Source organism: Chionomys nivalis, chromosome 4, assembly GCF_950005125.1.
Source record: "Chionomys nivalis chromosome 4, mChiNiv1.1, whole genome shotgun sequence".
In the NCBI taxonomy this organism is placed as follows: domain Eukaryota; kingdom Metazoa; phylum Chordata; class Mammalia; order Rodentia; family Cricetidae; genus Chionomys; species Chionomys nivalis.
In genome coordinates this window covers 93,578,512-93,722,690 of record NC_080089.1, presented here as the reverse complement: position 1 = coordinate 93,722,690, position 144,179 = coordinate 93,578,512, and the positions used below count along the sequence as shown (strand labels likewise).

The 144,179-nt window shown below is 47.7% G+C and overlaps 1 protein-coding gene across 1 annotated transcript; it reads left to right on the top strand.

Moving 5' to 3' along the window:
* Nucleotides 1-38,870: 38,870 nt before the first annotated feature.
* On the top strand, nt 38,871-111,776 carry Spsb4 (splA/ryanodine receptor domain and SOCS box containing 4). The gene is made up of 3 exons (XM_057767804.1): nt 38,871-39,487; nt 59,247-60,093; nt 110,528-111,776. Exons 2-3 carry the CDS (start codon nt 59,400-59,402, stop codon nt 110,653-110,655), a joined length of 822 nt encoding a protein of 273 aa, XP_057623787.1. The 5' UTR covers nt 38,871-39,487; nt 59,247-59,399; the 3' UTR covers nt 110,656-111,776.
* Nucleotides 111,777-144,179: the final 32,403 nt, after the last annotated feature.

The following is a 144,179-nucleotide window of genomic DNA, read 5'->3' as shown; positions in this document are numbered from 1 at the left end:
AAACTGGCTTTGGAAAGGAGAGAACTGGGTAAAGAAAGTATTTTTCTTGATTGGAAAATGAAAAATATATATGAAAACAATGAGAAACTATTTAAGTCAGTTAATTGAGTACTTATTTGGTGTCTATGGATAAGGGAATAAAACCACAATGTATAAATTCACCTGCCAGAAATTCTGCGGGGCCAAGGCCACGCTGAAAGTGGAGGATGGATTAGGTGTGGTGGCACATGCCTTTAATCCCAGCAGGGGCAGGCCAGTCTCTGATTTTGAGGTCAGCCTGGTATGCAGAGTTCCAGGACAGCAGAGTAACACAGAGGAACCCTATTTTAAAAAGAAAGAACAGATGGAAGGAAGGAAGAAAGAAGAGAAAAAAGAAGACAGATGAGGGTGGGCTGTCAGAGCTTTGAGAGAAACGGTACGGTTGTTGTGCCTGCTGCTTCCTCTCAAGCCTGTGCTCCTGGGGCCCTGAATTAAGAGCTGGCTGTGTGACTTCATGTGGAGCCTGTCCCCCTCCATACCATGTCTCGGTTGAGCAGTTGCTGGTGCACATATGCCTCAAAGTCAGGCATCTCCCCCAGCAAAGCTCCATTAGACTGTTAATTGACAGTATCTGTGCATTGGTTAGCAGTGGCTAGCATTGGCTGCGTGTTTCAGGATAAAACAGACATCGTGTTAATGACCATGGTCCTTACTCTGTGCTAGGTCTTTTTAGATATCCAGGATTCAAGTTGTTAAGCATCGCAAAGCACAGCTGTTTACGCACCAGCAATTTCCCAGGGTCACTGTCTTTCTCATCCCACAGATGGGGATGATGAGAAGATCCTGAAGTCACTGCTGGGAGCCAGGTCAAAAGGCTTCCGGAAGAAGAAGGCACACCTCTTGTTGAGCTTGTTCTGCAGGCTGCAGAGACGAGTGACTTCAGAGAGCTGCCTCCCGCCAGTGGAATTCAGCAAGGACACGGCAGTGTTGTCCTGTCTTGTGCCCAGCAGGAGTTTTTAGAGTCCCCTGAGAAACCCACCTGGATGGAACACTTGGTCTTGCCACTCTCTATAAACGCAAGATATTTCTGTGTGTTTCTAATACGTAAGGCATTTGTCTTATTAGATTGGAAGCTTCTCGAGGGACATTTGCTATTTCAGAAAGTCACAAAACCTATGGCAATACCAGGTCTGTATCTGATTGAAAAATAGCTCACCCTTGAACTGGCAGCGCCCTACACGAGGTGAGTCTGCCTATGAGGATTGGTATCTGACCACCACACTTGGGCAGCTAGTCCAGCTGTGCCCAACCACTCACATACTGAAGAACACATAAGTACAAGACACTCCTTTGTATTTTTCCTATATGGTGGGTACAGTTATGTATTACAGATGTGCCCTGGCTTAACAATATCACGATCTATCTTTTTAATTGTTGTTAGTTTTGAGACAAGGTCTCACTGTGTAACACAGTTTGGTCTGAAACTTAGTATATAGTTCAAGTTGAGCTCAGACTTACTCTGCACCTCAGACTAACATCAAATTCACTGTCATCCCTGATGTACTGGAATTGTGACCCTCTTGTCTCAGTCTTCTGGGTGCTAGCACGTGCACTACCACTTCTGACAAGACTTGGGGTTTTGTTTTAAGACTTATTTATTATATACACAGTGTTCTGTATGTATGTATGCCTGCCTGCCAGAAGAGGGCGCTATATCTCATTACAGATGGTTGTGAGCCACTATGTGGTTGCTGGGGATTGAACTCAGGACCTCTGGAAGAGCAGCCTGTATCTTAACCTCTAAGCCATCTTTCCTGCCCAAGACCTGGGGTTTTTGACACTGGTGCAAAAGCAGCACCTATTCAATAGAAACAGCATTGCAAATTTTGCATTTTGGTTCTTTCTGTAGCTAGACAGGAAGTGATGTGGAGGTCTCCTGCTGTTCTGGGAGCAGCAGGGAGCCACAGCCCACCCACCCTGAGAGTGAACTGTGTCACAATGTGCTGGGTGCCACGATGTTCGTTACACTGGGTGTGTTAAATGCATTTTCCACCTATGGAATTTTCTGAGTATGGTGGATTTATCAAAATGTAACCCCATTTTAAGTTGAGGGACATTTGCGTGTGGATTTGGGTATACTGTAATTTTATTTCAAGATGATAAGGAGGACCCCACAAAATCTTTTTCATGGAAGGGGGAATTTTACCAGGAAGCAAGGCAGGAAGCCTGTGAGCTAAGGAATCGCCAAGGGTCTAGATTCTCTCTTGCTCCTGCTTTTTTCTTTTCTCCTCCCCTTGCCCCAGACGAGACTTCAGGTGTCCCAGGCTGGCCTCAAACTCTCTACATAGTACAAGATGACCTTCAACTTGTGAACTTCCTCTCTCCACCTCCAAAGCTCTGCTTTCTGTGGTGCTGGGGATCCAACCAGAGCTCTGTGCAGGCTAGCCAGCAGTCCGCCTGCCAAGCCCTTCTGCGTCTGATGCTTATCTATAACCCTGCAGCAAAGCACCCTAATAAATGGCTCAAATGAGACAGAGGTCTGTTTCTCTTTCTCATAAATGAAATTCAGAGAAAAGCGATTGCAGCTGGCATGGCAATTCCGGCAGTCGCCAGGGACCCAGCCTCCTCCTAGGCCTCTGTTCCCTTATCTTTAATGTCAGGCTTTCATTTTCAAGGCTGGGTACAAGATGACACAGGAGCGCTGGTCTTCACAATCACAGGCTATGCAGGAAGCTCGGAATGGCAGGAGGGCAATGGGGTACCTTGCAGCTGTCTATCCCCTTCGAAGCGGCTTATGCAAAAGCCCAATCCAACAGCTGCCCTTCATCCTTTCGCCCCATCTCCTGCACAGGAGGCTGGGAATGCCGTCTTTTCGCTGACGTGCATTGTTCTATAGACAAAATCAGGAATGATTCAGAAAGGAAGAAAAGACGTTGGTGTGGCATTTAGTGAACTCAGTGACTTACTCAGAGTGGCGATAACGTAGAAATACCGCCCTCCCCAGATGTGGAGTGCTGATGGCCTTCCAAAGAACAAAGGCTGTGTCGCTCAAGAGACTTAACGTCTCATTGTGGCCTCTCCACAGAATTGCGTGCTGATTTGAGCCACATGACAGCATCTGGGCTTCCGTATCTGTACTCAGAGAACAGAAATAGAACCTACCTTCTAGAGTCACCATGAACTTTAAAGAAAAAAGTGCTCACAAAGGCCCTGCCAAAGCCCCAAGTCGCCGGTCTCCTCCTCCTGCCCAGTCTCCTCCACTGAACAATAGCAGCGCTGGTCCCTCTGTAAGGAGGAAACCCCGCGCACTGTCCCACTCCCAGCTCCATGAGCAGAGGAAGCGGGTGTCTAGGAAAACACCCCGCCTCACACCTGTCAGCTCTTGGCCCCCGCTTCTGCGGGAAGGATTCGGAGACAGCTGGGTTTGGTTTTTCTGGGCTCTTCTCCACGATCCTTTCCGGCAGGGCCAGCCAGAGGCCAAACTGTTGAGCGGAGTCGAGCCCCTTACAGCATCTGCCTCCCTACACAAGCAAGGCTCTGACTGGTGACTGGTGTAGGCTTCTTGGTCCCTTCCTGTCCACAAGGGACTTCTCTTCCTCAAGCCACCAGGAGAAACAGGGCCGGGTGCAGAATCTATACAAGATAAGTCTGGGCTAGCTCACATCCAGAGGGCATGGAAGTTACCCCAAAACCAGACCTAGGAGAAGGGACACAGAGTCCAACAGAAAGGCCTACCCTTCCGATGGCCAAAGATAAGATGACTTGTACATCATAATCAATAAAGATCAAAATAAGTGGAAACACAGTTTTAATACATTTTATTTTTAGCTAGTTTCATGTGCAGTGTATGTATGTCATGTATATGTATGCATGTATAAGCATGTGTACATACACATGAATATGGAGGCCAGAATTTAGCTTCGGGTGTATTCATTGTTTTCTACCTTAGTTTTTGAAGTGGGGTCTTTCGTTAAGCCTGGGGCTCTCTGATTCAGACCGATTGACTGGCCATAAGCCTAGGGATCCTCCTGTTGCCTCCCTAACCCTGAGATTACAGGTGTACATGGACAAACAGGACATTTCACGTGGGTATTGAAGATCTGAACTTGGGTCCTCAACAAGTTCAACAAGCTTGCTCAACAAGCACTTAGTGACTGGGCCGTCATCTCCTCAGACCTCCAGTTTTTATTGTTTGTTTGTTTTGTTTTGTTTTTCGAGACAGGGTTTCTCAGTAGCTGTGGCATCAATCCTGGAACTAGCTCTGTAGACAGGCTAGCCTCGAACTCAAAAGATCCACTTGTCTCTGCCTCCTGAGTGCAGGGATTAAAGGCTTGCGCTGCCACAGCCTGGCAGTTTTAATGTTTTAGATGACAGTGAACTCTTATTGTGTTTTCTTGTTTAAGGTTGAAAGGTCAATGTTCTGAGAGAAGGTAAATGAAAGAATCAAGTAAAAATATTTATTCTGCCCTTATTGGGTAGACTATATATCAAAGTAATCAAATAATTGAAGCTCATTTTATCTTTATTGAATAATAATAGCTGGTAATTGTTTGAATCAGAACTCTCTGGCTCCCCAGTTTTTGCAAGCCCTATTGGCGTCAGGGACCTAAGCCACAGCCATTCATGTCCTGAAGCATCAAGGTGAAAAGGTGAGGCCATCTAAAGGCGGAAAAGCTTTCAGCTTTGATCAGAGCTAACACTGACGAAAGTGCACTGTCTAGTGTCCTACACTTCTAGGTGAGTGGCCATAGAAAACACACAGCACCCTAGGGAAAACCTCCTCCAAAGACTGTTTTAACCTGAAAGAGACCCAGCCCCCCAGTCATCCTCCCCCACAGGGATGAAAGAATGTACTAAGAAACAGTATGGAGATACAATCCTTCAGGGCCTAGGGGCTGAGCATCGGCAGGGAAATGGGTCTGTTTACATAGTTTATAGTTGGGCTGGGGTGAGAAGTAGAGGAGGATGCTGATGGAGGTTAAGATAGTTGTGGGGGGCACTGGGGACATCTAAGCCATATGCAAGAGGAGACTAATTAGAGTCTGATTTGGAAAAGCCAACAGCAGAAAGACAAAGGGGGAACCATGAAGGCGGGCTGGACAGGAGATAGCTAATAGAGCTCCATGATCTGGAATACAATAGCGATATCTTCTAATGTTCTTACTTTTTAATATAGATGTATCCAAGTTCTATTATTTTATTGAGACCTTCACATGAGTGCTGCATCTACACCGCCCCGAGCCCCCGAAATCCTTTGCGTGCTCTTCTTCAAATTCCAAATTGATGTTGTCTTCTTTGTTCCTGTTATATGAACATACCACCTACTGTGTCCATTTGGTGTTCCCCATGTGCACACGTGTCCAGGACTGACCACGTGGGACTGGATAACACCTCTGTGGGTGCTGCCCCTGGAGGAAACTGCTCTTCTGTCTCTCAGCAGACACTGATGGCCTGCAGCTCTTTATCTAGAGGTAGAACCCTGTGGAATCTCCCGAGCACCAGGAATGAGGGGCATAGCCTCTCGCTGGGAAGGGAGGCAGCAGCCTACACACTGTGTTCAGCCCCCCAAGGCCTTCCTGGGCCTAATGATAAAGGGTCACTCATGACTGAGCAACACGATTAGCCCTCCCACCTCACTTGAGGTCGCAAAGAACAGAAGGTGTCTTGGAGGAAATAGAGGAAAAAGAAAGCTGGTGGGCTTACCCAAAATTGGGTTGCTGAAAGCCCCCCCCCCCCGAACCCATTGATCTCTCACTCCTACTTTGTGAGGTTGTTCATCAGGAAGCTGAACCTCTGGAGGCCAGCTACCCCTCTGTCATTTTTCTGTTTTCGGGGCTCTCCGTTCCCAGTGAGCCAGCAGCTGCCCCAAATACTCCTTTTTCCTGGCTGACTTGAGTCAGTGTGGACTCTCTGAACCTATCCCTGGGATTTGGGGATTGAATACTGTGAGAGGGTAGCTTGGTCAGCCATCCACTCCCCCACCCCCCACCCCACCCCCAGCTAGTCAGCTTCCCTTGACCCACAGCAGGCTGTCAGTGGGGCAGGTGACATAACCTGCTAATGCTACCAAAGGGTCGGTGGGGGTAGGGAGGGGACTTGATCCTTGACAAAGAGGACACGAGATGCCCCTCCATCTCTTTACCACTTGTCTCCCATTCCTTGGCTTTAAGTGAAGATGATGCTGCTTACCAGAGGTCTCAGGGGGATCCGTCAAACTCCTGTCAGTCAAGCCTGTGATGACGGGAGCTGTTATCCCGTCCCCCCCCCCTCTCTCTCGGGCGTGTGTCCCTTTTGTAGACAGCAACCTTAGACTTCAGGGTCTCCTGAAGCGTACACACGTGTTCATTCTAACATCCATGGTATCTCACCATCTTCTCCACCACTGGTGGCAGGGAGCCCTAGAACTGGCAATTATAATCACAACAACAAAATTAGGAGGCCAGTGTATTCTGCTACATGGACACTGAGTCGGCCACCGTGAGGTTTTTGCAGAATTCAGCCAGTGGACCTGGAAGATTGGCTGCACTTCAATCTAAGTATTCTTGATCAAAACTCTTTTAAAAAAATTTTTAAAATATTTCTATTATGATGTGGCTGGGTCTAGGCAAGTGGTATGGCGGCTGGCTTCATTCATGCCACTTTGAATATCACAGGGTAAGGAACTTTTAGCATTTTGCCTCTTTTATTTTTTTCAGACAGGGTTTCTCTGTAGCTTTATGATGTGGGAATGATTTCTTTCTAATCTGTTGCTTTCATTGGTTAATTAATAAAGAAACTGCCTTGGCCCATTTGATAGGCCAACCCTTAGGTGGGTGGAGTAAACAGAACAGAATGCTGGGAGAAAGAAGCTGAGTCAGGCAGTCACCATGATTCTCCCACTCCAGACAGACGCAGGTTAAGATCTTTCCTGGTAAGCCAGCTCGTGGTGCTACACAGAATATTAGATATGGGTTAGATCAATATGTAAGAGCTAGCCAATAAGAGGCTGGAACTAATGGGGCAGTCAGTGTTTAAAAGAATACAGTTTACGTGTGATTATTTCAGGGCATAAGCTAGCCAATGCGGGAGCCGGGGCAGCCGAACGCAGCTCCGCCGTTACTCGTACAACAGCTTTAGAGCTTGTCCTGGAACTAGCTTTGTAGACCAGACTGGCTTCGAACTCACAGAGATCCGCCTGCTTCTGCCTCCCGAGAGTGCTGGGATTAAAGGTGTGCGCCATCACTGCCCGGTCCATTTTCCTTTTCTTTGGACCTAAATTGTTTACAAGAAGCCACAAGCTTACCATTTGCTGTCTAGAAATAATCTCGTGAAGTAGATCAAACATGTAGAGTTTGGGGAGCAGACCTCCTGCTTGAAATCCTGAGCATGCTAAGCATTTCTGAGTCCCACTTTCCACATCTATAGGAGCGGGGCAGAATTGGACTGTGGCAATTCAATGGAGAAATTAGATTTTCCCACGAATGGCCATTTCCCCTCCCTTCTGTGTGCCATTGTTTCCGGGGTATAGTGTGCCTCTGAGGCCAGCAGGGCAGGACTCCCTGCAGGGACTGGGCTCTGTGACTTACCTCCTTTGTGTATACCTTTTGTCTGCCATCTGTCCAACAAGCCGAGGCCAGCTGCCACATGAGTTTAGGCTGCTCCACCACTGCCAGCCTGGGTGCTGTACATGGCCTCCTTCTAAGTAATGTCCAGGATGCCTGGGCTTTGCCTATGTCTGTGGCTCTCTCTGCCTCAGAGCCAAGCCCAGATGGACCAGCATGGAAAGGGATGTGGGGGACAGAGGGTTTGCCATGGTGGCTTGGACTCTCCCTCCCTTGATCCTTGCTGTTGAGCTCAGATCTTGGCAATGTTTGCTTACAGGGCGGTTCTAACCATGTGTGGGGATTGACCAGGCAGAATCCTATGTGTGTTAGGACCCCCATTGCATATATAGTTCATGCTGTCTCCTTGCAGCTAGTCTGTGTCCTCCTCGATAGGCAGCAGCTATACATTGCGATTAGGGCTATGCTTTAAGGAAGTTTCTTGACTCTTGCAGTAACAGGATTAGGCTCTGCACAGGGAGTACTTGTGGTTTGAGATGTGTATGTACAGGGGACAAGGAAGATGCGGGGAGGAAGGGAAGTAGAAACGAGTGAGAGAAGAGAATGGTCCTAAATACTGCGAGTGGCGGTTTCCGTGTGTATTTCCCTGCATAAATAAGATTTTGAACACTCAGGCATTAATGTTTCAAGTTCAGACGAGACACAAAAAAAATCCCTAAGCAAATTCGCCTTCACTGGGAAAGAAATCAGATGAGCGCTTTGTGGAAGATTGAGGCAGATTTGTACATTTGATTGTCATTGACAGTTCTGTGTGGCCAGCAGCTTCTTCCACAGCAAAGAACAGGAAATGGGAACTCAGAGAAAGCGAGTGAATTTGCCACAATCACACAGGTGGCAGATGGCAGCCGCTGACTCAGGCTCAGGTTTGTCTGGCTCCCAAGCCTCTGCTCACCTCAGCAGACACCAGCCTCCTGTTAAACACGCAGCATGATGGGGTGAGGTGTAGTTGCTGATGGGTGGGCTGTGTGTCTCAGTGTAGCAGGCCCATCTGAACTCAGTCTTCTTCCCTGGAAAGTGGGTGCACCGCTATTCTATCAGTCAAGGTGATTTTAAACCTTAGTGAGAGGTTTAGATATAGACTATAGCCTGGTTTTCTCCATGTAAATGCTTCCTTTTGTCCTCCTGTGCCGAAGTGCCTCAGGGATCTCCTCAGTAGAGAAGGGAAGCATGGGACAACTCTGAGCAGAGGACGGACAAGAAGAGAACAGGCCAGAGTGAGGAGGAGGAAACAAGGTGATCACAGGCAAGAAAGAGGAGTGATGAGAACCTCGGAGACAGAGAGTAAAGGAAGCACACACACATACACACACAAAAAATACACACACATGCACACACAATACACGTGCAGACATAAACACACATCACACAATATACACAAACATGTACACACACACACTCACACACACACACACATACATACACACACACACGGTCTGATTGCACCTGGAAGCATCTCCAGTATGGTACTGAATGGGTATGCCAAGACGGAGCGTTCCTTGCTCTCCCCATGCTCTGAAAGGAGCCTTCAGTCTTTCATCAAGGCTGAATTTGTAGTTTGTAGGGTGAGTTTGTAGTTTCCTAGTAGGTATCGCTTATCAGATGGAGAATTTTGCTTTGGGTTATTTTTATTCTTGATTTTCTGAGAGGTTTTCAAAAATTGCAAGTAGGAAATGAATTTTATTAATGATTTTCTTTGTGGTTTGAGATAATCAGAGTTCTGTTTTGTATGCTGGTATCCTGAGTTACATTGGCTGATTTCTGAATATTGACTCAATCTTGCATTTCTGGCATAAATCTTATCTGGTCATACCGTATTGCTATCTCTTAATATCTATTGTAGGATCAAATTTGCTAATTAAAAAAATGTTTTTCATTTTATATATGTGAATGCTTTGCCTACATGTGTGTCTGTGTATCACGTGAGTGCCTGGTGACTACAGAGACCAGAACAGGTCATTGGAGCCTCTGGAACTAGAGTTGTAGACAGTTGTGAGTTGTCGTGTGCATGCTGGGAACAGAATCTGGGTCCTCCCAAGAAAAATAAGTGCTCTTAACCACAGAGTTCCTGATATGCTGATTTTACAAAGGATATTTGTATTTGTGTTCACCACAGTCTGTGTTTTTCTTTTCTTACTGTGTCTCTGACTTTCACAGTGAATTGGAAGGTCGTCCTTCTTTTTCGGTTTTCTGGAAGAGTCTATATAGAGCTGGCTTTATTTCCTCCTTAAAGGTTTAGTAGAAAACACAACTGTAACCATCTGGAACTGGAAATCTTCCGTGGAAATATTTTTAACTCAGAATTCAAATACATGCTTCCTGCTGACGAAGTTGGGCCCACTGAGTCACCAAATGCATCAAGTTGGACATGGGGTCCTGTGTTAGTCTTTCACAGCTGTGATCATCACCTGAGAAGAACATTTTAAAGAAAGGAAGATTTATTTTGGTTTACAGTTTCAAAACTCTCAGCCTAGCGTTTCTGTCTCTATTGTTTTGGGCCTGTGGGGCTTGTGGGACCTTCCATCATAGTGGAAGGCTATGGCAGACCAGCGCCTCACAGCCACTAAACACAAACAGGCAGACAGACATGGCCCAGTGTAAGATATGGCCCCCAAGGAAGTTCCAGGTTCCACCTCCCCAAATTTCTAGCACCTTCCTATTTAATAGCTCCACAGGTTGGAATCAAGCTTTCAACACCTGAGTCTGCAGGGGCGTTGTGTAACTGTTTTTCCCAAATTAAACATCCTCTCCCGGACAAAAATCCAGGAGGTTCAGGAAGATAACAAAACTTACAAGCCCCAGGATGGTGTGGGAAGTCCTTCTGTGTGTGTGTTGCATTTATTGGTTAATAAAGAAGTTTCTTTCTGCCAATGGCTTAACAGAATATAGAGATATAAGAGATACGTCTAGAGAGAGTAGGCGGAGTCAGAGAGATGCCATGTAGCCGCCAGAGGGGAAAGACGTGAGCCACCAGCTGGAACCTTGCCAGTAGGCCACTAACCTTGAGATAAAATATAAAATAATGGAAATGGGTTAATTTAAGATATAAGAGCTAGCCAATAAGAAACTAGAGCTAATAGGCTAAGCAGTATTGTAATTAATATAGTTTCTGAGCGATTATTTCAGGTCTAAGCTGCTGGGAATAAACCAGCAGTCTCCCCCAACATAGCATCTCTTCTTTCATTTGTGGGAGTGATAATTTGTCTTGGTTAGTTTGACCAGAATTTTATCAATCTTTTCTTTTTTTAAAAAAACAAAACCCCAGTGTTTTGTTGATTTACATATTTATTTTTGTTTTCATGTTCACTAATTTATATTATTATCTTGCGCACCTGAGTTTATTGTTTCCATGGTAACTTAACTACTGAACTATCTCCTCACCTCATGTTATTTTTCTTATCATTCAACTGAAAATAAATTTAATTTTCTTTATAACTGTCTCATTCATTTGTGAGTTATGAAGAGGTTTGCTGCTTAATCTCCAAAGAGTGCATGTCCCAGGCATCCTCTAGTTAGTGGGTTCTGGTTTAATTTTGTCACTCTCACGTGATCTGACTTTGCATTATGTTGGCCTCTTTTAAACATGATTGGATTAATCTCATGATTCAGTGTATGGCCTACTTTCATTTTCCAGGTCCACTTAGAGTGTATACTCTGCTCTTTGAAGGTGGAATTAAATGTCGGGTGGTTGATCTGTGTGATGTCAATGCATTTAAGTTTATTGGAAGGCCTTTATAGCCTGTCTTGATGAACATACTCTGTAAACTTGAAAAAGCAAGCATTGGATGGTGTGACATTGCTCAGTGGGTGAAGGCACCTGCTGCCCAGCCTGTGTGACCTAAATCAAATCCCTGGGGCCCAGAGGTGCATGTGTGCATTCACACGCACACAATAAATACTGTTGCATAATTTAAGAGAAGAAACATGTATTCTGCAGGCATTCTGTAGCTATCCCAAGATCAATATTAATAGTGTCGATTAAATCTTTCCCCCCTCAGAAGTTAAATTCTAGACTTGAAGTCATTTTTATAAACTTCCTCATTCTGACCCAGATCACCAATCCCTCAGGTCTTGCTCCACCAGGACCATTTATAATCAATAACATTTTCATAAAATGCAGTGAGAGGTGGTGCTAAAACGTTGGGTAGTCTTAAAACTGCTGATATTTTCTCTTCCTTAATACTTTTACTCCATAAATTTTAAAGCCATGATGTTAAGCACGTGTATATTTATTATTTATATGTCTATCTGATTAATGCCTCCTTCATAATTATTAAATGACCCTTTTTATCTCAGGAGTACTTCTATCTTGAAGTCTATTTTTTTTTTTTAACCGTCACTAATATGGACACTGGTTTTATGGTAGTGATTATTTGCCTGCTATATTTTAAAAGTTTGTTTTCATTTTTATTTACGTCTATGCTGGGGACTTGCCCTTGGAGGCCAGAAGAGGACGTCAGGTTTCCTGGAGCAGGAGTAACAGGTGGCCATGAGACGGCTGATGTGGATACTGGAACCAAACTTGGGCCCTGTGCAAGAACAAGTGCTCTTCAGCACTGAGCCGTCCTCTTCAGCCTCCTCCATCATCTCATCCTCCTCTGCCTCCCGAGTCTTGACTAGAACGCCAAGTCTAGTGACATTCACAGGGACACTCATATGTCACTATGACATTCTGATGGCACTCTGTGACATTCAGTTCACAGAGCACTCACTGGCTTCTCCTCCCTGCATCACAGGGACAGCTGCCATGCAGGTTTCTTGTGTATAACTGTAGAACTATTTCACCAGCACGAGCACATGTGAAGAGTGTTGTAGCTGCTTCTTAGAACAAGGCTGTCCTGTGTGGGAAGGGGGCTTGGGATCCCACGAACAGTGTCTTGTTTCGTTTCTCTCCCTTGATGACGTGTGAGGACTTCTACACCACCATGGTGTTTCCCAGATGACACACAGTTGATGGAGGTGGGTCTTGCATTTATCTGTTGCTTTCATTGGTTAATTAATAAAGAAAACTGTTTGGCCCTGATAGGACAGAAAATTAGATAGGCGGAGTAAACAGAACAGAATGCTGGGAGAAAGAAGCCAAGTCAGTGAGTCGCCATGATTCTCCCACTCCAGACAGACGCAGATTAAGATCTTTCCTGGTAAGCCAGCTCATGGTGCTACACAGAATATTAGAAATGGGTTAGAACAATATGTAAGAGCTAGCCAATAAGAGGCTGGAACTAATGGGCCAGGCAGTGATTAAAAGAATACAGTTTCCGTGTAATTATTTTGGGTAAAGCCATCGGGTGCCGGGGACGCAGCCCCGCTGCTCTTATTACAACACACAGTGCTTCAGTACAGGGATGTGCCGTGATTTCCCTACCCAATTTCTTATTGATGAGTTATTAAGGTTTATTTTCTGTTGTTGCAAACCACACTGTGAAGATGAACTCTCTTGTAAAGACATGCTTGCACACCTGTGTGAATGCGTGCATAAGATAGATTTATTTCGGCAGAATTTCCTGGCGAAGAGTGTGAACATTTACAACTTTGATAGACATTGCCTAATTGTCCTCCAAGACATGCATATGCACGGCCTTTTCACTCCACGTGACGCGGTTTGTCGTCAGAGTCTGTGAGCATGCTCAGTGGCGGCACACAGTATGTATTAGCTTTCCATTCAAACAGGAGCTGAGCATTTGAGATCAATAAATATTTAATTAAGTGTCTCTACAATGTATTGCTTCTAATGTTATTAGTCATAGAAAATTTATTATATTAGAAAACAATTTGTAGGTTATATTGTTCATTTTATAAGAATTCACAAGTATATAAGACTGCTCAGCAATAGCCCATCATAAATCAAGTAGTCTATTATAAATTACATAGCTTATAATAAATTAAGTAGCCTATCATGAGATATACTGATCGTCATTGTAAAAAGTAAAATTGGAAAAACTCTTTCAATATTTCAGTATTAGTGAAAATTATACTTACTGTGAATGACTATATATTTTACATCATACAGGAGCTCATTCCTAGAAGTAAGGGAGCCTGGAACTCATAAGGGTCTTAGGAAGGCCTCGATTGTACCAACCACATCCAAGAAATTGCTGGAATCTTTAGATCCTCATCATGGTGCATAATCTCGAAAGTTTCAGTCTATACCCACATCATGGGCAAATGTTTTGCGTGATTTTTTAAGTTTCATATTTCATTGTGAGGGCAGTTGAGTACTTCTATGTTATTTATGTGCCATGTTTATCATGATGGAATTTGTCACTTGGATGTTGATTGTTTTCTCCTCCTCCTCTTCATTATTATTATTATTATTATTATTTTCAAGATGGGATTTCTCTATGTAACAATCCTGGCTGTCCTGGAACTCACTCTGTAGACCAGGCTGGCCTCAAACTCACAGAGATCCAAGTGCTGGGATTAAAGGTGTGTGCCATCACTGCCTGGCTCATTTTTTTATTGACTTATGAGGTCTCTTTATGTGCTGAAGAGAACAGTTCTCAATAATATCGAGTTACACATATTCCTCTTCCCCAATTTATTTATTTTCAGCATTACAGAGTTTTACACACTTTTTCCAAGTTGAATTTGGAACCTGCTTCATGGCATCCTAAAGGACATCTAAGAGCAAAACAGAAGTTGTGGATGGATCCAACATGGACGTGGCATGGGATGATGGGGACCACATCTCAAGAGGCAAGATTAGACTGTGGGAGGGCACCAACAGAGCTTGGCAGCACTTGTTTGGATCTGCAACCAGGATGAAAACAAAGCTGGTTTATTAATCCTATGCACTTACCAGCTGCTGGTCTACAGTAAGGACAAGCTGACCTCCGTGTGTATGCGTATTTGTGTAGATAAAAATTCTTCTTAAAAATTTATTTTTATTATTTTAAATTATGCATATGGAGGGCACATGCGCATGAGTGCCACACCTGCAGATTCCAGCGACGTTGGATCCCCTGGAGTAGAAGTTACAGGCAGTGTGAGCTACATGATATAGGAGCTGGAAACCAGACTTGGCTCCTCTGTAAGATCAGTACTCCAGCCCCCAGATATGAATTCTTAATGAGCTCAGTTGGTTTGGATTCACCACTTTCTATATTTGGTGCTCAGTGCCTTCAGGGGTCCCCTGGGGCATATGGCATGCATGCTACTAATATTTGTTATCACATGATGCTTAGGGCTTATCTTGTATCTGCAGATCCCCATCCTTCCATAAGCCATTTCTTTTCTTTTTTTTTTTTTTTTTTTTTTTTTTTGGTTTTTCGAGACAGGGTTTCTCTGTGGTTTTGGAGCCTGTCCTGGAACTAGCTCTTGTAGACCAGGCTGGTCTCAAACTCACAGAGATCCGCCTGCCTCTGCCTCCCGAGTGCTGGGATTAAAGGCGTGCGCCACCACCGCCAGGCTCCATAAGCCATTTCTTCCCGGACTCCTGGCTCCTCAGAGCAGAGAAGAATGGCTTTTAGAAACCAGGAATTCTGTCCTAGTGTGTTCCCATTGCCCCTAGGGCATCAGTTGATTGGCGCACTTCCCCTGGACAAACCCAGAAACCCTGGTATCCACGCTTCCATGCAGCACCGTTAGGTTTGCTTGCCCTGTTCATTCATGGTTGTATCTCCTACCATCCACAATGACAACTGCTTACCAACCATGCAAGATTCTCCAAGGTGGTGTGGATGAACCGTGAAATGGAGAGGACAAAAAAAAAAAAAAAAAAGATTCCAATGAGTTAGTCACGGATCTTCTAGAACCACCCTCAAAGACTGCTTCAATTTTTGTTCAGAAAGATTTACAATGGAAACTGGAATTCGGTTAGCTGGCCAGATGATCGGTAGAAGGGAATATTTGAACACAGAGACAATAAACCTGGAAGGAACTGGAAATATCTGTAGCAAATTAGTCCTTATTGACGTTGGTTTGGGCAAAGAGCATAGATAACAAGATGAGACTAGGTGCATGGTACAGGGAAGATGACTATCTCGCGGTCACTGCTGGAGACACCAGCATCAGGGCACAGCCCGTGCAGAGTGGCTAAGGTGACATGGAACCGTTAGGGCGTGCTCTGATGTGCATTGTGAGACGCAGTCTGCCTTGATACGGACATGGTAAGGATGCACTGAAAGCAACTGAGGCAAGAGTCGGGGAAAGATTTCCACTCCTGTACGTTCTGCATAACGGGTTTCCTACAGCAATCTCCATTTTCCAACCGTTCTTTATGACGGGCTATGGGTCATACATGTGAGGCTGCCATCCCACAAGCTTAACAGGATCCCGAGCCACTAATACCATCACACATTTGGTTGGACAGTGTAAAAGCAGAAAGCACTGAGGACAGTCTCTTCCGGTGCACAGGGTCAGCAGGCGCAGACGCCCGCTGGCAAGCACGATGACCAATCCGAGGAAAACACGACTGTCTCCACGCACGAAGAGAGGAAGCTGAGAAGCAGAGCAGTGTACTAGAGCGGCATTTGTGTCTGTAGGAATCGAGAGATTTTAGCTCACATGTACATGTGCCAGCGAGTGGAACTTCCTTTTAGTCTCAACGCTTCCGGGCAGCACCGACAATACCCCAAGTTGTAGCTGATAATTGTGAACCCTGAGAGAGTGAAAGACAGCACATTTTCTATTGTAGAAAATTCTATTTCTTCACATAGGAAAGTTAACTAAATGACTGATACACAGACACAAATTGGTAGAGAAACTGCACGCGCCGTGGCTTTTCATTAAAATGGTTCATACTGACTTGAGGTCTCATTTCAGATGGAGGACCAGTCTTTTGCCACACCCGTGATGCTTGTGAGCATTCACAAGTGTGCCTTCTCACAGTTTCTTTTCCTCCCTGGAGTTTGCAAATCGTTCATGTAAAACATTCTTTATATGTTTGGGTTCTTGTCTGTAGGCCAGCAGAGGTGGAGGAAGGCCCTGCTCACTTCCCTGTAAGTGGGCACCCAGAGTGAAGGCCTAAGAAAGACGCAGTGATGATTAGACATCCTTAGGATTCTGTGTTAACTCTAGAATGTGAAGGTGGTGTTGTAGGGCGCATGTGCAATGCCTGCACTGGGGAGGCTGGAGTAAAATGATCACACAGTTTGAGGATAGCCTGGGCTACTCAGTGAGTTCTAGGCCATCTATGACTATGCAATACGACCCTGTATCAAAAATATGCACATTTGTTACAGAAGGCTACTTAACATCTTACTACAGAACATGTATGTACATATGTATTTATGTACGGATGATGTATATTACTATCACCATAAGCATATATAACTGGGGATACTGATTTTATTTTAAAAGGGTTTTTTTTTTTTTTTGAGATAGGGTTTCCCTGTATCTTTGGAGTCTGTCCCAGAACTAGTTCTGTAAACCAGGTTGGCCTTGAACTCACAGAGATCTGCTTGCCTCTGCCTCTCGAGTGCTAGGATTAAAGGCATGCGCCACCATAGCCCGGCTAAAACAGATTTTTTGATAGAATTTGTTTACAAGTTCATTAAAACCCAAAAACTTTTAATAATTTTTTTACTGAAATTAGTTCTTTTTCTACTTCACTGTGTTTGTTCTTTTGAAGTACAATTAGTTTTTTTACTCCATTTTATTGTCTCCAATATCTAGAGTTAATTTAAAAATATTAAATACTAGCCCACTTCCAAAATGATATAAAATGTTAAGTTCAAGTAAACAATCATCTCCGTTCTACCTTTTCATGCCTGTTGACCCGGGTAAGTAATCAGCATCAATTGTTTGCGCTTATTTTTGCTATATTGCTTTTAAAAAAATATGTTTCCCGTTCTTTCTGATTACATGTATAGACCGGAGGTGAGGGCATGCGACTGCAGGTGCCTGTAGGGACCAGAAGAGGGCGTTAGGATCCCTGGAGCTGGAGTTACAAGGCAGTCATAAGCATCCTATGTAAGTGATAGGAACCAGACTCAGATCCTCTGCAAGAGCAGTGTGCACTCTGAATCACGGGGCTATCTCTCCAGTTCCTTCCTTCATGTTATGTAAAAGAGTGGCTACACGGATATTCTTTTATTGAACCTTCATCTTGCTTAAAGGTGGCAGGCTCTTGTAATCTTTTCCTCCTGATAATGTTTGATCCAAGCTCTCCTGAGTTCTTCTTTTATAGCCGGATCATGCTTTATTGTCTGGATGTGTTTCAGTTCATTCAGCTAAACTCCTAGCATTTGGGGTAGTTTCTCAACATTGCAGTAATAAAGAAGGCCACAAGAACAATGGCGTGCAGTTATGTCTTCACTCCATTGCAGGGGCATTATCTCTGGGGTACATGTCTTTCGAAAGGATGACCTGTTTTGAAGGGTAAATGCTGATGACGACTCAGTTGTAATAGGAGCGGCGGGGCTGCGTCCCTGGCACCCAGCCACCCGCATGGCTAGCTTATGCCCCGAAATAATTACACGGAAACTGTATTCTTTTAATCACTGCCTGGCCCATTAGTTCCAGCCTCTTATTGACTAGCTCTTACATATTGATCTAACCCATTTCTAATATTCTGTGTAGTACCATGAGCTGGCTTACCAGGAAAGATCTTAACCTGCGTCTGTGTCTGGTGGGCGAATCATGGGGACTCCTGACTCAGCTTCTTTCTCCCAGCATTCTCTCTGTTTACTCCGCCTACCTAATTTTCTGTCCTATTAAAGGGGCCAAGGCAGTTTCTTTATTACTTAACCAATGGAACAACAGATAGAAAGATGACCCACCTCCATCATTTCCCCTTTTTCTGTTTAAACAAAAAATGGCTTTCACTTTAACATAGTAAGATTACATATAACAAAATAGTTATCAAGCAAGAATTACAGTTACAATATTTATATCTATTTTATCTTTTATCATAACTAAGGAAAACTATAACTATAACTAACCATTCTTCAACTCCATCAAAGACTCCAGAAGGATACAATATTACCTAAGCAAACAAGAGATCCAAAACTCTAGAAATGACAGAGACATCTTACTGCCTGGACAGTCACCCAAAGTTCTTTTGTACTGTTGGGGCATCCATCTTCGGCCTTCAGGCCCATAGTATCCAGCAGACATTTCCATGAAGCAGGAAAATTCCAAAGACAGTTCAGTCACTTTCTGCTGTGTCCTGTAGAATGTCTCGCAGACTCTTTCATGAATCAGGAACCCCGAAAGATCATCTCACCTTTAGGCAAGTTCAGCAGTCCTTTTTCTGCGGGTTCTCTGTGTCTAGTTTATGCAACAGTCCAGGCAAGAGCAGTTTCTTGCCCAAATGGCTATCATACTCCATAAGGAGCCTCTTCAATGCCCATCTTCCTCTTGAAGTAGCTGGTGCTGCCAGGAGCAGACGTGTCTCATTGTCATGAAAAGCCCTAAATTATTAAAACATTTAAAATGCCATATTCTGTAGTCTTTGAAAGATATGAAGAATGCCTATCTAACTGAAATATATCTCTATATATCTAGAAAATCTAACTAACATGACTACAAGCTTGACTATTATTGATGATTGTCCATTAACAACCTATATTTCCTAATTATACATTACATTTTAAATGAACTATACAATCACAATACAGTAATCAAGATCAGAAATACATATACATATACATATAACAAAATTGACCTTAAAATCCATACCAATGCAAATTATTCATATCTATATCATATCCCCCTTTAAATGTAAAAGAACATTTATAAACAATATTTGGGAACATGGGCGCAGTTTTTTTTCTCCAAACTGCTTCCTGCTGAATGGGGGCGCTGTTATTCAGGTCTTTCATGGTATAACCTGTGTGCCAGGTTCATCTTAGTGGGCAGTTGAGTGAAGCAATTTTTTGAGGGTGTTCACAGCAACCTTTCAGGAGGGCGTGGTCTATCATACCATATCGGGATAGACGCAATCCACAGAGTCTTATCCTCTGTGAAAACAAAAGAAGACCCTCTCCAAAGCATTATATCCTTAGACCCATATTCTGAAATCATAATACCCTTATATCCATTCTGGTTTAGCTTGGCAACCCATATAATGAAATGTCTCTCTGCACTTAGCTCCTTTACAGTCAAAAATTTTAAAGAAAACACAATAATACAAAGAATCCAGACTCTCTGTGAATTTTCCATTTTTACGTGGCTTATTTTTCTTTATTTCTTTTAGTCTATAACTATCTGTACTCTGTCTCTTTAAAGACTTTACCCTTTTTTTAAGACATTAACTTTTTTCTTTATATATATTTTTTTCTCTCTCTCAAGCCTACGTATATTTATCCAACAGTGTCTGAATCAGTACTATTGTGAATCTGTAATTTTTTTAGTATCCAGGAGCACTTTGTTTTGTGCTTATAAATCACTAAGCGCTTAAGAATCTAAGCTGTGACATTCCTAGGTCAAAAACAGGTACTGCCTGCTTGCCCTGCCCAGTCCAACATGGCGGAGCAGCTCGTGCCTCTGATCCTTGTACATTGCACCAGTAGCGTGGTGGAGCTGCTTGTGCCTCTGAGCCGCAGCACAAAATGACTTCCTTTTAGGCATACAGTGAGTCTAGTTGCCATCAAACAAATCATAGCACTTTACTCCAAATGCTCTATTCAAAAGCTCTGTCTCCTGCAGTAGCCAGACAGAGATCGCAATGGCGGCACAGCCCAGAAAGCCAGCATTTTAAAATAGCCATTTTTTTTTTCCTGTTGCTGAGTCAGGACAATTTCTTTGCCACACGCAACCCACAAACAGCAAAAAGCTGTCTTAAATTCTCTCTGTGTCCTTTTTAAGCCCTCTCAGGTTTTACGTGGAGTTCATTAACACGTTGGGTGCCACTCTGTTGTAATAGTAGCGGGGCTGCGTCCCCGGCACCCAGCCGCCCACATGGCTAGCTTATGCCCCGAAATAATTACACGGAAACTGTATTCTTTTAATCACTGCCTGGCCCATTAGTTCCAGCCTCTTATTGACTAGCTCTTACATATTGATCTAACCCATTTCTAATATTCTGTGTAGTACCATGAGCTGGCTTACCAGGAAAGATCTTAACCTGCGTCTGTGTCTGGTGGGCGAATCATGGGGACTCCTGACTCAGCTTCTTTCTCCCAGCATTCTCTCTGTTTACTCCGCCTACCTAATTTTCTGTCCTATTAAAGGGGCCAAGGCAGTTTCTTTATTACTTAACCAATGGAACAACAGATAGAAAGATGACCCACCTCCATCAACGATTTGCTAGATGTGCGTTTCTCTCCCATCTGCGCCACTAGCTGCATTCCCGCCAGCGAAGTATGAGAGCGATGGCAATGACCCTTGACCTCAGAGTCCTATTTAAAATAAACATGCCAAGCCTTCTTTAAAACCAAATTCTGTTAGTTTACAGGCAGGACAGTCTTTCTATCTGGGATTCAAGAGAATCAAGAGAATGAATGAAGTCAGGGACTGGGGATTCACTCGTTCATTGAGGCTCTTCATGCTGAATCGGGAAGTATGTATTTCATTCAGTGGGAAGCCAAACGAGGAAATTTTTGTTTTTGATTTTCTGCACAGCGGCTACGTGACTGGATCATGCATTAGCAATGATCCGGAATCCATTGACGTCAATCAGCAGATCAGTCCCCTGTTAATGGCCGAGGCGGAAAAGCTGTGGAATTGCTTCTTGTGCTATAAGAGCTCATGGCACCAGGAACCCCAGCTGTAGCAGCAGCATGGCTTTGTTTCCACCCTGCTGTGTGGCTCAGCGGTCCAGTGGAGGGCCAGCCATGTTGGTCTCCTCACTGGCAAACACATTGGCATAGTCCCAAAGCAGGGCCTCACCTTAGTCCCCGTGCCCCCCTACCCAGTGGTCCACTGGCTGACCTCCTTTAGGAGTTTGCTTCAATGTCACCTTCTCTAAGATGCTCCGGTATTTACAGTCTCCCTCAGTCTTCTCTGTTCTTACAATGCTTGTCAGCCTCTTGTGCTTTCGCCTTATGTGATGCTGATTGTCTAACTCTCCCTCCCAGTGTCTAAACTCTACAAAGCTGAAAGTCACTGATGTCCCTTGACATGAGCCGGTGCGCACGTGTGAAGGTAATATAGCCGTGGTTGACTTTGGCTCAATGCCATCAGGATACTGAAATGGCATCTCCAAATCTCTCAGTCTTCAGTCATCATATTGTTTCAAGGTAAAGTCTCACATTGGAAGGAAAGGACATGAATAAGTGGAGTGTTCCCCTCTCCTTTTTCCATGGAGAAAAACCTTCCTCTGGAGGCCTCAGGAGACTTCCTCTTCAATTTCATTGACCAATTCCACTGGCCATTGGTCTGCTCCTAGATCAGTCGCTGGCGAAGGGAAATGCGGGCAGGGTTGGCTGAGACCTCTCGGGATTTGTCTCCCGAGGTTCAATGGCTTGCTCTTGGACGGAAGGAAAGTTATTGTTCTATTAATATAAAAGATGGGGAGACTTTTCAGTGGCTAGCCGGGAGTACTGGCCACATCCCACTGGATACTATTTGGAGAATGCTGGAGGCAGGAATGAGAAGACGGGGAGAAAGGAGGGAGAAAAGGGGGAGTAGAGGGAGAGAAGAGCCTCCCAAGCTGCAGGGAAAGTGTCTGGCTCAGGAGAGTGACCAGAGACCTGAATCCAGCTAAGTCCATCCAGACTCTGTAAACTCACCTATCCCTGCTTCATGGATAACATACTTCAAATGTGCACCCTTCAGTAGTTGGAGAGTAGTAGATGTTTGACCTTGGACAGACTGTTCACCTCTCTGAGCCTCGCATGGGCCACTATGGCTCCAGGAGAAAGCACATGAGCTGGTGTATGCTATTGCTCAAATGATTATTCCAAATTTACCTCTAACTAGTAGTCTTGGCCAATATAGCCTGTGTTCCTTTAACTGACCATTATACATCCTGTTAGCAGAGGCCACTGGAACTGTAGTTTTCACCTTAGCCCGCTTCGTTTTTGGGTTTTTTTGTTTTGTTTTGTTTCTGAGAGAATGAAGGATAATGTTAAGCACAGGAAAGATAATTCAATGACGTAGATAGAACGTTGACTGTATCAAGGTAATAGCTGGCGAAAAGAGGCCTCAGACGGCCATAGAGCAGATAGTGTAGTGTGGATGACTTTGGGTATATGAATGGAATACCTTCCCTGATATTAACTCCTCATGTTCTCAACTCGAACCTTCCTCACTGAGGGTATGACCTAACTTCCTCTCATCAAGACAGTGCTGTCCAGGATGTATCAGCTACACTCAAGACTTCAGAGTTAAGATATATTTCTGTGTGTGTGTGTGTGTGTGTATGTGTGTGTGTATCTGTGTACATGCACACACACAAACACACATACATGAACTGAAATCCAACCTCAGGTCCTTCTATCTGCATCAACGTCCTGTTATGACTTCATAGAGTTCCCAATCAAACCCTGTCTGCCCATGTATTTCTTCACTCCATGGTGACGTCCATCTAATATCCATCAGCCAGCTGAGGATTAGATCAGCAGAGAACAAGAGCCAAGAAGAACTATACTTTCCCCCCAACCTCATGCTCAGCATATTTTTCAGAACTCAGGGAACATTGAGCCACCTGCTTCTCTCTTCCTAAAGAAAAATTAACAAGTGTTTTTTGTTCCCAGTCTTCTTATTGGATTTTGTTAATGATATAAAAATAAAAAGGATAAGAATCATTGGTTCCTGCTTTCCAAGAACTAAAAATGCCTTCGATCACAATGCCAAGCCACCAGAACTGTGGTAAATTCCAGCTCCACCATTTACTATCCTGGGGCCTTAAACAACCACTTAGCCCCTCTCTCCAAGCCTATGCAGAAATAGAGCCGCTGGTACCCCTGCCATCTCGAGCTTTAAAATTGCTATTCATGTTAGAGGCCTGGCACAGAGCAAGCACTTGGAAAATCTGAGTTCCTTCATCGTCAAGCCACACGGCAGTTAAATAATATAACAGGAGACCTGTTACAAGACAGCCTATAATTCGCTGCCAAGTGAAATGCCATCCAAAGCAAGGTTCTAAGAATTGAGTGTAGAGCAGAGCCTTTCGTGCTGGAGGAAGTAGAGGATTGCTGGATGACAGAGGATGGCCCTGGTGTTCTCCCGGGATGGGCTGGTTTTCTCAAGTGCAACACAGGAGCCTTGACCCCAAGCCCTTCTCTATACCCACGTTAAGGAGTAAAGGCTCAGGCACGCAGGGTGAAATTGTCTCAGTGAAAGCTGAATAACCTAGCTCTGTCTTCTCGCCATGCTTATACCACAGATGCTATCTTCCTCAAGCTGCACTTCCATCAGCCACCCTTTGGGGTAGCCTTTCAGCCCCATTATAGGTGAATCATCTTCCCACTGCAGCATAGGTCCACGGAGACCCTTGGCCAATGGCAGACCAGGTCCAGGGCTGATTGCTATATGCCGGAGACTAAGGAAAGACCAGTGGACAGAGATGTGTTTGCTCTACTACTCAGAATGAAGAACAGCTATTTTCAAAAATGTATAGGGATCTGGGCAGTGGTGGCACACACCTTTAATCCCAGCACTTGGGAGGCAGAGCAGGCAGATCTCTGTGAGTTCAAGGCCAGCCTGGTCTACAGAGCTAGTTCCAGGAGAGCCAGAGTGGTTACACAAAGAAACACTGTCTTGAAAAACAAACAAACAAACAAACTAACTAACTAACTAACTAACTAACTAAGTAACTAACTAACCAAGAGAATGTATAGGGAAATTTACTTGTAGAAGCATCTGTTGATAACAAGGATCATGGGCTGTGGTAGTGGGTACTATTCCCCCTAGTTCTCATTTCCTTTGGATGTACATCCTTTTCCTTCCAAGATTCTCTCTGGGTGGAGCACAGCAGACTCCCACAGATTTTCATGACTACATGTAGCCTACTTTAGGCAGTGACATAAGAAAGGACACAACATCAGGGCAAAACCATGAGGTCAATTTCCACGGCTTCTCTGGCTCCATGCCCTGTCTCACACCACAGCAACAGTGCATCTCGGACGATGCTACCATCAGCCTTAGTCCCAGAATGAGATATCCTGGGGCTCGGGGCAAACGATGCAGAGCTTTCCAGAGTTCAGACCCACAGGCTGGCAGAAGCAGCCACTTGGAATGTTATTGTAAGCACTGGGATGTGGAGGTCGCCTGTAACCACAGCAAAAGCAGCCTAATACATCATCAGCATCCACCGAACATTTGCCCGGGGTTGGGACCCTCCCAACTCTCTGCGTATGTTCTGTCAGTCATTCTTCACATTACTCATGTAAACCACGTCTTAGCCAGGCTTCTCCATGGTAATCCTCAGAGAGCTACTCGGGCCGTCCCAAAGGACAGCTTCTGCCTCCAACCAAGACAGAAGAGTAGAATCTAAATGTGCCTCTCTATGCGTGTGTGGCAGAATAATGGAAAGCCAATGAAATACACGAGGCCATGGTCCTTGAGCTGTTAGACGACAGGCAGTGAGACAGATCTCTGCGATCCCAAACAACCATGGTGACATCTACAGTGATACAACCTGTGGTACAGAGAGCATCTGCAAGTCACAGGGGAAGCCAGACCAAGCTCAGATATGTCCTGGATTTGAGAATACAGAACACAGAGCAAGGAGGCCAAGGTGACTTCATTTGCAAGAGGAAAAAGTCTTTTGGAGGGCCTAGGAGATTTACGGGGTTCTACAGGAAGATTTAGCTGATCAGTGCAGAGCAGCAGTACCAAAGCCCTGGAGAAGCTCAAAAGATCAGTCTGGAACCAAACAGAACTAAAGACAGAAAAGCTCTCACCTGCGAGACTGGATCTTCACTGAAATGAATAATCAAGAAGTCTCAGTGGGAAAAGATTACTAATCATGCAAGAAAGCAGGCGTACACAGCCCCAAGTGAAGAGAAAACCCAACCACTGGAACTGATTCCCAAAGACATGGAAAGTAGAATTAGCAGATGATGAAATAAAAAACAAAAACAAAACAGTATTGTGACTGTGTACCAGACATTCCAGAAGCTCGAGGGAAAACTGAACATGTGTCAAGTAGAGACATAAAGACGTATTAAAGACCTAAGCTGAACTGAACCAGGGCCATGAGGCGAAGACTACAGTGGGTTGGATTAATGAAGATTGGACTTGCAGAAGCGAGCAGAGAACTTGAAGACACAAACAAACAAACAACGGAAAATGAAGCCCACGAGGAAGAGGATGGAAAGGTACCAGTTAACAGCTGTGGGCAAGTCCAGGCAGCCTATGAGAGTAAGTACCGTTCTTGGAAGTTAATAGAAAAGGCAGATAAAAAATAATGTCCTCTGCAAATATTCCCAAGGAACCTGGGCATGGTCGCGTACAACTTTAATCCCAGCAGAGGCAGAGGCAGGCAGATCTCTGTGAGTTTGAGACCAGCCTGGTCTACACAGTGAGTTTTCCAGGACAGCCAGAGCTACAGTGGGACCCTGCCAAAAAAAAAAAAAAAAAAAAAAAAGAAAGGAAGAGAGCCAAAATGCTCAAAAACAGAATAAGAAACACACCTTTAATCCCAGCACTCAGGAGGCAGAGGCAGATGGATCTCTGTGAGTTCGAGGCCAGCCTGGTCTACAAGAGCTAGTTCCAGGACAGTTAGGACTTTACTTTGTCTTGAAAAACCAAAAAAGAAAGAAAAAGAAGAAAGAAAGAAGAGGAGGAGGAAGAAGAGGAGGAGGAAGAAGAAAAGGAGGAGGAAGAGAAAGAGGAGGAAGAAGAAGAAGAAAAGAAAGAAGCACATACAACTCCACGAGACACACCCCCATCACTGGGAGCGGAACTAATGGTGAAGGAAGGGTTAAAGGCAGCCACGGTTGGGGCCTCGAGAGATGGCTCTGCAGTTAAGAGCATTTGTTGCACTAGAAGAGGAGTTGGGTTTGTTTTTAGCACCCACAAGACAGCTGACAATATTCCAGTGGACCCAATGCCCTCTTCTGAACCCCACAGGTATCAAGCACAAATGTGGTACACAGACACACATTGAGGCAAAAACACTCATAAAGACAAATAGGACATTTTAAAAAATTAAATGCCATGCCTGTGGGTTGAGACCCCTTTGGAGGTTGAAAAACCCTTTCATAAGGGTTGCCCAAGACCATTGGAAAACACAGATATTTACATTATGATTCATAACATTAGCAATATTAATTATGAAGTAGCAATGAAAGTCATTTTATGGTTGGGGATCGCCACAATATGAAGAACTGTATTAAAGGGTTGTGGCACTGAAGGTTGAGAGCCACTGGTCTCAACACTTAGAAGATGGAAGTGGGAGGCTATCCTCGGCTAACTAGCAAGCTTAAGGCCATCTTGGACTACATGAAATTAACAACAACAAAAAAGATAAAGTCTACAACAAAAAAGATAAAATCAGGAAAGAGGGAAAATGACAAAGAAACTAATGCATAAAAACTAAACAAATAGCAATTATTTTATTCCAATAACTGATAATCTAATTAAATGTAATCTTCTAAACACCCTTTATAAAGCAGACATTACACAAACAGTAAAAACAAGTCACAGCTATAAGCTATTAAATTAAATTTATTTTTAAATATAAGGACCCATTTAAACCCACAATCAATGCATTGGAAAAGATATGCACATTAATCTAACTTCAAAAATAACCTAGAATGTATATGCTAATATTAAAGCAGGTAGATTTCAGAGTGATGAGCAATCTCTGGCACAAAGAGGGTCACAGCGTAAAGACACAGAACATACCAACAGTGCAAGCACCATAGAGTAAATTCAGGACAATCCTGGTCAAACAAAGAATGTTCTCTGACGATAACAGAGTCATACTAGAAAAAATGCTGCTCTGCTGTCTGGAAAATCTCCAGATGTTGTGAAATAAAACAACTCAAAGCAACTGGGAGCCAGAGAACACATTTTTTTTTATTGGAGTATTTTCAACATAAAGAAAATGAAAACAGCATAAAATCTGCGGGATGCGGCTAACATCACACTTAGAAGGGAATCTGTGTGACTATATTAGACAAGAAAAATTGTCTCAAACCGGTGATCTCTGCTTCAAAGTTAATGAATTAGAAATCAGAAAAACAGAAAACACATTATAGCAAAAACTGATTCTTTGAAAAGGTCAATAAAAATGATGAGCTTTTAATGTGACTGGAGGGAGGAGGGGAGGAGGGCTGGGGAGAGGGGGGAGAGGAGGAGGGCTGGGGAGAGGGAGGAGGGGAGGAGGGCTAGGGAGGAAGAGGAGGAGGAGGTCAAATTACCAAAATCGGGAAGGAGAGAAATGACATTGCTGCCGATTCTGCATGTATTTGAAAAGATAACGAGGAAATCATAAGCCTCGCTTGATGTTAATACTTTTTATGAATACATGAAGTAGAACGATTTCTTGAAAAATAAAAATTACCACAGTTTGCCCCCAAAACAAATAGATAACCAGAATAGCTATAATAAATCTTTTAAAAATAATTACCTTCTATTTTAAAAGGTAGAAGACTCATAAAGAAGACCCCAGGGTCAAATTATTTCACTAGTAAATTCTATGAAACTTTTTCATTTTTGGATAAGGTCTCACTACATAGCCATGATGGCCTAGAACCAGATATAGAAACCAGGCTGGCCTTTTGCAGGCCACCACCTCCTGAGTGCTAGAGTTTAAAGGTATGTGCCACCGCGCCCAGACTATGAAACATTTAAGGCACGAATAGCATCCATTCTACACAAATCTTTCCAGAAAACAGAAGAAAAGGGGAGTTTTCATTGTTTAAAGTCAGACTAGCTTGGTGCTGTCCCTGGACAAGATGTTACCAGAAAAGCACAGCTAAAGCCACCATATAAAACTTCACGAGCAGACAAACAGAATCCAACCACTCACCAAACGGACCTCATAAGTTGTATGTATATATGTATACATGTAATGGTAATAGTTCAGAAGGAGAGGTTATGCAGTTGGGAGGAGGGTCGGGGACAGAGGAAGCATTGAGGTGGGAGAGGGAGGGATGGGAATGACGCAAGGACAGTACTGCAAGAAAATTCTCAAAACAGTTTTCTCAAGTAAAAAAAAGAAAAGAATGAATGCACCATGACTAAGTGGGATTTACAGCAGGAATGGTAAACGACTTCCACACTCAAAACTCAATCAGTGCAATTCACTCTGCGAGCAGACTCGGAAAGAAAGGAAATTGGGGAAATCATGGACCATTTGAGAAGGTTGGAGAAATAGATGGGTGAGGGGGAGATAGGAACTGCCATTCAGAGTATGTAACTATCATCATGCAACCGGTCAAGTGTTGAGGCCAGCCCTGGCTTCTGGTCACTGGAGGCAGGCATCACTGCTAATGAGAAGGGCCATTGCCAACCCTGTCCATCATCATGGATTCGTTCATTTCCTGGGTTTGTGGAGTAGCTGGTTCCAGCTTTAAAGACCCCAAAGGGTCCTGCCAAGCTGCCGGGAAGACTGAATGGTGCGGTAGCAGCAGGGAATCCTGTAAGTCTAGGAAGCTAGTTCAGCTGCCCTATGTGCAGAAGTGACAAATGTCACAGAGAAGGGACATCTATGAGTGAGTTCCATTTTATGGGCTGCAATTTGAGCTCCTGGACATTTGACAGGAGATCACTGCTTGAAGAGGAAACACCAGGCTAAACATTATATACATCACCTTTAACCCTAGATAAACAAAGGTGATAAAAAAAAATCAAAGCTGAATATCCTGTGCCACCCTCTCTGACCAGACCACCCCCTCACGTCACATCCCAAAGTCCCCAGGTCTCTACGTATGTGAGTGCTCTAGACCATAGCTAGATTTGGGCATCAACATCCTGCACCAAGTTCAGCGCTCACTGATGAACTCGGGTGCCTCTGACACTGAACCTTGGCGGTCTTTCTTACAAGAGATCAGATCAGGTGTTTCCAAAGTTGTTAGATGCTGAGACCTCTGGACTTCATGAACTTCCTTTGGAGACTCAAGGCCATCTCTTCACCGTGAGATTTTGTAATGCAATGGACCAGAATCAGCATTCCTATTCCAGCATGGAGAAATGGGGCCACAGCAAGAAGACTGGAATCAAGCAGGGAAAACATCAATTCTCTTAGCTCTATGTCCAGTTTCAAGGGCTTGTGAAGCAACCGTATGGCCTCCTATAGGCTTGACTATCTCCACCCTTCCAGCTCAGGCTGCCTGCAGTACACATAGCCTCTCTTAGGTGGGTTCCTTGGGGGATGATCTCACAGTCTTGGCATCAACACCTTGGGGTGTCTACTGTAACTTAGGTTTTATCTTCCCAGATTCACACAAAGCCCCTGAGAGCCTCAGCACAAGGGTTCCAACTCTGCCATACATTGCCTGGGCCTGACAAGCTTCTAGGGACTTTGATGCAAGTCTTTGGGACCTACTCACTCTTGCATCTTTCATTCCTGTAAACCCAATACCACAGAAACAGCACTGCTAGCTTGAGATGTAGACTACATGTGTGTTAGCCTGTATGCTGAACCTGGAAAGGGCAGTGGACGGGGTGGGAGGGGTAGCTTTCTAGTAAGGAATCCTCCAAAGGTGCACTCAGTTTTTGCTTCCTGTTTTCTTTTCTTTCTTTCTTTCTTTCTTTCTTTCTTTCTTTCTTTCTTTCTTTCTTTCTTTCTTTCTTTCTTCTTTCTGTTTTTCAAGACAAGGTTTCTCTGTGTAGCTTTGGAGCCTGTCCTGGCACTAGCTCTTGTAGACCAGGCTGACCTTGAACTCACAGAGATCCACCTGCCTCTGCCTCTGCCTCCTGAGGATTAAAGGCCTGCAGCACCACTGCCCGGCTTCTGCTTTCTCTTTTCAAATGACTGCATTTTCACAAGTCTGACCCTTTGGTGAGGGGGTCTTGCCCTAATCACACCATTCCTGCTGCCTCTAAAACAGGAAGTTCACAATTTTCAATTTTCTTCTCTTTCTCACTACAAAGATAAACAATAGCACTTGCCAGTTTGAAAGCCTCTGCCATTCTGCCAAACACAGATCTCCTTCACTTTTAGATTCACTCTCAGTCACATCTTAGGACGCTAGCAAGAATGAAACCAGTCTTTTCAGAATATAACTTAAATGATTTCTAAACCAGATCAGGATGGAGTCCTTGTTCCCCTCTGAATCTTCAGTTCTCATCATTCTGGTCTTCCAGACTCCAATGGGAACACCTGAAAAGTTTTGTTTTAAACATTGCTGTGTAACAGTTTTCTCCAAGATTGAAACATTCCAACCTGCAGGAAGCTCTTTAAACTGAAAGGTTAAACAACTTAAAAATAGCTTCAGGAAGTCCCTGAAACTGAGCAGACTCACTAAGAGCCTCCCTGCCAGAGTAAGCAATAAAATCTAAGAGTCCCCCTCAGATGATTGAAGCCAAGTGGCAAAGAAGAATCTCTGAGTCCAGCAGTAGTGGCACAGGCTTTTAATCCCAGCACTCAGGAGGCAGAGGAAGGCGGATCTTTGTGACTTCGAGGCCAGCCTCGTCTACAAGAGCTAGTGCCAGGACAGGCTCCAAAGCTACACAGAGAAACCCTGTCTCGACAAACAAAACAAAAACAAACAAACAAAAAACCAAACAAACAAAAAAGAAGAATCTCTGAAGAGCAAAAGCAGCAAAAGACTCTGATATCAGACCAGCACTGCCTGGAAGTGGCAGACAATAGCCAAGCTGACTGGAAGAGGTCTAGACTGAGTCATTTGGAAAGGGTGCTCTCCACCCTGTTGAGCTGCCTGCAAGTTGTGCAGTGTGCTCCAGGTTTTCAGCTTTTGTTAGCTGTCACCTGGGCTAGGGTGGGCTTAACTTATCACCGTATCCTGTAAACAACTTTAATAAAACACATTGGTTCAACAACTTGGACTTGGGTGGTGTCTGTGCTGTACTTTGCTGTGTTGTGGGATCCCTTTGCAGAGTGAGAAGACATGCACAGTGCATCTACCCCAGGAAAAAACGTCCTGCAACAAGCGTTCTTTGTTGTTGTTGTTTAGGTTTTTTTCTTTTTCAAGACAGGGTTTCTCTGTATAACCCTAGGTGTCCAGGAACTTGCTCTGTAGATCTGGCGAGCCTCAAACTTACAGAGATCTGCCTCTTAAGTGCTGCCAAAGGTGTGCGCCACCATTGCCCAGCTACAATACACTCTCTTGGCTTTTGTAATCCAAAATTCCAAACTTTTCCACATTCCTTCTAGAAACAAGTTCCCAAGGCCTAAGAAACATGTGATCAGTTTCATGACAACCTCACTTCTTAGCACCAGCTTTCTTCCTGAGTTACTCTTCCTGCTTGTGTAACCTATCAGACAAGAGCAATGGAAAGAGAGGAGGGATTGTTTTGGCCTACAGTTGAAAGGTACAGTCCACCACCACGGGAAGGCTTGGTAGTGGGAGTATAGGGTGTCTGTCTTTAGGAAGCAGAGGACAATGAATGCCAGCATTCATAGTGAAATCAGTAATCAGCTCAGCTTGATTTCTCCTTTTTACTCAGTTCAAGACAACAGTCGATGCCAGGAAAGATGGAAGATGGGGAATTCTTAAGTAGGTAGATCGCTAGAGAAAGAGGTCCTGGATTAGATCAGGCTAAACCCCAACTAACTTCACTTTGATTCTATGTGGCTTACTTTTGGGTTCTTTTTTCAAAAGAAATCATCGTTTGGAAGGCTCATTCTCCCTGACCCCAAGGCCAGCTCTCTCCAGTGCTCCAGTGGGCTTTTCTCAGTGGTAACTCCAAAAGTCTCATCTCTTGTCTCATCTAGCCTGATTTCTGTTGTTACTTAAAGTGACTCAACCCACAAAGAACACTCTGCACTGCTGACCCTATTCAAGGAAAAGGGACCCAGTTAAAATCTACAACTCTATTAAAAATATATTTAATGGGCTGGAGAGATGGTTCAGAGGTCAAGAGCACTGACTGCTCTTCCAGAGGTCCTGAGTTCAATTCCCAGCAACCACATGGTGGCTCACAATCATCTATAATGAGATCTGGCATTCTCTTCTGGCATGCAGGCATACATGGAAGGAATGTTGTATACATAAATAAATAAATCTTTAAAATATATATATTTAAAAGTCCAGAAGTGGAGTGGGGAAAAGAAACGGTGCTTTAGCTCTGGACCTCCTTCCTGTGCTGGGGTGTGTGTCTGTTTCTCTCTCTCTCTTTCTCTCTCTCTCTCTCTGCACGTGTGTGTGTGCCTATATGTATGTCTGTTTCTGTGTGTCTATGTGTGGTTGTTGTTTTCTTTGCAGTGAATTTTTATTGTGTGCTGTGAACTGCAACCTTCTTGTTTTATAATTCTTCACTTGATAGAGAAATGGAATCAAGAAAGGAGACCTAGCAAGCAACATATGAAATGGTGCTTCCCATATTTCCCCAGCTCAATCAACCCAGTCACAGCTCAGTCACAGGCATGGCCCTGGATTTGTCTTCTAGGTGAAACTAGAGCCCTTTAATTGAGAATCAGTAGTAACCATCAAAATCACCAAAATATAGGTGAAAAAAGGAACACATCATGATGGGAATATTCTAGGTCTTGCACTGGGTGTTAGTTTCATGAATGCTTTTTAAGTTCTAACTAATAAGTAAGGGTTGTGGTGGTTCGAATGAGAATAGCCCCCATAGGCTCACATATTGGAATGCTTGGTCTCTATCAGGTAGAACTGTTTGGAAAGGATTAGGAGGTGTGGCCTTGTTGGAGGAGGTGTGTTACTAGGGGTGGCTTTAAAAGCCCACACTATTCCACTATTCTCAGCTTCTCTCTCTCTCTCTCTCTCTCTCTCTCTCTCTCTCTCTCTCCCTCTCCCTCTCCCTCTCCCTCTCCCTCTCCCTCTCCTTCTCCCTATCTCCCTCTTTCTCTCATGCTCATGCACACTTATGCTTATGGATCAGACGTAAGCTCTGCAGTGCCATGCCTGACTGCTGCCTTGTTCCTCACCATGACGATGTGGACTCACCCTCTGAAACTATAAACAAGCCCCCATACACTCTTCTGTAAGCTGCCTTAGACATGTGTTTCATCGTGGCAATGGAGAAGTACCTAACAGAAAGGGCAAGTTTAAACTGATGATTGCAGTGTGCCATGAACTTGGACTATGGTTAATCCCATTCTTATTATGCAATATTTTAAATGTGAAAGAAACAAAGAGAGAAGCTGGCCAAGGCAACCTCCCTACCTTCTTCCATCCTTTGTCTCTATTTCCCTTTGCTTTGTCTTTAATCACTCATCCTCAAAGCCTTCTTGGCTCAAGGCTCTCTACTTTGTACCAGGCCTTAAGCAGCATGCCAGAAGCATTGGGATGAATCAGACAGTTCTAAAGCTTCATTGTCTTTATTTAATTATCACACTGTAGGCCATAAATATTTACAAATATCATTTCAGCTCATCTGTTTTTGTTTTTGTTTTTTTTTAAAAAAAAAAAAAAAAAGAGTCACTGGCAGGTGCAAGAATGTGATCTGATACATCCCAGAGGGTCTACGAGATGTCAGAACTAAATGCTGTGGAATTTTCAAAGCGGAGGCCCTCACCCAACCAGGGCTACTAAGGAAAACATATAGAACATTGTACCTTGGGAAATTAACATTAACAAGAAGAACATCTAGGCTTGTTACAAAAGGTATAAAGATGAGAAAGACAACTTTGCCCGTGAAGTGCTCCTGTCTTTGAGTGGGGACAAGAAAAGAGGCAACAACAGCAGTGAGGGGGGAGAGATAAAAGCCACGCACTGGGGGTCATCTGTCACCTGTACTCCAAGAAAGCAGGCTGAAAGGCAAGTCAGAGCTACCTGGGGTAAGTCCACAAAGGGGAAAGGGTCAGTGTGTGTCAAGGCCAGTGTCAGGGAGAATGAGCCGGTATACTTCAGGAGTTCTGTGGCCCATTGTGTTCTGTCCCAGAACTAGATGACAAGAAGTAAGGCTACCTGAATGGGCAGATCCAGACACCACTAAGAATATAAAGACCATCGAGTGGAGCATGGGAGTGGCCTTGAAGGATGCAGCATCATGATATTTCTCTTATGAAGACTGCCTAAGACACCTAGTGGAGATGACGGCACCCGAACTGAGGAGAACAGGATTGAGCCACGCACCTCAGGGTCCTACCGTACTGTAGATCAAGTTGAGCAGCCTATTCCCAGCGGAGACAGGCAGCCCTACACTCCCTTTCTCCCACCCCGCCACAAACCTCATTCCGGCAAGTTCTGCGCTCCCAAACGCCACAGAACTCATAACTTTTACTCAGCTGCTGTAAGACCATGGTGAGTATTCTGTAAGACCAAGAGTCTCAGGTTTGACAGCTGACGCCTGGGAAGTTGATAGTAAACCAAGACCTGGAAAAGCAGAGGCAAAAGAAGGCCAATTCATGACTTTCATGTGTCCAGTTATGACACTGTGCTACATAAATCTGTATGACTGAAAAATCTAAAAAGGCTCTTTTGGACACCATCTCATAAACCTTCTGCCCCACGCATGATTCTTCCTCATTCAGAAATTCTAAGAATGCTGCAAATTTTAGTTTCTTAGTAAGAAACATAAGGAAAAGATTTACTAAACACCTACTTTGTAATATGCTACAACATAACACCACACTCAAAAGACATTCTTCTGTCCCTATTTTTCAAATGAGAAGGCTCAAAGCAAGCATCTCTAAACTGAGATTTAAGCCCATGACTGCTTGGCTATATGTCCATGAAATATTGTGCATTCTTTGGAACGAAACTATGCCAAGTTCATCTAGGATTTATTTTAGAGATACTCCCTGGCAATTAAGAATATCTTATCTTAGTTATCTGATGCCAATTAAGAAACAATCCCCAAATTGAGAAGCTTAAAACCACAGATGTTTTATTAGCATTTCCACCACTCAACAATCAGTATAGCTTACTTTATGCCTCTGATTTGAGTATCTTTGAGGTTGTAGTCAAGACATCAAAAGGACTGCAGCCTGATGGGAAGCATGAAGGTTCCCATGGTGGCAGGCTGAGCTCAGTCCCACACCTGGCTTCCTTCAGGGGACAATGCCAAAAGAGGAAGAGAGACAGTGAATGTCTCTGGTCTTTTCATTACCCAATCCTAGGAGGTACATCCTGTCTGTCCTACTGGGTTTTATTTGTGAAAAGAAAGATAGCATGTCCAGCCTACACTTCAGAGGAGGGGAGCAGGACGGGGCTATCCAGGGTCAGGGATTACCAGAGGGCAGTTTATAGGCTGAAGATTTCAGTTTAGAGAGCATTTGGTCAGGTTATCCAGGCTATTTCCCCAACAGGTGAATTGTTTCCTCTTCCTGTGTGGCTGCTTCCTCTGAATAGGAACATGCTCTTCAGGATGCAGGAGAGAGATTCAATAAGACTCCAGAAGTCAATGCAACTTAAGGCCCAGAAAGCTCATGAAAGTTACAAGATTCACAAGACCCCCTCTCAAGCTTGTAAAAGCCGGGGCCTAGAAACTCTTCTGACTAGACTATCAGCTGTGCAGAGAGCCCCAGCGATATGGCTTTCCTGTGTTGTCATCCATATGGGAGTGGTGTAGGAGGTTCTTCTGTCTGAGCGTTGCTTTCATGGGTTGAATAAAGAAACTGCCTTGGCCTTTTGATAGGGCAGCTCTTAGGTAGGCGGAGTAGACAGAACTGAATGCTGGGAAGAAGGGCAGAAGGAGAACGGCCATGGAGCTGCCAGAGTCAGACATGCTAAATCTTTCCCAGTAAGCTACAACCTTGTGGTGAACACAGATTATTAGAAATGGTTAAATCAAAATGTGAAAATTAGCCAATAAGAGGCCAGAGCTAATGGGCCAGGCAGTGTTGAAATGAATACAGTTTCTGTGTGATTATTTCGGGTGTAAACTAGTCAGGGCGGCCAAGACAAAAAGCAGGCCCTCCCTACAACATGGGAGTGGGTTTTTGGTGATAGCCTTGTGCCTTCTATGCTCCTATTAGTAACCCCGAGAAATTTGCTGGTTCCTCAGACTAGGCTTGGGTGGAATTATTCCTCTGGTCTGTCATGGATACCCTATCTGGGATGAATAGACATCTGTTCACATTTCAAAGCTGGGAACCTACCATGTCCATGTTATTCTGGGGGTGGTGGTGGAAGATTTGGGGAACTTCAATGATACCTGGGGGTGCTGTTGTGCCCATTTCTTGAAGCCCAAAGCACAGTCACATTTGTAAATGCTTGTGTAGTGAACCTAGCAGGCATATGGGTGTGTGTTTGAAGGGGGTAGTTTTTTCAAATTATGGCTCCTGATCCTTTCCCACCTTGTTCTTTTTTAAAAAGATTTATTTATTATTTATACAATGTTCTTACTGCATGTACACCTCCATGCATGCCAGAAGGGGCCACCAGATCTCACTAGAGGTGGTTGTGAGCCATCATGTGGTTGTTGGGAATCGAACTCAGGACCTCTGGAAGAGCAGTCAGTGCTCTTAACCTCTGAGCCATCTCTCCAGTCTTCCCCCGCCCAACCTTGTTCTTAAACTGTTGTGAAGTCCTCCAGCAAGGAGGAAGGAATGGATGCTGGCCATTCCTAGGGAGAGGAACCATCAGTTGGAGAGTCTTGGGTATTTTGCTGTCTTCAGGTTTATTTTGTTTTAAGTGCATGAGTGTTTTGCCTGTATGAATGCATGTGTACCAGTGGCCTGGAGCCAGTGGAAGTCAAAAGAAGGCATCGGATTCCCTGGAACTGAAGTTCTGAATGGCTGGGAACTGAACCCTGGTCCTCTTCAAGAGCAACAAGCACTGTTCACCATCCGAGTCTTCTCTCCTTTGGAGTTTCCTCAGTTCTCCGCTCATACTGTCCAGTTCTGTCAGTACCACAGCAATTGGCAGAGCAGATGCTCCAGAAACATCCCGAGGAGGGAGGGGATAACAAGTCAGTGTGTGCACGGGTCATACTCCTTCAGCAGCTCTTCTGTCCAGTCACAAGGGTATACAGAGACACACAGGTACGGACATACAGACCTGCAAACATAGATGTAGCAGTGTAAGCAAAATCATAAGCGTTGTGAGTACCTGCCCAGTCTACCCCTCTGCCTCACCACTGAGCAGTCCTGATGGCTAAAACACCTCTATTGCTCAGACCTCTGTAACAGCTTCCAAACTGGCCTGTGCCATCCGTCCATCTAGTCACTCTCCACTGGGCTATCTTTCTGGACAGCAAATCTGTCAAGGTCAAAAGGCCTACCTAACTGATCTTGGCGAAAAGCCAAGCCTTTTGGATAGTCTCCAAGACCCTAAGTACCCCTCCCGTTTCATCTTACCTCTTGTTTTGGCTCCAGCCATACCTAACAAGCTGTTACAGGTACCTACATGAGACTATCGCGCTTTCTGTGTCTAGCAGCTAATTCATGCAGCCACTTCCACAAGGAATTGCGCTCTCCAGTCTGGGATAGGAACACTAGAGCCTGGATCAACACACTTTCCTCACAGGACTGGATTACAGTTGCTTGTCTTCTGTGTCTATGGGCGGAAAAAAAAGCAAAAAAAAAAAAAAAAAAAAACCAAAAAAACAAAACAAAAAACAACCAAAAAACAAAAACGCGGACACTTTCTGATCTAGAATCTTTGCTAGAAGACCATCAAAGAGGAGTGAGGTCAGTTAGGACTGTGGGATGCATCTGATGTTAAGTCTGGGATGCAAGCAGGTTGCCCTGGCCAGGAATCTTGACTTTCCTCAAGGAAACAAACGTGGGAGAAGTACAGAGGGTCCCTCGCTTTGGCCACACCCTCTTCCTTATCTCTGAGCTCAGGCTAGGGAGCTACCCAATATCAGCGCCTGGAGTCTTCTAAGCAATGAGCCTTCTCTCTGGCCTCAGGTGGGCGGGGAAAAGCGCCGTGGAGCAGGTGCGGCATGAAATTGGCTTTGAAAGATGAGTTGGAGTCTGGCTTCAGAAATAAAAGTGTGTGTGCCTAAGGCAAGGGGTTATATTAAAGCATTTTCTTTCCATGTCGCTGTTTCCTACACGCCATGAGTACAGACACCAAAGCTATCTGGATACGGTGGTATCTCCTCTCTTCATCCCCCGCCCCCAGAAGCATCCACCCCGGCTCTCCAGCACGCTTGAATGAATGGGGGAAGACCCGTGCGCATGAATGAGCGCGTGTGTGAGCGAGTGTCCAGGCCAGCCAGCCGGCAGATGAGTGAATGGCGTCCGCGCCACTTCGGCTCAAGGACGCGGGCGCGGGTTCCACTTCCCACTCCCGCCAGCTGGTGGCCTCCAGAAGGTGGCAGAGGCGGCAGCGGCCCGAGCTGGGACGGCCCGGGCGCGGGATGGTGGGGGAAGGGGCGTTCCCGGCGGCCGCGCCTTCCGCGGCTATTGGATTAGTGGCCTTCAGGGATGAGCTCAGCCGGATCGGCTTTCAGCTGCAGCCTCCGGGCCGGCCGGGAAGGCGGGGAGCGAGCGGCCGTGGAGGAGGAGGGGGAGGCGGCGGCTGCAGCATCCAGAGCTGGCCCTGGCAGTCGGCGCGCCCGGCGCACAAAGGCGCTCAGCCCCTGGGGAAGGCGATGAGCGCACCGCAGCCCGGGCCCCGGCCACCGCTGCAATCATCGCGGCGTGCGCCCGGGGCGCTGGGGAAGAAGCCGGGCTCTCCAGGGACCGGCGGCCGTGGTGCGGCCCGTGCGCCCTAAGCGCGGGACTCGCCGCCCTCCGGGTCAGGCGCCAAGCTTCGGGGAGGCCAGGGCGCCGGGTTCCGCGCCCCCCTGAGATCGGTGCAGTCGGGTGCTTTACCACCCGGGACCGGACCTCGGAGCCCTCTTGCCGCGCCTGAGCGCCAACTTCGCCAAGAACGTCCCTAACTCCAGGGCACCCTGCAGGAAGAGAGGGCTCTGCTGCCGGGCACAAGCCGAGAGGACGCGCCGCTGGCGGAGAAGCCAGCATCCGCGGGGTCGCTCGGGCGCCCCTGAGTGGGCAGCAGCGGCAGCAGACCTCTCTCCCGGGAGTCCCGGACCTGCCAGCGCTGGGGATTCCTCCCGGGCAGGCGCTAGCCCTCTCTTTTATGGTAAGTGTTCTCCAGCTCCTGCTAAAGGGTACTCGCCGGCCGGCACCGGTCACACCCGGTGCTCTTGGGGTCCCTCTGGTCGCGGTCCACGGGAACGTCTCTGCAAATTGTGACAATCCAAGCTGGTTGGTTTTTGCCGGGGCATTGAGGCCAGCTTCTGGTACTGTAGGTTTGAGACAACACAAAAAATTGCTCCCGGAGTCACCCGGCTATGTTTCGGTCGTACATCCGTCACTCTCTGGGGTGACCTTGGGCCAAGCACCACAACCTCGATCTCCTCATCCGGAAGATGGGGGTGATAATTGTGCCCATTTTACTAGTGTATTGGAAGGAACTGCAGGGTGGTGCGGAGACCTGCGCCTGGCACTCGGGAAGGACTCAGTCAGACACTAGCTAGCGTTAATATTAGCCTCGTGAGCTCCAGCACATTCTTTAACTTCCCGGAGCTGCGGCAGCTGCCTCAGCTGTGTAGCGAGGACATTAATTTCTGGGGGTCCGCTTGTCGTTGCGGAAGCAAAGCACCTCGCTCTCACTAGGTGCTGGTGGTGATCGTTATGGTTTATTTCCGACACTGGGGCAGTAAAGACTGACTGCTCGGCCGGACGAGAGAGGCTCGCGGCCGTGGGAGACAAACTTGGAGAGAATAAGGAATCAGCCCTGGGCGAGGAGCTATGGGAAACAGGGAGGAAACCAAAGCCCAGAGTGTGACGAATATGTCCACCCTGGTTGAGCCAGGAAAAACAAGAGACCCCAAACCTCTGGCTGGTGAGGGCCAGGCAGTGTGGCTCCCACCGCCCGATGGTCAAGCGCGGGCTGCTGAGCCATGAAGAGAGAAGAGACACATTTGTGCGGCTGTCTCTAGAACTCTCTGCGGTGCAGTCCTGGGCTTGAATTCGAATTCTGCTTCCAGCACCAGCCCGCGGGTGTGACCTTGAGCTGGTTCTCTAAGACCCGCAGCTCTTCCGTGCCTTCTTTCCCCACTTTTCTCCCCTCTCCCCACTCCAGGATTTGGGTGTGAACTCCCCCTCTTATCTTCCAACTCATCTTCCCCGACAGTTGTTGAGCCTATTTAGATCTGAAAGTGGGTAAGGGAAAAGTTAATTCTTTGCACCCTGCCTGTGGGAAGCACTCACCCCTGAGGCTTCCGGTCTGTTTCCTCACTTTGGCACCCCGGTCTTTCAACTAAAGCCTGCTGTTTCTGTTACTCAGGCTGATGGAAGACCCTTCAGACTCTGTCCACAAGACCCTTTCCCAAGCCAATCAGTATTGATTTGGAGCTGCAGATAAGCTCACTTTGGAGAAAAACAAAATGTCAAAAGCGTGATATAAACAGACTTTACAGGAGGCCACAGTTCTTGAGACACACAGGCCAGTTTCATGTTTAAGCTTCCATTAGCAAGGGCAGTAAAAAGAATTCAAGCCTTTTGCAAGCTGTAAACAAAATTCAATTCACCAGTCATGCCACCCAAATAGCCCCTCAGTTTGCATTTCTCTTTGATTCTAAAGACTGATGCATTCAGTGACATAGAAATAAAATCTGCAGGGAAAAGCACTTGCCAAAAGCAGTCAAAAGACATGAGAAACTGGGGAAAGAATTGCTACTTACTGCTACGGCTTCATATCTTCCAATTTGTAACAGATTTGGGGTGTGTGCTGGGAACGGAACCCAGGTCTTTGTGCAGGCTAGACAAGTGCTCCACCCCTGAACTCTAGCTTCTGCCCAAAATGTGTAAAGAATCTTCAAGACAAGCAAGTGCCCCAAAGGACAAAGACTACAGACAATTCGTGTACACGGAGTGAAACAGAAATCACACAAAAACCTGTGTGCCTTACCTCACTCAGTAAGAAAAAAATGTGTGCAAAAGCCATCAGACTCGGTTGTTCAGACATCAGATCAGCAAATAGTAATAACCGTTTACCAGTAAGAAGCCTTTATCCTTAAAAATGTAAACAGACCAAATTCCTCCCTAGTTAGAACTTCCTCAAGGCTGCCAGGAGTAAAGACTGAGCATGCCCTGTAGGCCTGACTACTCTGGGCACCACCTTCTTTCTCATCCTCCCTCTCTCCCCAACCAGAGACCCTGGCCTAAGATCTTGGTTTTGTTCCAACACTCCCAGGGCTTATTCCTCTCCTGACTCCCACCCCACCCCACCCCACCCTAGTTGGTCACAGGTCTGGAACCTTGTCATTCTTCATGGGAGTCTGTTCTGGAGACTTGGTTCATCTCCCAGGATGTGGCCAAAGCTCAGGCCCAAGGCAAGATCTTTGCCCCTTGAGGAAAAGGCTCAGTGCAACTTGCCGTGCTCCAGTTTGTTAATTTTTTTCTAAGCTGTCTGGCTCACTGCCCCACATCGGTGCTCCTGAAAGGGCCCTCCTCTGTTGGCACAGTAACAAAAGATCTCCAGGAGCTCCCTAGAGAGAACAAGAAGCTGGATGTGGAAAATCAGGAGGGTGGAAGGACTAGGTCCAAGTCATCAGAAGTCTTTCCTGGTAATCATTTTTTTTTTAAATGGCACTTAATGTATGCACTTAACTTGTGTGAGCATGATCGTTCATACTTGGCAAAAAGATCAATAATAAAAAATTAAAAATCTAGCAGCATATTTAAATAAAACATGGTCCCTGCATGAGCCGACAGGCTTTCCTGATGCTGCTCTATTTCAGGCGTCTGTTCTGGGGCTGCAGGAAGCAGCTGTCTGGCCCATCCTTTGGGAAAGACCCCAAATGAGCTGTCATAAACTTTGTGGAGTGTTGATTGCATGGGATTGATTCTTGCTTCGCAGGTTGAATGTGGAACATAACCCACATTTCAAATGCATACCTCAGTTGTGCAAAAAAATTCTTGTTGGTAAAAATACACATGATTCAGCCCATAAAGCATTTCTTCTAGTTTTTTTTTTCCTCTCACCTTACAGCCCATGCCAGACTAGAACTCACAGTGGACCCCAGGCCGGCTCCGAACTCTCGATCTTCCAGACCTCTCCAGGTGTGGGCCATCACACCTGCCTGACAGGCACTTCTTAATGCAGACAGATAGTGTGCACATGACGGGTTCAGAAGATGGGTGGCCGTCAGGTGGACACAGGTTAGCCTTCTAGAAAGAAGCGTGTGATGCTGGAGACATCTGTAGGACCAGATTGTTAGGATGACATCAGGGGGCAGAGAGATGCAGAGAGGGTGCACAGAGGTGTGAGAGAACGTCAGTAGGCAGTGACGGCGAGCAAGTCCCCGAAGCTTGGGGTGAGAAGGGGTAAGCCGACTTGAGAGCTCTGTATCACCGCTTGTAAAAGACTATAAGGAGGGATTGACTGTGAAGCCCTTGGGTGTCAGCTCAAGGGGTGCATGCTTAAATGTGATGGGCAGCTTGATTGGTTAGAGTTCCAAGATGGGAACCATAGGTCCTCCCTAGGAGACTGCTCCAGTAATTCCACTAAGGTGGGAACCAAGGGGAACGCGAAGGCATTGAGTGGGAGTGACTGACAGAGAGGAACCTGGACTATAGAGATGGAGGAAGCTGAGCTCAGCCCAGGTCACGTGATTCTCAGATTCTCAGATATGCCACAGTGTTGGGAAGGTGGCCACGTGCTTGGTGGAAAGCTTAGAATGGAAAGATACACTACAGGGTCACCAAAGGAGCATCCAGAACGGCCAGAGGCTAGGTGAGGGAGGGCAGGCGGGGCTAGGGACATCTGCAGAGGGATGGAAGGGCAAATTTAAGAAAGGATGCACAGAGACGAGGGGACAGAGTCTTAGATGTTGCCTTGAGGCGTTGCACGCGTAAGGCAGGCAGGAAAGTTGGTGTGGACATGCTACTTCTCTGAGTGCCATGCGTTGCTTGCAGTAGTAGTGCAGGGCAACGCCAGCATCACCTTCGTGGGTTGTGATCCTGTGAACTGCGTTTATGGGTAACCACACCTCTGCCTTTTCCAGAAATGAGTGAGCTTGGCCCAGTTAGCCGGCCCATAAAGCCGTCCCCACCTGTTAGCCGCAGTCTGTGATAAGTGAGGGAGGGATAAGAGTCCTAGGGGTGGAACACTTCTCACAGGCGGGTCCCTCCTTTCTGCCTGCATCTCCCTTTTCCTCCCTTCCTCTTTCCAAGCCTGATGTCTGCAGCACACCCAGAGAGATGCCCCAGGCTCAGGAGAGGGATTCCTAAGCCCCCATTGCAGTTCCCTACATTTCCCCTGATGCATGATGGTCCTGCTTCTCTTTCAGGAACCCTGTTTTCAGACAAGTGCTTATGTGCAATGAGTAAATCTTGGGAGAGAAATGAGAGGTTAGACATGCAGATGACTGGTTCCTTTAATAGATGTTTTCCTCGAGGGTCCCCCGGCAGCCCTTCCTCAGCCTCTTTTGCCCATGCTTTGCCCCAGTGTGAGCCAATGCTGGGCTCACAGAGGACAGCTCTGTTACAAGACAAAACCACAGGTCCCCAGGGCAGCCGCACTGCCAACCGGGACTTCCCATGGTCCCTCTGGATCTGACCTATGTCTCTTTCAAATGACCTTGTACAGCATGCCAGCCTGGTCACTACCACCCAGCAAACCTCCTGCCTCCCAGCTCCTGCTCTTCCTGCTGGCTGACAGCTGAGCTCTTATCCCCCCCCCCCAGCCTCTGACTCTGTGTGGGAGGAGGATTCCCATGGAAACCCCAGGAGGAGGGGAGGCCGGGGAAGCCTCATTGATTGAGCTCTAAGAAGATGGGACCAGCAGGAGTCAGGAGCCGGCCCCACCTGGACTGGACAGATGGCTGCTTTTGTGAGTGCTGGGAGAGAAAGGCAGGCCAGGCCAGTTGTAGAGTGAGCTCCCTGTGCGTATTATGGGAGAATATAATGGACATCTGTGATTAAAGCCCTGGGGGAGGGGTGCCATAGCTTATTTACTACTGGTAGGTTCATTCTGAGTGATCATCTTTTAATAAAATACCCATCCATTTTAGTGTTTGTGGCAAGAAAAGCTCACGAACAGTCCATAGGCCCCTGGCCCAGGCAGGTCTCATTAGCCCTGAGGTAGCATGATGCTTCAGTTACGTCTTCCTACTGCTGTTGCCAGGGCATTCACCCATCTTTTTGTCTATACCAGACCCTTATGGATGAAGTCCTGGGAACTCCATCTGGGAAACTCAGCTCCTGTTCTGGAGGTGACCCAGTTCGGCTCCTCATGATAGGTGCTGTGATAGGGGACAAGCACAGGAACTCTGAGAGCCTGGAGCCAGACAGGGGATGTGTTTGTCCAAGAGATGTTGATGGCCAAGCTGAGTGGAATTCTCAGATGGCGCATGGGGCAGACGTGCAGAGACAAGGAGGGATGACAACCAGTCAGGGTGATGGAGGAGAGGGTCCAATGAGGGTTATGGGCTGGGGAGGAACTGTTGAATATCCTGGGAGGGTTCAAGTTGGAACCTTCTCTTAAAATCCCTAGGCAGGAGTAAGCAGAGAGCGTGGTCTGGTCTGGTTTGTGTTTTTACGAAAATGCCTTCCCACCTACTAAAGGGCCTTCAGTGGTTAAACTGCCTTGCTTTTGCAGTCCTTGTCATTATTCACAGCTACCATGGGTTCGCAGCCCTCTGGGGTGCATTTCCCTAGAGGGGAGTAATTGGGTTTTATACTTCCTCTAGCTGTGGATCCCTAGGGGGACAGCATTACCCCTAGTTAAAGGAAAGTATGAAACTTGCCCTGGTCCCTGACCCCAGCAAGGCTAAACCCTGAGGCCACACTGAAGGGAGAGCACGCCACTCAGCTGTCACCAAATGCCTAAGGTCATCAGGGTCCTTGCAGACAGACCCCTCCCCTCTTGAACCCAGCTATCCAGCCCACTTAGACTTATTTGACTGTAGAAAGTACAATATAATATGCAAAGCACTGAGGCTTTTGGAAGAGTGTGGCAAGGCTGCTTCATGCTGCCTCGTTGCCCTGCTGAGTAGTAACACCCACTAGGGTCCCGGAAAGGGCCATGGACAATCTGAGTTTTTGTTTTCCTGCTCGGTCATGACTGAAGCCTCCGAATGAAGCGAATGCTTCAGAGAATGTCTTTAAGTGTCACCATTGGAGCATGGCATACTCATTCAGTTTGGTTTGGGAAGTGGATTCGGGACTCTTTGGTGTGGGAAGTGGATTTGGGACTCTTTAGTGTGGGAAGTGAATTTGGGACTCTTTGGTGTGGGAAGTGGATTCAGTACTCTTTGGTGTGGGAAGTGGATTTGGGACTCTTTGGTGTGGGAAGTGGATTCGGTACTCTTTGGTGTACTTCAGTGTGCCTGCTGCTTACTGGGTTTATTCCCACCAGGAAGTTAGATTCTATTGTCTGTCCTGTGTGCCTGGCCATGTGCCACATGCCGCAATAGAAATGAGAGGAGAAATGGCTAGAGGGAAGGAGTGGGGACGAAGCATGGTAGAGTCGCAGAGGTGCTATGTCCCCAACTCTCAGCTTCAGAGCGCCTGGCACACCCGGGGCATTTCCTGCGTGTTTGTTCAATGGATAAAAGAAGCAGAGGAAAGAGGAGCAGTCTGTGTGGAGGAGACCGGCAGGTGACAATCAAGAAGAGCTGCTCAGAGAAGATGGCATGGACAGTGCTCTGTGTCTTCAGTGATGCTCTGGTTCTTTGCACTGAGAGCTTCCCTGAACTGGGGGCCTCCTTGCAACAACCCATCTATGTGCCTGCCCTGTGTACAGTCCCTGGAGGGCATTTCTCAAGGCGGGAGGTGCTTCCTGGGGGACACAGAAGTGTAAGGACAGCTGTTGTTTCTGGGTTAGGTGGCCTCAGCAAAAATCAGATGACCAGGTCCAGAAAAATGTCCCTCCTGACTAGTCTGGGGTGCACAGAAGTTGGAGTAGGCCACCAGAGACTTGGTGGATCAGAGCAGGTTTTCCAAGAGAAGTGAAAGAAGTCACCATGCAGGGATCCCGCCTCCAAATACCTCTACATGTCAGAATTCTGCATCAATGGCAGGGGACACACACAGCTTAAAGGGATCCTGTCCTTCACAGGACTCCTGATGAGGATACTGCTGGTAACCAGACAAGCAGGGAGTCTACCGCGCTTTAGTGAGGATTCTCAGAAGTTAAGTCCTTGCCCAGTGCCCGGCAGATGGGCAGAAGTCAGCCCATCTAGGTCCCCCGGCTTGTGTCCTGTAGTACTGCTGCTGGCTTCCCCTAGCCTTGATATGTATGCACGTGAAGACCCTGCCCTGGGAGCAGCGAAGGGACAGTCTGTTTAGATGCTCGCCTTGTTATACCCTGAACAGCGGGAGACTTGTCTGCCACTAATAGGAATAAGAACTTGGAGGGAGACTCTGCCAGAATGACCCAGCATGGGACAGTCAAGAGCTGGGAAGGAGCTGTCCCAGGGAAACTTCTGGGACATCTGCAGAGTTGTCATGCTGTGTAAGTGGATATAACAGGGAGGGGATGGGGTCATTTATGTAGAGTGGTGATAATGCCCTGGAAGGAACTGTTTGAAACAGTATGGAGGAGGATGTGATAGCCCAGGCTTGCACTTCCAGCCGCCCTAGGCCTGCTGTTTGACTAGGTATGTGACCCCGTTCACATTTTGCTGTGTCTCTGAAGCTGTGTCCTGCTTTGAATGAAGGAGCATGCTGTCTGTCTCATGGTGCCCGTGGGGAAGCTGACAAGCTGACTGGCATCTGTAGCATCCTGGGTTTTCCACTGCATCCATAGGCTTTATTTTCATAGCTTTATTCGGTGGCCTCTCAGGGCCTCTTTGTGGGAACTCGGATCCTGCTACACATTGCCTGGTTTCAGTGGCTCTCTGGAGGCATGGGGCAAACCTCTGTGACACACTTAATCTTGTATCTTCCTTGCCTCCAAACCTAGTACCGCATAGGCGCTGCCGACAGCTTCAGTTATAGCCTGGTGGTCTTGGCCACAGCTGTAGCGGCCTTTGTGCTCCATGGTGGTTGGATCTGGAATCACTTTCCTAGTGCTGATATTTGAGGGTAGTGATGGAGAAGCAGGAGAGATCAGAAGCAGATGAGGCTTTGAGTTCAGGATGGAACCAGTTCTGCCATCTTTGAGCTATGTCTCTTTGACTGGGCAGCATCCCTCCCTCAATGTTCCAGTTCCTAGACTGTTGTTACAGGAGCAGAGGTGTCTCCTAATGAACTGTGAAAGTGTCAGGTTGCACCTCTTGCCTCTCAGCCTACACACTTTGGCAGCCCTGTATAGACAGACTCACAGGTATGTCCTTGGACTCAGGTTGAGTCCAGCAATTGCACACACACACACCCATTGTGGGACCCATGATCCACACACAAATATCTGTGTATCTTTTACAGCATAGTTGAGGCTCAAGGGATGGGTAAAACCAATAGAAGAGCTAGTGGACAAAAGCAAGAGATCTTCTAAAATTATCTGGGGGCATCCACTTTTGCTACATTTGGGGCCCATCGTTGATCCCAGCCTTACCTCTTGAACTCTCTCTTCCATGATGATGTTCCTTATTTGTTGGATTCTGTCTGTCTCTTGACTCTTCCATTACCAGTACATTCTTTTCCTCATAGTGTTTCATAAGATGTGTGCTAGCTACTTTTTCTTCAAGCGCTGTGACAGAATACTTGATAAGAAGAAACTCGATAAGAAGAGTTTATTTGAGGTTATAGTTCAAGGGGACACAGTGCGTCATGGTGGGGAAGAGAAGGCTGCAGGAGTGGAAAGGGGCTGGCTGCTTTTTATCAGCAGCCAGGAAGTTGAGACAACAGAGAGAAATGGAGGAATATCAAGGAAAGAGTGGGGAAGATACCAAATCCTATATATAACTTTGTGTCCAGCCCTGGGACTCATGACGAAATCATCTGGGCTCCAAAAAGCTTAGGTAGCCCAGCCCTCCAACTTTTCCACCTTCAACACATGCAGCATCTCCCTTAGGCCAGATCTATTCTATACCTTTGCTCAGTAAATGTCCCATAGTTTTGACATCTCTAACATCCTGCGCTCTCCAGGGAAGCATAGATTTTTACCTTCAAAGCTGCATAGCAGTGGCCTATCTGGGCCTTTTTGTGAGAATTCTGTCGCTCCTATACAGTGGCTCTCTGGGACCTTAGAGCAAGCCTCTATGATCTTTAATATCTGCAAAACTAGTACTTCCCGAATAAAATAACACTATCAACTTGAGATATAGTCTGGTCACCTTGGTCACAGCTGTAGTGGCCTCTGTAATGCCTCATTAGATATGGAGCTGCTTTTCTAGGAAGTTGTTGGGATCAGGGAATCCCTTTAGCTGCCTTCTTGGTTCAGGTTCTCTCCTCTTAATTCAAGTTGGCGTGTGTGATGAGTGGTATCTTGTTTGCATGGATCTTTCCTGTTTCCTAGTAATAGAGCAGGAGATTTTTCTTTAATGGAGTTAACCTCATTAACAGTTCCAGCTTCTCTCCTTTTGCATCTGCCCCGTCTGCCACTTTAAACATCCTCATTGCCTTAGTTTCTTTTCTGTCGCAGTGACCAAACACCGTGACTAAAGCAACTTACAAAAGAAAGCATTTAGTCTGGGCACTCACGGTTCTAGAAGGTTAGAGTTCATGCTCGTTACGGCAGGGACTGTGGCAGCAGGCAGGCAGCCATGTCAAGGGAGCAGTAGATGAGAGCTTACCTCTGACCTATAAGCAGCAGGCCGAGAGAGGGTGAGGGAGAGACTGGGAACGGCATGGACTTTTGAAACCTCAGAGCCAGCCCCCAGTTATACACCTCCTCCAACAAGGCCACACCTCTAAGCCTTCCCAAATCATTCTAACAATGGGGTGTGTGTGTGTGTACAAAGCATTCCCATATATGGGCCTGCCATTCTCACTCAAACTACCATACTCATTCACTTTCTAGCCAGAGGGCACATTTAAAAAGTATTTTCCTGCCCCATTGTCCCTAACTGGATAAGATCGGTTAGTTAGTAGCGATAATTCCTTAGCCTGAAAGTTACCTCTCCTCAAAATTTCCTTTGCCTAACACATTAGTGTGTTACTTTTAAATTCGGCCTCACTCAAGTTCTCAGGACGGACAGGGTGAAGCCATATTCTTTGCTAGAATAGCACACACTCTAACCCAGATCCCAATAGGGTCCTTGTTCTGTTCTGACATCTTATTACTGCCCACATTTCTGTCAGGATTCTGGCCTTTCAAACTCCCACCAGAATACTTTTAAGTTTTGCTACAGTGTTCTAAAGGGTTTTTTTTTGTAACTCAGTGTTCCAAACTCTTTCGAATTTCTCCTTCAGACAAATTCCAAAAGCCTAAGCTCACATAGCCAGATTTATCAGAGTGGTGGCCTCGCTTCTCATTACCATGTTCTGTATTAGTTACTCTCTGTCGTTGCTATTCACTTAGCAAGAAACGACTTCAGGGAGGAAAGGTTCAATTTGGCTTGCAGTTTAAGAAGATACAGTCTGTCACACTAAGGAAGGCACGATGGCACGAACAGGAAGCCAGCAGGTCACGTTGTATCTGTAGTCAGGAAGCAGAGTAGATGGGAAGTGGAATTGGCCTGTAAACCCTTGAGACCCACCTCCTGAGACTCATTTTCTCCAAAGGGTTCTATTGCCTAAAGATTCCGCAGACATCCCAAACAGCACTACCACTGGGGATCAAGTGTTCACACACAGGAACCTATGGGGGACAGTTCACATTCAACCCACAGCAGGTAGGCTGATCATTATTTTAACCTAACTTCTATCTGGCTGTCAAGAAACAACTTTTAACTGCAGTGGAAAGTGTTTTTTTTTTTTTTTTTTTTTTTTTTTTTTTTTTTTTTTTTTTTTTTTGTCTTATCAGCTCAGTGAAGCCCCAGAAGATGAATGACTCCTCGCAAGAGTGTAGAAAGGCGGACAGCCTTGTACATCATGGACCTGAGTGTATTCTGGTCAACTCGGGATGGTAAATGAACTCCATCTTTCACAATGGCAGATGCACTGAGTCTAGCAGTTTCCCTTTCCCCACGTATTTAGCTGTGCTCCCAGTTGTGCCCAACATTTTATACACGTGACACTCGGCGTTGTTTAAATGGCACAATATCGAGGAGAGCTAATAGAAAATGAGAAATAGAAAGTCTGGTTAGTGCACATTTTTGGTATTTCTCAAATTGAGAAACTGATTTAAGATTTAATTACGTTTTACTTTTTTGTTTTGTTTTTGGTTTTTGGAGACAAGGTTTTTCTATAGCTTTGGAGCCTGTCCTGGAACTCGCTTTGTAGACCAGGATGGCCTCGACCTCACAGAGACTCACCCATCTCTGCCTTCCAAGAACTGGGATTAAAGACATGCACCACCACCACCCAGTTTACAAGTTTTACTTCTTTTTTTTTTTTTTTTTTTTTTTTTTTGATTTTCGAGACAGGGTTTCTCTGTAGCTTTTGGTTCCTGTCCTGGAACTAGCTCTTCTAGACCAGGCTGGCCTCGAACTCACAGAGATCCACCTGCCTTTGTCTCCCGAGTGCTGGGATTAAAGGCATGCGTCACCGCTGCCCGGCTAAAAGTTTTACTTTTTGAATAATTTTAGACTTAATAGAAAAACTAACGCCACACTTACCTAGCTACATGAGGCCCTGGTTTAATCTCCAACATGGGAGGAAAGGAGAAAGCAGGGTGGGGGAGGGGAGGACCAAAGCAACATAGAGAGGTTTCATTTGCTGACCCCACAACTACTTCCTCTACAGTTAACTCTTACACTAATGTTACGTATTTGTCACAACTAACACACCAATATCGCTACATTATCCAAATGATTTTTGTCTTTGCCCACAGTCCTTCCTTTGGTTCTAGTATCCCACCAGGGAAGCCATGTTATGGTTGGACCCTTGTCTCTTTGCGCTCCTCTTTGTTGGCCCAGTCTCTTGACCTTTTCTTCTTTTTAATGACCTTGACAGTTAGGAGGAGTGCTGGTTGGGCATCTTGGGTCCCCTGCCCCACGAAGTGGAATTTGTTCTGTTATCTTTATGATTAGAATGTGCTCCTGTGCTTGTGGAAGAAGGAACCACAGAGAAAGTACCTCTTCGTTATTCACGTTGACGGCACTGACAGATCGCATAATAGGCAATAATGGCAGCTAGAAAACACAGTATGATGGATTAAATGGGATTAGTTATTGGTTTACTTCTAGTTTTATGGTAACCCTCTCTCCACAAAAAAAAAAAAAAAGAACTAGCTCTTGGATTTTCTCTTAATTCTGTTATTTTTCTACCTAATTGTGCTTAGTTATGTATTTTCATTTTAAGAAGTGTAACAATGTGGAATCCAGTGAGATGGCTCGCCCAGAAGATGGAGGTACGAGCCAGCAAGCTTGATGACCTGAGTTTGATCCCAGGACCTCTGCGGTGAAGGGGAGAACTGATCCCCATGAGTTGTCCTCTGATCTCCATATTCTCATCTTGGTGTGCGTGCCCCTCACCCCAAATAAATGAACAAATGTAAGAAACCAGTTGTTAGTGTAAACACATTATCTATGACTTCCTTGTGTCAGAGGCATCCCACAAACTTAACAGATGAATTTTCTGTTACTTTCTAGTTTTAGATAACTGTGCATTTGCATATGAAATTTTAAAATCTGTATTGTTTAAAGAAAATCTAAAAAATTCTCAGTGATTCCCATCCCCTGTTACTAGATACTGTGCTATATTCACTTTCTGAGGCTTTATCTTAATATGTAGGAAAAGATTTCTTTTTTAAAATCATTTTTTTAAAAATTCTTTTACTGATTTTTATTGAGCTCTACATTTTTCTCTGCTCCCCTCCCTGCCTCTTCCCTCCTCTTCAACCCTCTCATAAGGTCCCCATGCTCCAAATTTACTCAGGAGATCTTGTCTTTTTCTACTTCCCATGTAGATTAGATCCATGTATGACTTTCTAGGGTCCTCTTTGTTGTCTAAGTTTTCTGGGATTATGATTTATAGGCTGGTTTTCTTTCCTTTTTGTTTAAAAACCACTTATGAGTGAGTACATATGATAACTGCCTTTCTTGGTTTGGGTTACCTCACTCAAAATAATGTTTGTTTGTTTGTTTTTTCTTTTTTTTCGAGACAGGGTTTCTCTGTGGTTTTGGAGCCTGTCCTGGAACTAGCTCTTGTAGACCAGGCTGGTCTCGAACTCACAGAGATCCACCTGCCTCTGCCTCCCGAGTGCTGGGATTAAAGGCGTGCGCCACCACCGCCCCGCTCAAAATAATGTTTTTTAGCTCCATCCGTTTGCTTGCAAATTTTAAGATGTCATTATTTTTTTTCTGCTGTGTAGTACTCCATTGTGTAAATGTACCACATTTCCGTATCCATTCTTCAGTCAAGGGGCATTTATGTTGTTTCCAGGCTCTGGCTATGACAAACAAAGCTGCTATGACCATAGTTGAGCATATATCCTTGTGGCACAATTGTGCATCCTTTGGATATATGCCCAAAAGTGGTATTACTGGGTCTTGAGGAAGGTTGTTTCCTAATTTTCTGAGAAATCACTACACTGATATCCAAAGGGGCTGTACCAGCTTGCACTCCCACCAGCAATGCAGAAGTGTTCCCTTTACCCCACAACCTCTCCAGCATAAGTTGTCATCAGTGTTTTTGATCTTGGCCATTCTTATAGGTGTAAGATGGAATCTCAGAGTTGTTTTGATTTGTATTTCTCTGATGACTAAAGATATTGAACATTTCCTTAAGTGTCTTTTATCCATTTTAGATTCCTCTGTTGAGAGTTCTCTGTTTAGGTCTGTACTCCATTTTTTTTTATTGGATTATTTGTTCTTCTGATGACCAATTTCTTGAGTCCTTTATATATTTTGGAGATCAGACCTCTGCCTGATGTGGAGTTGGTGAAGATCTTGTCCCATTCTGTAGGCTGCCATTTATCTTGTTGACTGTGTCCTTTCCTTTATAGAAGCTAAGAGAAGCTTTCTTAATTATTTATTTATTTCATGTGTGTTCATGTTTTGCCTGTATATATGTTTTGTGAAAGTGTCAGATCCCCAAAACTGAGCTATAGGCTTTATGAGCTGCCTAGCGGGAGAAGTTCTAATGGCTCCATGGAAACCAGAAAGAACATGCTTCCTTTGCACTTGAGACACAGAACACAATCCACACATCAGTTAGATCTTGTGTACTAATCATGTAGGCTTTGCTGTTTCGTGGTCTTTATTTCATTTGGTCAACTGATCACTCATGAGCTAGAAGATGGGAATTAAAATCACCTGCCCTGTAGTCCCTCTTGCTTTTGCTCTGAATGACGGGCTCTATCTGATGTGGCTGATCTTCAGCTATGGATCATATTCCTTTATTACTGCAAAATAGTCTCCTTTGCTTCATTTAAAACTTCTGCTTTGAAATCCACTTTGCTTGCTTCTTCCTTAGGCTGTTCTAGGTATGAACTTATGCACAGCTGTCTGTCTGTCTGTCCTTCCATTGTTTTGTTTTTGGCTCTGACTCACTTTTCTTTGGGATGGCTCTCATGTGTTGTCTGTGGCAGGGGGTTTTGTCTTCTTCCTAGCTTTAGTCTTTGCCTTTGAGTGGTTTGTTATGACTGTGCATTGACATGGCTACTACTTCGGTCTCGGTTTTACTATCACATCTTCTGTCTTGACGTCTTCTTGCTTCAATAGCTTTTTAAAACAAAGCCCTCGGGGGTACGGTCTGTTTTACTTTGTGCCGCCTTCCTTCTGACAGTTTAGAAGTTTTGTGCTTTATTGTTAGTTGGGGAAGTTATCTTTAGAATAACTATGTAGAATGAATTTAATCTTTTGTTTAGACTGCCTGCCTTCTAAAATGAGTAACTGCAAAGATTGTTTACCGATTCTATCACAGTTTCTAGATGTTTTACCGCAGCTGCTTTAAATGACAGCGTTTCTCCAGTTGCCTTTTCTTGGTCTTTTTTCTCCTTTGTTTCTCCGATAGTATCTTGAAATTTTTAAATGAAATTTACTGATTTTCTGTTTGTGGTGTGTGAGTGTGCCTCAGCGTGCATAAGCAGTCAGAGAACAACTTGGGAATTGGTTCTCTCCGTCTACCACATGGGGCTTGGGATCCAACTCGGGTCTTCAGACTTGAAGACAAAAGCACCCTCTGGACTGAGCCGTTCTCCAATGGTGTCTTCGTTCCATCCAGGTATGGTTCTCTCTGCTCTAGGGGCTGTCTTGGGTCAGGATTTTGCAGACATATTTGCAGAGGTGCTGGGAATACACAAAGAGCGCAGGATTGCTCTGTGACTGGGGTGGTGATTTCTTTTGGTACTTTCTTTATTTTTCAGCCAGCAGAGTAGCTGTGGGCTTCTCTCCTCCTGCCCGGCCTTTGCTCTGTTGCCTGTGAAGGAAGAAGAAAGAAGGTGGTTTCCTCTGTTTCCCGTTCTTCCCATTCCCTGAGAGGCCAAAGGCAGTTCCTGACACCAGACTGCACATCCTATGCCCAGTGCCCTTTGTTAGACCATTGGAGTCTTCCTTCAGGAATCCCAGCCGCTGACCTGCAAGGAGCCTTCTCAGGTGTTTTAGACCGGCTTTGATCTTGGCTGCTCTGGGCCACCTCTGATTGTGTTTGGCAGCCATTCCTCCTAAGCTGTGGTTTGGGTTACAAACTTGTCCAGTTTTGCCGAAGAGGGCCTTTGCATATCGATTTCTTTCTCCTTGATTTTGGGCGATTTTAGATCAGAACATGAGTAATTTTATTCTGCCGCCTTTCAACTACCAAGTGTTGGGGATTTTTGTGATTGAGTATTCTCTCAGATCAAACGTCACCCAGAACTTTTCCAAATAGAGTTGATGCCAGCCTTACGACAGAAGGGGAAGAACCTGGGAGAGGAGACTAAAATTGGAGAGTTAAAAACACGTGTGTCCATACTGAGTGGCAGCGGGGGTCCTTCCGTCCCTTCTTCACTCTGGTTGGGCTGCGCTTCTGTCAGGGAGGGGTAGTAGACTTCCCTGTCAGTGAGAAGCACCTGAGACAACAGCCTGAGAGAAGGGTTTGTTTTGGCTCACAGTCGTTGAGTTTCAGTTCATAGTGGCAGAGGGCGTGTGCGGGAGGAGGGGGGCTCCGATGGCGGAGGCCAGAAGCACACAGGGGATGCCTGCAGTAGTACCAGAGGTGTCCCTATCTGTCCTCTCAGACACTTTTTGGTACAGTGACGGTGACACTCACGGTTATCATGGGACCAAGGAGGTGGCTCAGGCGGTAAAGTGTTTGCTGTACAAACACAAGGACCTGAGCTTGATCCCCAGAAGCTATGTAAAAAAGCCAGGCATGGTGGTTTGTACTTTAAATCCAAACCCTGGGGAAGTGGAAAAGGTGATGGATCCCTGGGATTTGCTGGTCAGCCAGCTTAGCCTATTCTGTGAGTCCGAGGCCAATGAGAGACCCTTATTTAAAAAATAAGGCAGATGGCACCTGAAGAATACATTTAAGGTTGGCCCATGGGTTACTTACACATATGTGTGTATGCACTTGCATACACACATGCGCCTGGACTTAACACACACAGATGTGCGTACATACACTCGAGAAAAAGAAGTAACTCTCACAACTTCACCTCTTATCAATTAATATATAGGCTACAACATTTCACCTTTGGCTCCCAAAAGGCTCAGTTCTGTCTCATAATGTCTTAACATGCTTTTAGTCTCTATCACGTTCCCCCAGAATCTCCACAGTTGCAGCACTGTTCAGGTCCAAATTATCCTCTGAACCTCCATGCACACGTTCAGCTGTGGCCCTGCAAAATCAAAAACAAGCCACATGCTTCCAGATATGATGGCACGGACTAAACATTCCCATTTCAATAGATAGCGTCGGGGAATGGAGAGGACGGAACCAAGGCAAGACTGAAACTTCTTAGGGAAAACACGAGGAACAAGGTGTCGTGATGTCAACCCAGCACCCTTGGGCCTATGACATTGTCTCTTGCAGCTCCCCTGGCCTCTCTGTTGACCCTCTCTGCTCACTGCCTGCTGCCTTCTTCAGCAGACATCCCACCTTCCTGTGTCTTTGGCTTCATCATCACGGTTTCACGCATCACCCTCCTGGAGAAATCATTTGGGTTTTTCCTGGGAATCCCTTACCTGTAGGAATTCCATGCCTGTCTGTCTAGCCACCTAGGCCTTCCTTAGTACTTTAGGCTTAAGCCTCCATGATTCAATAGTTCTTGCATCCTGCATGCCTGCAAAACCAGCATGGTGGGTCATGCTAGATTTCCTACCTTCTCAAGTGATAGCCGGAGCACCTTGAGTCATGGCTGAAGTGGCCCATGAGTGCCTTGGTGACTGAAAACAGAAGATTTCCTCAGTACCTGGCACAGGCAGGGTGTCCTGGAGTTGTCTTCTTGGGACAGAGTCTTTCAAATAAGTGAAAACCTTCACACTCTGGAGCCAATTCCTGAGACACTCTCAAGGCATCTTTCTAGTTGTCCTGATGTCCCTCTGTAATGGCGCTAACCTAGTGTTTCTCAGTCTGTGGGTCATGATCCCTTAGGAGATCAAGCGACCTTTTCACAGGGGTCATGTATCAGATAACCTGCATCTCAGCTATTCGCGTTACCGTTCATAACGGTAGCAAAATTATAGTTAAGAAGTAGCAATGAAAATAACTTTATGGTTGGGATCTGCACACCATGAGGAACCGTTTTAGAGGGTAGCGGCATTAGGAAGGTTGAGGACCACTGCTCCAATCTCTGTAGAGGCCTCACTGTTACGGCTTCTTGTATCTGTTACTTTTCTCATTGCTCTGGCAACCCTGACGAAAGCATCTTAAGGAAAGGGTTTGTTACCGCTTGACACAGTTCCTGATGGTGGAGAAAGCTGGGTGGCAGGACTGAGGGGCAGTCTTCTTAAGTGTCTGGCTCTTCCTGCTCTGTATTTGCTCCCAGACCTCACTGTGAATCTGGCCGAAGAGCCAACTTAGCCACAGTATGAACACTGGGCTGCCCTGAGAATCCCTCCCCAAATTAATTCATTCTTCGCCTTTAAATTCAGCCTCTGTAAAGTCTCAGGACGTGGACAAAATGTGCACAGCTTCCGTGCCAATGGGTAACACAAATGGCCTTGGTTCAGTTCCCATGAGACATTGTTTCTGCCTGGAACTAGATGAGATAGATGTCTTAGCTGTTTGTTGGCATTCCTCTCGGCATCCTGGTCTCCTAAGGTCTCAGAATCACCCATACAACTGCACTTACAGAATTCTAGGATTTCTCTGGCTGGCTTCTCCAAACTTTGCTGAATTCTTCCTGCAAATTAGTTCCGTGAGCTTCTATACCACGTGATCAGATACAGGCACAGCGCCAGCCACACCTCAGTGTCAGCTTTCTGTGCTGTGACAAAATGTGACAGAATGCCTTAAAGAAGAAAGGATTTCCTTTCCTTGCAATTGCAGAGGTTTCTCTGGTTGTCATGGCAAAGAGGGCATGGCCCAGCACAGCAACTCCCATCATGGTGATGACAGCCAGGAAGGTGGGAGAGAGAACGTGCCTACAGTTGGCAGCTTTCCCTTGTTCTCCTTTTATTTTATCTGGATTGCCAGCCTATGGAAAGGTGCTACCCACATTTAGGGTGGGCCGTCCACCCTTGGTTAGTGCTTTTTGGAAACGTCCTGGTAGTTATACCTAGAGGTGAGTTTTACTGATCACAAAGGTGCGTCTTAAATTGACAGTGAAGATGAACTGTCTGTCACCAATAGGAAGTCATGGGTAGGTAAGACAGAACATGGCAACATCCTATCTTCTCATTTGTCCCAGAGAAGTCCTGAGCCAGGATACCCCCAGGCTAAGAAAGAAGAAGGCACACACCTGCTCTCTGCCAGCCGCGAGTCAGATGGGGCAAAGCACAGCCTTCCTCTTCTCATACTTGGGGCCATCTAAGCTCTCCAAAGTCCCTGGGGCCCGAATGACCCTACTGTGTCCAGTTCCTCTGCCTCCTGGAAAACTGCCATCTTTGCAGCAAGGGATACTAACTGGGATAAATGTTAGCAATGGTGTTTCTGTGCCCAGGGAAAACACTGGTGTGTCCAAGAGAAATAATTCCCTGTAGAATGCCTGGAGAACAAAGCCAAGAGTCCCAGATCTGAGCTTTTAGCGAATCATCTTTCAGATTCTCATCAGACTGCCCAAATAGGAGGTGTGTATCCCATCTTACAGAGGAGGAAAGTAGAGTCCAGGAGAGGCCTGAGATACAGAGGGGTGTGTGTCAGCGATGTCTGGCTCCACAGTTTGGATGGATCAGCTCTCTTTTCCTCCTTCTTTGCCATTTATTTTCCCATGGCGACAACACACTACCATCTTCAAATAGTTGTCCCTGGGTGACCCCGCCGAACACTTGTTCTGTGTCTTGCTTCCCAAACCTGGTTCCATTTTAAGACTTTTTTTTTTAAGCTCCAGATAACTGGAGCTACAAACCCACGAGCCACATGCTAAGTGTGTATGACCCCATGTCTCAGCATTCCAGTTTCTTGGGGTTCAGTTCTTCCTGTGACAGTGATTTCCAGCGGTTACTCTGGTGCCAAGACCAGACTCAGAGAGCAAAGTTCCTTGGTTTGACTCGTGGCTCAGTCACTTATTACCTGTGAGACTGGCTAATCACTGACTTCTTTAAGATTTAGAGGAACGGGGAAACCTGAGTCATTAAGGACAGTGTCTGCCATATCTCATATACTTGGAAAGTACCAGATATAAAGTATCATTAATTATTATGCGCATGAATTATGTGGTAGGGCCTTACAAAGGGCCCTTCCAAGGCCTAGGTATAAATGAAGGGACGAGTAGCTGACTGTTGATGCTTCCGTCATAACTTGTGCCCTTTGCTTCCTTCCAGGAGCTTGGGCCCCTGCCACAGCCCAGCAGAGGCTGTAGAGATCAACCATCAGGAAGCCTGGTTCCCAGCCCGGGGGTCCATCCCTGGCTGTGGGGAGTGGAGGCTCCCACGAGGTAGCAGTGGCCCGAAGTGGTCCGCTCCCCATAGTGAGCCATGGGTCAGAAGCTCTCGGGGAGCCTCAAGTCTGTGGAGGTGCGAGAGCCAGCTCTTCGGCCTGCCAAGCGGGAGCTTCGAGGCTCAGAGCCCGGGCGGCCAGCGCGGCTAGACCAGCTGCTGGACATGCCTCCGGCAGGGCTGGCTGTGCAGCTGAGACATGCCTGGAACCCCGAGGACCGCTCGCTTAATGTCTTCGTCAAGGATGATGACCGCCTCACCTTCCACCGCCACCCGGTGGCCCAAAGCACAGATGGCATCCGCGGCAAGGTGGGCCATGCCCGGGGCCTGCACGCGTGGCAGATCCACTGGCCAGCTAGGCAGCGGGGTACCCATGCTGTGGTGGGCGTGGCCACGTCCCGTGCCCCTTTGCACTCAGTGGGTTACACCGCACTGGTGGGCAGCGACTCCGAGTCGTGGGGCTGGGACTTGGGCCGCAGCCGCCTCTACCACGATGGCAAGAACCGACCTGGGGTGGCGTACCCTGCTTTCTTGGGGCCGGATGAGGCCTTCGCTCTGCCAGATTCCTTATTGGTCGTGCTGGACATGGACGAGGGCACGCTCAGCTTCATCGTGGACGGCCAGTACCTGGGCGTGGCCTTCCGTGGCCTCAAGGGCAAGAAACTGTACCCGGTGGTGAGTGCCGTGTGGGGCCACTGCGAAGTCACCATGCGCTACATCAATGGCCTTGACCGTAAGTGTGCTGGCCTAGGTGGCAAGGGGTGTAGAGGCCTCCTGCTCCAGAAGAGTTGGGGAGCGGGTAAGCAGTGCAGGGAGAGCTGCAGTTGGGGAACCCTGCCATTTTCAGCAGTGATCAGGGCATGATTTTGAATTTTGACTTTGTCGAAGGCTTTGCAGTTTGCAGGCTCTGCCTCAGTTTATCCATCTTTAAATGGCACGGTGGTCATGATTAAACTCAGGGCACTCAGGAGGGTCACTTGGCCATACTCCAACTCGGGGCGGGGGGTGGGGGGTGCCACATGGCCAAACTCCAACTCAGGGCACTCAGGAGGTTCACCTAGGATCATATGTGTGCTTAGAATAGTAACTTGATAAGGGCTGACTGAGAGTGCTAAAGAGATTTATGGAATGACCCAACCTAGTCCCAGCTGGAGAGCGTCACCACTGCCCGGCCCCTGGGTGGGAGTCCAGCTGTCAGACAAGAAGTAGTGTTAGCTACTATCACTTATTGCCCCCTCCTGGATGCAGCTTTGAACACCCAGATCCCAGCCCCTTCGGGCAGCTGTCAAAGGAGGTAAACTGCTCTCCCCTCCAGCGGACTGTGGCCGTGTGGAAATGGAGCCCTGGACTATGGAAATTGGCCCCTTTTCCAGACAAGCAGAAATCTAGATCCTGTGACCTGTCCCGACAACTGCTAACGACTCTGGTTGAAGTGAAACTCCGCTGTGGGCTCTAGGTCTCACCCTAGCAGCACCAAGGCCTCCTTTATTCACAATGTATAACCTGTCAGGCAGTTGAAAAGTTAATTAATGCTGGGTGGTGGTGGGCGGCAGGGCAGGCCCTTACTTAATCCTAGCACTCCAGAGGAAGGGTAACCTCTAGGAAAGGCACACATGGCTGCGTGACCCATCCTGAATCCCAGGGCTTTGTTGGACTTGCTCACACATAGTGGCAATTGTGGTTTAAACATGAAGTATCCCCCACAGGCTCATATGTTTGAACCCTCATCCCCTTCAGGAAGTGGAACCCTGTGGGAGGAAGGAAGTTGATCATAGGGCGGTAGTGGGAGGGGATCTTGAGGGGTTTCTTTTGTTTTGTTGTTTGAAACAGTGTTTTCCTGTGTAGCTGTGCTGTCCTGGAACTCACTCTGTAGACCAGACTGGGCTTGAACTCACAGAGATCCTCCTGCCTCTGCCTCTCCAGGGCTGGCACTAAAGGCGTGCGCCACAACCACTCAGCAGATCTTGAGTTTTTATAACCTGGCTTCCCTTTATGTCAGCTCTCTGTTTCCTGACTGCAGATGTCTTGGGACCAGCTGCCTCCTGCTCTGGCCGCTTGCTATACTTTCCTTCTCATGGGGGCCACATACTTTGTGAGGCCTAAGCCAAGTTGAACTCGCCATGAAGTTCCTTCCTGTCAGGGATTAGTAGGTCACAGCAGTGAGACAGTGTGCTGGTCTCCCAGCAACCATCTGTAGGCATTTTCCCTACCAAATCTTACAGAACTGAGCCCTTGCAGCCCCAGTTCCAGGGTTCATTCTAAATGAGAGGTATAGTTGCCAGCCAGTGTGGCTGATTCCATATACCTTTTTCTTTTTTGAAAGATGGAGAGAAAAAAAAAACAACAAACAAGCAAACAAAAAACCTAAAGCACAGAGCTCCGAACCATGAGCAGGGTCCTCCTAGGTCTGTTGGCCTCTGAGATCAACCATTTTCCCATGTTCCCTTCTTCAACTGACAGCCCAAGAGTAACATTCCAGAAAAGGAACCACAGGCAAGGTTCGACTCGTGTGTTTGCTTGAGCAAAATGTGGGCTGACGGTTTGAGGGTGGCAGGCCAACACAAAAGTGGCCGGAGCTCCCAACTCCGGGATAATTGGCAGCATTTTTACTGGCATCTGTTTCTGCGGTTGTTGGACTAAGGTTAACAGTGGAATGATGCTCCGTTTTCTGTTGACCTGTAAAGCCCTGGAGCAGATGAGTCTGCTCTAAGCAGGGTGATCATCGTGGTGCTTTGTAGGAAGGGTCCGGAATCCTCTTAGGTAGACATGGCGATGCCAACCCTAGGGATGAGGAGACAATGGCACCAGTGAGCTCTCTGGTCCAGCTGGGAAGTTTACTGCTGGAATTAATTTGTGCTTGTGCCTGCGCTCTGGAGGGTGTGTCCTGGACCTCTGGACATCCCCAGAACAGTGGTTCTGTCTCTAGTGAGACACTCAGATTCCCTAAGATCCACTCTATTCATCTGTAAAATGAGACATGGGATCCCTTTCTTAGTTTGAGTGTTGGCTCCAAATGTCTGAAATTGACAGCAGGGGGAGCTATGAAAGCCTAAAAAAGAATATTTCCTTTCCGTTATTGACCACTCCGGCCTATTGGTTGGTATTCAACAACAAAACTAAGTCACTAACATATTGTCCCTGTGGCTCCCTTGTGGCTGTTAGAGTCCGGGATCTCCTGCATTACTGAAGGAGGCTGGGTGGGAAAGACAGTTGTGTTTGATGCATTTTGACCTCATGGGTCCTTTGGATGGTTTTATCTCTTTCTCCAATGGCTGGGGTTTTTCAGCGTGGCAGAATCCGGAACAGGATTCAGGGAGGTGAAGGCGAGTACAGGGTAGGGGCTATGATAGTGAAGCAGGCTGTCATGATGCGAGCCTGTAGCATCTCCTATGTGATGACCAGGTGAGTTTTCCTGGCATTGTGCTAGGCTGCCCTCCAGACAAGACTGGCATCCTCTACCTTGGGTGAGGTATGATGGCAGAGAGGGAAGCTTAGCTTGGGGCAAGCCCTGATTATGTGGTAGCCTGTGCTACAGTGGGGTCCAAGGGCTGGGAGGTGATCGGGAAAGAGCTATGTTGTATATATAGAGGGTGATCTGGGCCAGATTCCACCACACATCCCGTGGAGGAAAATGGTTTGACCCCAGAGTCCCTCGGTTGGGAAGGTAGTCCCACGTGAAGATCTATTGGTTGAAAGAATTCTGAGCCTTCATTGATTGTGGACGTGGTAACTTGACCGGGGTATCAGGATTGGAATGAAAGCATAAGTGGGAATAAAAGGGCTGCCCCTTGGGGTTACCCTTTCCTCAAAGCCTCAGTGTCCCCTCTTCAGTTTGGGGGATCAGACACACCAGCACTAAGCAGAAACCTAGTAGTTGGAGTCCATTGCTGCAATTAACCAGCTGGGCTGAGGAGGTTCTGGGGGTCACAAATCGAATACAGAGAGTGGCCTCTGTAAAGCCTTTTCCTCTAATGCAGTGGAAGTTGTTAATGGATAACTCCTTTTCAATTTATGATTTTTATGACTGTAAAAGCAAGCCTTAAAAGGTCTTACCACACTGAACCCTGAAGCACATGTTGGACAGGACAAGAGCTCCTGGCAGTGCAATTTCCTCTTGCAAATGCACGATGCCCTGGAACCTCTCGTGGGTAGAATTGTTATTTCGCTACACCGCAGAATGATACGGCTTAGCGTCTCGGGTTTTCCTGCAAAGACCTGGAGGATGCTCAAAGTCTGTAACCGAGACAGCTGAGGCGTGTGTAGCTGAGAAGTACACAGACCAAGCCAGGCACATGTCTAGGCTGTGTCAGTTGTCCAGATCCAACCTAGTAATAGCAATAATACTACTAGCTAGACGTATCTCATCCTGCTGGGCTCTTTTCTAAGCCCGTCATAAAATTAATCATTGAAATGCTCTTTAAGTAAATATATAGATAATTATCTTTGATTCACTCTGAAGGAACTGATGCTTAGTGAAGTTGAGTGAGTTGCTCAAAACCACACAGCTCATAGCTGAGAAACCTGGATTCAGGCTGAGGCAAATGGTGTGAGACTCTTGGCGGGGACCTTAGCAGACAAGGCAGGGGGAGCCGACAGCTCAGGAGGGTTCGCTCTACCTAATTTTGCGGCCCTCTGTGGTAAACTTAGCTGAGATCCTTCCGTGCTGTCTCTGCTGCTTTTTCTCCTTCCGTTACTTCCTTCCCGGCACTCAAAGAGCTCTGCAGAGTGCGCTGAAATCTAGGCAGGGTGAAGAGGCTGACTCTTCTGCTCGGAATCAGCTATGCTTTATCCCGGAACAGGAGAAGTGCCCCATCTACTCTCACGCTCACCCCTGGGCTGTCCTGGCCTTGTCTAGACTTGTTCCCTGGCCTGAAGGTTCCTCTTTCCAAATTTTGGTGGCTGAGTGCTAACAGAAGGGTGTTGTCTTGGAGTTCCTGCGTGGTGAGGGCGACATGAGAGACACAGGTGGAGGCAAGGAGCCCCAGATGGAGGCCAACATCCTTGGGGGCCTCAGCAGCTTTGATACAGGGGGACTAATTGTTCTCTTTGTCAGGGAAACCCATGGGCTGTACCATAGGCTAAACATTTTACTCGGGTGTTAGGTGTGTGCTGTTTTGGGGGTGTTCTGCACAGAGGGCCTGTTGATGCTCAGGACTGACTTTTGGTTAAAGAGGGGAAGTGCAGGTATGGTGTCCTGGGACCAGCTGGCCGTGAAGGCCTGCCCACTTGTGCCAAGCAGAAGAAGCTATATTTCCAGTCGTCATTCCTAGATGGTTTAATCGATCTGCCAACAAGTATTTATGGGCACAGCAGTGCAGCAGAGGAGGCTGGCAGCCAGCCAGCGCTTCCGGTATTGATGGGGACCAGAGAGGTTTTCCACAGGATGATTGCAAGGGCACCCTCCCCTTGTCAGACTGTGTTCCTGCTCTGTGCAGAGCCCACCACCCTCCTGCTCAACACTCGGGAGTCTTGTGTGGACAGCTAGGTCCTCCCGACTTCCCTGATGACAGAATGTGACTCCCTCCATCAAGGTCCATGTCTGAGATCCTCATCTTCTCTCAGTTTGTCATCCCAGCTCACTACAGACCAGAGAGACCCTGTCCCCAGGCCCCACTCAGTGGGTTTGTCCTCTTTGCTCAAGTGATGAAGACGTGCTCAGGCAGGGGTGGTAGCCAGGGAGGCATCTGTGACAGGTGGAAACAGTGGGAACTTAGTACATTTATGATCCTTTTAATAGGTAAAGCTGGGGGCTGGGTAGCAACTGTCAACGATACACAAAGTTGTACGTTGAAGCGTCCAAGCCACATTCTCCAGTCCCCGGCCCCCTTGCATCCTTGCCACCAGCCACCATCAGCAGTTTCTTGTGTATCCTTCCAGAAATACTTACGACAGGGAATTTTTAGATCACACTATAAGCAGAGTTTCACATCATGGCTCCCCCACACACATCTTAATGGATCTTGGCAATTGTTTAAACATCAGTTATGGTAGAATGGCCCTCATTTCTTATTAACAGTTGCATGTATTTTCATAGTATGGATGTCTAATGATTTAATTATTCAGATCCCTATTTTTGTACAGCCAGGCAATTTCCTGTAAGAATAGACTTTTAATCTTAATTTGAATTCCATTCATTCCCCCTTTCTGCTACTCAACATTCTCAAGCCTCGGTTTTTCCATCTGGGCAGTGGGATACTGAGACGACCACGCCAAGTGCTGTAGAAGTGATGTAAGAATGGAGTCCGGACCAGCACTTAGGTGGCCGCTGTGGGTGTACCCATGCGAGCCATCATCACGTGTGCATTTCCCGTCGTTCCACTGAGCTCACCTCAGACATCCAGTGAGCACCGTGGGTGATTGGGTTTCTCTTTGACAGGAGAGTAGAGTTACATGGCCCTGCTGTCAAGAAAGCCCTAAGCACCTTATTGCACTGAGATTTTTTTTCAGCTGTCCGGTCCAGCCGACCCAAATACAGGATGTCCATCAGCACCATAAGAACCTGGCGCCCTTGTGTGCACAGAGTGGACCATGCTATGTATGGCTTGTGGTGACGCGGCTGCTGAAGGGAGATGACTCTGAACCGGAAGCGGCATCTGTGTTAGCCTCTGTCTGGTCTTCCGCAGGGCACCCTATGCAGAAGTGCTCAGTAGGTGCTGTATAGTGGGAGCTGCATCTCCGTCTTTAGAGCTACCTCTCTTGTAGCGCCCCTGCACGGAGGGCATAGTAGATGTGCTGCACCCCTGCACGGAGGGCATAGTAGATGCGCTGCACCCCTGCACGGAGGGCATAGTAGATGCGCTGCACCCCTGCAGGGACGGCATAGGAGATGAGCTGCTGCATATGCACAGGAACAGAATGGCCTCTGGCTACCTGAATGGCTTTTCTTTTTCCTTCATAGCGGGGACGGAGTCACAGTGGGCCGGAGTAGAAGGAGCGGTCTGTGATCACTGCCAGCCCTCTTGCAGTCTGACCCCAGCGTGACCCGTCCCCACTTCCCATTGTGTGCTTTGCACGGCACATCTGTCCCCACATCCAGACCAGCTAGAGGTTGTGTGATAGGCCAGGCGGTTCCATTCAGGACCTTGGCATTCAGAAACTGGCCCCCTACCTTTTGTTCTCCACAAAGGGAACAGATTTTCAGCTGCGAAAGAGCCTTGCTCAGCTGCCACAGTCCTGCTTTGAGGGGATTCTCACATTTAATAGTTACGAACAGTCCCACATAGCCCTGCCTTCACCAAGGCCTTTGACATGAAGATGCCAGTGTCTGGAGCCGGGTATGGGTGGGACTGGTGTCACGCCAAGTGTCCCTCTGGGCCAGCATGGTCTGGAGGTAGATCTGGTCTCAGGAACTCCTGGCACCCAGGAGTCAGAGCTCTACCTAGCTGTCACCTGAGTGAGTCATTTTAACTCTGAGCTCAGTTTGTTTTTCAGAGAAAGAAAAACTTTCTGAGGTGTCAGAATCATGGGTGACACACCAAAAGTGACCTAGCTAGTTCCTGGCACACAGTAGGGACTCACAGTAGTGGACACAAGAGTGCTAATATTGTTCCATGGATTGGAAAATCACTGTGGACAACGGCTGTTAGTAAACACTGGTCCACGCTGAACTCAGAGGGATTTCTTCACACAAGGGAAGCCTTCTCCGTGAGCCATTTCAGAGGTTTCCCACTGAGTGTCTGACAGGCTGTGTCTCCCAGTGGTAACTCGCCTGGTGAACCTGTCCTCAGCAAGGACATGTGAACAAGTGGCACCACTCTGCCTGTGGCCATGTGTGTACCAGTCAGGAGGAGATGCTAGGTAGAGGGCCTAGCCACTATTGGACATTTGTGGGAAAACGGGGAGAAGACAGCATGTTCCCAAGGCATTCGGGTCAGAAAGCGTGGGGAACGGCAGCCAATCGGTAGCCACGTTGTATAGGCGGTTGTGGAGAGTTTCAGAGAACCGGGAGGACTTGCCAAGGTCACCTGCCAGTAAGCGGCAGAACTAGAGTCAAAACCCAGGCTCCAAAGCCTTTGAAGATGTTCCTGGCAAGACATGAGTGAGTGAATCACCAGCATGGTCCATGGCTCGGGCCTTGAAAGCTGATGTATGATGCAGGATAGGGGAGGTTGGGATGCCAAGGTCAGTGAGGACTTTCTGCCCGCTGTGTTTCTCGGAACCCTCATCTAGAGGGTGACTGCAGTAATGACATTTGTCCCCGGGGACCTTTGACAGTGAAGATGGTGTGTAACCCACTAGGTCTGTGGAGGCCCAAGATGTTGATTTACTAACACACTCTGGGCTGATGTGCATGACGCTACATGTCACAGGTGTGAAACAGAGCGGCCATCCTCACCACCACGCTGTCCCCAGAAGCCCCCACCTCCCATTTGCCGTGAAAGCCAAGCCTGGTGCTGCTCAGCCTGCCTGTATCCACAGTCTCTCCTGCCAGCGGATGCCAGGGCAGGTCCTGGGCCTTGCGCCTTGTCCTTATTGGACCTCAGCGTCTTCTCCTTCCTATCTAGCTCACTTCCATCTTGTGCTCCACTCTCCGTCTGCCACATGTGAAATTCACAGCATTGTGGCAGAGTTGCGCTGTGAGATGACCGGGAAAAGATTGCAAGCCAACTGCTTAGCTCCCCAACACACCCAGGGCCAGTCAGGGCCTTCTGCTTGGTGGCTCCCCGACTCTCCTTGAATGCCCCCTCTCCTGTCCACAAGCCCATTTTGCACATGGGATGTTGGAGGCTCAGGACCATGAGAAGACAGCTCATGGACCTGTCTAGTACTTACCTATAATTCACAACCTAGAACCCCGAGGGTCATGCCCAGTTTTCTGTGGTGACATCTAGGCCTTGGCTCTTGTGGGCTTCATGAAGATGCTGAGGTTGGCTGGCCTTGGTCACTGCCACAGCACCTGTCCGTGGCACTAGTTCTCAGCTCATCCCGGGGCACTGGTGACCGTTCTGAGCAGGAGGTGCTGGGCAAGCAATGAATGAATGAGCATGTTTACATGGAGAGCTGCAGCCTGCAAGGCTGGCAGCAGCTTTTTTCCCCCTTCCGTCAGGGAGCCAGCTGATTTGCCCTGTCTCGTTCTTTGGTTATGGCAAGGGGGTGGTTAGCATGAGTTACAGTCTGGTCCAGACACTAATAAGGCTGCTGTCAGAGGCCTTCCATAATTCAAGGGAAGGCTGTGCTGTGTAATGGCCCTCTTCGTCAGATCTTCCAGGGCTTAGGGCCTCCTTAATGATTTATTTGCCTAGGATGAAATTAAGCCAAGACAGTGTGAGCTTGGAAAATACTGCCTCTCTGGCTTTCCCAGTTCATCCTGCTCACAGGCCACCTTCTATAAATAGAACTGTGAGAACCTTGCTTCGTGACCTGCCTGCTGGGAGCCCTGACAGGCAAGGGCTTCCCCACCACAGGCCCTCGAGATGGCACCTGGCCAGCACGTGGCCCCTGTCTCCTCCTCGCCAAACTTGGCACCCTGCTGTGATACAGTGGAGGACAGATATACTAAATCTTAACCTTGTCCCGGACTCGGAGTCCTTTTAGGACATATATTTCTTTTAAAAAAGATGATTGATGTTCATGTGTGTGTGTGTTGCCTGCATGTGTGCATTCATGTCTAGTGTCTGCAGAGTTCAAAGAGGGCAAACCATGATCCTCTGGAGCTGGAGTTACAGATGGTTGTGAACTGCCTTGTGGGTGCTGGGAACCTAGGTCCTCTTGCAAAAGCAACAAATGGTCCTAACTCTCTGGGCTAACTCTCTGGGACCCAGTGCGAGCTTTTGAGTAGCTCTGTTTGGACCCAGACTGAGTTCCAGAACTTGCCCTTCGGAAATCATTTCCCAGGGGTGCCCCAGGGAAGACGCAGATTTGCTTCTGGTGTTTAGTGAGGTAGATGACACTCCTCTGCCCTAGGCTTAGGCCTTGCTCGCAGGGCTGTGTAGGTGGTTGCCCCGCAGTGAAAGCCTGGAGTGGTGAACATAGGCCTCGTGCTGAGAGTCCAATGGGATGTTTATGTGAAGGCTTCTTTGGAAATCTAGAACCCAGAAGAGGGACACCTTATGAGGGACACCAACATAAGATCACATTAGACTTGCATGGTGGTAGTCGTGCCGGGCACATTTTTTTTTTTTTAAAACCACGGCAGAGTTCAGCTGCTTTCCTTTCCAAAAGGATAGGGTATGCGCCTAAGTGAAGTGTAGGGTACCACTGTTTGGAAAGGTGTCCACACTCCACCTGTGTCTCCTCCAGACATCCTGAAGGCCTCTAAGTTGATGGGCAATGTGTGGAAGCACTGCCCAGAGCCAGGTCCCCAGAAACAATCCCATTCTCATGTGTGTCCTTCTGGACCTTCAAGGTCATGTGGGTCCATTCTCAGGCCCTCAAGTCTTTGTATCTCCTTACCATCTTGTTGCCCTGTGTCCCAGCTTCTGATGCTTCGTGGGGGTCTCAGTAAGTGCTAGTCTCTCAAATGAATACCTGTTGTGTAATATTTTGATTGTGTTCTGACAAAGCTTGCTTGGAGTCAGAAGGCAGAGCTAGATGATCATAGAGGTTTGGAGGACTGTAGACAGAGAGGAGACAAAAGTGGTTAAGGAAGGGCTGAGAGAGGATCTCGTCCCTTTTTGAATGAAAAAACGGAAAAAGTAGGAAGCAACTGATGGCTGCTCCCTGTTCTCTGATCTTCCAGCTGCTGCTGTTTCTTTCTTCTTCTTCTTCTTCTTCTTCTTCTTCTTCTTCTTCTTCTTCTTCTTCTTCTTCTTCTTCTTCTTCTTCTTCTTCTTCTTCTTCTTCTTCTTCTTCTTCTTCTTCTTCTTCTTCTTCTTCTTCCCCTTCCCCTTCCCCTTCCCCTTCCCCTCCTCCTCCTCCTCCTTCTCCTCCTCTTCCTTCTCTTCTTCCTCCTCCTTCTCTTCTTCCTCCTCCTTCTCCTCCTTCTCCTCCTTCTCCTCCTTCTCCTCCTCCTCCTCCTCCTCCTCCTCCTCCTCCTCCTCCTCCTCCTCCTCCTCTATCTTCTTTCTTCTTGTCTTTCTGGGTCTGGGTTACCTCACTCAAAATGATGTTTTCTAGCTTCATCCATTTGCCTGCAAATTTCAAGATGTTATTTTTTCTGCTGTGTAGTACTTCATTGTGTAAATGTACCATATTTTCCTTATTCATTCTTCAGTCGAGGGACATTTAGGTTGTTTCCAGGTTCTGGCTACGACAAACAATGCTGCTATGAACGTAATTGAGCACATGTCGTTGTGGCACGATTGATCATCCTTTGGATATATACCCAAAAGTCTTACCCCAGTATTTGACTCCCGAATCTTTGCAGATTAAGATTAATTAGATTAATGCTTCAGATCCCTGGTTGAGTTGGGACAGTGGTATGAAAAGCACCCGTGACCAATTCATGGGGAACTGCTCTCTTTCCACAGCACACACACTCCTCGCTGGTGCTTCTGGGAAGGAAACTGGAGAGCTTGTCAGTTAGTGGAGAATTCTGAGTTTACATTAGTTGTGCCCCCACATGGCTGCTAACTTGATACTAGGGCAAAGACATGATCTGGGCAGTCATGGCTGCCCAGTGGCTTGGCACCTCATCATCTGTCTGTGCTGGTGTTTATACTGACACCAGCAAAATCCAGACGGCTGCAGCGAACTGTGTAGGCCTGGTTTCCACCACTGTCCAGCCTGTGGTCAAGATTAAGACAGGGTTTTGTTCATGTTGGTTTCTTCACTGGGCCACTCCATAACTCTTTGCTCCGTTGTCTGCTACGTGTCCAGCCTGAGGACAAAAGACTGACTGAAACACGTTTAAATAAATGCTTATGTATGATCATTCTGGATATTGAGAAATGAGATTATAAGTGTGAGAGGGGGCAACTGACAATGGTTACTCGGAACTCCATGTGGAGAAGGACTGAGAGGAACCGAGATGATGCGGTGGGGGTGGTCAGTGATGGTTGTGTGGAGAGGAGTTCATGGGGCTGAGCCCATTGCCAACAGCCCTGAACACACTGGGAAGTGAGCACTGTGAGACTGAGGGGGTCAGCACTGCCTCCCAACCTCCTTCTAGTTCACTGTTTGATTGAAAGGTATTTTATTATCTCATGTGAGCAGGATCTCTTGTATGTAGAGATCTGCGCTTTCTCCTAATTGGACAGAAGAGCCTGTGGGAAGGCTGTTGTGGAGGTGCCTTGGTCAAAGTGCATATGCTTTTCAGTTCACTAACTGGCTGGGGAAACCTAAGGTCGCAGTGAGCCACAGAGCAGATCCAAAACCTTGTTCCTGGTCCTCTCATTTTGCTGCTGCTCCCAGGCAAATTTGGGGCTTTTTTGTTTTGTTTTTAACAAAGTTCACTAGGTTTGCTCAGGACCGCCTGGAGGTCCAGCCCACAGAAGCCTCGGCAGAGTGAGGAGTGTGTGCCTCAGCTGGGGCTGCCCTCTGCAGTTTCTCCCATCTGGTATGGTGGGCAGGTGATGCAGGGCATCAAGCCTGCCCCATTGCCTGGGCAGAAGCCAACCCTGTCTACGGCTTCTCGCCCTTTACGTTCTTGAGAGACCCTGGGAACGCAGTGCCAATAGGAGGTTCTGCTGAGACACACTTTACTCTCATCCCGAGACAAGAGAACCCCAAGGAGAGCCTGGGTATCTTTCACCTCAAACTACTCAAGGTGGAATTGGTGGGCTGCGGTTTCTATTTCCTTTTGACGGACACAGGCAACCTTCGTTGACTGACGAAGAGAAATGGATTGTACAGATGTGTGAAAATTGAAACGTGCTCTTGAGGTGAACTGACTTGACATCCATATCCAGTTTGTGCTGGATACGGAAGGAGAAGCGGGACAGGTCCTGAAAAGTATCCTGGGTCGGGAGCTAGGACACTGGTCCGCTGGTTCCAGCTAGGGGAAATGATCCCTATTTGTGCCTTGGTTTCCCCATCGCAGGAAAGAAGTTTGGGCAAGATGACCTCACTGGTCTCTGCCATTCTGTCATCTCTGATGTTGGTGTCGGCACCATCTCACTTGCTTGATAAGTACTCTTCATGACCATGCCATCTGATAAGGTGGCCACCGACCATAGGTGGCTTCTACAATTGGCCGTCCTGCTTACATCCTCCTGTCTCCTAACATGCATAGAGGGTAGCCACCATATTAAATAGTAGAAATAGGGGCCATCCGGGGCCATCCCCACCACCCAGGAGTGGAGACTTTCAAGACCCTGGGGAGGACTGAGGGCTCAGGGACAGAGCAAAGGATACGGTTCCCCTAGGGACTACAAGGCACAGTATGGACGTTAGGCACACCACACTCTCGTGAGTTCTTCCAGGGCTCAGGAGCCAGTCAAGGAAGCCAGAGTTAGAAGACTGTCCAGTCGAGACAGGAAAGCTGAGAGGATATACTAGGTGGGGAGGAGGCTGACAGGAGGAATCCCAGGAATTCCACGGCAGCCTGGAGCGATGAGGCCCCAGCTGCAGTATAACCGCGACTGCCCAGAGCCCAGGTTACATTTGTCGCTAGCTTACCTAGTTCTGTAATTCCCTCAAGTCCTTAAGCCCACTGAGCCCCTTGTCTCTGTAGGCGGGATGAGAAGAGTGAGCAGGACCCGTTCTGGGGTGAAAGTAAAACGAGACCCCCAAGAGTCCTATGAGCGTGGTTAGGCCCTCACGAAGCACCATACTTCATGCTGTGGTCTCACACACTCCTATGTTAGGGCTCTGTGGTATCTGCCTTGGCTTTTCAGTAGGGCTAAAGCCTATTTGGAGACAGGGACACATAGGTTCCTTTGTCCCCACAGCCCTGAACACCCATCAGCCTCCCTTAGCCCATAACAGATGGCACCGCCAGCCGCTGCACAGGAAGGCCGATTGCCTTTCTTCTTCCCCTTTGACCCCGTGCCCTTCCCACCCCGGATTCATGCTTGAGAGTTGCTGAACACTATCCTTGTCTGTAACACATTTGAGCATCTGGCTGGGTCTGGTTGTCATTTTCTAAACCCGTGGCTCATCTCAGCTCTGATCTCTAACCCTGCCTTGTATAAACAAATCCAGGGCAGAGGTCAGAGGCCAGAGCTGGGCCTCGCCAGTGTTTCCCCTGGGATGCCTTGGTAGGAAGCAGCCTGGAGTCAGGTTTCATTGTTGCCCTCCCCAGGCTGAGCTGGGCCTTGCGTCGGTAGTCCTGGTGGGAAGTGGCATTTCTTCCGGCTTTGTTGAAGTACTGGCTACACTACAACCCCCACCTGAGTTTATTGCTCAGGTCTAGAGCTGGTTTTCCTGTAGTCCCTACCACAGACAAATAAAACAGAGGGAGTTTATCGCTTGCCTGGGAAATCGGTGGTATAGTTAAGTCAGCAACACCAGTCGGCGACCCCCAGTGTCCTTGTAACTCCAGGTTCAGCATGTTAATGTGCCATCTCATGTACAAGACCACAGGCCATGAGATGCTGGCTCATCTCTGATCGGAACTGATGTTTGTCTGACCTGTCTGATCCTCTGCTTTGGGCCGTGAGCCTTGCTCACCCAGTGGCATCCTCCCACAGCATCATCCCTGCTTTGGCTTTAGACTGGTAATCAGGGCTTCTCTGGATTTAGCTTTAAGGCTGCGTTTAGCTGTCCTGTGTGGCCAGAGCTAGGTCTGGAACCCTGGACCTCTCTGGACAATGGATTGCCTGGCTTATTTGCATATCCAGGGAGCTTTCGTATATATGGCCTCCAAGGCTGGCTTTGATGTCCACGGGGACCTCTGTTGTCCCCACGTTTCATCCCAGATGACCCTAATGGTAGTGTTTATGGTCCCTGGACGTGTCCAGCAGGGTACACGCTAACGGCTCCAGCCCTTCACTCCTTCTGCCCCTAGAGAACTGTGGCTAGGCACTTAGGCCATTGCCTAAGAAGACCCAGGAGATGGGAGCCGTGAGTGGTCTCCCTCAGCAGGGCCCATGTCCCTAGCTCTTCCATACAGGTGCGTGGCCTCCCAGACCTCACCCTCTAACCTGGCCTCCACTCTTGTCGTTTTTCCGCTCCCTGCCTGGATGTCACCCTATTCCTCCCTCTGTTCAAAAACCGTCCTCCCTCAAGGCTCTGAGATGTCACCATAATGTTTATAAAGTTCTCTCCCGTGACCCAGTCTGTAACTTCTGGCTGGCGGAACACATTTGCAGTTGTTCCAGCGGGTCTGACACCCTGTACATGGGACTAGGCCGTCACTCACCTCCTCCGATGAGTGCCAGGTCTCCTGAGGCCCTTCAGGGCCTAGGAAAGGTCTGCAGCTGGGCAGGAAGCCTGGTCCAGACATACAACTGTGTCAGTGCAAGCTGTAGGACTCAGCCCTTGGGCATCATCTGTCGTATATGGCAATCAGGTTGAGAAGCTGAGCCGCTCTGAGGAAAAGACCAAGTGTTACCACCTACAACCCATGTGACCTGCTTCCTCTGCCCAGTGCCAGCACCAGTGCCAGCCGAGGGAAATAGTAGACACACAATAAATGCTTCTTGGCCTTTTCTTTTTAAAAGATTATTATTATTATTATCATTTTGTAATTTATTTTTATTTTGTGTACATTGGTATTGTGCCTGCGTGTATGTCCGTGTGAGGGTGTCAGATCTTGGAGTTACAGACAGTTGTGAGCTGCCATGTGGGTACCAGGCATTAAACCAGGTCCTCTGGAAGAGCAGTCAGTGCTATTAACTACTGAACCGTTTCTCCTGACCTGCTTCTTGGCTTTTTCAATCCCGTACTTTTTTCCCCCGTGTTCTATACTGAAAACAGCTAGAAGCTGGACTCAGAAGCAGGTGGTTGCTCAGAACTTAGGTCTCTCCCCACCTCCTCAACACCCCTCCCCCCCGCCCCGTGGTCTTTTCTTTCTCCTTCCCCCTTGCCTTCACAGGCTCTCTCCACAAGCCCCTCATGCCGCCTTGGTGACTGCCCCAGCCTATAAATCAAAACGGTCCCCGGAGACCTTTGACCTGAACCAGATGGCAGTCCTTTAAGCTGAGTTCAGCAGCCCACAGTACTTGTCACACACACACCCCCCCCCCGCTCCTTGCCATGGGTTTGGGGCTCCTGTAGGCAGATCCCCTGTCAATCACCAACAGCAGCTGGGGGCTGGGACCACTCTTAGGTTCTCCGTGGCATTGTGGATAGGCTTTATTAAGTCATGTGAAGATCTCCCGAGGGTCTGCAATATTTGCTTTTTATGCCATAGTCAGTGGCCTGGCTCATTGCCCAAGCTGGCATGGCCAGTTTTCAGGCCATCTTCCTCCTTCCGGAAGCCCTCCTTGGCCTTAGACCCTCCCTGGTCCCTCTGGGTGTGTCTTCATCTATGCTTGATTCTTTCTATAAATATTCACTTTCTACTCTCTGCTAGGGTCCTGGAGAGAGCTGGGCAGCATCCTTGTTACTGGGACTTGCACAGAAAGGCACTTATTGGATGACTGTATGAGCAGTGATGGGGCCGGGTGGTACCTGGAGACCCAAAGCACATGGGAACTCTGAATCCATGCCAACCTTGGAATCTAGGGCAGCTTCCCTGAGGTTGGCTGGCTCTTTTTGTTGTTGTTGCTTTGTTTTGTTTTCGAGACAGGCTCTTTATCTATACAGCAGTCCTCCTGCCTCATCCTCCCTAGTGTGGGGATAATGGGTGGCCACTGTAGCGGGCAGGAGCTGGTCTGGGTGGACAAGTTGGTATTTGCCGGGGAGATGGAGGATTCTGACAGCAGACATAGCATGTGGAGGGCACAGGCCCAAGGCAGGCAGCTTGCTGGAGTTCAGGAGCAGCTAGCCGGGAAGCTCCTGGAACTTTCAAACAGTGTCTGTGGATATTGAGTTTGGTTGCTTGTGACCCAAACCACTAATATGTAGGTTTAAACAAAACTAAATGTTTGGTTTTCTTTCATGTAAGAGAAGCCTGGAAGCAGGCAGTCTCCAGCCACCTACTTAGATGAACTGATCGACGGTTCTGTGTCTGTGGGAGGGGTAGGGCGGGACACTTTTGTACTTACAACCCTAAATGATAGGGTTTTCTTTAGAAGCGAAAGTTTGGTTCTGCTCAGTGAGCAGGAAAATGGAAGCTAGCTGGGGCTGAGATTTAAAGCTGTGCTGTCCATGAGGGAAGAGCCAGGGTCACAGCAGTCAGAGGAGCTGAGTCTGCCTTCTGCTGTGGGGTAGGAATCGTCCGCTGGTGTCCCAGCTTGCAGACCATTAGGGTCCAACCCCCTTCTCAAGGCCTGTCATGGAAATGGGGGGGCTCTCACACTCACATTGCCTGATGTTAGCACTGGCTTTCAGGAAAGTTGCCATCAGGCTGCCGAGGGGCACAATAGAGCACAGAGTGACAGGTACCACAAAAACCTACATCATGGGAAATCCTGCCCCCAGGCCATCCAGGGACCTCCTTATCTGTGGGGTACATCCCAAGACTCTGGAGCATGCTGACCACACTAGACCCTGTGTGTTCTATGTTCTGTCCCAGGAGACAAGCTCATGGCAGGATTTAATTCAGAAACTAGTTGCTGTGAGAATTAACAGCACAAGTGAGTCAGGTGTGACCGTACACACCTGCAATTCCGGCACTCGGAGACCGAGTCAGTAGGGTCACCCCAAGTTGTAGGCTAGCTTGGGTTACAGTTTAAGTCTGAAGATGACAACGCACCAAAAAGGAGACCAAAATAAAATCAGTGACAATCTGGAAAAGCAATGTAGTAAGTGTTACTGAAACTGTATGGATGGTTCACTTCTGGAGTTTTCCATTGAATATTTTTAAGACAATAAGGACTTAGCACTGAAGAAAATGAAACCCCAAGGAAGGGGGTCTATTCAGCTTCAAACAGGTTAGCCAAAGGGTAGCCAAGGTTGTCCCAGGCAGCAAGATGAAAACTGACTTTTCCTACTTTTTCATGCCTTCTCTCTATTCGTGTGTGTGTGTGTGTATCTACATGTATGTGGGAGCTTAACAACTGAGCTATTTCCCGAAGTCTTCTAAATGCTCTTAATGTTTTCCAAATCCACGTCTACAAAGTAATATAAAGGTAAGAAGTCTAATGTCCCCAACATGGTCTGTGTGTGTTCACCACCGCCCTGTGGCTACAACCCTGCTACATCTTCTGCAGACAGTGCCTCGCCAACAAAGTGAAGCCTGGATTTAAGAAGCTAACACTCTGTATTCCCCAACCCGGGACACAGGCTCTTGTACAGCAGCTCTGTGGGGCATTCTCCATCAGGGCTCAAAGGAACTCTAAGGGAGGGCCTGCTGCCCACTATGGGTAGCTCATTCATCCCCCCTTGCTTGCCTGCCTCACTTCCTGGTCTCTCCAACTTAGTTTTTATTTCCTAAGGTCCTCTCCCTAAACTACCTTTTCCCGTATCCTTGTTGAGGTCATCCAAGCCAAGACTGGCCCTGTGGAACAGCTTCCGACGGGGCTGCACAGAGGCCGTCTCCATACACATGGTTGGTATTCGGGGCACACAGGGCTGGACTCACCCATCAGCAGCTTGCTTCCCTGGTGGCTGAATGAGACACTGTAGGAGCTTGGGAGGCTGGTGCACAGGCCTTTCTGACAATGTCAGCCTCACATGCCGTGGCCGATACCAACCCAGCTAAAGGGTGGCCGTCAAGAAAGGGGCGGCATGAGGAAACCTTGTCCCTTCTGAGAGGTCAGCTCAGCATCGATCAAGTTCCCCCACTTTTATGAAGGCTGAACAGAGTGTCCAGATGCACAGTGCTGCTCCAGCCCGCAGAACAGCCCAGAGGGACCTCAGAAAGGGGACACCCAAAGGAGAGAAAGTCTGGAGTGGGTAGACGTGGTGACGCTGTCCATCCTGCCAAGTGGGGGCAGTGTTAGGAAGAACCTGGGCTGTCAGGAGAGTGAAGTAGCTGCCAAAAGCACAGTCTAGGGTGGGTCTTGGGTGAGTCTGAGCAGCTCTGGAGGACCCTTTGCCTGTTGTTTCCTGGACCACACGGAAGTGGCTTTCCCTCTCCCCATGCTGGGATGGAGAGAAGGAACTCACATGCCAGGCAGGCGATCTGCCACCGAGCCAGGCCATTACTTCCCCAACGCCCCAGCCCTATAGTGAACTCCCTGTAGCGAATATCTTGGCTGCTGGCCCATGGCTGCCAGCAGCCTCAGGGTCAGGAGCCAGATGAGGGATGGATGCGTTTGGACCAGGCTTTACCTTATTTTCTGGGGAATTTGTCAAAAGCTTGTTATCTTTGAAAAACCAATTTTCAGGGATTTCACAGGAATCAGTCCGGAATCTGTGGGTGTTGACAGCTTGGCTATTAATTGGCACTGTGACCTTGGGAGAGTCCCTTCAGGCCCTGCTATGGGATCACTCTCCTTCCTGTTTGCAATGGGACAGGCTGGTCAGAGCAAGCGCCCTGCGGAGGTGAGGAGGACTGGCCACTGCACCTGCCCCCCTGCCAAATGGGTCTAACTGAGTGTGAATTCCTATGCTACCCCCTGCCCTGACTCCCACATGGGGGGGGTCTGCCCAGAATTCAACCCCCAGCTCTACTCTCACCAACCCGTTCCATTTCGTGGGTGAGTTTTACCCATATGTTCTTTTTTTCTAGTAAACTTTTTTTGGAGGGTAGGGTTCAAGATAGGGCTTCTCTTTGTAGCCCTGGCTGTCCTGGATCTCACTCTGTAAACCTAACTGGCCTTGTACTCACAGAGGTCCTCCTGCCTCCGCCTCTCAAGGGCTGGGATTAAAGGTGTGCACCACCACTGCCTGCCTGAACTTTCTTGTGTATTAAAAAGAAAAATTGCAAATAAAATAAACACCACATACCAAAAATGAACCAGACGCAATATCTTCACATCTCAGTGAACGTCTGTGCGGTTAGGATAGATATTCTGCAGCCACGGGGCTTTACCCGCTAGGTCTTACAAGTTCTTTATCAAATACATTCTCATATACTTAATTCTCACCCAAACTAAAAGTCTGTGGCAGAATTAGGTCTAGAGAAACAATTCACCGTATATCCCCTTCCAAGCTGGTGTCCGTTGCCGACACCCAGTCTTACCCCATCCCTTCCTCTTTAGCCTTTCTTGTTCTCTTTTACCCATGTTACAGCCTACTCACATGTGTGTTCATTTACATCTGTACATGCGGTAGTGGCTAGACTCCACAAAGGAGGGGGAGCGCGAGAGGTTTTTCCCCTGAGATTGTGTAACCTTTCTTAATATTTATTACCATTATAAATCCATCCATGTTTTGAGTAAATTTTGTAATTTTGTTTTTCTTTAGCACTGTCTAGTGTTCCGTGTGTGTGTGTGTGTGTGTACTAAATTTTCATTATCCATCCATCCATTGGTGGATAGATAAGTTGGCCTCAGTTCTTTGCTTTAATGAAGAAAGTAGCAATAAACCCATGGAAGTACAAATATCTCTATGGTAGAGTATAGTGTTCTCAGGGTATATGCCCAGGAGTAAAATAGGTGGGGCATATGATAGTTCTATTTAGGTTTTCACAGTGGTGTGTTAATTTTTACACCTGCCCACACTTACAGTGGCCCCTTTCTCTCTACACCCTCTACAATCTGTTGTCAGATTTGTTGATGACAGCCGTACAATTGGGCTATCTCAGAGTAGTCTAACTTGCAGGTCCCTGATGGCTTAGGGATATTGAGCGCTTGTAAAAACAGTTATTGGCCATTCGTGTTCCTTTGTTTTTGAAAACTGTTTAGTTCATTTGCCCATTTGGTGATTGGCAGTTTTATTTCCTTGATGTTTAGTGTCCTCAGTCCTTTGGGAGTTCTGGATATTAACCCCTTGTCTGACATGTAGCTGGTAGAGCTTGTCTCCCCTCCTGTGGGCTATCTGTAGGCTCTGCTGATTGCTTCCTCTACTGTGCAGAAACTTTCCATTTTTGTGGAGTCCATGTGTTGATTGCTTGTGGCAGGTTCTTGTGCTGTTGGCGTCCTTTTGAACAGTTCCCGTCTACCCCAGTATCTTGGAGGCATCCCCTATGTTTTCTAAGTCTTAGTGTTTCCAGTTTTAAATTAAGGTATTTTTCCATTTTGAGTTGATTTTTCAAAGGGTGAAGACATATATCTAGTTTCATGTTTCAGCAGGTAGAAATGCAGTTTTGCCAGCACCATTGTTGAATACGCTCTTTTCTCCAATGTTCGTTTCTGCCTCCTTTGTCAAAAGTTAAGTGGACACAACTAATTTAGTTTTGGAGCCTATATTCTATTCCCTTGGTCTACTTTCATGCCAGTACCAGGCTGTCTTTATCACTGTAGCTCTATAGTATAATTTGATGTTGGGCATTGTAATACCTCCAACATTGTTCATGCCCCTTAGGATCACTTTAACCATTTCTGGTCCTTAGTGGCTCGGTATGAATTCTTGTATTGTTTTGTCTAAGTCAGTAAAATATGACACTGTAATTTTGATAGGTACTGCATTAATTCTGTAAGTTAAGGCAGGATTAATGCCTGAGTGTACTGCAGCTATTAGGTGGGCACTTTCTGTGTGCAGTAGGACAAGCACTGAGGATACAGACCTGCAGACCTGCAGGGACAAGCCAGCCACAACCGTCTGTCCTCAGGAAGCTTCCGTGTTACCAGTAGAGATAGGAAGTCAATGTAAAGACACACCAAAACTTTGCCTGATGGTAAGCATTGTAGACAAAAGACAGGGAGAGGAACAGGGTTGGAAGCTGTTGGACCTGGCAGGTTTAAGTGAGCAGTTAAGGAAGGAAGGCCTCACTGAGAAAGTAACGTGAGCAAAGAACCCAAACTGGAGAGAGGAAATGGGTCATCTGGGTGTCGCAGGGAAAGGCTATGACAGCAGACAAGGCTGTGACAGCAGGCAAAGCTTCAGGTATGGAGGATCTGAGGCTCATGTGCGAGGGAGGGAGGAGATGAGGGATGGGGCCAGAGGAGCGGGGCCCAGAGACTGCCGGATCAAGTGTAGCGTCTCTGAGTGGGTTGTAAGATCACCACAAACTTTTGGAATGAGAATTGACAATATACGTTAAGGTTTTTTTTAAGGGGGTGGGGGCCACTCTGTGTTATAAATATACAGTACAGGATCAGCGGAGAAGCAGAGAGGCCAGTTCAGGGGCTGCTCCCATGCAGTAAGAATCATCGTGGCTGGTCAAGAGACTAAGCAAATGACAGTGTCATTGGTATTAGCATTATTAACAAGGGAAAGAGATAATCAGTCTGAGCTCACCATAGCCTTTTTTTTTCCTTTATTCACCCCATGTATTATTCTCTACCAGAGACAGATGACCAGTCAAGGAGGACTGGTCAGAACTTGCTACATGGGAGCCCTCGTCAGTGATGGAACTGATCCAAATGCCCCTGTACATCAGCCTCAACTTGGCTGGGACCAGTCAGATGCTGCAGGGTGATTCTGAGCAATCAGGCCCCTCTCAGGCTCTGCCCAGGCAGTTGCTGGCTCTTCTGTGCCACCTGGTCCTCCAGATGCCCAGCACAGTATGGGGCTCAGGCTCCTGCCATGGAGTGTGCAGCATCTGCAACGGCCTCCTAGAATTGGTGACTGCACCTCAGCACCTAAGAGTAGGGAGAGAAACTGAGGCAGAATGAATGGCCTAGGCCCTATCCCAAGGTAAGGAGAGGGACGGGAGCCCAGGAGTGCCAGCGTAGCACACACTGTTTATCTTAAATTCCCCTTTGTCCAACTACAGCACAGAGGGGCTATTCTCCCCATTTTATGAGGCTCAGAGAGGTGAAGTGTCATGTTGTTTCCAAGCCAGTCTGATGCTCTATCTCTGTTCTATCCATCCTCCTACCCCGACAAGGCTCTGCTCACCACCTGCAGCACAGACCCCAGGGATGGGCTTGGGGTGGCAGTCGAGCCAAGCTTAAACTCCTATCCAAGGAGGGATAGAGAGGCTGAAGGCAGGGTATGGCCACAGTGAAACGGGAACGCTTATGTAGGTCATATGGGGAGATGAAGCACTTACCTTTCATGGCATCTATAGGGATCCAGACTCTCTAGAACCAAGCCCAGAAATGCCAGCTAAGGTGGGATGACGATGGTGATGTCTCTAGTGACACCGGGGAGTATTTGCTTGCTGTCCGTCTCCCAGCAGAACTGCAAGGTAAGAGTAGGTATTCCTTTATTTTACTCTTTGCAGATAAGGTCACCCTGGCTGGCAGAGGACACTTTGCTGGTCCAAAATCACCCACTGAATAAGTAGCAGAGTCAGGCTCCAAACGTAGGCAGGCCATATTCCAAAATCCAGCTCACTCGGGGGATAATTTGATATCGCCAGAACACTCTGTCTTTGGTGACCAAGAGGCTCAAGAACCGTAGCGGACTAGTCACCATCGTCTTTTGCGGGAGGATGCCGTGGGCCAGCTGCCAAGCTGGTTGTGCTGCCCTCTCCCATGTGGACTCCTCAGGTCTGAGCATGGCTTTATGAGCAGAGGCACAAATCAGGATGTCCTTGTTGATGGGCACAGAGAGTATACGCCCACTTCCCTGTCATCCAGAGCCCAAGCCAGGCCTTGCTGAACCTGAGCCAAGTAATTATCTCCTCTAACAGCTCCTCTTCTGACCACAGCCCTGTCCTGTGCCTCAGTTTCCTCTCTGGGCAGTAGAGGTGAGCTTGGGGTGTCTGTAAAAGATCCAGGCAGAACTTAGCAGTCAGCTGGCAAGTAACCCATGCCATCTTGGTTTGCCCAGCTCTTGGTTGGAAGCTGGGTGCATTCTCTATACTTCCAGAGCAGTGTCTACCACAGCCTCACCACCTGGGGAAAGTAGGCATGGCCACCCTTGGAGGCTGGCACTGCCCATATCCTCTTCTGTTTCCTCCTTGACTGCCATGGACTGACCCCGTTCTGTTACTTCCCTGCCTTGACTGTGAGCCTTGTTAAGCTGCCCCTGTGATATCCAGCCCGGGGTAAACAGAGAAAACATGTGGGAAGCTGGGGATGAATGCATCGTTGAATGTGAACTTGGCTGTATCTGATTCTGTGCTGGCTGCCGCGATCTCCCAGGGAGAGCCATCGCTGTCCAGAGAATGCCAGGCAGGCGAGCAGGAGGCCACTGGAAGACTATTCCTGAGAGGGCCTTGATGAGGACAGGTTTTAGCTTGTGTTTGCTACAAGGCCTTTTTGATTTTTAATTACCTTCAAAGCTGTGTGGAAAACATTTGATTGCACTCCAGGAGGAAGCTAGTTACCTGCCAGGCTGGGATGCTGGCTAGTTGAGGCTCTTTCATCCTTAGGGCCCCCAATACTGACTCAATACCCCACCCCCAGCCTTGCCCAGTGCAGACTCCAGCATATACTTCTCGGCTTAGGGTTTTCAGGGTTTTCCCTTATCACTGATTGTCCCTGAGAGCAGCCCTTGGTCACTGTCAGTTTGTTCTTACCCCAACTCTACCCCTCAGGGCATCTTCCTGAGTGGCGTCTGACCCAGCCCTTGAAGTCACTGCAGGAGCCTAGCCTGAGAGCTGTCCTGCTGCCTGCACTTGTCTGTCTTTCTGCCTTCTTATGAGGAACCTTTCTACAGAAAATCAGGGCCTTTGAAGGGTTTCACCCTGGCCTGAAGCAATGGAGAAGTGTTTAATCACACGGGAGGGGTAAGATGGAGCAGAGATCTGGGTAGCTAGCTTGGAGGCTGAGCTAGCCTCTGGGAGGTTGAACTACAGATTCCTCTTTGATTTTGAGCTGGGAAAGAAGCTAAGGCAGGTGGGGGCCAGGGCAAGGAACTAGCCAGGTTGAGCTGGGGTCAGGACCCAGTAGGAGAGGGCCAGGATGAGGAACAAGGCCTGTTGAAGGGCAGAGCAGCCTCCCTGGGCCATTGTGGGGCACACGGCTGACATTAGTCACGAGGATGCCACCAGACCTGCACTGTACCCTGGGAGGGAGTCCTCACACCGGCATGTTCAGGAAGGGATTTCCGGGCTGCTCTGAGGGGGAAAATGTGAGGCCATGAGCTCCGCAACAGCTGTGTCCTCTGTATTGTTTGGGCCACTGCCTGGAGTGCCATGGCTACGGGGAACACAAACGCATGTGTGAGACTGGCCAGGGGCTCCAGTGAACTCACCCAGGCCCTCTTGCCCACCTGCTCCCTGCCCCCAGCTTTACTAGACTACAGGCCATCAAACCCTCAACTGCTGCTGTGTCTGCTGGCTCTGTTGCTGGGAGGAAGAAGCCCTGGGCGGGTAGGCTGCTTGTCTCTGCCTGTGGTGGGGTCTCCTCCGTTTCCTGAGAGCAGCTAGGACCCAAGATGCCAGGGAGAGTCCCTCAAGGAGATCCTCAGAGCCAGGAGGCTGGACTTGGAGTAGTCAGGTGGAGCTGACCCTGAGGGCAGAGAGCCATTCTTCCACATTGAGGGAGGGACCAGGGTGTGCATGTGACCTTAGCCAGGGGACTGCTGTGAGCCGGTCTGGCCTCTAGTCTGCTCTGGAGTCAAGGCCTGGAAATCCCTAATGGATTTTCTCTAGGCCCAGGGCCAGACTCGCTAGATGTTAAAGACCACTGGTTTCCCAATTCTATGTTCCCTGTGCTCCCTGCCTATTCTACTTGGTGCTGAATTCATATGTTGAAGCCCTAATATCTAGACTCTCAAAAGTGACCTTATTTAAACATGAAGTCATTATAGCTGTATGGTGAGTTAAGATGAGGTCACTTGGGTGGGCCTTAATCTCTGTGACTGATGTCATTAGGAGGTGGGGAAACTTGGACAAGCATGGAGACAACATGTGAACGTGAAGGAAGGCAGAGGCCAGACAGAGACTCAACACTTCGTCCCACCTCACACACTTGGGGACAACATAATCACCGTGTTAGAACATGTAAAACTGATCATGTGGAGTTGGACTGAACTGTCCAGCATAAGCTTTTTGGGGAGCAGATAATTACATTAAATCATATTCACTTTAACTTTGCAGCTTTCTCTCTGTAGCTTTGAACTCATCGATTCTCTCCAGGGCTCAGGGTATTTCAGGGTCCTGGCAGAATGTGTCACGTAGGGCTTGTGTGTACATGGAGTGGCTCGTAGTTAAAGTGGGCAGCAGTTTCCCCCGGCTCCTGGTCGGCTGAATGCACAGCCCTCTGATCTTTTTGTGTCTGTTTCTGCCATGTTTACTTAGCCTTTCGTCTTCTGGAAATGTCTTCCCGATTCATCGCCCTGAGATGCCATTTCTTGTGGTTCTGTCCTCCCTTGATGTCTATGAAGGTGGCAGGAGCCAGGCTTCCTGCGGGGCTCTTTCCATCCCTGCTCTCAGCTCCTGTGTGAGCCCGTGTCTTTCTGTCTTCACGTGAGCCGTCATTGCAGTCAGCCTTGTCTCTGTTGATTCTGGGACCCACCCTGCAGGAGTCTCCATTTTCACTGTTGTTCACTCTTAACCAGCCTGAGGATCGAAGGGGCTGGACCCTACCACCCTAGACTCATGGTGATAGACCCCAAACCCAAGAATGATGTTCTGCAACTGACGTGTTCTCACCACAGACCCAGGCTCCCCAGGTCTTGTCCTTTCTCCCCTCTGACTTTGAGCTACTTGTCTATAGGGGACAGATTGACTCCCTCATCACAGAGGGATGGGGGTTCCACTGCTTGTCCATAGGAGACAAATTAACTCCCCCTCCATCACATGAGGGATGGTGGGTTCTGGCATCTGCAGATGCTGCTCACGGGAGGAATGACCAGCCCAGGAGCCGACCTGTGCCTGATACCACAGAGCAGGTCAGTAAGCTCCGCTCAAGTGGGAGAATGATGGTGTTCGACAGTTAAAATAACTTTTTGAGAAAAAAAAATAACCAAGCCATGGTACATAAGTGTCAAATGCAAAATTCAAGAAATAAATTCTCAGTTCTAAATCTGGTGCCACTCTGAGGAGTGTGGTAAAGTCTGTCGTTGTCCACTCTAGCTCTCCTGGGACCTGAGTGAGCCCTTTGCCTGGAGTCTTCATGCTCTCTACCCTCCCCCCAGTCTCTCTGAGGCTGTCAGATCATCTCTGTTACATTGCTGTAGTGCGTGTCCTGGCGGAATGCTTACCTCACTGACTGGTGACTCCGAAGCGTCAGGAAAGTGGCTCTAGCTATTTGGGCTTGGTGAAGAGAATGTGTTGAGTGCTTCATTTGAGGGAACATGTTCCACTTAATGAGGACAGACACACAAATGCTGGGCCGCTGTTGCTAAGATCTATGGATGAATCTGTAGAGTTGTGAAAGGGAAGGAAGCGGTTCCTGCTAGGTTCCTGTTAGGCTCCTGCTAGGCTCCTGCTAGGCTGACTGCTTCGCCTCAAACTACAGAAGTTGGAACCACAGAGCAGTGGACAGTTGAGATGAGAGAGGTGTTAAATTATTGGGTTCTGTGATGGCTAATCTTAATTGCCAACTGAATGGGATTTAGAACTAAACCCTGGTCTGGTGTGTGAGAATGTTCCCAGAGAGGCTTAGCGGAGGAAGAAATGTGGGTGGCACCATCCTATGGGCTAGGATCCTGGACCAAAAGAAAAAAAAAGTGACCAACTACCTCCCATTCTTTCCACCACAGCTAGAGTCCCCATGTCTTTCCATGTGATGAACTGTACCCTCAGACTGCAAGACAGAAACAAACCTTCCTTTCCGCAAGTTGTTTTTTTGCCAGGGTTCTTGATACAGCCACAAGAAAAGTGACTAATATAAGTTCCGTTCTATTTGTGGCTTCAGGTCCACACTGGGTTCTTACTGAACACTCTGATGAGAAGAGGGACTGTCAAGTGAGTGCCTACTCCTGAGCCCCCTCTGAGCACTTCACATACATGATCCTCATAACACATTAGACAAAAACGGACTCATACCAGAGATGCCCCAGGTCATGGGTACCGGCCCTCAAATCTACCTTACCTTTTCTTCCTCATTAGGCCATTTTCTTAACAGCTGTCTGAGTTACTGTCGCTGTGAAGAGACACCATGACCAAGGCAACTTATAAAAGGAAGCATTTAGTCAGGTGCTTGCTATAAGTTCAGATGTGAGACTATCATGGTGGGATGCATGACAGTGGACAAGTAGACAGGGCACTGGGGCAGTAGCTGGGAGCTGACATCTGATCCACAGGCAGCAGGCAGGGAGAAGCACTGAGTCTAGACTGGGCTTTTGAAATCTCAGAGCCCACTCCAGTGACACACCTCCTCCAGCAGGGCCAACATCTTCAGCCTTCCTGAACAGTCCAACTGGGAACCAAACATTCAAATATATGAGCTCATGGGGGCTGTTTTTATTCAGACCACCATGCCAGCCAAAGTGGTGTTTCCCAGTTCCTGTCGAAGGGCTGAGTTCCATTGGTTAGTCTGTCCAGTCCTGTCCAGCGCTCAGTAGCAAATGACTTTAATTACCGTAATGCCACGATTATATGTTTCAATAGCGGGTAGGACCCTCCTACCTCCTTTCTCAGCATTTTTCTGTTTCTTCCTTTGTGTTTACTTCTCCAGATAAACTTTAATCCGTTATGGTTAGGGTCTCCAAAGCCCTGTTGGTATTTTGCGATTATACTGTGTTTATATATTATTCTTTGGGGTAGGCGATGTATCAAGTCCTTGGGCATGCCCATCCAAGCATAAAATACATCATCCTCTTTCAAGCTTTCCATTATGGCCTCCGGTGTGTTTACATTTTTACTCTCATGAGTCTTAGGCAATGCTTGTCATGTTTACCCCCAGGTAGTTGATCTTTGTGTTTTTATTATGAAAGGAATCCTATCCTCTGTTAGAGTTCCTAAAATGTTGTTTATCTTAGAGGGAAGCAGATCTCAGCAGGCTGTAATGAACTGCCTCACCGAATCCTTACTTCCTTAGTAAAGCTCTTAGGGGTCTCTAGGGTGGTCCAGACGGACTGCTGTATTGTCTGTAGCTAATGACAGTTTTGTCATTCCCTTATTATTCAGCTTGCTTGGTTAATCTTGGACAATGAGATAAGCAGTAGTGGTGTTTGTGGACTCGTTGTTTTTCGAAGACTAAATAACAGGTCACTATTTGGTTGTACTATAACTTAACTGAGGTTGTTCCTAACTTTCCTTCTTATAAATAACATTACACAGAATGCTCTCCTTGCTCCTGTTTATTCCTACTAAATTTGCATCAACGTGGTAAGTTGTTAGAAGTGAAAACAATGAGCCCAAGCCCGTGAGCTCTTTCAAGATTGTCGAGACTGATTGCCACCTGATTTTTCAGGTTTTGCAGATTTCTCTGTAATCTAACTTAAAGTGTACACTTTAGAGCTTCGGAAGGCAGTCAGTCTCTACCGAATCCTGAGGCTGGGGAACATTTCCTTGGAGGAGAATTTATACCTTGTGGGGTTTATTTGCTAGTATTGTTGGAGCGGGTTTTTGTTGTGAACTTAGATTTAGTTCAGAACAAGGCATGACATCAGAACTGGCTGATGCTAAGGTCAGACCTGATACCCTGATTTTGCTTGAGCTGAGGTATAAAACACAGCTTTGGTCAACCTCCCTCCAAGAGTCCCCTTCTGGCAGGGACAGGTATGAACAACAAAGTGGCCAGACATGTGCCCAGCAATGTCTTTAATACTTCAGGCTCAAGAGACCACCGTAGGTGGCTCCAATGGCCACCTTTGAGCTGTACAAATCTCTCCTCTTCCCTTCATTGTTTGCCGAAGGTATCTCATCAACCTGGCTACCTGCTTCCAGGATGACTTCCCCTCACTACCGCCTCTGCTCTTGCTTCACCTAGACAGAGTCTCTGTGAGTTTGATTGACGTCCTTCCTTACATAGCATGTTGAAGCCCTAACATCCGGTATCTCAGAAAATGGCCTTACTTAGAAACAAAGTCATTGTAGTTATAGTGAATTGAGATGAGATCACTTGGGAGGGCTTTCATCTCTGTGACTGGTGTCCCTGGGAGATAGGGAAACTTGAACCCACGTGGGTAATGGACTTGAAGGCAGAGGCCAGAGACCCCCAGGTTGCATATGCCAGCCAAGCTATACTAAATAAACATGGTTGATAAGCTACTGGAAGCTAGGGACCAGGCTCAGTAGAGGCTCCCTCTTAGCCCTCAGAAGATGCTACCCCTGACCGTGCCTCCATCTTAGGCTGTGGGCCTACAGAGCTGTAACAGAACACATTTCTGTTGTTGAGTGTTCGTGTGCACCAGGCTGTTGTGACACTGTTTTGACATCCCCAGGAAACCAGCTTGGTGGGCGCTCAACCTTATAAGCAGAGGGATTAAATGAGTGGATAAGATGACTAGACTAGATAAGATCCAGGGTCAGTGTGGGTGGACAGGGAGGAGAGTCTGTGGACTGGGTCCTTCAAGTTCTGAGACCTAGTAGCCCTGGGTGTGAACGCGGCCTAAGAGATAAGGAGCAAGTGTCATGGGTACTCACGGTACTTGGAGAGCAACCACATAGTGGCCCGGCCCTGAACACCGTGGTACATCATTCCCAAACCCGCTGTGAAGTGGTCTGGGCCTTCTTTCCAGGGCCCACGCAGGAACTGTTCCTCTGTGAGGAGATGCTGCATAGCCAAGCAGGGCATTGAGAATAGCTTCCTCCAAAGCCTATGACGATAATAGCTCGCCATTGCTCAAGGGCACTGACCCAGAGAAATACCACCCAGAAAGAGCCCCTTTGTAGAAGGGAAGGTGAACCTGATAGCCCAGTCCTTGTCCCTCAGAGATGGCCACATTTCCTCCTGGCTAACCCTGCTGTTCTGTAATACCCAGGGCCAAGTAGCCCAAGGGACCACTTCCTTGCCTTTCCTCAGCACTCCAGACCCCTAGTCTGGAATATTGGGGACCATTTGACTAAAGACTCTGAGGACCACATTTGGCAGCACCAGAGACTGGTATCTCAGTTTCTTTGGCAGCAGACTTGAGGATAGCTGCCGGACATCTCATTCTGAGCTGTGACAGAGGCTTGAGAGTCCAACTGCCTAGTTAAGCCACGCTGTTTCTGGAACCCTAGACAAATTCCTCAGCCATCTCAGGCCCCTGGTCTAAAGTGGAAACAGCTCATGCCCACCCAAGTTCTCCTGCGGTGCAAATAGTGTAATAGGTAGAACTGCCAGCACAGGGCCAAGAAACACATGGAGTGATGTCTGTTAAGGGCTCTTCTTGTAACTTGCTAATTCCCCAAATGATGGACACCTACGTTCTTCCCACTCTATGAATATATATCTTGATCTTTCAAGACAGGGTTTCTCTGTAGTTTTGGAGCCTGTCCTGGAACTAGCTCTTGTAGACCAGGCTGGTCTGGAACTCAAAGAGATCCGCCTGCCTCTGCCTCCTGAGTGCTGGGATTAAAGGCGTGAACCACCACTATCCAGCCCTCTGTGAATATTTTTCATCTTTCTAAAAAAGCTAAACAGACATAGCGACTTGCTAAACACAGAATATGTCAATAGCGCATTGTATCTTCAGTCAGCCTGATGACCTCATTTCATTCATTGGCCATGGGGCACTGGAGTCACTTCAGGAAGTCCCCTAGTGCTTAGACAGATGCTTGTCAACTTACTATACTGTGATGGGCAATCTGCCTACCCTTGAGCTTTGGAATCCATGGATGCCCCTCTAGGTATGTCTTGGGGTCTTGGCAGCTGGGCAGTCAGGCGCCTGTGGCTCTCGCGTGGATTACCTGGTGTTCTAACTCTTCTGAGCTTTCACTTGATTCATCCATTTCTTCATCAAAGGGCAAGAGTTGGGCAGGGGCTGTGTAGTGGTTTGAAAGAGATGACTTTCCCCTGTAGGCTTAGGCATTTGAATACTTGGTCTCAAGTTTGTGGCTCCGTTTGGGGAAATCTTAGGAAGTGTGGCCTTGTTGGGGGAATTATGTTACTGCAGGCGGACTTTGTTGGGGGCTCTGCTTCCTGCTTTCAGTGTAAGATGTGAGCTCTGAGCCGACGGTTCCACTTGCTATACTTTCCCACTGTGATAGTGATGGACTCTTACCCTTCTCCTTCTGGAACTGTAAACCCCAAACACCCTCCTCCCCCTTCTTTAAGTTGCCCTGGTCATGGTGTTTTACCGTAGTAATAAGAAAGAAACTGATGCAAAAGGCATGTCTAGGTAAAGACCAAGGGATTGGAGTTAGGACAAGGATGGAGCCCAAGGCAACAGGTTGAAGTGGCTCGGACAAGTGGAAAGTATGGTCACTGACTGGCAGAGTTCATGTCACTTGTCATGTGTGTGCTTGGTGCCAGGCCCTGTTGTCACTGATGATGATGCATGGAAGAGAGAGAGAGAGAGAGAGAGAGCGCAGAGGACAGCTGTCCCTTAACTAACTGCAGAAATTATCGTGTAGTTGCTTGCAGAGTGAGTAGCATGTGGGAGGCCTAGGACCTAGGAGGGGAGTGGGATAGGAACCTGGTCTATCCTGAGGGTCATAGAAGGCTCCCGAGGGACCCTGTGAGACACAGAGGAGGATTTAACTAGTAAGAGGGAGATGGGAAAAGACGAGGTATTCCCAGGAGAAAGATGAGCATGGGCAAAGGTCCTGAGGTAAGAGCGGAAGTGATGGCGTGGGTGGCATGCAGGGAACATGGCAGGAAACGAGGCCGAGGGGACAGGCATTGCTTCCCAGATGCCAAAGCAAGCATGCAGGAAGTTAAACCTTGAGCTTGGAGGAATTTCCGGTGAGGATGCTTTGGAGGAGTGGGATTGCTCTCATTAGTGCTGCTCAGGACCGGGTGTGGTACCTCTGAATGCCTTGTCTTCAGAGTGGCTGCCCAAGGAGAGCCATCACCAAGGAGGGCTCAGATTGGCACAACTCGTCCATCTCCCTGCCCACAGGACTCTTACCTGGACTCCAGGGTTCCCCAAGCCCTCCTGTCCAAAGCCCCTGCATCTTGTCTGCCTGTGTGCTCACTGCCCTGACCCCACTCTTGGCCTAACCCCTCAATTGGGACATAGAAGAATGACTCCATCTTGGCCTATATCAAATGTGATCACATAAAAACCAGAAATGGCCCCAAGTGGCTGTGCCTGTCCTAGGTGTCTCTTAAGTCTCTTTGACATCTCTGTCTTCCTGTGATCAGGGATCACAACACTCTTTGCTAAAGCTTTAGAGTCCCCACACGTGTCAAGGGGCATCCTCCAAAGACAGCAGCTGACGAATGGAGCCAGGGCATGCATGCTTTGATCCCACCCAGTCTTAGTCCAAGGTGCCCTTCCAAAATGCAATTAATCCTGAGCAGGATGCCACAGTGGAGGACTTGGGGGAAGCCACACCCCTGAAGAAAGTCACTCGGGACAGATGCCTGAGCTATTCAGGTCAGACACAAGTGGCCACAGCGGAGCCCTGACTAAGGAAGTGTGGACCCAGGAACAGATTCATTTACTGGTGTCTACTAGGAAGGCTGGAAGAGTTCCTCAGGGCCTTGGAAGAAGCGTGCTTCTACTCTGCAGTCTGTTAAAGGTCTTCCCATAGACACTGAAGTTCATGGACAAGCCACCTTCCTCCCATACTCAGGTAGAAGCTGCAAGTGAGAATATGAGTGGGTAAAGCCAGAGGTGACCTGGCCACTCCTGCCCCACAATCTACCTACCTCTCTCCAGAAAGGACAGTGATAGACAGCAAGAACCCTCTGGGAAAAGACAGCACACCACCCCAACCTCAGAGCAAGACATGATACCAAAAATGACCTTTTTCTTTTCTAAAACTGAGCCTTCCAAACTGGAGTCAGTCATTTAGAGTGACTGGTTTAAGACGAGGGCATAGGCATTTTAGAAAATTCCCTCCCAGAGAGATCAAACTAAAAATGCACTGTTCACTTAAGAAGAGAGCTGATCAGGAAAATTCACCGATGTTGAAAAGGCCCTTTATCCGGCAGTTTTAAGTAAGTGAGGTGTCAATGAAATAAATAATCCCGGTATTAAATAATCAGCCTCACCCAGAAGGGTCTGATTAGCTGCGGAATGAGGGGTCCAGGCAGCGAGGGCTGTCAGCTTGTGGGTAAGATGGGTCCCTGTGGTGCAGAGTTAACAGCCCTTGTGCAGGGCGGGTACAGGCAAGAATGGTCCAGAGTGAAGATGCTCCAGGCACGCCAGGCAGGAGCAATGGCTGTGAGACCATACATCCTTCGCCTCTTGGGGGAGGCGAGGGAATGCAGGAGGCTGGCAGAAGGGAAGTCGTGGGTGGTTTCTATGAGAGGAGCCTACTAGAGGCGCCTGTGACCGGGGCACCGCCACTCTGCGGACAGCTTCTGGGTGGCTCCCTCTGACCAGCTATAGAAGCTTCTTTGAGGCCTCCCAAGCACAGCCCAAGGATCCCTCTGCACAGCCCTGGTGGCTATTGGTTTTGGCAGCTGGGGTTCTGCAGGTCCATTAGAGGAGGTGGCGTGGCAAGGTTGAGGGGCTGCTGCCAGGTCCCGTGGCCTGCACACAGGTGGCCGGTGTCAGGCGGGCCATGCTGTCTGTGGACTTCACTACCCAGACCTGGGCAGGCCTGTGATGCATCTTTGGAGCCTGCACAGGCTGCGTGGCTGGCCCGGCACAAGTGAGCCTTTGTAGCCCTCGTTTACGAAACCAGCCACATATTTCCCCCGTCACTTTATGAGGTGCTAGCTCTGCCCCTGCAAGCTGGGGAAAATAAAGCGTCACGTAATTTGTCCTGCTTCAGCTGAGGAGGTCTGAACGGAACCAATGCTCCCTTGCAGAGAAGCCTGTGCCCCTGACAAGGCCTTGTGGCTCTAGGGGGAAGGGCAGACTTCAGATTCCCTCCTGGAGGGACATTGCCGTCCAAGCCGGCTGATAGAGAACAGATAACGAGGCCATGAGGCTGGTGGCAAGGTCAGCTGCGGAGCTGCAGACTTTAGTGTCATGTTCTCCAGGCCCGCTTTCCCATAGACGAGGTCCGTTAACTAGGCCCGCAGAGGGCAGAGTGTAGGAACGCTCCTGCAAAGTTAGCCACGAGGTAGAGAACCTTCTAGAAGGGCTTTAGCACAAAAATACCTGGCAGGGAGGGCATGTTTTAACCTGAAATTGAAATGAATTAGTCTCCTGCGGTGAGTCTGTGGCCAGCCACCCATGCACTGTGATTTCTGGTCTCCCAGTGAGTCCCCCTGCCCCCTGCCTCCTGCAAAGTCCCCTTTCTTATTGCCTGTGGTCTGCCTTATTTTTTTTGTTAGAACTGTTCCCTTTTTGCCTTTAACGTCATTCACTGGTTACTTCCGATACTATGCTGAATATTTCGCTAGGCATCTTGTTGCCTTCGTTCATCTGAGGTTTACTGGGCACCCATGCCCCGTGTAGAGTGCATGAAGCCCCCATGACAGATGTGGACTTTGTGCTCAGAGATAACTGACTTGCCAGAGACACACAGCTAGTAACTGGCAGAGTCTGGTCACTCATTGGCAGGACTAGAAAGAGAGACATAGGGCGGGACTAGGGGTGCAGCATGTGCGGTACCCTGGGTTTGATCCTCAGCACAGAAGCAGAAGAGGGTAAGACCTTGTATAGAGTCCACCATTATAATCCAGCGGTTTGCTACTGAAGTGATGATCAAATTGATCATTAGTTATATATTCTAATCACCTTTTGAGCTGAAGTCAAAATACATTTTCCTGAAAGCTAATCCACGATGTCCACTTAGACCTCCACTCCACAGGAGGCAACTCCTCGTTGCCACCTGGTGGCATTGCTTTTGCTTAGCAGGGAGTGTAAATAAGAACAAAGACAGCTAGACATCAGCCTAGGGCCAATGGGAAAGGCTCCACCTTGAAGGTGGGAGCCCAGTGATCCAGTGGGTATGGTGCCCCAGTCACAGGTGCAGAGAGGGGCTATCCCTTCAGCTTTCTGTGCAGCAGATTCTTGGTTCTGCAGCTCTTTGTTGTCTGATCTTTCTGGAATGTTTCTTCCAACACACCATTTCCATGCTCTGTTGCAGTGAACACGAAGAAAATGCTCAGATGGCTTTTAAGGCAAGGGTGATGAAGGCAATGCGGTTTCCATGACTCCCTAAGTCCTAAAAGTCCCACTTCCTCCTGTAACAGTGCACCTGGGCTGGTCCTCTGCTGTCCTCTGATGCCAGGCCCCTTAGGTCACTTCACATCTCCTGCCCGTTGGGATCAGGCTGATGGTCAACCTGACTTGATGGAGAGATACCTAGAATTCACAAAGCACACCTCTGGGCGGGCATTTCCAAAGAGGAAATTTGGTATTTGGTAGAAAGTGAGAAGGGTCGGCCCATCCTAAGTGTGGGCATCACCGTTCGACAGGCTGGAGGCTATGATGGGCTAAAAGTGGAAGAGAAAGCAAGCCCTCAGATGACATCCCTGCCCTTCCTGAGCCATCCTGTCTGTTGCCCCAGGACCTCACACTCCAGCTTGTAGAGTGTTTCAACATAGGCTTGCTACAGTGACATAAAAGCCATGCGGCTACCTGCCTCCAGAGTGCAGAACAGAGGTCCTCCACCACACCGCATCAGGCTCTGCAGACACCTACCTGTAACTATAGCTCAAAGTCAGGGTCTACAGCGAGATGCTTTATTCTCTTCTAAGGAACAGAACACTTGACCCGGAGTGGCCAGGTCTAAGTCCTAGAGTGTGCAGTGCTTGGGTCCCTTCAGTCACATGTCCACACTGAACCAATCACTGTGGCTGGGGCAGAATGTGCTGCTGTGTGTGCTCAGTTCTGGAGCTGAGAGCGGAGGACACTCACCAGTCATCCTTGCAGGAAGCTGCAGGCCAAACTCATAGAAGTCCATTAGTAGCCAGCATAAGAGCAGGATAAAACGTTATAAATGATTCCGCTCTCATGTAAACCAAAGGACAATCTCAGCCGGCCTGGCAGGGCCATCTTATCAAGAAGGTTTCTTCAGTGGCAGAGCGGAGGTTGAACGGACTCTGTAATCACAGCACAGGCCTGTCAGGGCTACACGGAGAGCGCCAGTCTAGCCTGCATAACTTAAGTGAGACTGTATCTCAAAATAAAAGCTAAAAATAAGTCTGGGGATATAGCTCAGCGGTAGAGTCCTTGCCTAGGTTGTGAGGGGCCCTGAGTCCAATTTCTACTACTAGAAAGGAAAAAAGAAAGGAAAAAAGAAGCAGCTTAGATTACAGGGTCCAGTGATTAGGTTCTTGGAGCCTCTGGGTCAAGGACCTTGTACTGAAAATGGGAACTCTAAATAATTCTGGTCTTAGTTACGTGACACAGCTGATTAAATTGCAGAAACCGGGATCCTAGGCTTAGCAACTCCTTTGCATGGATGCCTGGTTACCACAGGCGGCAAGCAGGGAGGCAGCTGAGGTGAAGAGCCACACCTTTCCATTGGCGTGCTACAGAGTGAAGTGCCCCTCCCCCGCCCCACCCCCCACCCTGGTGTGGAAGGGTGAGAAGCCCACAGCAGGCATTTACTGTGTTTATTTACCGCTGAGGGGGTATCCCTTCTTCTCTGTGCTTTGCTCCAGATGTTAATCATCAACTCGCCTGGCATGCCAATGAGGCCAGAGGTCAGATGAGAGCAGGAACCCTGGGGTTTTGGTGGACAGTCAACAAGAAAATCAGCCGAACAATGGCCTATCTGTGCCGAGGATTGAAGAGAACAGCTTTCTTTTCAGAGGCCGCTAACACTCACACCGACGACCTGCCTCAAAGTGTCCTCAGCTTGCTGGGGCAGCCACCAAATTATGATTGGTCAGGCGAGCATCAGTAAGGGGTAGGGAGTACAGCGGAGAGAGAATGACCGTTTGCGCCCGTGAGGGAACCATGGAGGGGCACACGGCAGGAGTGTTGGAATGAGCCACGGAAGGCATTGGGGGCGGGTGGAGTGTACAGAGGACCAGAGGCCTTAAAAAGACAGTCAAGGGCAAGAGATCTGAGCAAGGGCTCGTAGTGGGCGGGAGAGCTCGGCAAGATCTCTCTAGAGTGGAGAGAAACTGAGCTTGCCAGTGTGGCCAACTCTACTCATCAAAACCTGGGCATTTGGAGCCGCGTGTGGATTTCTGTTGTTTTTTGTTGTTGTTTTGTTTTAATTTTTAAAGATTTTCCCTATTTAAATGCATCCATAAGGTTTAATTAAAACATGACAGTGGTAAGTCTGCCCACTTCTGTGTCCAGCCACCCTTCCCAGAGGCAGTTGAATCCTTGAGTATTCTCCTCAGGTGGCGGGGTGCACCCCACACCCTGGTGTGTACCCCACACCCTGGTGTGTACCCTGAAGATGACTCAGCACGCGGAGAGCTCCGCTTTCTTTGGCCAGCAGCAGTTCATTCAGTTTCAGAGCCTTGGCCGTACATCAGGAGCTCAGAGAGCTCAGCCTCTCACTTGTACTGGAAGCTGGGCTCTGTCGAGACAGGGTTTCCTGTGTAAGAGCCTGTACTGTCCTGGAACTCACAGAGATCCGCCTGCCTCTGCCTCCTGAATACTGGGATTAAAGGTGTGTGCCACCACCACACAGTGGGAAGGTGGACTCTTTAGACACAGTAGAAGGTGCAGAGCTGACAAGGCACAGACCCAAAGTCACATGGCCATCCAAGGACTTAGCCAGAACTCAAACTCTCCTCAAAGGCCTGGCATGCCCATTTCCTGACTCCTCATCACAGTGTGTCAAGCCATGAGCTGGAGAAGGTGATAGTTAAGTAAGGCTGCCATGTTTGTAAGCGTTACAGGCAATAGCCTGACGTCTCAACAATCTTCAGTGTAGAATTTTATTTCAGGCTTCCTTGGTGATTTTTTCTTTAACAACCCTTTCCTCCTCCTTTTCTGCTGCCCCACCCCCACCCCCAGCAGCCCTTTATCAAGCCTTAGCTTGTCTTGGTCCTGATGACTGGTCACTATGACAACAAGGGCGCTCTGTCAGAAAGTGGCTTTCCAGGTATTTTATTTTGAGCCTCAATTAAGCAGAACAGGCTGAAGGGAGCGATGCAGGGAAGTGTGTTTTATGGCTTTCGAGACAAGCCAGGTGCTATTTATAGCTCCTTAATCGGTGTTGCTAAATGGGGTCTTAATGCAAGCTCCCAATGGCATCCACATTTTCCTCACGGAGACTCCTTCCCCTTCCTCACTCCCTCATCTCCCTGCTTGAGGGGAAGCACCTCCTTTTTTGCTCCCCAGCTCTCAGTAACCTACCCAGCTTTCCTGGCCCTCTGCAGTGCAGCCTTTGGGAATATCTCTTCTGCCCCGTCACGGGTCTGTCAGGAATCCGAGTTCTCAGGAGGCTGTCCTTCTAAGGGCCAGAATTCTGTATCCAGTCTCCACCCCCCCCCCAAATACCGCCTTAAAGCCAGAGTGGAATGAGGGACATATGACTGAATATATTAAAGAAACATCAATATTTTTGTGATTGTTTAAAGTCCTTTCCATTCACACTTGGTGGGTTAGCATGGTTCATTCATTAAAACAGACCAAGTTAAATAATTTCCTGCGACTGGAGGGAACTGAGGCTGAGACCAGGAAAGCCAGCATATCCATCGCCATGTGCTCTTATGGAACTTTGTAGGTGGTGTTCAATTCAGTCTTTACATAGCTTCTCTTTAAAGATTAAGGAAAACACTGTGTCCAAGTCTTTGAACACAGTGTCCATTGCCCAGCGAATGCGCAAAACATGGCTCTTCTTGACTCCCGGCTGGGCTGTTGAGTCAAGAAGGAGCAGGGACTGTAGGAGGTTGCTATAGGAACTGTAGCCAAAGCAAAAAGGCCAGTGACTGCCTGTGCAAACGCAAGTCAGCAGCTTTCCCAGTTTCCTGAGTGTCCCATCCTCAACTAGAGACGTTCTTCGGGGCCTCATTATTCCTTGAGTGAGTTTTTGGAATGGCTCACTCCTGCAGTAAATGGGGTGTTTATAAAGGTCCTTGGAAAAGACCGTGCTTCATAAGGATAAGTATTGTGGTGTTCTCACCCCAATTAAATCCAAACCAAGACTGTGGTCTTCCCATTGGCAAGTCTTCATCTCTGTCTTCGTTCACGTCTCACGTCAGGGAGCTGGCAAGGCAGAGCCAAAGTTCCTTGGAAGACCTTGGGCTCCTTCCTTATGGTGGGAACCTAGGACTCCACTGTCCAAAGCCACTTCCTCCTTAGATGCTACACTGCTCTGGACTCTGTTAACATTGTCAAAAGACTGTCGCTCCCTTGGAAGAAGAGACCCACCAGCCTTTCTGCTGGTGAAGAGCCGCAGTCCAGAACATCTACAGGGTGTGGCCACCAGGACCTGAGCTAAGACTTCCTCAGAGGTTCCTTGAGGGTGGAGGACGGTCAGGACTTTCCTTCCCTGCCATTGAAGATACTAGGTGTGTGAGGAGTAAAGGAGGCCATTTCTAGAGGATTACAGTGGCCCCTGCTGCAGTAGAAATACCAGAGGAGCCAGCTCTGGGTGGATTCCTCTCAGTGAGTTTGTGGTATCTGTCTCTCACCACCGAACTGTGCAACAAAATTCACAGATGTGCCCTCTGCCCACACACCTGAGCGTCCTTTTGGTGACCCTACATGGATTTAGGAGGTATTAGATTCTCTTCCCCTCAGTCCTCTGAGTGGTCAAGCAGGGCTGTGGTATCGGGTCTGGGATGACTGTGGGATCTAGCAAGAGGCAGAGTGTAAATCAAGTCAGGCCAGGTGGAATGCTGGCAGGGTTCATCGAGGGCAGCTGCAACAGGTCCTGGGCAACGGCCAGCCAGGATCAACAGGGTTCTCAGTCTGTATCACTTTAGGAAACTGGTTTTGCCACTACCTAGTTAGCACATTAAAAAAAAAAAGTTGATTTTCTCTGTCAAGTTTTTTTCCTGCCAATACATTTTGGCTCATAAACCCTTAATGCCTGCCATACCTTGTCTGTAGTAAAATAAGAAATAAAATGTTTGGGTCTATGGGAAAACAGATGTTACAGGCATTTTATATCTATCTATCTATCTATCTATCTATCTATCTATCTATCTATCTATCTATCTATCTATCATCTATCATCTATCTATCTATATCAGTTTTCTCGGCATTGAGTGGTGTCTTGTAGAGTTCGGGTCCTGGAGCTCAAAAGCTCTGTCTGTCCTAAGACTAGGTAAGCCTGGAAATCACGTGATCCCTCTGCCTGCAAGTCCCTACCTCCATTGGGGAGGTACCCTGTAACCTGGGGTCCACAGTCCTGCTTGGACCCAAGTGCTGGTCCCCTGGTGTCTGCTCCCTGGTTTGCTGGCTGCCCCCATATTCTCCACACCTTCTCTTTGGGGTGCACCTAGAAGATTCCTGGCCCCCTAGGGTTGAAGTTGGCATGCTCCGGTCTACAGTGTTTGTGCCCCTGGAGCTTGTTCTCACCCGTGCATTGGGCATTAACGTTTTTAAATTTAGGTAACACGTGACATCACGTGCCTCGGAGCTAGAAGGGGAAACAGAGTCAGCACTTCCGAATTTGGTGACCTTTGCTCTGCCTTGTGGTGCTTGTGTGATGTACAGACTTGTGCACAGACCTCACCACTTACCACTTCTGAGCAGACACCTCTTTCTCCTCTGGAGCGAGCTGTCCCATAAATGCTGGTTCCTCCTGAGCCTAATTGCATCCTTTGGCTGAAGGAGGAAGGGAAAGAGGGAGGGTGATAGAACTAAGCGGACTATATCCAAGAATTCAATTTACTCATCACTTTTGCAGAAGTTAAGAAAAACAAGCTTCTCCACCTCCTTCAGGCCTGTTTCTGAGTTCACACTTGGAAAGGTCAAATAAACATAGTAAATCCATTAGAAGGCCTACGTATTAAGCCCCTGGGGTTTATGCTGATTAGTAAGAGGCTAGCATGGAGACATTTCCCAAGTGGAAGGAAGTTTGTCTGACCTTAGCTATTTGAAAACAGAAGGTAGCTGTGCCAGCCAGCCTGGTGGCTGTGAGCAGCAGCACCCAGGCTGCTTCCAGAAGGAGGACTAAAGGCCATGCTTCTGGTCACTGGGTCTCCAGGAAAAATCAATGCCACAGATGGCATCCAAATCCCATATAGAACCTGGCGAATTGGACCCATTTCACTGTCTAACACTGGGCAAACTCCTTTACTAGGGGCCGAAACTCCCAATTCTCCTGCCAGCCAATTGCTGGCCTTGCCTGGGTCAGGGTCCACCTTCAGTCCTTTCAAGGGTCGCTCATGCACAGCAAACCGGACGACATCACCACATGGAGCAGTGTTGAAGGGACAAGGCAAGGCGGGCTCTTGAGACCAGTTAGTAGACTCCTCAGGGCAGGTAGGCAGGTTATGTTTACACCACATACACACACAGACACACACAGACACACACACACACACGTGCGCATGCATGCACACACATGCACGCATTTACATACACACACATGCACACGTGTGTGCATCCCAAATCAGACCCTGAGCAGCAGTCCCATTGTCCGTGCTCAGCTATGGCCTTGAGCTAGTTGCATGGTCCCGCTCTGCCTCAGTTTCCTCACAGCTTTAAGTGGGCATACATAAACAACTACCTCACCGGGTTGTGAGTGTGAAGTGATGCGTGAGTCCTAGTACAACCCTTCTTATTGTAACTGTTGCTAGATATTGAGTTCAAGAGTCCAGCAAATGGACCTAAAGATGTCAACAGTCATGGGCTTCTCCCTGCTTCTGTATCTGATGGAGAAACTGGAAGGTGGACCCTAAAATCACTACAGGCTGGGGCACAGGACAGGAGGCTCCAGTCCCAGGGCTGCTGGTTCTCGCACACGCTAGCTGCTCTGGCCTGCTCAGGTGTGTTCAGAGTCATCTGTGGTTTCAGCACAGGAATATCCTACCTGGAGCAGTCTCCTTCTACACCCGTTGCCTCAGTCTCTGCTTTGCTCCCGAGGACACCCGGCTGCTCTGGAATGTTGATAGTAGCTGTCCATGTTTGAGTGCCACAAAGGCCAGGGCCTTCCCTAAGCACTCTGTCCATTACCTGATCCTCCCGACTGCTCCTCATGAAGCAGGGAGTGTCACTATTTTACAAAAGCAAACAAAAAACAGTTTTATTAAGGCGGAACTCAGCTTAGGTCTTCGACCCCAGGTCAGCTGTTCCTGCATGGTAGTAGCGCCCCTCCCCGGCAGTGCTGAGTTCTGTGCGGACAAGAGTGACTTCATTATTACTCATTAGCTAGAATTAGCTGTAATTCATCTTCTGGCCAAGCCCTTACTTGAGTTAGACTGGGATGCTAATTCTCTTGTGCGATTTTACTCTCCTCCTCTCTATTTTTAACTGAACTTCCTGATGGCAGCAGGGCTCTTTCTGTCACTTAGCTGTGACCTCACCACTGACACACTGTCATCACCAGTGCCCTGCCCAGCTCTCTTCGTTTATTTGTTTGTGAACTTGCTTGAGATTTAATGCACATGCCTGAATCCACCACCCATCCTGACGATCAGGACGTTAACAACCAAGTGCCTCTATGCTGATGCCTGTCCCTTCTTTCCTCACTGATCTTCAGCAGTCATGTACATACCTACAAGATCCTTTGTCTGATTGGCCTAGTTGTCTCTTCCAGAATCAGGGCCATAGCATTGGCTAATCTGCCATTTGGTGGACAAGTCTGGCTGCTCCACATGCCTCAATCTTCATCTTTGGAAGAAGATGCATCCTGGGAACCCTATTCCTGAGATATCGCCCCACCCCACCCCCCATACTTGCTGGCTCTGCAAGCACAGGATTAGCTCCCTGCACCACGATGGGCATGTTTAGCTTAGTAGCTGCTTAGCAACAGGTAGCCCCAGGGCTGTGTCAGAAAGGAAACCTTGGAGGGCACTTTCCCTCTCCCTGTGTGGCTGGGGATGTCCTTGCCCAAGGCTTGCACATCCAGCTACCCTGCAGCTCCCTGGGACAGGACCCAAGCTTAACTGGTTCATCTAAGTAAGGATCATCCCTGTACCAGTTTGTAGAATTAGCACAGCACAGTACAGTACAGTACAAAGTTCTGCTTGTCAGAGAGAAGGGATCTACCAGAGTCTCTCCAGCCAGTTTAGGGCTGGATGAAAGGGGCTACACAGCCCCCTCTCCCTTTTCCACCTGCCCCCTCCCCCCCCCCCCGTGTGTGTGTGTGTGTTTGTACGCACACATATTCACCTTCCATCTTGTTTGAGACAGGGTCTCTAACTAGCCTGTGAGCTTCTGGCCATCTTTCTGGGATTTGCAGGTACAACCTACCACATACAGCTTTATGTGGGTTCTGTGCATCTGGACCCAGCTCCTAACGCTTGTGTGTCAAGCGCTGTACCCACTGAGCATCTCCCTGGCAAGGACTCCCTTCTATTATTAGCACTCATTGCCTGCCTTGAAGTGCTTCAGTGCCTTTTGTAGAGATGAGGGTTCACTGCAGCTGCTTCTGTCTCCCAGAACCTGGGCTTCTCCATCCCATTGGCCTTGTCATTTCCAGTAAGGACCAAGCAGCAGGGGTGACACCCATTCCTGCCTGTGGGAGCCACAGTCCCCAGGGGAGGAGATTCAATAGGGACTCAAGAACTCCGGGCTTGTTGGAAGCTGGGGACAGAGAGCACAGATACCCCTTCCCCCTGCTTCCTAGTTAGGACAAGGTCTGAGGGTAGGGTTGAGAGTAGAGTGCTTCAAATGGGTTTGGTCACCATACTGATGTTTGGCCTTGCTGAGGACTGAGATGAGGAGAACAGGGAGGAGGGCTGGAGCTGGTGAGATGGTAGAAGGACCCCAGAGACTGTTTCATGGTGGAGTCAGGAAGAGACCAAGGGCTCAGAATGAATGCAGAAGCTAACAGATAACACGAGTGCTTGGAAAGTGGGTGGGAAGGGGCTTAGGAGTGGGTGCCATTCAAAGACAAGAACATGCAGAGTTATGTCTGAAGGTGTGGGTCACAGACCCTTGTGTTTGGGGCTGAAGGACAGGGATCCACAGTGCTAAGGAGGGAACAGGAACTTGACTTCCTTGCTTAGTACGGTGATCTCTGCAGGGCATTGCCTGCCCTGGGCCTGCAGACCAATGTGTTAGAATAACAGGTCCTGCATTTAAGGGCCCCACGTGAAGCCCATACACATTTATGCCCATAGATCACTTAGCAAAGTTAATGTGGATCCCGAACTAGAGCCACGGTAGAGATCACGTGTGACAATGGCCCTAATTTTATCAGAATAGGAGCTAAGCAAATATTGAGTTAAGGAATATCAGCATAAGTAGCAAGTGGAGAGAGTCACGGAATAACGATGCTAAGTTAGGAACAGTGGGGCATTCCGTGGGAAGACGAGCCACATGAAGGGTGTTTAGGAGGTTGATGCAGGAAGGTTTTAAGTGGGATATGAGAATTGCAAAAGACATTTTCAAACAGTCACCCCTACCTACAAGGATTAATAGGAAGGAACAACAGTTGTCCAGAAGATGTCTCTGTCGAATCTGGGACTGGGTAAGGTTGTGGTGACCTTTGTGTGAGGTGACACTTCTGGCAAGGACTATGGTGCATAGGTCTTGTTACCAGCCACACATGCATGAGGCTCCCTCCTCCTCAGCCTCCTGCTTTATTTATTTATTTTGGTTAGTAGTTGGCAAAGGTGGCTTCGCTTAGATTCTGACAACTTCCACAGACGTGACGTCATTCTTCCTAGGGCAGAAACATCTCAAACACCGGAAACACCAGCATTAATCATTATGATCAGAATTTAGAAGCATAAAAGTAGAAGGAAAATATGTGTGTTTAGAATTGTTTTCATTTCAAGAACCGATTTTTCTGTATCTTCATAGATTATATATGACATCTTTCGTTATTAGTGACGGCTGTTGAAAGAGTATGACTTTGCTTGCGAACCAAGGTCAGGCTGTGCTGGGCTTTGCTCTAGTTCCGGTCTCTACACCCCAGCCCAGCTCTTAACTTGCTAGACAAGTAATGAGGCATTCATCCCTATCTCTCCGCACCCCAACCCAAACACACAGGTCTGCTCAGAGATTGTAAAGGCCCATCAGAACTGAGATCACAGCCAGAAGGATATGGCTGCAGTCCCCAAAGCCCACTAGAGCAGAGCAGTTTATTCTTCCTTACAGCTGGCAGAGATTCAGTCGCTAGCCAGCATCTAGCTCCAACAGAGTTGGGTATGTAGCAAAGTCAGAAGTGGCCAAACCCCCAAGAGCCTGGCCAGGAGTCAGAGGAGGCCTGCGGACAGAGACATGGTCAGGTCTGCAGAGAGGAGGCTGGGGTACATGGTCGGGTAAGCAGAGAGGAGTCTGGGGTACAAAGTCAGGTTTGCAGATAGGAGGCTGGGGTACATGGTCGGGTCTACAGATAGATTCTTGCTCCTCTGGGAATCTCCTGTAGACCAGTAGCTAAAATAGGCCTTGGGCAGGAATCTGAATGTGTGCTCTGAGCAGCCTTGCCTTTGATGAATGCCACCTCGAGCGAGTTTGTCCCTGGGGCCAACCTCGGATGTCTGCCTCTTTTCTGCTAGAGGCTTGGCGACCACAGCCCTGGTCTCCAAGGCCCACCCCACATTTCTCTTCCGGGTATTTCCCTCCTGTGTCATGTGCATTTGTTCCTCTGCAAGCTAAGTGGATGTGGTACCGTAAGGTTCCTGCGGCCAGGAATCCAGTGTGAGTTTCATCCTACCAAACTGCACCCACTAAAAGCAGCTAGGCCATCACACCAGGCCACCTCTGTAGAAATGGCTTTCCTTTCCACCACTCACCCCTCCTCCACCCAGCATGAAGTATTTGCTTGTGCTCTGTTCAGCTGGCCTTCCACCCAGAGCAGGGCCTTCCCTAAAGGCTACTTCCCTTGAGACAGACAGCAGGCTCAGGCTTCTGCTGGGGCAGCAGTGGAGATACCATTGTCCCAAGTATTGGGCTACAGCTCTTTCTGGATTCTCAAGATGTGTGGTCTGTGGCGCCTGTGGCTTCTCCGAACCTTTGTTTTCACTTAGTGGACATTGCTGCCAGGTTCCCTGCTTCACCTCTCCAGCCCGTTACACTTGCCTTCTGCCTTCCTAGAGACGACCCAGCTGTCTAGCCTGCCGCTGCCTTTCTTAGTTTCCAGCTCGATGTCATGTCATTCATATACACACAGGGAGCACGCACCTCTTTTCTGTCCTTTCAGCTGGTGAGGACACCAGCATGGAGCCCAGGCTGCCCCGGAACTTATTTCCCTCCTCTCAGCATCCTCATACTTGAATAATTATAGTGGATGGGGCTAGGGAGATGGCTCAGCAATTGAGAGCACTGACTACTCTTCCAGAGAACCTGGGTTCAAATCCCAGTGCCCACATGGTGGACTGTAACTCCAGTTCCAAGGGATCCAGTGCCTTCTGGTCTCCATGGGTACCAGGAATGCAAGTGGTGCACAAACATACATGTTGGCAAGACACTGTGTGTCTCCTCATTTCCTTTATGAAAAACAGCACCGCACCCAGGTCTTCTTAAGTTCAGCGTTCAAGGATGTCGCTAAGTGCTTTTCCATCTGACTCCCATTGTCTGCCATTCACCTTGTGACTTAAATCAGGAATGCAGGAGTGATGGTAACTGATGACTCACGTCTTAGCACGTCCCAGGGCAGGTGGGAAGGCTTGAGAAGTCAGCCGAAGCTACCAGTCTCTGTGCCAGTATCCCGGCTTGTCCATATCCCTGCCGATAAACGCCGACTTAACCCCAGGTGCTGAGTTACCCTTTTTTGCAGATGGCAACAGAGTCCCTGGAAATCCTGGGTTCCCCTCAGGTTGTACAGGGATCAGTGATGGGTAATTGAAGAAAATCTACTCAGGACTTTCAACATGACTGGGATGTTTGTAGCAAAGAGCCAGGCATTTCTCACCGGCCTACGTAAGTCCTCATCAAGAGCAGAAAGGGGCCGTCAGTAGGGTGGCATCCTGGAACATCCTTAGAAGCACAGCAAACAACAGCGTGGCTGTTTTTCAAAGAGACCTCTTGAGCTGATGGTTTGAAAGCGTGTTTCAGCACGAACCTTGTTAAGGCAGAGGGCAGGCTGTGCCATGCCCTTGTCACCATACAGTCCATGATGTGATGCTGCCATCACGTCCCATTTTACAGATGAGAAATGTGTGGCTGGGAGAAGAGGAGCCAGCTGCTGCTGGCTGGCGGGGCTGAGTGTGAATGCCTGTTATCCTTCTCACTTATTCTTGCTTGACACGTGTGTTCACCCCTGCCCCTTATCCCGGGGAACGACGAAGGCCTGACTCAGGGAGTGGCTCCTTTATTTCAGACCTAACTTCCCGTGAAGAGCAATAGGATCTCAAGCTGCTCCCTGCTGGCATCAAGGCAAGCTGGCTAGAAGCAACCTTCCGCTATCACCACCACCCCGGTCGCTACACCCTGAGTATTATCGGCCAGACCCTGAACATTATCAGCTACCTTTAAACTTGGGGATTTTCTGGAGTCACAACATACTTTTCTTGTGCTTAAAATTCTGCCTGAGATGCTCGTCCCTGAGATGCTCGTCCCCGCGTTCACCTGTGCTTGGGGTGCCTCCATGACGAGCTGGCTTGTTTTCTATTCTGGGAACAGGTGCAGTTGACTTTGGCACTGGCTGGTGCGGAGCAGTAGCATGGCTGCTTCCAAGTTGGCACTGTACAGTCATGTGGGAAGAGGTGGGCAGCTGTGACCTGGAGAGTGGCCACGGGGGACAGTAAGAGCCTGAAGGTGTGGCACAGTCTGCCAGAAGTCTAGAAGATAGATGATTTCACCTCTCTTTTCTCCGAGTCCACTTCTTATTACTGTTTGTGGGGAGGGACATGTGCAGGCTTGCAACTCTAGACAAGCCTCTCCACCCCGAATCCTTTTCTCAGCCAGGGACAAGTAACCGCATTGACTTCAGAAGGCTACTTCAAGACCTCAGTGAGATGCGCTCAGCCTAGCAGTAGGCCAAACAGATGTACAGTCAATGTGGGTAAGCTAGAAGGCAAGCTCCTTCTGGTTCAGTGAGTGTGCTTCCTGGTATTGCTGCTTACCAGCTGTGCGTCCTTAGGTAAAGGGCTTGTGCACTCTGTTTTAGCTTCTGCTGAAAATAGAGATGATAATCATAATATTTATTGCGTCCAGGGGTTCACATGAATTGAGCCCCCCTCCTCAAAAGAGCTTAGGGTAAGTTGGACACATAATAATCCTTCAGGTAAAAGCAGCTACAAACATATCTTGTACTTTACAATTCCTGCTAAAGTAACCAGCCAGGTGCTGAAGGCAGAGGGATTAAAATAGAGGCTTGATTGACAGGCCAGGGCAACATGTGGACTGGCGCTGTGAGGGCCAAGGGGCAGGGAGGGTTGAAGGTGCTACTGTGTAGGGGGTGGGAAGCTTATGAGGGACAGGTCAGATCAGGATGCATGGCCCGGGTCCCCTGGCTGGCCTCATTTTGTTTGAGGATCAAAAGATAAGGAGGAAGTCAAGCTACTGGTGCTGAGTCTAGCCTCACCAGAGGATAGCAAGATGCATCCTTGGCCATAGCTTCTGACACTCAGGCTGAGTCTCACTTGGATTCTGATGACGGCCCATTCAAACTACATCTCTAGCAGAAGTTCCCTTGGAACCCCAGCTGCCATTGTCCCCATCCCTCCTGATACCGTTCCCATACGGCTGACACATTTGTGTTTGTTACTTAGGTTTTGACCATGCCTTAGGATGCTTTCAGAAGTCCTACCTATGCCATTACCAAAAGAACACTGGGCTGCAAGGCAAGCATCTAGGCCCCATGTCTGCCACATGAGGTGACTTGGGACCACTGTCCTCTTCATTCCCCAATGGCCTGTTTGAGCTGCCAGCCTTGTTCCCCTCCTTGGTTTCTCTGCCTTCCTGATCCTGGCCTGTTCTCCTTGCGTACAGTACTGCCCAGCTCTATGTGCTTATAACACTCCCACCCACCCTTCAGAATCCTGCTCAGATTTCTATACTCAAAGCTTTCCAGAAACTGCCTGTCCCGTGCACTCAGGAGTTCTTTTCCATATTAACACTTTTAAAATAATTCACTCACTGGGGCTGAAGAGATGGTTCAGAGGTTAAGAGCACTGTCTGCTCTTCCAAAGGACCAGGGTTCAATTCCCAGCCCCAAACATGGTAGCTCACAACCATCTGTGACTCCATTCCAGGGGGTCCAACACCCTCTTCTGGCCTTTGTGGACACAAGTCTTACACTTGATATACAGATATACCTTCAGGCAAAACTACCATGTATACAAAATTAAAAACAACAACAGCAACAAATCATTCATTTACTTAAAAATCCCAGATCATGAGAAAATCACAGACTACAAGCTCACCCCAGGGCTGGCTCTGGCCCTGGCTTAGTTGTCTCTGTACCCCCCAGAGTTACCAGAGGACCTGGAAGAGATAAGTGTTAGTGTGAATACCCCCAGTGAGCCTGCATCAGTCAACTGTCCTGTATCCAGAGGTTGCTGTGGTTTGGTGTGGTTTTACTCTTGGGAGTTGGGTAAGTGCACCATGGCGTGCATGCATGTAGAGGTCAAAGGGCAACTTTGAAGAGTGGGTTCTCTCCTCCCACCATGTTGAGTTGGGGTCTCTCATCTGTTTTCCGTCTCGACATAGGAGAGCTGGCCTTTCAGGTGCCTGCCCCTGCATCTAGCTTTTTAAGTGACTTCTGAGGATCAATATCTCATCATCAGCTTTCTGTGGCAAGCACTTTTACCCCTCTGGTTGATTTAAATTTATGGATTTTTCTAGAACTTGAGCGTTGTAAGAAAGTATGTCCTTCCAGTGCCTACTGTAGACACTATAGGAGAGTGTGAGGGTTTGAAAGAATTTCCAAAGCTGCTGGATCTAACCTGTTTGCTTGTTTGTTTTGAGCTAAGGTCTGACTGTGTGGCCCAGGCTGGTCTTGAACTTTTGGACTTAAATGATCCTCCTGCCTCAGCCTCCTGAGTAACTGGGACAAATTATTCTGTTTCTAAAAGGATGCCACTTTCTTTTTTTTCTTTTTCTTTTGTTTTTTGAGACAGGGTTTCTCTGTAGCTTCAGAGCCTGTCTTGGAACTAGCTCTTGTAGACCAGGCTGGCTTCAAACTCACAGATCCTCCTGCCTCTGCCTCCTGAGTGCTGGGATTAAAGGCGTGTGCCACCACCGCCCGGCAAAGGATGCCACTTTGAAACATTTTTGAGTCACACACTCCACATCAGAGACTTATCCTTGCTAGAAATAAGTTTAATACCACTATTAATCTTTTAACACCACTATTCACTACTGATTATGCTAAATGTAGTCTGACCAGCCGTGTTCCCCTTTCCATAAACATTTTTGAGGGCCTCTTACTTCAAGCAAGGATGACTCGTGAGGAACAGGAGGCCCTGGACTAGTTCAGGGGCGGGGGTAGGCGGTGGGCCACCTGGGTGGGTTGAGCAGTGGGCACTCACACGTCACTGTCTTTGCAGCTGAGCCCCTGCCACTGATGGACCTGTGCCGGAGATCCATCCGCTCAGCCCTGGGCAGACAGCGTCTGCGGGACATCGACTCCCTGCCCCTGCCTCAGTCGCTCAAAAACTATCTGCAGTACCAGTGAACAGGGCTGAAGGCCTGCCGTCATCTGTGGACACACGGCACCTGGCTCCGGAGCGTCAGGATTGTGTCACTGACTTGGAAAAGGAATGTCTGTTGCCACTGTGGCTGCCAGGGCCAAACTGCTGCCATCAACCAGGACCAGGAAGTCACCCAGTCAACCAGAGTGTAGAGACCATTTCCTTCTCAAGAGAATGAATAAAACATTTGGCAGGAGACAGCGTCCTGTTCCCCACTGCAGACAGGCCCGGGAAAATTGGCCGGTGGAGAGAAAATAGTTTCTGAATAATGAATGAGGAAACAAGTCCTTGATGATCCCTCCCTGCCTGCCCCTGGCCAGGGTAAGGAGATCATCCTTCCATTTGAAGACTTAGAACCACTTTGAGAGACAAGTCGCCAGGGACCACGGCAGTGTGAAGGACCTGGACTTTCCTCTCTGAGCCGGCTTCCTCAGCCCTTCCTTCCCTCTTCCACCATGGATAGAGTCCTTTGGCTGTCCCCGTCTGCCTGTCTCTTCAGGGACAGTAGTCTGATGACTTCCCCCAGAGACAGAGCTTATTCTTGGGTATGATCGTTTAAAGTAGCATTTTGCATTTTGAAGAGGAGTGTATTGAAGATGGCTTTCTCCCAAAGGTGCTAAGGAGGATGGGGGCCACTGGACCCTGAGTCTGAGACACCATTACTGTCCAGGCCTCTGGCCACCATCATTCAGGGTGAAGCCTGGCTGTCACAGAGCTTTCTTTGAGCAAATTATTTTTTCACTTTAGGAGACTTCAGTTTGTTTCTTGTTTCTCATATGTGTGTGACATGCTGTTTATTTATCAGCTGGGGCCGGTGGTATGGCTTTGGGACTGGAAGGGTGGGGGTGACACACAGTCTCTGCAGGCCCTGAGACCTATTCTCTCATGGAATGTTGCTGCTGCTGCCGCTGCCGCTGCCTTCGCCTTTCAGCACCACCATTCAGCATCTTTGGTGTGTTCCTGATAGTCTCCACCCAGACTTGTCTTTAACTGGAAATCGTCACAGCGTGGGATACCAGAGCCAGACAGCGCAGCCTCCACTTTAATGTGAATGTGACCTTCAAGCAAGGAACATTTCTAATAAAGTTTGTCATTCTGTCCTTGAGCCAGGTGTCAAGTGCTCTTTCAGGGGTGTGGGGACCACACTATCGGCCTGGCTGGTCTGTCCTCAGATCCCCAGGCATCACGTCTGGGAGGGCCTCTCCATACAGCTTTTCCCTCTACTGTCCACCGTCCCCCTTTGAGCCCCAGCTCTAGAGATGCTACAGAGACCTGATCTGGAAGATGACTCTGTGCCCAGGTTCTTCAAAGACTGTCATACCCCCTGATGCTGAGGCTTAGATCTTCAAGGTGACCAGGGCGAGCCAAGGTAAACCCAAAAAGACCTGGTACTGGGGCTGAACCCATGTGACACCCAAGAGCAGAGCAAATGGCCGCAGAGTGAGTGAGGCAGAGTGGGCTGGGCTCTCTGGGCTGGTAGCGGGTATGCAGTTAGAGGCAGGAAGGACTCTAGGTCAGGACCAGTACAGGATTCGTTGAATAGCATCGGCCACCAATATGCCACACCACAGCAGACCCCGGGGCAGTGCCAGACAGATGTCTTTGTCCCCAGTGGAAACATTTACAGTTGTTGAGAAGCTTAAGGGGAGCAGAAGAGGAGAAGTGAAAGAATAGTCTCTTGTGTCTGAAGAGCCCATGTGAGACTCAGTGTCTGCCCACCCCAAGACTGGAGATGGGGAGGAAGAGGCATCCCCAGACTGCAGGCCCTAGGCACCTGCCTTGACGGCTGGCAGCCTCCGCCTCCAAAGCTTTCAGTCATTGTGGTTGCTAAAGGCAGCTTCCTGCAGAAGCACAACCTCAGGCATAGGGTCAGGAAGCCCAGGCACCCTCATTTATACAAAGTGACCTTCGGTAAGTCACTTCTTCCTCTGGACATGGTAGCTAGACCAGGTAGCCAGTGACTAAAGACCTCCCTCTCCTAGCCCCGAGGATCTGAGTCTCCGTACCATCATCCAGTTTGGGTTCAGCTATCTTGTCTTAGCTCCTAAGTCTCTTCGGTATGGTTTCTCTCATCCCCACAATGCCATTCCCATCCTTATTCACCCTCTTATGGTCGAATGAGACCAGCCTTTCTCTGACTACTTCCTCACGTCCCTTCCTGGGCATATATCTCCTGACACCAAGGACCCTATCCTGAGTACCTGGTTTGGGTCCCCTCTGTCCTGTAGCCTCATCCACCCAGTAGGCTGTGGGTCTCTGGAGGGTAGGGCCTGTGCCTGTACTCACCACCCCATTGTAGATCACACACAGCACTGCAAAGGCCTGAAGGGGGGCAGGTTGGGCAAAGCGACCTCTGCACACTAGGCTACTCGTAGACACTGCAAGGGACGTCCTGAAGTGGAGAAGAGGTCCTCCCCGAGATCCAAACTGCACCGCTAGGGCCACCTGGACCGCTTTCCCTCTCGTGCCCATTGCCTACAGCACTACTCTGAAGTGAGATCAAGGCCACTCCTGCCGGACCTCACAGTTAAGGTGGGGTGGAGGGTTACAGACAACCACCCAGCAAAGAAGCACTGTGGTATTTGAAGCTGGAGATAAGGCGAGGTGGGGGCTAGGAGTCAGGCCACAGAAAGTCACTGGGGAGGTACTGAGTCCTGACTTGGAGTTAGGTGTGAGAAGAGACAGAACATTCATACATATTTGGTTTTTGATTTTTTTTTGACTGCAGCAGCAATGGAGATAACCATATCCAGGTATCTTTCCATACTTCACAATCATTGCCTGTGAACTATCCCACCTCTGTCCTGGAGTTCTACTCCTGCCACGGGGTTCTGCACATCTCCTTACCCATGATGGACCACATGGGGATGGCTTGTGTTGTACCCGTGCCCAAAGGCTACCCTCTGGCCTGCTGTGCAGTGACTGGAGGTAGCTCCCTGGCTCTGTCTAACAAGCTCCAGGATGGCACTGTGACCCTTGCCTTTCCATCATGGCTACTAACGGACCCCAGGCTACATCAACAACTGCAACCCTCAATGCATTTTCTTAGGGGGGTGGGAAGAAGGGTACAGCACACACTGTGAGGGGTAGCTCTCCACCCTGAGATACACTGCTCTGTCCTTCCTGTCTCCTGTGAACTGTTGCTCAGACTCTCAACTCACAAGGAATGTCCTAAACATACTCATCTACAAAATTCATGTTCTAGAATCACACAGTCGGGTTTTGTTAATTGTAAAAACATAATGTTTAAGTAAGTTTACACTTTTGTGTTGGGATGCATTCATAGCTGTCCTGGGCCTTGTGCAGCATACAGTCTGCAGGTTGGACGTGCCTAGGCGTCTCGAGCTTCACTGACACAGCATTTGACTTTCTGTTAACGTTTACCCTAAGGACTCTGGCTCCATATGAATCTTGCCACACTTGCCTTCAAGTGACAGACCCCTTTCCAATTTGTTCTTCTCTCTCTAGTCCTTTACAATCACAATCCATATGTCAGTCTAAGATACTCAGATCTGTCACATCCTCTCCTACCTTGTAAAGATTATGCCCCATCATAGAGCTCGGCAAAGGCATTAAAACGCTGCCGTGGTCTGAAGGAGAATGGCCCCATAGGTGCACACATCTGAATACTTGGTTCCCAGTTGGTAGAACTGTTTGAAGAGGATTAGGAGGTGTGGCCTTATTGGAGGAGCTGTGTCAGTGGGGCGAGGGGCTCTGAGGTTTCAAAAGCCCATGCTTTCCCACTTAGTTCTCTCTGCCTAGTGCCTGTGGATCAGGTGTGAGCTCTCCACTACTATTCCAGCACCGTGCCTGTTTGCTGCCATGCTCCCCACCATGGTGGAAATGGCTTTACTGCCTGAAACTGTAAGCCCCCATTAAATGCTCTCTTCTTTACGTTGTCTTCATCATGGTGTTGTGCCATGGCAATAGAAAAGCAACTAAGACAAACCGGTTGCATGCTAGTCCTGAGGCCCCTGCTAAGTCAACCAGCTCTTAACTCTCCTGTGAATACATACCTGTCTGGCATCAAATATATCATCTTTCACGTTCAGTCACCTCACAAATGCCTGTCGTTCTTTTCTTCCCTTCCAGCCCATGACATGCACACTGATGGACAGTTGCTGAATGCGTCTCATTGTGAATAGTGTCTCATACAAACCAATGCATCAGGGACTGATTTCCCTTGGATTGCCGCAGATTATGCCTGGGGGAAAGTTTTATTGGTTTCTCTGCTTATCCACAATACTCAGACTGATAACATCTGCCCTCCTATCCCACAGCTGCACAAGCCAGGCTGTGAGAAGTGTTTCTTGTTTAAAAGCTTTCCCCATGTAAGTAATTCAGATGTGAACTATTCCCTGGTTATCCCAGTTTCCAGTGCTTGGACGTTATTAGGGCCCACTCTGCATGCTGAGTCAACGTTTTTCTCTTCTTCTGTGTTAGAGGTTGGACCGGAAGGATATATTCTATCACTTTGACCATGTTCTCTCCCCCACCCTTCCCTCCCTCCCTCCCTCCCTCCCTCCCTCCCTCCCTCCCTACTGTCTGAATACTCTCCCTGGTTCTGAAATCCCAGGAAGACCTCTTTAGCACACATCTGACCTGTTCCCGCTGTCCTTTACATCCTGACAACCTGTATAAAATAGCAGAATGAAACCTGCGTCTCAGCCTTGCAGTCCCCCTTTTCTTGACAGATCCGATGCAGAGGCCAGCACCTGCAGGTCCTTTCCCACGTGGCACACGCAAAGTCTTTATGAGCAGACAGTTGGGCTTCAGCTGCATCTCTTGCTCATAGCAAAAGTTGCCCAACAGTTGCCGTAGCCTGCTTATGAACCTGTTCCGTGAGTACATTTTTTAGGGATTGAAAAAAATATTATCTGGACCATCAACCTTTGAGAGTGTCTCCTTGTTCACAAGGCAGTCCTTAGGGATCAGTGAGATATGCTACCCATTCTGCACACAGGAAAGGTGCCTACTCCAGAACCTAACCCCAGGACACTCCACTCAGATGACTTGGCCTTTATAACATGCTTTACCATGCGCCACAGCGATGGGACCACCATAACAGCAAGAAGCTCGCCATCCAATACCACAGGGGGATGCTCCGTTCTAGGTTGCTTCACTGGTGTGCTGATGAAACACGCTGACCGAAGAAACTTAGGAGAGAAAAGGGCATAGGTGCCTTACACATCTAGGTCACAGTTCTTTACTGAGGGAAATCAAGGCAGGAACTCAAGCAGGAACTGAAGCAGAGACCATAGTGGCATGATGCTCACTGGTTCGTTCACTGGCTTCTGCTCAGCTAGTTTTCTTATGCCGCCCGGGCCCACCTCCTTGGTAGGGGTACTGCCCAGAGTGGGCTAGACCCACTACATCAATTAGTAATCAAGACAGTGCCCCAGACACGTGACCACGGACCAATCTGATGAAGGCAGTTCTTCCGTTGAGGTTCCCTCTTCCACATGACTTAGGTTGCATCGAGCTGAGATTAAAAACTAACCAAGAGCCCCAAAGATGCTGCACTTCACACAAATCAACCTCTGTTGCCCCTTTCATCCTTCACTACAGAGTCGGAGAGTTGCTCACCCTCCACTCATCTTTGGTCCTGTTGCTCTCTGTTCAGGCGCCAGTTGTGTGGTGTTACTCTGCTTGGAGAGACGTGAACAAATATTCACTCAGTCTTCACAGGGTACTGACGATACACCAGAGAAATGATTCCACCCCAGGCTAGCTTGGTGAACCAGTGAGCTTATTGGAATTATTGAGAAGGTCATAGGTGAATGGTTACTTACAAGAGCATGGGGGTCTTGAAGGCAATTGCACCACTGAAAATTCTTCCAGTGTGGGCAACAACTCACAAAAGCTGCATCCAAAGAACTCCTTGCACGCACGCACGCACGCACACACACACATATGCATACATACTTATGCATACACATACACACATAAATAAGTAAAATAAATCTTTATAAAAGGCAAAACAATGATATACTGCATGTCTACCAGATTTAACAAGCTTGCAGACTGTCCCATCCAAAAGCTACAGAATACATATTCTTTTCAGTAGCTCTTGGGATACGCTTCAAAGTACATCATACTTTAGGCCATGAAGCAAGTCTTGGCAAATACAGAAAACTGAAATAATTTCTTACATTTTATCTGATCATAATGAGATGGAATGAGAAATCAACATCAGGGAGAAACAGATCAAAGCATGTGGAAAGCGAAAAACTTAGCACAAATAATCGGAGTATTGTTTAAAGAGGTCCTGTGATCAAATGAAAATGTAATCAGGATCTATGAGCTTCAGCAAAGCAAAACTGAGGAACACAAAGAGCCCTGAGAGCCAACATTATGAGCATCAAAGAGATCTCAGGTAAATAACATAATGACGCATCGCACAGTCTGACAAAACAAGAGCAAGACAAACCTCAAAACCGGAAGGAAAGAAGTGACAAAGATCAGAATGGAAAACAACGGAATGGAGACCTGGAGATCAAAGGACTCGAGGAAGCAGAAAGATGGTTCTTTGAAAAAATTAGTAAGATGGGCCAGACCCTTAGTTCGTCTAAGAGAGAAGACCTAATTTAATAGAATCAGAGATGAAGGAGGGTGTTCTGAGAGACCTAACTAAAATCGGGATTATCTGTATAGATCAGCGCATCCCTGCCTCGGGAAACGGAGAGTGATGGTACACTCCGGTCTCTGCACGCACACACACTCACATGCACACACTCAACACACATGCACACACACACACACACACACAGACATTTTTTTAAGAAACTGCAGTGTTAAACTTCACTATATACCAAATAGAATGTAAACCATTGGAAAATCTAAAATTATTCAGTTAATAGATAAAACTTACAGCTTACCAAAATTGAAGCCAGAGGATATGACCAACCTGAGAGAGCAATAACCAATGATGAGATTAATGTGGTAGGAAACCTTCTCACAGCAAAGAGAAGCCCAGGACTGGATGGATTCATGGCTGAGTTTTGCCAGATCTTGAGGAAAGATTGAACACCAGTGCTTCTCAAACAATTCCACAAAATGGGAAGGAAGTCATTCTATGAGGCTGGCCATCGCTGCCCTGCTGTCAACACTCCTTAAGTATTGGGGAGGTGACTCAGCAGTTAATAGCTCAGGCCATTCCTGGACAAGACCTGAGTTTGGTTCCCAGCATCCACACCGGGCAGCTCACAGCCACTGTGACTACAGCTCTGGAGCATCTGACAGCCTGTTCTGTGAATTCAGACACACACACAGAGAGAGAGAGAGAGAGAGAGAGAGAGAGAGAGAGAGAGAGAGAGAGAAGCAAAACCAAAAAACCCACAAAAAATAAAAGCAAAACAGTTTTTGTAGATTAATTTTCTTGATAAACATAGAGGTGATAATTTTGAATAAACCACTTGTAAACTAACCCAACAGCTCATTTACAGACGTCATACACCATGTGATCACTTGGTTTCATTCTAGACATCAGAGGATGATCAATCCACACAAATATATAAACCTAATGTGGCTCACAAATGGAAGCAAAGACAAAGATCACGTGACTCTCTAGGCACAGAAGGATCAGACTTCAACACAGGAAAGACTGTATGCAACAAACAGATAGCTAACGTCACACTAACTTGGGGAAAAACTGAAACTATTTCTTCAAAAATCAGAAATGAGACCAAGATGTCCATACTCAAAATCATTATTCATAAACCTTGACATTTGAATCAGAGCAGTAAGGCAAGAGAGATGAAAAAGATTACAAAGATTGATGGTAGGCCCTTCTAACACAGGAAACAAAAAAACAAAATAACACAGCTCCCAGAGGATCAAAAACCTCGATAAAAGATGTAAAAGTGAGCCGGGCGGTGGTGGCGCACGCCTTTAATCCCAGAACTTGGGAGGCAGAAGCAGGTGGATCTCAGTGAGTTCGAGGCCAGCCTGGTCTACAAGAGCTAGTTCCAGGATAGGAACCAAAAAAGCTACAGAGAAACCCTGTCTCGAAAATCAAAAAAAAAAAAAAAAATGTAAAAGTGAACAGACAGGAAAACATAGAGGAAATGCTTCAGGACATGGGCAGAAGCAATGACTTCCTGAATACAATCCTGGGCAGCTCACGAAACAATAGCAAGAGCTGGCAAATAGGAAGTCATCAGCCACATCCTTATTTATGGTAGCACTGTTCACAGCGGTCACCTAAGGAAATCGGTCTGTGTATTTATCTGTGGGTGGGTGAGTGAGTGTATGTGTGTGCGCATGCGTGTGTGTGTGTGTTTTCATCTGTATGTGTGTATAGTGCTTATGCACACACACGTATGTATATGAAAATGGATATTATTCAGCCATAAAGATGGAAAAGCAGTGCTGATGCAGGAAAATGTTTTGCTGATTGTTAATTCATTTGGAAACTCAAGAGACTTAAAATAGCCGTGGCCATCTTAGAAAATGAGAACTAAATAAAGGACCGGACCACATTAGCAGACACTAAAGGGATAAAGGCATTTGATAATTGAGATAGTTCAATATCGACTTAAGAAATAATTAACAGCCCAGAGACTAGATCAGAAGCCAAACACAGCCCTGTGCTTGGAAGCTCAGTTGCTGGTACTACCGCAGTTCAGGGGGGAAAGATGTTTTATCAGTAAATGTTGCTAGATTCATTGATATCCACACTGGAAAAAACGAGCACTGTGGAATGGTCTTTCTGTACACTGTGAATATGTGTTGCTCTCATTGGTTGATAAATAAAGCTGCTTTGGACTTTAGTAAGGCAGGATAAAACCAGGTAAGAAATTCAAGCAGAGATACAGGAGAAGAAGGGCAGAGTCTGGGAGATGCCAGCCAGCCAATGAGGAAGCAAGACTTGTAGAAAATGAGGTAACACCACAGCCATGTGGCAATACATAGATTAATAGAAATGGATTAATTTAAATGTAAGAGCTAGCTAATAATAAGCCTGAGCTATCAACCAAACATTTATAAGTATTAAAAGTATTATATATATTAAGCCTCAGAGTGGTTATTTTTAAAGCAGCTGCGGGAACAGGCAGGAGAAAAAGTCTCCATTTACAAATGAGCACTTTTACATCACAGACAAAAATTAAATTTAAATTGCCTATATGCCTAAACACAAAAGTCAAGCAGAAACAATAATGGTCCCAGAATGCACAGAAATAAAAAAAAAATAACCTTCAGTTTCTGGGATGAACAAGACTTTCTTAAACAGAGTGCAATGTGGTAGTCCTCTCTTAGGGTTCTTTGTCTCCCCCTTCTCCCCCTCCCTCCTTTCTCATTGTCCCCCACCCCACCCCCACATACTTCCTCTGCCCATGAGAGCCTCTCTGCTTTCCTGAATGGATTAAAACCTCATGAGCCAAAATAAGCCCTTCATAATTGTCAAGCTTTTCTCTGTTTGTTATTGTTGTGTGTGTACCATGGGGCACACATGCCATGTGCATATGTGGACATAAAAGGGCAATTTTGTGGAGTCAGGTCTCTCCTGTCTTTACATCAGCAGGAAAACTCTGATGCATACAGTGACAGGGACTTTATTTTTCAGTCCCTGGGGAAAGCCACAGTGTGGAAGTCTAAGATTTGACATGCTTACAAGAGCCAGTCAGAATTGGGGGGATGTGGAACATTTCAAATTCTCAGGATCTGAGGTGAGACGCAGAATACACAATCCAGCTATTCAGCTGTGTGGTTCTTGTTACTCCGTTGTTACTATGATTAAATGTTGAGCTGGGAGTTAGAGACCTGTCTCTGAGCAGATCTGCAGGGGTGATTCCAGGAAGGATCAGCTGAGAGAGGAGGCCCTCCCCTAGAATGGGTGCCACTGTCCAGCTGTGGAAGAGACGGCATTGCTTTTGCCAGCTTGCCATCGCTCCTTACGGGCAGATACATCTGTCCTGTTGCTGCTGCCTCTGCTGCTGCCATCCTCCACTGACGTCAGGACCCATCTTCTGTAGTTTCCAATGTAGACTGAAGACCACGGGAATGCTCCAGGCCACCACTGCCAGATTGTGACTGCCGAGGCCCCAACCTCGGGTGGATTCTCAGCCTCTACAGTGTGCAGAGAGCCACTGTGTGAGTCCTCACCCCTGATTGTGTGAGCCAGCCTAAGAAACCCCCCTTTACATTACATATTCATATGGTCAATTCTGTTCCTAGAGAATACCAACTAATACAAATTTCCAGATTATTTTCCTGAGAGAAATGAAAAATGAAAGATGTTACAAATATAAATTTTAATTAAAATTTGTCCCACATGGAAACAACCCAAAAGCTAGTCAATTAATGAATATATAAAATATTTCCAGAGAATGGATTTCTACCCAGCAATAAAAAGGAATGAACTGTTCATAACATATGGCAACATTGATGAACCTCAAAATTACTATTCAGCTATAAAGATGGAAAAGTAGTGTTGATGCGGGAATATGTGGAGTGAAGTACACTTCAGAAGTCATTCTGGAGACTGGGAGATGGCTCCGTGAGTAAAGCGTTTGCTGCCCAAGCGTGAGGAGCTGAGTTCGAATCCCCCGAACCCTCATAAACCTGGGTATAATAATGAGTGTGTGTGTGTGATTTTAACACCCTACTTGAGATGGAATGTAAAGACAGGATCATGTCTGGAAGCTTTCCAGCCAGTTAGCCTGACACACACAACTATGGATAAGAAAGAGAGCCTGTCTCAAGGCAGAAGCCAAAGGCCAACCCCCAAGATGTCCTCTGAACACCACACATGTGTAACCACGCTCACATACATAAATGCATGCATACGCACACCATACAAATACATACATGGATAACAAACACCAAGAAATGTCATTCTGTGTTGTTCCGCCAGCATGAGATGAATAGAAACTATAAAGTAACCCACAATGACAAAAGCATTTATGGCCATAGCATGGGCATGTTGGGCACATTGCCAGGAAGTGTGGGATCTGGGGGTGGGGCGTATATGCTCTGGGCCTTGATCAAGGTACCGGCTTAATCTGTGTGTGTGCTTCAAATGAATCTACCTGATTGTGTATAAACTAGACTCAAATCGAGCCAATTAAGGAAAACCAATCTTCCTGGCGTCTTCATTTTCATCTATGATGCAGAAAAGTACAAGACCTAAATCCTCTAATTAAAAAGTAAAATCTAGGACTCTGGGAAAACCTGAAGCACAGTCTCCAGAACAAATCAGATAGAGAATGGAACCAAAGCAGTATATAAAAATTTGTATATAAATGATAAAATCTAGCCAAGATTAAAAGGGTCTGCCAGGAAGAAACATATGGGAACAAAGGGAATGAGAAGCTAATGCAAATGGACTTTCAAAGTGAAAAGAAGTAGAAAAGGACTTTATAGCAATTTAATTATTTTTTAGAACCAAATCCACACTTTAAAGAGACAGACTGAAACTAAAAATAGAACACACGCCACGTATACAGTAAACATAAGATTTGAGAATGTCGAGACAGCTCTGTGGGTAAAGGTCCTTGCTATCAAGCTGAATAACCTGAACTTGATCCTGGAACCCACATGGTGGAAGAAGAACTGATTCCTGCAAGTTGTCTTCTGACCCCTACGTTTGTGTTGTGCATGCACACCCCTTCTGAAATGATTAATAAATATAGATTTTAAAACAAAAAGAGAAGCGAGTACATTAATACGATGCAAAACAAATCTCTGACCAAAGTGTGTGACCAGAGATAAAGATGAATATTTCCTAGAGGAAAATAAACAATTCCTCAGAAAGACATGAATGTGGCACGATATTCACTTACACTGTGTGAAGATGTGCTACTGTGATTGGTTTAATAAAGAGCTGAATGGCCAATAGCTAGTCAGGAAGAGGTTAGGCGGGACTTCTGGGGACAGAGAGGTGGCAGGGAAGAAGAATGGTGGAGTCACAGCCATACACAGAGGGAGCAAGCCATGCAGGAGGAGAGGTAAAGCCACGAGTCATGTGGCAGCATATAGATAAATAGAAACAGGACAATTTAACTTATAAGAGCTAAATGGACAAGTTGAAGCTATAGGCCGAGCTTTCACAATTAATGATAAGTGTCCATGTCACTTTTTGGGGAGCTTGTAGCCCAAAGAAAAATTCACTTACACACAGTATTCTCTAAATGTGTATATTCCTAAGGACAAGTCTTTGAAAGAGGGGGGCACTCTGGTGATCTGGAAAGAGGAACAGGCAAATCCATGGTACTCTGAAAGATGTCATCCATCTCCTTTGCATTACAGGTAAACAAGCCAGTAGGTAAGAATGTTGACGGCATCTCTTTTATGCCAATACCGTGCTGTTTTTATTACTATAGCTCTGTGGTATAATTTGAGGCTGGAGACACCTCCAGCAGTTCTGTTATTATTCAGGAGTGTTTCAGGGAATCCTTCAGAAGAGGAGGCTGAAGGAGGATAAGAGCCAGAGGGACAGAGGTAGGACCAATGCAATACAAACTCTCAGAGACGGACAGCATGCACAGAGCCTGCATGGGCTGGGCCTGATGTGGTTCCAGTGGGAGAGTGAAGTAGACAGAAGTCCACGTCCCTAGCCCTGACGCTATCTTCAATTGATAACCGCTCACAGATGAAGAATTAGTTTTTTCCAATGGGGTCTGACCAGGTACACACCTACTCTGAAGAGCAGGCCACATGTCCAGTAGTACATGGCCAACACAACATGAACTCAACGGTATTTTTTTTTTTTTTTTTTTTTTTTGGTTTTTTGAGACAGGGTTTCTCTGTGGTTTTGGAGCCTGTCCTGGAACTAGCTCTTGTAGACCAGGCTGGTCTCGAACTCACAGAGATCCGCCTGCCTCTGCCTCCCAAGTGCTGGGATTAAAGGCGTGCGTCACCACCGCCCGGCACTCAACGGTATTTTTGAAGGCTTTTGTTTTGCTTCATTTTATTTCTCTTCCTACCCTACTTAGAAGGACTGGGGGCTGGAGAGAAAGCCCAGCAATTGATGGCTTTTGCTGCTCTTTCAGAGCATCCAAATCCCTAGCATTGACATTGGACCACTTACAACTGCCTGTAACTCTAGCTGCAGAAGACCTGACACCCTCTTCCTGTCTCTGCTGTCACCCGCGCACACATGCATAGGAGCGGAGGCTGACTCCCAACTTCCCATCTCTTTCAAGTGCACACAGAATAAGCAAGTTGACTGCATGCTGAGTCTCCAAATGGCAACGATCTCAATGTTTTATATGCAAACTTGGGATTGGGTGAAATGGGCCATTTCTTAGGCCTCCTTTAGCCCTGATGTTCTGGAGCGCTTTGGGTAACAACTCCCTTCCCTCCATAGGACCCTTCCTCCAGTTTTGTTTCTATGCAAATCTCCCTCTGTGACTTCCCATCACCTCACACCCCAGCACAAGCCGATAAGCGTGGCTTGTGGACATGTCATCACATGTCTTCGTTTGCCCTCAGGGGTGATTTGTCCCCCTTTTCCCCATTTGTTCTCGGGTGTTGTGGTTGGTTCCAGCGGAAAGCAAACAGTCTTAATGCTGAAGCGGGATCTGTAGACGGGATCGTGGACAAGGTGCGTTTCAGCAGAATTTAAAACTTCTGCTCCCTTAAAGACCCTGTTCCAAGGATGAAAGGACAAGCTACGGAGTGAGAATATTCATCGTACAGAGGATTCATGTTTGGAAAACTACCTAAAGCTCGAAAAAGTCAGCAGAAACAAAAAATCAATCAAGAAGTGAACGCACAAGCATGAGAATTGTACTGAGCTGAGCGGAATACACATGAAGAGATGTTCACGTCACCAGCCAGGAGGAGTGTGGCAAAGAAAAATGACAGTGAGGTGTCTCCACACAGCCACCAAAATGGCTAAAACATTCCAACTGGGAATGGTATCAAATGCTGGTAAGAATGAAGAGGAGCCGAGGCTGGCGGGATGCTCAGCACGAGCACTGGCTGCTCTTGCAGAAGATCCAGTTCCTGCTCTCAGCACCCACAGGGTGGCTCGCAACCACCCGTAACTTAAGTTCCAGGGAACCTGACACCCTCTTTTGGCCTCTGTGGCACCAGACACACACATAAAGCACATACATGTGTTCAGACAAGAACTCATACACATCAAATAAAAGTAAACAAAATGTAAAAAAAAAAAAAAAAAGAATGCAGAGGAACTTGAATATAAAATGAAAGCTCTTTGTAATCTGGCAGTCTCTCAAAAATTATGTCTAATGCTGCCATCAGGCATTGCAGTTGCCCCCCTGAACATCAACTCCAGAGAAGGGAAGATGAACACTGACAGAAGCAAACCAAACAAAAACGCCCTATACGCGAACATTTAGACTAGCTTTAGTCGGAAAAGTAAGCCTGGGTCCTATGATGGTGAATGGTCTAGCCAACTGCGGCACATCCCTAGTCTACTGCCTAGCAATAAAAACAGGGATGAACACTGCCACATGCAGCAACCTGAGTGATTCTCTAGAGAATTCACTCTGTGGGAATGGCGGTCCTAAATGCCCTGGAGCACCTAGTACCACTTAGATAGCATTGTCAAATGACAAGATCATACACATAGAGAATGATGTGGTGACGCTCAACTGTGACCTCAGCAGAAAGGAAGCAGAGGCAGGAGACCCCGTAAGTTCTAGACCCACCTGAGCTACGTAGCAAAGCCCGGTCTCCAAAGAGCAACAGCACGGAGGTATCTCAGTGCTTTCTTAGGGTGTGGGAGGCCCTGGGTCAGTCTCCAGCACTGCAAGTAAGAAATAAGAGAAACGGGAGAGAGGTAGGTGAAGGTAGGTGGTGGGGTGTGCGTGGAGGTGGCTGCAGAGGGTGCCATCCAGGATCCCTGTGACAGAATGCTCTGTCTCTTGTGTGTGTTGTGTCAGGTTGATGGTGACAGAAGACTACAGCTTCGCAAGTGGTTTCCAGAAAGAACAGGCTCTCTCCATTATTTCTTACAACTGCACACGAATCTGCGGTTATCTCAGAATTAGCAGATTAACTGGAAAAGTGCACATGATAAATTATCAGTCAACCTGCTTAGAAGGCCCACTGTGATTTGACTTGTCTGTGTGCCAATGCCACTGTCTGAGTCTTGGGACTGATACCTCCAGGTGCCCCAAAGTGCTTGTACTTCCTGTCCAGTCCTGGAGCACTTCCCTGCCCTTCACCCTATGGGCTTCCCTGATATCATCTGCACAGCCCTGTCAACACTGAACACAACGTTAAAACTGACAAACCCTGTCTACCCAGCTCTCTCCTCAGGACTAAGAGCTCCATCCCCTACTGTCTCCTTGGTTGCTACAGGGCAGACCTATATTGAGTCTGAGCTCAGCTAACATTAAACACGGTCAATAGTAATATCAATGCCAGCAGCTCCTGAATGCCTAACTCATCCCTGTATCTTGTCCTTACTTCCTGAAGACTCAAAATTCTTTGTAGGAATATCCAAGTAACTGAGTTTCGTTCAGAGTTCTTGCCCCAGAGTTCAGGGGGCAGACAAGGGTATCCAGTTCCTGCAGGTTCTGAGACTGAAGGAAGCTCTTCCCACCAAACATCACTAGTAGAGGATTCTCTATAGACAGGAAGAGGATTCTGGTGATGGGCAGCCAAAACTACAAATGTCTAACCAATGCCTCAACAATTGCAGGATAAAAGCGTAGATGGCTCTATAATTCATCTCTCCCTAAAAGTTTCATTTTTCTCTTCCTTTAGGAATTTCTTGGAATACATCATCTCAGATGGAGCCAATAGATAGGAGGGCTACAAAAATGCTGAAGATCAAATGGATGAAAGATAGAAATGCTTCACCTCCGCCATTCACGGTCAACAGACATTGGTGGTGTAGTCATATGCCATGGCATCGAGGGAAGGTGACAATGATGGTGGAGGTGATGGTGATTGATGGCAGTGGTGGCAATGGTGCTGGCGGTGATGGCAATAATGGTGGTGCTGATGGCGGTGGTGATGGTGGCGGTGGCAGAAGCAGCACTGATGATGGCAGTGGAGGTGGTGGCAGTGATGGTTGATATTTGTGAGGACTTGCTATACTCCAAGTGCGGTTCTAAATGTCACCCCCACGAAACAGGTACCATTTCCATTCCCGATTTGAAGATGAGGAAGTAGAGACCTTGGGAGATCAGAGAGCTTGCCCAAGATCATGCATTGTGAGTGAGCAGAAGTTGAGATTTGTTTTAATCACCATGCCACTTTGCCCTTTGAGAGTGGCTATAATATGAAGCAAGGGATGGAGAAAGAATGGAGTGCACAGGTTCTGGGCCAGAGCCAGGGTTCTGCAGGATGCCCAAGTGTTTCTCAAGTTTGCATTTTATGGAGACTGCTCTCACCAAGATAGGCCCAGCCTCCTCATCATGGAAGGAGGTGAAGTCTCAACATTTGTGTAGACAGCTGTCCCAGCTGCTTCTTGATACTATGCTCTCAGACTTCCTGAACCTTCTTCTGCCATAGGTTAAAAGCCTGTTTCTTTGAATACAGGTGAACAGATAGGAGAAAAATGATTGTAGCTCTCTTTAAAACTTAGCAATGAGGTTTGGTTTTAATGATTCCTGCTCATTTAGAGCCCTATGGATCGTGCAGCCTTTGAGAAAATGCTAAGAGTCAGCCAGCACTTCATGATTTATTAATAAACCAAGACCCACTGCAACCCAAGCTTCTGAAATAACCTCATGCTGTAGGTACCTGGATCAAAGTGTCCACAGACCCTCTTCAGCTGTGGAAACCAAGCAGAAATGGGCAGTAGGGAACTTCTATGTTGCTTTCATTGGATAATGAACAAAGAAACTGCCTTGGCCTAGTTGATAGGGTGGAACTTAGGTAGGCAGAGAAGACAGAACTGAATTCTGGGAGAAAGAGAGCAGAGGGAGAGAGCCGCCATGGAGCTGCCAGGCCAGACATGCTGAATCTCTGTCGGTAAGCCATGACCTTGTGGTGATACACAGATTAGTAGAAATGGGTTATATCAAGACATGAGAGTTAGCCAATAAGAGGCTAGAGCTAATGGACCAAGCAGTAATTTAATTAATACAATTTCTATGTGGTTATTTCGGGTGTAAGCTAGTTGGGTGGCCGGGACAAACAAAGGACCCTATCTCCATCAACACGGAGGCAGGCAGATCTCTGAGTTCAAGGCCAGCCTGGTCTACAAAGTGAGTCCCAAGACAGCCAGGGCTACACTGAGACTTTTTTTTTGTCTCCAACAAAACAAAAAACCCACAAAAAACAAAAACAAGAACAAAAAAACTCAAAAAACAAAAACGCCCTCTGTTGCACCCATGCCCTTGCCCCCTTCCACGCTCCCCTCTCCCCTTACTGCACAGATGATTCTTGCTTTTTTGGATGCCTGGACCAGCTCCTCAGGACTTCCAGAGGGCAACTCACTTTTAGGATCATACTACACTTTGGGCTCCCCTTCTGTATGGCTCAGAACTGCACTGTGATCTCCACCCACAGAAATGGGGTAGCATTTGCTCCACTGCACTGAAGCACAAGAAACTGGCATTGCTTTCTCCCCCAGGAAAGTTCAGTCTGATGTACCAAGGCAATGCTCACTCTGACTCATAGTTGAAGCCACACTCATTTCCCTAGGGCATTCCCGGCAGCCAGTGCAACCTGCGGCCTTGAGAACTTGGAAGAGCAGCTCTGGTCTTCAACTTATCACTGAGACTTTCATTGCCCATATTATCAATTTGAAATTCCTCCCTCCTGATCTCACTTCTCTTCCCTACCTGAGCCTTCTGGGTGACATCTCAGAGGACCCAAATGTTCAACCTAGAGTCTGCTCTGAGGACTGTGATGCAGAAGGATTCCTAGAGGCATCCATTCCTAGGTGCTGAGAACCCCAAACTGTCAATTTTTCCAGAGGCCACGGAGTCCAGACCCAGAAATAAATGATCCTTTCCTCCTCAGAGTCTCCTCACAAGGAGAAGAGAAATGAGCACCATGAGACGCCCCTCCATCTATACTTCCCTGAGTCCAGCCTGATCTAACCTTTGAGGGGATGAAACAGGGGTTGTAGGCTAGGGAGCTGCTGTTGATCTGGATCCCAGAAGATGAAGTCAGCATCCAGGGGTTGGGAATGAGTCCCCAGGGAACCTAGCTGGGGTCACACATCTCTTTCACAGCCTCAGGTACTTGGTGGGGGAAATAGGAATGTAGCAACTTGTTCCAGATTATGGTCACAGTGCAACTTTTGTGTGACCAGTCACCAGCCACCAAGGTCTAATGCCCTGCTGTGGGAGCTCTGGGCATCTAGGAGGTGACTTGGACTCGGCTATAGCTTACATCTGGGAGGACTGAAGCAAGGTGTCCCTAACTTGACTAGGATGTTTAAAACCATAGCCTGGCGGTGGCGGTGCACGCCTTTAAACCCAGCATTCAGGAGGCAGAGGCAGGTGGTTCTCTGTGAGTTCAAGGCCAGCCTGGTCTACAGAGCTAGTTCCAGGACAGCTAGGGCGATTATACAGAGAAACCCTGTCTCAAAAAAACAAAACAACAACAAAAATGTACTGCTGCTCTACCCAGGCCCACCAGGGGAAATATAATCTGGAGAAGAAAGATAAACATTCAAGAAATGGATTGAGGGGCTGGAGAGATAGCTCAGTAGTTAAGAGCACTGGCTGCTCTTTTAGAGGACCTGAGTTCAGTTCCCATCACCCAACATGGCAGCTCCCAATCATCTGTAATTCCAATTCTAGGAGAGCCAATGTCCTCTTCTGACCTACAAAGGCACTGCACACACATGGTACACACAGAGTCATGCAGGCAAAAACCCTCACATAAAATAAATAAATATTTAAAATTTAAAAAAAATAAATATTTTTGTTTAGAAAAGAGAAATGAGTTGATAGCAGTGTGAGATACATCGGATGAACTTTCTCCTGAACTGGATCTGAACCTCCTCCCCGAGGTCGTGTTTGAGTGTTTCTGCCCAAGCTGTTGGTGCTAGGGAGGCTGGGTAGCTCCTAGGAGGTGGGGCCTGGCTTGGGGAAGTAGGTCATTAAGGTCAGGACTTGATTCTAGCTGGAGCTCTCCTACCCCTGGCCCGCCATGATGGAGACTCCTCAACTAGCTCCTGCTGCCTTCTGATTCTCCGTTACATGGCTTCACAGTCTTGGTCTTCAGTCTCTGAAATACAAAGTCAAACTAAGCTTTTTCTCCCTTGCGTTGTTCCTATTAGTATTCTGTCACTGAGATGAGAACAGGAACTGATGCAGTAACCCACACAGGGTCCTAGAGCGCAAAGGCAACTGTCCCACACTGTCCCCGTGCTCCATACCCCAATTACCGGGCTGAAGGACTGCGGGTCTTCTTATTCGATAACAAATAGAATGGGTGATGTCACTGCTGAGGCCCTGACAAAGGACATTTGGTGTCTTCCCCACACATTTGCCTTTCCCAAGACATTGTCTGTTTGCAGCTACGCCGCCCTGGCTTTCCCTTCCAAAGGCCAAGAGCCTGCAAACACTGCAATGTGAACTCTGTATTAAACTTTTATATACTAATATATATTTTACTGAACTTTTTAATAAGCCTGGGAGAGATGGCTTTAAATAATTCAATATGGTGCTGGCCCCAAGCTGAACTATGCTACAAGTAAGCACACAGAAAATATGACACTAATATCACATACCTTAATATCATAAATGTTTATCTTGATAATAAGCCATTTGAATTCTAGCAGTGTGTGTGTTATGGTTGCCATGGCACGGCCTTGTTAAGGTTTTAAATGAGACATCAACGGCAGCCGCCACATAAAGGCGGGCGTTCATCTGCGTGCTGTTTATAAGGGAACCGACTGGACGTTGAATAGCTTATTCATCAATAAAAGTTTGAAACACCGCTTATGGGGCCATCGGCTGCTGAGAGGAAGTTGCAGGAATGTGTGTTTTTCCTCAGAGCTGGCAGTTTGGGACTTGACAGGAAGTCTGGCATGGGCTGGGGGGTCACTCTTTCTACCCTACAAGGAGGTTTTTGTCAGAGGTAGGTGTCACTGACTCATAGTAGGTGATCAGTAAATTCTCGTCGTGACTCGTTGAGTGGCTGACATAGGAAGGCGAACTGGAGGATAGACATACCCAAACCTGGCTGTGTATCAAAGTCACCATGCTGCTGCAGACTCCCCCATCTGCCCCATGGGATCTCTGCAGACTGGCAGCTTGGAATCTCACTCCCCATCAACAGGAAACATAACCTTCCTTACGTCGCTATAAAACTTACAGGCAGAGAATCTTAAAGCTGAAAGAGACCCTGAAGATCACCTAACCCAACCCCTAAAATCACACCATGAGATGGGGAGCATCTAGTGGAGCAAGCTAAACACCCCAATCCAACCCGCCAACTCCCAGGGCAACACCCAGACCCCTTCCACTAAGTGTGTGCTCCAAGCTGGGGTCTGTGTCCATTAGTAAGTTATCAGGGTGCTCTCAGTCCCCAGGAGAATAAGTCATATACAGTCCCGTGTCTGTTTTTGTTTTTAGTGCTATGGCCCCAGGTGTAGTGAAACCCAGGGAAAGCTGGTGTCATGGGGTTTTGCCTCTTTCTGTCTTCCAGCTCAGCTTCCCCTGGGTCAGTTCATTCTCAGGCAGCTTTTCTCAACCAGAAGGCCTTGGAGCTGCCAGCGTCCTAGCTGAAAAGGTCTTCTCTCTCTCCAGGAGCAATAGAAGTCCCAGTTGATGCTCGCGGTCTCTGCCTGGACCACGTGCTCATTCCTAGAAGTATCACTGTGCTCAGAGGAGAGGAACCTAAATTATGAAGTATCGGTGAGGACAGAGTGGAGAAAGCCAATTCCTCCAAAGGGAAACTGAGGCCAGGAGCCAGAAGGGGGATGGTGGTGGGCAAGGAAAAACAATACAGCAGCATTCTCCTGCCCCCACCCCTGGCAACAGGATGCAGAAGCCAGGCAAACCCAGGCGTCTCAGCAGAAAGCAATTTAACACACCAATGTTACATTGAAATGAGGCCAGAAGTACAGTGTAGAGTTCCCATGAATTTTTAAGTTGAAGCAGGTAATTTCAAAGAGCCCTGAAGCTTGTAGCAGGCATCTGGGGCTCCCCGAGACTCCCAGGGGCCTCAGGAGAAGCTTGGTGGGCACGCTCATGGTGGGTTTGGAAAGCCCGACTGTGCAGTCTGGCCCTGAAGTCATCTACATGTTTGAATTATTCATTATTTGTTCCCTTGGTAAATCCAATCCCAGTTAAGCCGCCCCCACACCAACACACATAACTTGCTCTTCCTTTGACTAGAAGGATCTACTCCCTCTATATCCTCAGAGACTGAACCGTGCTGGGGCTCACCTGAGGGCAGAGATGGACGGTCCCTGTGGCCTGAGCCAGGACTGGGGAGTATGCAGATCCTAAACAGCCTGAGTCCCTGGTACTTTAGGACAAGCTGAGCTTGCAGCTCCTGGGTTCCTCTTCTCTTTGTCAACTGGAGTGGATGTGTATGAGTGTGAGGGATCTGTCCATTCCACTGAGTGACCAATCCCGTTGTGGATAAATACGGGTGGCCTCCTTTGTTCTTAAGGACCCTCCTCCATGCTGGGCAAATCATTAGGGCCACCAGGACTAACTGTACAGGCTGAGCACTGGGCAAAAGCTACCATGGAGAAGGTCAGCCAACACTTATTTATCTGAGTTCCGGCAGGTGTTGTCTGCCTGGAGAGACAGCACGAAGGCACCTCACGGGCTGAGGCTGTCCCTGTTCCCAAGCTCAGAGTCAGATACAAAAAGGAGGCTAGCAAGAAGAACCATGGGAATCTGAGGCATCACCATCCAAACTGGGTCTCCGAACCCTGCGGTGCAGAGGGATGGGGCAGAAGTCAGAACACCTGACAACCACCCGAGATGAGATTTGAGGAGACAGCCACAAGGAAGCTGCCCAGCGGGAACAGGAAAACCGCCTATCTGCCCTCCAATCAATGCTCTGGCCACCGCTGTGTTGTAGAAACCAGCCCCTCTGCTTTCTCCTGCAGCCTCTGGTGTGCAAACTCTGCCTTCTGTTCCTGCCTCTACTACATGCTCTTAGCTTCATCTAGAACAGCCTCTGCACCGGCCTGACCTCGTCAGAGCTCGGGTTAGGCAGCTCCGTCTTCTCTAGAGAAGGATTTCTCCCACAGCCTAAACCATCTCCCTCCCGCTCCCCTGGACCTCTGGGCTTTGCAGGCTGCCTTAGACTGTATGGTTCATCGGCCTACCTGTCTGTCCCCCTGAGTTTCCAGAAGTCTTGATGAACCAGACTCCAGGAGTGGCCGGCAGGTGGAGCGCTGTCAGACATTCTCTACCGCTCCGCTATGATCGCCAGTAAACCGTTCTGGGTTTTGAGGTTTAAGCACATTCCCACGGCTAATGAGAAAATCTGGGCAAAGAAGAACAGCTAATGATGGAACAAGGCCCGGCTACCCCTTCCCCACAGATCCAGCGGGGCCACTCTGGATCAATGCCCTCTGTTCCTCTGCTCATTGATCCAGACAACATAAGTTTAACACATCTCAGACTTGATGATTTTTCTGTTGTTTCCTGCTTAGTCTGAATTCAGATAATTATACACCTTAAAACGTGTCTCTTCAAGAAATGTAGATGTAACCCTTTTACTTCTTTTTAATTTTTTTTTTAAATTTCATTTTACATTCCAATCAAAATTCTCCCTTCCCTCCTCCCCCTTCACTTCTCAGAGAGGGTAAAGCCTTCCCAGGGAAGTCAATTAAATCTTGACCCTTAGTTGCTATGCCCAGTCTATAAACAAGAAGCACAAATTGATGCTGTGATTCAGTCATTATTTTGAAAATATAAAGTAAAGCTAATTAACATTTGGAAGAAGGGAGAAAGAAAGCATATTTTGACTAAGGGAGTCAAGAGACACCATGGAAGGATGGCAGGCTTGGGAGGTTCTTGCGGGACTCCTAACGGTGGGAGCAGAGGTGTCTCTGGCTCTTTTGCCTCATCCAGCCTTGGTATAAGGGTTTGGGTCTAGCCATATTATAACTTGTTATGCCATAATCAGTGGATAGTCCTGGGAGGACTGCTCTTTTCTGAAGGGAAACAGAGGAGTGGATCTGGGGGAGAGGTGAGGGTGAGGGGAGGGACTGAGAGAAGAGGAAGGAGGGAAAACTTCTGTCAGAATGTAATATATGAGAGAAGAATAAATTTAAAAACAGAAAAGAAGCAGTGTGCAGTGGTTCTGACAGATGCTGTGGTCCACTTAGCCAGCTACTGTAAGTGCTGGGGCGCAAAGTGCTTCTCTTGCAAGCTTTCTGTCCCTCCTGAAGTTCCTGCTTGCCTCCCCCCACCCACTTTGTTCTATTTACTTACATCATATAACCATTTTGATTTCTACCTCTTTATAGTACCAGACAACCGAACCAAACAGGTGCTGCTTGCTTTTCGTGCAGAGAGGGGAACAGACACCTGCTTCTTCACGCCAGACAGGGAACTGACAACAACAGACCAAAGTAGTTAAACTAGACCCCAGTCTAGTTTATTGGGGTTACTCACAGGAGTGTGGGTGACTCTTTAAGCAGCTTTAGCCAAAAGCCTACCTTAACCGGTGGTGGCACAACATTTATTCCAGTATTTGGGAGGCAGAGGCAAGTGGATCTCTGTGAGTTCAAGGCCAGCCTGTCTACAAAGAGAATTCCAGGACAGCCAGGGCTGTTACACAGAGAAATCCTGTCTCAAAAATAATAAATAAATAGATAAATAAATAATAAAATAAAAGCCTACCATAGCATGGGTGACCCTCATGAATGTCACAGGACTGGAGTTGCCTGCATAACTCAAAGTATCTCCTCCAACAATTGTCTACTGCTTGTCTAACCTCAGGGAGGGGCTCCTAAGTCTTGCAAACTTTGTGAGCTTCTTGAGTTTTGTGAGCATCTCACCTTCCTCCAGGAGGAAATGTCTCAATTTGGAATAAACAGTTACCCAAGGGCGGACGATCAGACTAAATCCAGCTTGAGTCAGTACGTGAGACTGATTTGCAGAAGCTAACAATTAGCATCAGCAAGGCACTGTCGTGCTCAAAGCCAACCATCAACTTGTCAAACTGTCAGCTTGTCAAAATCTGAATCAAAACAAAGTCCGTGGGAAGGGCGGTTCATGTTTGCCACTGCTTAACGACTTTCTCAATTGCTTTTCTACCGCTGTGCCCAGCACACCATGACCAAGGCAACTTAGAGGAGAAAGAGTGACGGGCGTGTACTGTTTCAGGAGGCGAGTCTCCGGCTATCACAGCCATCACGATGAGGAGCCTGAGAGTCGGCAGGGAGGCCTGGTGCTGGAGCAGTAGCTGGGAGCCCACATCCTGATCCAGAAGTGGCAGGCAGCGAAGAGAGAGCTAACTGGGAATTCTGTGGCTTTTGGAACCTCAGAGCCTTCCCCTAGTGAAGCACCTCCTCCAACAAGGCCACACCTCCTAACCCTTCCCAAACAGCTCTGCCAGCTGGGGACCAAGTATTCAAGCAAGAGTCTTTAAGGCCATTCACATTCAAATCACCATGCCTACTGATTCTGAAAGCCTTGCTTCATTCTGACTAGTCAGGCCTGCTAGTGGATCGCCCCACCCTCAGCCCTCTCTCCATCAGCCTGCCTGAACTAGCTGCCTCTGGACCTGATGCCCAGCAGCCTCCAGGCCTGCAGGGTGACCAGGTACCCCAGATCTGAAGCCCCTTGCCTTCTTCTGTGCTGTGTCCCTCTTGTTTTGCTAAGTAGAACACTCAGTTGTGTCATTTGGTATTCGGTTCAGAGGATGATATTAAGCAAGCATATGTCACTGCCAATTAAGTAACAACTTTTATCGTTGGGGATGGGCTAACAAGGTTACACAAAGATTCTGATGCTTGAAAACCTTATTTTTGTAAAATTGCCATCAGTGACATTCTGCAGTTGATATTAGAAGTCAGCAGACAGGAACGGGGGCCAAGTTAGTCCCTCCACAGCCGAGAGCACCACACTTTCCTCATGACCCCTTGGGGGCCAGGCTAGAGCAGAATTTACAGTGAGCTCTGCCATCATCATTCTGAATATCTAAGAGCGAGAGAGGAGAACTATGTGCTTGTTCTATAGTTAAAAATTCAGTGCCAGGAAAGCTCTGAAAGCATCCCCCAGCATCCTGGTGACTCGTTTTACAGAATCCCAAAGCACACAGCACCCCCTCTGGGCTCTGCTGTGTCATCTGAGAAACGTTTAGTAAGTGTGTCCCATGCAGTGGTCTCCTTCCCACAGGGAGCTATTGCGTAACTGCATCCTCAGCGATGTAAACATTCTGTCCTTCAGGGAAGTTCCTCAAGTGGGAAGGTGAACAGCTCAAAACAGCTTCAGGAAGTCCCGGAAACTGACCAGATTCACTAGGCCCCAACCTGACAGAGTAAGGGATAAAAGCTGAGAGCTCCCCTCTGACTGAGGCAAGCTGAGCTGGGAAGGAGACTCTTGAGACCAGGCCAGCTGCCTTGAAGAAGCAAAAACTTACAGAGCTGCCTGGAAGAGATTTAGACCAATGGAGTCACTTAGAGGGGACAGCCTCCAACCTGCTGAGCTGCCTGCAGGCTGTTCAGTGTGCTCCAGGTTCCCAGCTTCTGTGAGGTGTCACCCATGCTGGGGTGGGCCTTGGCGATGAAGCCGGCTTTGAGTTATTCCTGTTCCTTCACCCATACCTGTAAGTAACCCCGGGAAAACTCATTGCTTCAAGTTGTACTTCGGTGGTGTCTGTACTTGGATATGTCTGCCATGGGGTCCCTATCTGAGGTGAATAGACGTGTGTATTGCATCTCCCCAAGAAAGGTTTTGTCACATGACAGGATCTCTCTGTTGAGAAGGGGATATGGGAAAGAGGACTGTGACCAGCGTGATCAGCAGTGTGATCTAGGAAAGTGCAAATGACTTCGGAAACCCTAAGAAAAGACCTCCCTATAGGAAGGGGGGTGCTCAGCAACCCATGGATAGAAGTGCAGCAGGCAGGCGGGTGATTGGATGAATAGGGATTCATGGGTGAGTGAATGAGTGGGTAGCCGGCACTGGTCAATAAGAGCGCTACCCTTTCCCTAATCGGCAACTACCTCAAGGTAGCGTGCCGATATTTGTGTCACCTGTGTTCCGGTGCCTAGCATGGGACTGATCCGCGATCACAGGCAGCGAATGAATTTGGTTAGTTCATGCGTTAGGCAGTTTGGAGAGCTCCACCCAATCCATTCCCTCTTTATGGATCTTATTGTTTCCCTGTAGAAAATCGACATGAAAACACAGGCCACCATGAAGATGCTGTCCATGCTGCAGAGAGGACACTGCGTGGGGACCTGCGTGGCAGCTCACTGCAGCCAATCCAGCTTGAGTCAGTACGCGTGAGACCTCGGAGCCAACATACCGTCCTCCACCGTGAGCACTCCACTCGCCAAGCCTTGTACGAGGTCAACCTGGGACAGGTTGTCTTGACTAAGCCCATTTGACAGGAGAGAACCTAAGTTCGTTTGAGGTCAGGCAGATTGCACCAACTTCCTAGCTCTGTCTGTAAATGTGAGCGAGTTACTTCACGGTTTGAAGCTCTGAAGAACCTGAGGGTGAAATGAGGCAATGCATGTAGAGCACCTGGCCAGCGGGAAGTAATGGACTGTGGTGACCTTTATTGCTCAATCTAGAAAATAAACTCTGTATTTTCCACCGACCATGCTGATATTCTAATCACGAGAAAGATCCAAAGTTATGGTTGAGGTTTAGTGTCTTCAGTATAGGCAATGAAGAATCCAGTAACCTTTTCTGGAATCTGTAGGGTTCAGAATCAGAAAGTGACTGCTCTTTCTCAGCCTCAAGTGAGTGAGGCGCTTTTCCGGTCTTTGATGGCACTGAGCCATTTGTTTCCCTCGCCTGCCCCCTGGTGGTGAGTATGGGGATTGTAGACTCGGCGTCCCACAAGCATCCCTGCAAGGAAGCCAGGGCCGCGGTTACTTCACAATGCCATCTAGTGACTTTTGCTAGCATTTTGCAGAGCCGAAAAGGAAATGACTGAAACTGTCAAGGCTGGGCCTCACTCCCTAGGCCAGCGTTCACTAGCTGTGTGACCCTAGGCATGTTGCTTAACTTCCTCAAATGCTAGTTTTCTAATGGGGATATATCCATCTCAAAGACGGTTTACAATGAATAACCGATCTAAAGCACCCTCTCCTCTCCTCCTCACAAGATAGAAATTACACTGAACATGATTCGATTATCACAAACGGGATTCACTGAACATGCTTAAGTTATTACAAACTGGATTTCTAAGTTTCAGAGAAAATAAAAGGCCATGATGGCTTAGGGCACAGAGCGTGGAGAAGGGTCAAAGGAAGTGTTAAGCTATTCCTAGTGCAGTGAGGACAACGAGCTGATCTTGACCTTCAGGAGTGACTTCTGCTCCTCTAGTTAAGACACAGCAGACTAGAGATGGATATGCTAATAAGTGGGTGGGTAAAGGGATGGGTGAATGGATGGGCGGGTGCGTGAATGAACAGGAGAGCGGATGCGTGGGTGGGTGACCAAGTGGGTGGGTGAGCGTGTAAATGAACAGTGGGAGATTGGCACGTGGATGGTTGAATGGACAGGTGAGTGAATGGGTGGACAGATGGATGGGTGAGTGGGTGGATGAATCAGCAGGAGAGTGGGTGGGTAGACGAACAACCAGGTGAGGGGGTGGGTGAGCATCTGAAGGACCAGGTAAGTCAGCGGGTGAGTGTATGAAGGAACGTAGGCAGATGGTTGAATGAACGGGTAGATGACTGGTTGGGTAGATGGATGGGTGAGTGGGTGGATGAAGGGACAGGTAAGAGTGTGTGGTGTGTGTGTGGGGGGGGGTTGGATAGACGAGCTAGTGGGCGGGAAGATGGATAGCGGCAAATATAGCAGTACCGGAAAGTATTATGGGTTGGATGTTCTAATCGGAGCTCCATGGAGGAAGGAAGGAATAAAGTAGGCTGGGATCTGAAGAATGAAGGCTTTGTTGGAGACCAGCGAGAGCAGTGGTTCTCAGCCTTCCTACTGCCTCAGCCCTTTGATACAGTTTCCCGTGTTGTGGTGCCTCCCCCACCCAACCATGAAGTTATCTTTGTCACTACTTCCTAACTGCATTTTGCTGTCATGAATCATAGTATAAATATCTGATATGCAGGAAATCAGGTGACCCCGTGAAAGGGTTGTTCAACCCTTATAGGGGTCGCAACCCACAGGTTGAGAACGACTTGGCCAAAGCAAAGGCAGCATGGGGTCTCTGCTTCAGACGGAAGGAGCCCGTGGACACCTTTGAGCAGGGACTGCTGTGGAGCAGATGCCACGCACAGCAGCTAATACGGCCTCTCCGAACTCAGTTTGGTCAGATGCACAAAGGAGTTCAGACAGTGGTTCGGGAAATCAGTGCTGAGCAGGGACAGTAAAGGGCGCAGCATCTCCTGGCATCCGTGCTTCTCAGCAGGTTCCACTGGGCTCCCACTGGGTAATGGTCTTTTGTGTTCAATCCATCTGTGTGAGGTTGTATGAAAAATTAATCACGCTTGATCTCCCAGATTAGAGTAATTTCCCAGTCAGGGTCAAATGCATCTTAAGTTCTTTCCTATTTTAATTTTTTTTTTCAACGCTGAAAAAGCGTAACCTGCAGTGAACTGCAAAAATATGAACGTGCACTAACATTAACTGTGAACCTTTGGACTGAGGATACAGCTCACAGATAGACACTTTCCATGTACCAGGCTCTGGATTCAATCCCCAGCACTGGATAAACAAGCTGTCAATCACGTGGACGTCTTTATGTGGTTGCCGAGCGAATCATGGCACAGGCTGTCTCCAGCCTCAGGATGTTTCTTGAATGTCTCTTCTCAGTCCACGTTCAGTGTCAAGTCACTTGTCCTCTGACTCAGAACGATGCATTTTAGCGGCTGGCTCTTTGTACACTCAGTCACATCAGTGGGGCCTGACTCACAGCCAGGGAGTCTTGCCCTTCTCTAATAGCCCCTTCCCTAGTGACAATACGGGAGGAAGCGGAAGCCTTGCTCCTCCAGCCACTTAGGAAGCCTGGACTAAAACCGGGTAGTCCTGAAATGACTTCCTACCCATAGCAGAAAGACCTCAGCCCAGGGCCATTCTTCCTCACACCGCAGCATCTCTCTGAAGCCCAGGTGCTCTCCACTGCCTACCTTTCCTCTTCTGTGTGTCACTTGGTCTGGGCTCGTGTCCCAGAATCAGCCACAGGCTCTGCACAGCTCCAGCTATATCAGTAGCCATCCTTTGTGAGTCTCCTCCATTGGAGCGTAGAGTTCTGGGGACGTCGCCCAAACCTAAGAGTTTGACTTCAGATAAATTGAGTTTCTTTACATAATCTTGGTCTCTTGAGCTGCTATGACACATTGTCACATACTGTCTAGCTTATAAACAATGAAGACTAAGTCTGTTTCTCACAGTTCTGGAACTGGAAAGTCCAGCACCGGGCTTCAGTAGATTGGATGTCTGGGTGTGCCTCTTTCCTGGTCATATAGTCATCTTCTTCTGTGTCTTCACTCTCTTCTTTAGCTCCAGCCAGGCTTCTAATTCATTCACGTGGGCTCTAGACTCGCTGGCTGCTCAGTTCCCAGGGGCAGGCTTGGGGAGGATACACATGTTCAGTCCATGGCAGCCCCTCCACCCCCCACTCCCCACTCCCACCTACTCCCATCCTCGCTCCCTCTTGGACCCGGAAGTCCAGCAGGAAAAGGAAAGCAGAGGTGAAGTTCAGAGGTGATCCATTTGGATCAGGAGCAGGGTGGTAGCAGAAGAGATGCACTCACTGGGGGTGTAGACTCTTACCTGGGCAACATCACAGTTTGGGGCAGAAGTGGGGGAACGGAATCTAGAAAGAACATGTGTGTATGTGTGTACATGTGTGTGTGTTCATGAACATGCAGGTACATGTATGTGCATGTTCATGTAGAGGCCAGCAGACAGCCTTGGGTGTTGGCTCTCAGGTGCCATCCACAATTTTCCTTTTCTTTTTAAATTTTGGACCGTGGTCTCTCGCCGGCCTGCAGCTCACCAAGCACAGTAGACTAGTTGGTCAATGAGCCAGGGATGTTCCTGTCTCTGCCTCCCCAGCATTCAGATTTCAAGCACGTGCCATCATATCCACCCTTTTCATCTTTTTTTTTTCTTTTTCTGGCTTTTTGAGACAGTTTCTCTGTGTAACAGCCCTAACTGTCCTGAAACTCACTTTGTAGACTAGGCTGGCCTTGAGCTCAGAGATCCACCTGCCTCTGCCTCCGGAGTGCTGGATTAAAGGCGTGCACCACCACCCGGCTCATGGATCCTTCTAATGTAGTAACTATTCAGCACACATGAAGCTTGCTCCAGAGGCCTTGTTCCCTGTGAAGTATGTGCTAGACTTTGGCTCCTTTGTGGGGAGACTTTAGATCAAACATAGAGATTTTGGTCTATCAGCTCCAGTGCTCTCCATCTCAGAGACACAAAGGCGGGCCCTGTAAAAAGGGCCTCTTTTGAGGAAGTTTTTGGAATTCTGCTCAAGAATGAAGAACAGGCTCTCTATCTGGACATCTCAACTGACTCCATGATGGAAGTGCCATTCAGGCTGTAAAACCCCGCATGTAGACAGCACCACCTGCCAAAACTAAAACAAAGACCTACCAAAATTCGTAGTTCTGGGAGAAGTCTCTAAATGTAGTAATGTTGCTTTTTGGCTTCTGTAGTTCTGTTCTGCTTGTGACTAACAACCTGTTCTTGTCACCTGAAGTACGTCAGTCCAGAGCATGGCTTTTGTGCTTAAAAGCTCACGCCGAGAAGGCTCAGGGCTTACCCTGGGATCCTGCACACCCAGTGTAGTCACTGACCGGCTAATAAAGATTTCCTATTGGCTAAAGCCCATGTCTGAGCAGTCTTCTGGAGGTCTCTTTGAAACCTCAAAAGATGCCTGTAAAGGAGGGAAAAGATTCACGCACACCTGCTTTCCTTGGTCTCTCTTTACACACGAGGACCGCCGAGCTGGTGAGTGGTACGTATCTTTACTATCCCACACTGGAAGCGGTGTTCTTACTGGATGGATAGACACTTTGCATTTATGAAGTCTTATTGCTAGCCAAGTTAATAATGCATCTAAGCTAAAAGAGGCAATGTGCATTTGGGTAGAGCTTATTAATATGATTCAATTTTAAAAGGGCTATTACTTCAGAGCCCTGATGTCTGGGATGCTGTTAAAGAACAATCCCCCCCCTCCCGTCCGAGAGTCACCATGACAACAGAGAGGTACCCCATGCCCTGAATCAATCACATATTTGTCTACATAGGGGTTCGAATGCATCCAGCTTATTGGGAATTCTTCTTTGCCTTCCTTGGCAAAAGTCCTGGCTTTGTGTGCAGACTGAGCTGGAGTCTCAATCCATCAATATTCATGATGGCACTGTCGCCATTCATTAGCAGAAACTCGACGTGAAGACAGCACTGATCCTCAGCATGCCCTGGGCACCTGGGCAATACTGTCTGGGAAGCTGACAAGCCCACTACCATGATGAGTCATGACCACTCAGAGCAGCAAGAGTCACATAGAGTTAGCCTGTGAGGGGGACCTGAGACCCACACAGAGTCCCCTCATAAAGAATCATGACACACAGTTCATAGGCTTTATGATTCTCGTTTCTGATGGCTGTACCAGCAAATCGCCTCAAACGGGATCAGAAAACTACAGTTGGTTTCAATTTTACATAAATTCAATCAACAAATTGCTGAGTCACCTTGGACATGTCATTTAACCTTTGATCATGGTCAGTTTCAGGGACTTCCTGGAGCTGTTTTAAGTTCTTTGACTTCTGTTTTTAGGGGCTTCCCTGCAGGATGGGGTTTTGTAATCTGGAGGAAACTGCTACATAACACCACTGCTGAACCCTCAAGAGTGGACCCCAAACCAGAAAATGAAGCAGTGAGTTGAGGGAGAACAGGGTTCCTTTTGCAATGCCAAGGAGGGTGGACGTGGAGGTGGGTCCCTGGGCTGGGCAGTAGAAGGAAGCTTAAGGCCTTCCCAGCCTAGCCTGGTGAGTGCACACGGAGAATTTGTGATCCACTGTCCTGCACTGGTGAAGTCTAAAGCAGGAGAGAGAGGAAACAGGGAGAGAGGGAAAACAGGGGCTATCAGCACTGAGGGATCTCACACCTACATTCTTTTAACCAATCAATACAAGAAACATTCAATAGAGTCCCTTAGGTGGAAGAAAACGATATAAGATAGAAATTCAGATCTGCATAAGGGTATAAGAATACCAAGAATAGCAAATATAGGTTTTGGTTGGCTTGTAGCCAATTTATTCCACAGTTTTGTAGCCTGGGCAGTCCAATATCAAGTGGCTAGCAGGTTCGTTGTGGTGGCTGGACTAATTTACATTCCCACAGTGTATAACGGGCTTTCTTGCCCCACGCCCTCACTAGTATCTACGGTGTGTTTTCTAGATGGTAGTCATCCTCACTGGGGTGAGGTCAGGGATCTCAATATAGTTTCTGTTTGTTTTTAAACTTTTACTCTTTGGAAATTTCACACATGTTCTCGCCGTGTCCTTCCATAACAGAAGGAACAAGGAAACTCTCTGAGGTTCGTTTTATATTTGTTTTGTTTTCTTTTTTATTTATTAGCATATACTTGAGCATCATGTGCTTTGTCCAGATCCCCACGACTCTGTCTTGTTGCTTCGCCCCTGCCTTGCTGGCCCCCTCCTCTTCCCAGAAGTCAGTCCCCTTTCTACTTCCATGTTTTGGTTTTTAAATCCATCCTTTGCAATGAGAGAACACACATATATTTGTCTTTCTGAGTCTGGGTTATTTCATTTAATCTGATGATCTCCAGTTCCATTCATTTTCCTGGAAATGACATAATTTCATTCTTATTTATTTTTAGATAAAATTCTGGGTGTATCAACCACATTTCCTTCATGGGAATGTAGACTATCCCATAACCCAGCTAGTGTGCCTAGCTTAGTTTTTTTTTTTTTTTTTGTGTGTGTGTGTGTGTGTGTGTGTGGTGTGTGGTGTGCTTGTTTTCAACCATTTGACACAAGCTAGAGTCATCTGGGAAGAGAAACATCAATTGAGAAAATGCCTCCATCAGATTGGCCTGTGGATGTAAGTAATTTCTTGATTGATGATTGATATGGGAGGGTTCATCTGACTGTGGGCAATGACACTCACGGTTGGGTAGTCCTGAGTTGTATTAAAAAAGCAAGCTGAACAAACCATGGTGAGCCAGTGAGCTGTTTTCTTCACTGGTTCCTGCCCTGACTTCCCTTTATGATGGGCTATAACTGAAATAAACCCTTTCCTGCTCAAACTGGTTTTAGTCATTTTTTTTTTTTAAATCACAGCAACAGAAAGCACAGCAGGACTTTGCCCCCCCCCCCAAAATGAGATATGTAAGTGTCTCTGTGATATGGTAGTTTAGAATTCTTTGGGTATATAGTAGAGCTGGATCGAACAGTAGTTCTGTTTTTAGAGTTCTGGGAAACCTCCATATGGATTGCCACAGTGGCTGGACTGATTTACAATCCACA

Bases quoted from the DNA above. Each gene is read 5' to 3' on its own strand.
- Spsb4 (XM_057767804.1), top strand. From the start codon at position 59,400: ATGGGTCAGAAGCTCTCGGGGAGCCTCAAGTCTGTGGAGGTGCGAGAG. The intron at 60,094-110,527 runs GTAAGTGTGCTG...CTGTCTTTGCAG, and splicing joins CTACATCAATGGCCTTGACC to CTGAGCCCCTGCCACTGATG.